Source organism: Pomacea canaliculata, linkage group LG13 (assembly GCF_003073045.1).
Source record: "Pomacea canaliculata isolate SZHN2017 linkage group LG13, ASM307304v1, whole genome shotgun sequence".
Lineage (NCBI taxonomy): Eukaryota > Metazoa > Mollusca > Gastropoda > Architaenioglossa > Ampullariidae > Pomacea > Pomacea canaliculata.
This window is the reverse complement of record NC_037602.1, coordinates 18,991,904-19,115,205: the sequence shown is the minus strand read 5'-3', so window position 1 is coordinate 19,115,205 and position 123,302 is coordinate 18,991,904. Positions and strand designations below refer to the sequence as shown.

General features: G+C 40.9%; 4 protein-coding genes and 1 non-coding gene across 16 annotated transcripts; 2 read left to right on the top strand and 3 right to left on the bottom strand.

Annotated features, from left to right (window-relative positions):
• Positions 1-2,263: 2,263 nt before the first annotated feature.
• On the bottom strand, positions 2,264-40,327 carry LOC112554679 (microtubule-associated protein futsch-like). 2 transcript variants are annotated; one of them, XM_025222620.1, is made up of 5 exons: positions 40,145-40,327; positions 14,736-14,834; positions 13,391-13,414; positions 10,768-10,973; positions 2,264-9,878 (listed from the first exon to the last, which is right to left on the bottom strand). In XM_025222620.1, exons 1-5 carry the CDS (start codon positions 40,275-40,277, stop codon positions 5,268-5,270), a joined length of 5,073 nt encoding a protein of 1,690 aa, XP_025078405.1. In that variant the 5' UTR covers positions 40,278-40,327; the 3' UTR covers positions 2,264-5,267. The 2 variants fall into 2 exon arrangements, with proteins under 2 accessions (XP_025078405.1, XP_025078406.1); XM_025222621.1 differs by lacking the exon at positions 13,391-13,414 and having other exon boundaries at positions 40,145-40,326.
• Positions 40,328-40,405: 78 nt separating this feature from the next.
• Positions 40,406-60,225, top strand: LOC112554680 (ubiquitin-like modifier-activating enzyme 6). 3 transcript variants are annotated; one of them, XM_025222622.1, is made up of 34 exons: positions 40,406-40,454; positions 41,154-41,231; positions 41,477-41,571; positions 41,822-41,850; positions 42,683-42,777; positions 43,183-43,294; positions 43,521-43,601; positions 44,064-44,186; positions 44,471-44,594; positions 45,021-45,130; positions 45,342-45,404; positions 45,640-45,716; positions 45,913-45,979; positions 47,108-47,245; positions 47,814-47,881; positions 48,172-48,250; positions 48,538-48,615; positions 49,271-49,348; positions 49,634-49,682; positions 50,683-50,712; positions 50,993-51,098; positions 51,788-51,893; positions 52,422-52,592; positions 52,974-53,102; positions 53,558-53,609; positions 54,543-54,606; positions 54,858-54,927; positions 55,167-55,238; positions 55,806-55,926; positions 56,115-56,194; positions 56,531-56,772; positions 57,311-57,398; positions 57,757-57,851; positions 57,977-60,225. In XM_025222622.1, exons 2-34 carry the CDS (start codon positions 41,194-41,196, stop codon positions 58,092-58,094), a joined length of 3,048 nt encoding a protein of 1,015 aa, XP_025078407.1. In that variant the 5' UTR covers positions 40,406-40,454; positions 41,154-41,193; the 3' UTR covers positions 58,095-60,225. The 3 variants fall into 3 exon arrangements, with proteins under 3 accessions (XP_025078407.1, XP_025078410.1, XP_025078408.1); XM_025222625.1 differs by having other exon boundaries at positions 40,450-40,584; XM_025222623.1 differs by lacking the exon at positions 40,406-40,454 and adding an exon at positions 40,461-40,623.
• Positions 60,226-63,100: 2,875 nt separating this feature from the next.
• On the bottom strand, positions 63,101-107,433 carry LOC112554564 (kinase suppressor of Ras 2-like). Of its 9 annotated transcripts, none has more exons than XM_025222384.1 (15): positions 107,066-107,433; positions 106,327-106,404; positions 105,914-106,148; positions 95,419-95,467; positions 92,008-93,183; positions 85,769-85,818; positions 76,129-77,160; positions 75,663-75,708; positions 73,346-73,450; positions 72,548-72,718; positions 71,278-71,499; positions 71,001-71,135; positions 68,032-68,161; positions 64,379-64,459; positions 63,101-63,597 (listed from the first exon to the last, which is right to left on the bottom strand). In XM_025222384.1, the coding sequence occupies exons 5-15, from the start codon at positions 92,091-92,093 to the stop codon at positions 63,526-63,528; spliced, it is 2,130 nt and encodes a 709-aa protein (XP_025078169.1). In that variant the 5' UTR covers positions 92,094-93,183; positions 95,419-95,467; positions 105,914-106,148; positions 106,327-106,404; positions 107,066-107,433; the 3' UTR covers positions 63,101-63,525. The 9 variants fall into 9 exon arrangements, with proteins under 9 accessions (XP_025078169.1, XP_025078170.1, XP_025078168.1 ...); XM_025222385.1 differs by having other exon boundaries at positions 92,008-93,173; XM_025222383.1 differs by lacking the exon at positions 95,419-95,467.
• LOC112554747 lies at positions 96,931-97,037 on the top strand. Its single transcript, XR_003097311.1, has one exon. It is a non-coding gene; the product is annotated as a U6 spliceosomal RNA (small nuclear RNA).
• A 6,214-nt stretch (positions 107,434-113,647) lies between the features above and the next one.
• On the bottom strand, positions 113,648-121,726 carry LOC112553561 (T-complex protein 1 subunit gamma-like). Its single transcript, XM_025220863.1, has 17 exons — positions 121,631-121,726; positions 121,488-121,549; positions 120,591-120,641; positions 120,031-120,093; positions 119,650-119,746; positions 119,401-119,521; positions 118,865-118,945; positions 118,370-118,475; positions 117,459-117,541; positions 117,153-117,219; positions 116,859-116,893; positions 116,370-116,549; positions 115,558-115,656; positions 115,235-115,421; positions 114,978-115,118; positions 114,550-114,681; positions 113,648-113,993 (listed from the first exon to the last, which is right to left on the bottom strand). Exons 1-17 carry the CDS (start codon positions 121,659-121,661, stop codon positions 113,871-113,873), a joined length of 1,659 nt encoding a protein of 552 aa, XP_025076648.1. The 5' UTR covers positions 121,662-121,726; the 3' UTR covers positions 113,648-113,870.
• Positions 121,727-123,302: the final 1,576 nt, after the last annotated feature.

Genomic DNA, 123,302 nt, shown 5'->3' with positions numbered 1-123,302 from the left:
AACTCATCTAGATTTCCGGTTTTCAGAAATGCTAAAAGTGATTCGTGATCTGTTTATAGTGTCAAATCTTTGAGTCCAGTGATGTAACTGGACAACCACTGATGAACAAAAACGAAATGAATGGTATAAACAAGAAATTTATTCGCACACAGAAAATAAAAGTTAAAAAACAAAACCGTGTATATACGCATACACATTCATAAACGCACAACCGTTAAACAACCGAAGATGGGGAAAGAAAAACGTCTACACTAACCCCACACGACGTGCATGCTAGGTCTGTGGGTCACTCACCTGTCAGACAGCATCACCGCCTCCCACCGTCCTGTGTGCACTACAGCACCGGCCCAACGGTTTCCCACATGGTTTCCTTACATGGTCACTACCGGCTGCTTGGTCAACTAACGGCACCGGTTCAAACGGTCTTTCACCGTCGTGGTGGCACGTCCTTCTGGCTTTGCTACAATGTCTCGTGGCGCCCACACCAACCCACGCCTATATAGGTCGTGAAGTTTTTCTTGCCTCCCTGAACTTGGAACGGACTCGAATCGAATCCCTTGAATGGATTCCGAAGAGAAATAGACACCGGTCTACCGTGTATTTAAACTTATGTTCCTGATATTAATAATACCAGATATAGAAAACTATGAAATTACTTTGATTCAAAATAACTCTCGATCTGGTGTCACAACAGTGTTGCTAGGATGTAATTTAAACTGTCGCCCCTGATGACCAGTATCGTTGGTCAACTGGTGCCTGTCGACAAATGGGTCTGAATGACCAGTCAACCTTCAGCTGGTGTCTAAGCCAGCCTCTGGCACAAATACTGTATACCTGATTGTTATAGTGTACCACCAGCTCGCACATTTTTGAAAGACATTACCATTTTGTTGTGGCATGCTTTGTTTTCTTGCATGGTTGTTGTTAAGTCTTGATCGGTGTGCTGCTGTTGATGAGCTTTAGTCTATGGATGCAGGCTGAGTCTGTATTCTTGCTTGAATGATAAGTTGCCGTGATCTGTTCAGGAAGTGTTTCATTACTGCTATTGTGTATTCTCTCCGAACTCTAGCTATAATGGTAATATTAGTATTTATAGCAATTATTTAATTTATAGCGATGATCCGCCCCTTTCACTATTAGGTTTAAAAACATCTTGTCACTCCGAAAAAGTTAGTGACTTCCGATGTTAAATTTCGAGTATTTAATTTTGGTTACCTAAAATTTTAAACAATGCTTTTATGTGCATGGATGCCTGTTGAGACAGGAGAAGAGAATGAGTTATCCAAATATGGCTCTCGGTACAAAACAGAATGTAATACTGTGGTTTGAAACCATTAGCTGAGCAAGAAGCATCAACGCAAGTCTTGCAACAGCAGTACTGCAACTCCCCTCTTCACCCCACACAGAAGGGAGAAAGTTCACACAGTCCCATAAGTACATACAATTTAGGTACAAAATCTAACTCAAACCCATTAATTACTTTTTCACAGCAATTTATTGGGCATGACTGACCACAACAATGCAAAAAAAAAAAAAAAAAAAAAAAACCAACAAAAAAACAACAACAAAACAAAAACAAATCCACTGAACATCAATGCAGGAGAAGCTGTACATCATCAGAACAACACAAGATTTAGAACACAAAATGTTTAAACCAAAAGAAAATTAACGTAACTGGCACACAAGTTTCAAATATTGGTGCAATGTCGGCGGAATCAAGGACAAAATCCTAATCCTTTCTATTGTTAGTCCTGTTACTGTTTTTAAAATGGAAATGACATTTGCAGCACTAGTATACACACACACCAACATGACTGTCACCATGAAAAACAAAAGGATGTATGGAAGCTCGTTATGACTGTTGAAAAGATGATTAATAGCTGAAAGCATTGAAAACAGGCAAACAACTGATAAAAGCCAATAAATGTTGGATGCCTCCAAGGTGGAATGAAAGGAAAGAGGCATGGGTCTAAACAAAATGATCATGATACATGCACTGTGTAAGGCTTGGTTGCAAGTTGGGTAAAAGAGAAAGATGAACCATAAGGATCTATGAAGAATATCACAAAAATTCAGAATTAAAAGCACATGGAAGGACATGATTTGTTAGTCTCTAAACCCTTGCTATGCACTCACATCATTTAAATCTCAGATACACATTTATGTTCAAGATCTCTCACACAATACATTGTCAAGCCCATCATCTGCATTCTTCGAATTCAAGCTCCATGGCTACCAGCAGAAACATTACGGAGAACCCACACAAGATCATCAAGTATAATCGTTCATGTTTTCTTGATTCTGCAGTAGCACAAAAATGTAAACAAGTGCGAAAATGGTTGTCGTATGAAAAATTAGCATCAAATGTAATACTTGATTGCCAAAAAATATAATTACAAACATATATTGATACCGAATGCATTTTTGATGAATTTCTTGCGTCCCTTCAGGTCAGCCTTTTAAATAAAGGCTCCATGATTCATAATTCTTGTGCTGAAGCATAAAACAAAGTCTGGACTGGTGAAAAATACATGCAGAAAAATCAGTGACATGCACGTACCAATGTACAGAGCTGCATGAATACAATGCAAATTCGAGATTAGCAAAGGCGAAAGTGCGAAAATGCAGTACATCATCATCTGAGATGCTTTTTATGACTGCTTATTTCCAACGATCACAGGCAAGCAGTATGAATGAAGGCATGATGCAGTTGTATTTCAACAGATAAATTACCAGTTAAGACAAAGCCTATGTTCTTACTTTTGTGCATCCGAAAAGAAAATCTTCGATCATTCAATGACCCCCGTATTTCTTATGTTTTGGTGAATATATACTCAGATCACAGGAAAAATGGCACACCTAACTGTGGCATACAAAAAGCAGTCACACGGCAGTTAGCTTACCCAAAGGACAACAACAGGATGAAACATATAAATAAAAACCCACCTAAAAACCACACCAAAATTGACAATAAGAATTAATCCTTTGCATTCTGTAATATTTTTGCTAATCACTTAACAAAAGATGAACAAAACAGTACTACGGCAACCTCTGATGAAAAACATCTTAAAAAAAACCCCATGAAATTCAAGCGAAAATACCTTCATATTTTGGAAAAAAAATCAGAGGTTTCATTAACATAAACCTACACACAATACTTAGCATTCAGTAAGTTTGCAATAAAAGTATTCACATAATTCCTGAAAAAATTGTTTTTCCTGACCTTGTTTTGTAATTTTCAGGATACTAAATGTCTATTACTGTCCAGGCAACACAAGTGGTCACTTGCCCCTTCAATAATAATTTAAAATATCAATAATTGACTATACTTTTCTTAAGTCCTTTGGGAGCATGAAAAATAAACCTTTCATCAGCTATCATCACAGTCACAAAATTTATAGAATGCTGTACATGAAAAGGTTCCCTTCAGTTTTTCATATCTTCTTCAAAAGCAAATGGATTCAGCATTCACAACTGTAGCAAAATATTCTTTCTCTGTATACATTATATATATAAAAAAAACAACATAAGGTTACCAGTCTGAAACTGGTGGTAGCTGGTCAATTAAAAGGCAAGACATGTCTGATAAATTTCTAGGCTCTTGTAGAACAAACAGTTCATGTACCATTGTATCAACAAAGCTGTGATTTAAAATTGTTGTAGACAGCTGCAACTTCCCATCATTTCAAATCAGGGTGTAGTGTTTCACAGAATTAATGGCTGACTGATCCCTGCATTTTCCACACCAAACTGACAAAATGTAACCATTACTTTTCTATAATGAAAGTGGTTCAGAATTGTCATAAAAAAGCACAAAACCAAGAGAAAGGATCCAAAAGAGCACAAGACATATATAATAAACATTCGTGTACTTGCTTCAGCATGATTTGATTTGCTTTCACAGCCTTAAACCCGCCCTTCCCCCACCTTAACCCCCAAGACTACTACTTCTCTAGTACTTGATAATGATTACACTGTCCAAAATATCAAGCGGTTGAAATGTGGAAAAAAAAAAAAAATTAAAAGCAGATAAGCTGCAAAATCATCAGCATGCCACACAAGCTTTTTCAATAAACATATACACAAAGCCAAAGATGAATCAGTAAAAAAACAAACACAAAAACAAAAAAAACCCCAATAAAAAGCAGCACATGGCTGCCTTGTAAAGGGTTACAGTTTATGACCAAAACCGTAAAACAACCATGGCATTTTTTGCATATGGAATTTTTGTAATTATGTTCTTTGGCTGTATATTGTCAGTAGCATTTCAACTGCACTGACAGGTCAACTTTGATGGCTTTTTTTTTTGTAAATTATTAAATTATTTAAGCAAAATGCATGTAAGAAAGCTATCCTGCATAATGCCCTACATTACTTGGGATATTGTCATGCATCTACATGTGTAATCTGGCCTAAACTTGCAACTAAATAACATCTAGATTATTTCAAAAGAAGTCTCATTTTAGATGCAAAAAATTTGTTCTTATATAAAATCAGTAGAAAATGATTTTTTTTCAATCACGTATAACTGCTTTTTAGTATACATGCAACCAAAAAAAAGTAGCAAGTACAGTACAACAAATTATGACTTACAAAAAAACAGTGCTGCTCTCAACGCAGTCTTTAATTCATCACAGATGTCTGTTATAATCATCAGCCCATGAATTGTTGTAGTGTAAGTATTGCAAAATACTTTCAAGAGAAAGATATGACCTTACATTCTAACACAAAAATCCTCAAAACTTTGTGACCAGCCAGTCATAATAAACACTTAAAAAAAATGAGTGGCAGGAAAAAAGCTGAAAAAAACTTCTGAAGATCTTTTGTAAATGCGTTATGTGAAATGAATCTTTTTCAGTTCTTCAGTACACATCCACCGAAATTGCCCATGAGATCTTTATTGCCCTCATTCAATCTAGGGTACATAAAGCAAAAAGCTAGTCAACGTGTGAAGATTCTCATGCAAAGCAGTTTCTGATGTTACAAAGCACCAGTGAAATATCTTCTAAATACTGAACAGTATTTAGGTTTTAATGAGATGCACTGAAAGCAGTTTAATTATAACTGCTAGGAGGCAGAAGCAAGAAAGCTTAACAAAACGTGTATGAACTGTTAATAAAGCAGTACTCTGCAAGACAGCAAAGCATATACACATTTTGTGGGTTTCCTAGACATACATGTGAATCTGTGCTAAGACATGGTAGGCTAAAGCCACAAATTGCAGATGACAATGGTTGGATTATTTTCTTTTCATTTAGTGATCCAACTTAAAATTCCAGTCTGTAAGTATAGCAGCTATCTTCATGATCCTGCAGCCGTACTGTGCATCGGCTGGCAGCTGGTGCAACATCAATTTTGAGCTGAGCAAGCTGTTCCTTGTGCAAAGCCATCCAGTGCCTCATGGCATCGGTCTCATATGTGGGAATGATGGTGACTTCCTGATCAGCGCCAGCGTCCCATGTAGCCTTGGCATCCATTAATGCCTGCAGCGTGACAGGACTTGGTGTCAGAGAACTCAAGACATAATAGCGGGCTCTAACTCTCTTGAAGAATTCGACATCGCTGTAGGCTGTGTCTCCATGGGCAGGAACGTATGTCAGATCCACATAAAATGGGGTCATGGGAGGCAGAGGAGGCATTTTGCTGACAGGAGAAGCTCGGTTGTTGGCAGTGGTTGTTGCAGGCCTGCGAGCAGGTGCAGCTGTAGTGCGAGGCTTCGATTCAACTTTTGATGTATCTAACCCACGAGCAGGAGCTGTTGATGGGCGGGCTGTGCGAGATGTGTCTAAGCTAGAAGGGGTTTTCTTAGGCTCTGCTTTTTTCTCTGTTGTTGTGCGGGCAGATTTTTGTGGCTCTGCAGAACCATTGGTAGATTTGGTGGGTGTTTTGGTTGCAGTTGCTGGTCGCTTGTCAGGTGATTTAGTGGTTTTTGTTGGAGGTGCTTTTTTGGTATCTGCTTTCTTTGTTGCATTGTTGGCTTTAGCTTCCGCTTCTGGCGGTGGTGATGGCAAGCCCATTGGCTGTCCCCACTCTACAATAGGGTCAAATTCTTTTAGGTCATTCTCATCTGTTGATGATGAAGCAAAAGCACCAACTTCCTCACTTTCTACCCTGTGTGCAGGTACCTCCTGAGGAAGTGTTGGTGACGGAAGGCCTGTGGGATGTCCCCATTGTGCCAAGGGGTCAAACTCTTCAGTATCTTGATTCTTTAAGTAAGCGGCTGGAAGATCATCTGTCTCAAATGGATTGGGCTGCTGTGTATCTTCCATGAAAGAACTGGTCATTGCATTGGATTCTTGCTGGTCAAGGCCAATGAATGGATTGAAACTCTGTCCTGCCCCAGGTGGCAAGTCATCTGCAATGTCCTCTTCCTCTTGCAAAGGTTCAGAATGTTGCTGCTGCTGGGCCAGGAATTCATCAATGTCTTTGTCATCATCAGGAGTCCCCCCATCAATAGAATCAGTATCTTCTCTCCCGCTATCAGCTTCCGCAGTGTCTGCCAGGCCACTTTCAGACTCCTCAGCTTGGTCTGCCTCCTGCTCTGGTTTCTCTGGTAACAACGCACTTTCTACTGGTGTTGGAGTCTCATCCTTTTCAAAAGCTTCAGGAACAGTAGAAGGTTCTTGTTCAACATCATGGGCAGCAGCCTCTGCAAAATAGTCTTGCTCTTCATCACCTTGTCCTGCATGTCGATCAAAAGCCTCTGTAGGTCCCCCTCTGCACACTTCCTCGTCCTCCAGATTTACATCTTTTTCATACACATAAGCATCTTTATCATTGTCAACACCTTCTTCAGCTGTAACTTCTTCGTCTTCCTCTTCATCATAGATGCCATGTTCCTCCATTGCAAACTTGTTTAGACCTTGTTTATCTTCTTGCTGCTGAACTTCTTCAAGGTCTTCTTCCTCCTCCTCCTCTTCCCGTTCAGCCTCCTCTTCCTCCTCTTCACGGATACCTCCCATCTGATACGCCCCTTCATTGGAGATTCCATACTGAATGCTTTGCTCCCTGCTCTCTTCATCTCTTGATAAATCTTGGTCATGTAGGAAACTGGGCTCCCCTTCAGGAATCTCTTCTTTCAGGTCATCGGGATAAACAAGATCTGTTTGTTCTTCTGGTTCTGGTGAAGAAGGTATGTCTTGAGCTAGATCCTCTGCAGAATCAGTAGGCAACATTTCTGTGCTGCATGCTGATTTCTGGGTATACAATTCTTCACGAAAGTAATCTGCCACATGTTCAGTCTGAGGTGCTGCTTGTTGAGCCAGCTCTACTTTTTCTTCCTCTTCTTGTTCCAACAGGCCAGGGTCACCCTCTGCTTCTTGCTCATCTTCTGAGATCTGTGGTGATTCATCTCGTGGGATCTGTGGTGATTCTTCCTCTGCAATTTCAGGTGATTGTTCTTCAGGTGTTTGTGGTGTCTCATCTTCCGTAACCTGAATTAACTCATCTTCAGGGATTTGTGCTGATGGTTCCACTGGGGCTTCTGTTGATGGCTCATATTCCTGAAGCTGAGGTGATGGTTCATCTTCAGCAAGCCGAATGGATGGTTCCTCTTCTAGAGGTTGTGTTGATAGTTCCTCTTCTGGAGCTTGTGTTGATAGTTCTTCTTCTGGAGGTTGAGTTGATAGTTCTTCTTCTCTCAGACTTGTTTCTGGTTCTTCATCTGGGAGTAGAGCTGATGGCTCATCTTGCTGAGTCTCAATTTCAGAGGATGTCTCGAGTTCTAATGCTGACTGTGGACAGACATCTGGCTCAGCAACACCGTTCTCTTGCTCGTCCTCCAGCATGGATGACTGGAAAGATGGTTCCAGATCAGCCACCAGCTTTTCATCTGTCACAGAAGGCTCTTGTTCTTCTTGTTCCTGGGTCTGACACATGAACTTTGTTTCTTCACTCTCCTCTTTTTCTAATTCAGGCTGGGGCTCCTCTGCAGATTCTTGAATCTCTTCAACCTTAGATTCAATTTCAGACTCTTGCACAAGCTTTTCCTCGTCCACACTTACTTCCAGCTGCTCACTTGATACTTCAGGAACTGTTTTGCTAAATGTATCTTGGATGAGATCAGGTTCAGCACAGGGTGACTGTGCCATTTCAACAGGTTCTGGCAGAGGCTGAGGCTGGATTTCTTCATCTTCAACATCAAAGCCCGATTCATGCTCATAGTCACCATTTTCTTTACCTTCATTCACATCTGCTTCCTCGTCTTCTTCCTCATCATCATAAATCCCTAGTTCTTGGAGTTTCTGTCTGTCTAAAGCAGCAGAACTGGCATCTGGACCAAAGCTCTTTAACTCCCTTCCTTCCAGCTGGACAGGTTGTGGAAGGGCTACTGGTGAGTCGGCCTGGCGATTATCATCTCCTGCACCTGATTCCTGTGGCACAGGGCTAGCCTTGTCAAATGGGAATGATTCCTCTTCAACATGATTGCTTTCAGAAACAATGGGCTCGGCAACCACAAGTGCCTCTGATGTGGGTTCTGAAGGGATTGTCTCATCAGGGGTAACCACTGCAGGAGTTTTTGCAGGAGACGATGGAGTTTTTATAGGAGAGGCTGTCTTGACAGATGCTTTGGAGGGGCTGGATGAAGCAGAAGATTTGGATTTGTCTTCCTTCTCCTTCTCATCTAGTTTGACCTTCTCCTTATCTTTGGCGCTAGATGCTCTCTTGTTGTTATCATCCTTCTTTGATTTAGGTGCTTTTGAGGCTGTGGCTGCAGCAGTCTTGGTTGGCGGGGCTTTGGTTTCCAGTCTTTTGGGTGGCTCAGCCTTGGTGGCAGCGACTGCTGTCTTAGTGATGGTGGCCGCAGCAGGTGGAGCTCTTCTAGTGGCAGATCCTGCTCTTCCATTACCCACAGGTTTCTTAGGCTTGAGAGTGTCACGATCACAGAATGAAGGATGCTTCAGAAACTCAAGATTTTTCACTCGCTCCAAGCCCTCTAATATCTTGTGCTGAGGAGCACTGCCAGGGAACAGCAGCCTGGTAACCTTTTCATTAGGTTTTGCAGGGCGCACAACAAGCAGAGCACAAATGGATGTTACATTGGGTATGGGGATCCCATTTACAGCACCCAGATTGGGTGCCTGCTTGCTCCACCCTTGGAGGAAGTCCTTCATCTCTTTAGAATCTGTCACAGGATTCAAGATGTACATATCAAGGGAGCCCATTCCCACCTTGTGGAAGAGATTTATGGGCTCCAGATTTCCAGACACTGAGCGAGAAAGAGGGTGAGGAATATGTCCCAGCTGCTTTCCGAGTTCCACTATCTTATTACCTTCCTCTGTCAAATTAATGAGAAGAGTAGGGTCTACCATTTTTTCTTCTTTGACGTCCTCATTGGCAAAGGAATGCTTGCCATGGTTCATGTACATGAATCCAATGTCAGGATGGATGGTTTCCACATTCTTTCTCTCCAATAGAGACTTGACTCCAAAGAGATTGTCAGGCCCTAGGTGTGTAAGTAGCAATGCATCAATACCATCAAGATGACGAGCAAAGTCCCAAAAGCAGGATCTACGACTATACCCCCCATTGACAAGCATGTTAAACCCTTTCATGCCAAACAAAGCAGCATCACCCTGAGAAGCTGGAAACACATAAAGCACAGGACGTGTAAAGGAAATGTTGCCAACAACATCAGAGGTCTGCAAAACGTTGGCAAGATTCAGAGGCTTGATGAAACTGCTTATGTACGCAGTAAACTGCAAAACACCATGAATGTGTTCAAGCTTGTCGGCAGGATTGACAGACACCTTCAGCAGTCGTGCAGCATCAGATCCCTTTAGGTTACTGCTCCAGTCACTAGAACCAACGGTGTGAAGTGTCAGGGAGGCATTCTCCAGCTGTTTTGCTGCATTTTCCACATCAGGATCTTTAAAAATCTGTACATAATAAATTGACAATATTAATAATATCTCAATGTCACACATCTCACAAACTTTTAACAAAACCAAAAGAGAGAGTGGTCAAAAGGACTGATAATCAACTTTGATAGTTGTATGACATGTCAAGTAGATCCAACATTACACAACTATTTTTTGAAACTATAAAGAAGAAAAGAAAGGAAAGAATGAATGTAACATCTAAACAAATGAAGAGCCAAAGATGTTGGCTGATATTCATGTAGAGTTCACACAATTTTTCCCAGGCCCTATGAATGTCAACCCTGATGCTTGCCTTTTTGCATGGTATTTGAAAATTTCTACACCTCTTCGAGGCAAATTAGATAAATCTGTCTAAAGTTCTGACCAAATAACCCCATATCCATTGCTTTCAGCTTGACCAGCCTTTGTCCGGCCTGATCAAAACTTTTTAGCAACTCAGACACAAAACTCCGACATTAAAATAAAAAACCCTAAAGCGATCCTAACACGGTAAACATCTTTGTTATAATGCACTTTTACGATGAGTGTAGTCTACAGATTTTACCAAAACTGGGATTTTGATCTCTGTAAGAAAAACATGTGATAATGTTAATTTTTCCAAAGGATTGCATTTTTTAAATGAAATGGAATAATTCAAATAAAGGGAAAATTAGTATAGTGTAACAATGTACTCCTGGTCATTTAAAAATAACTTAGCACTTATCTAGCCTTTAACACTTTATAATTCTGAGTTCTTTGTTCAATCACTAACTACACCTATTTGACTGCACTGTCAAGAGTTAACAGAACAGAGGCATTTCTAAAACCAGCCTTAGATTTGGCAAACAATATTGAAAATTGCATAACTATGACATGACAGGTGATTCATTTAATGACTGTTACAAACCTGCGCAAAGGTAGCAAAGGAGAATGTATCATCTTGCAGTACCCAAGCTCCTGTACCTTGGAACGCATAGCCAGCAAAGATGACTAGCTTGATGGGAGATAACTGTGTAAGAATGCCACGTATGGATTTCTTGACTGACTGAGCTTGTGGATTTATCAGCACTTCTACTGCAAGGCTGTCTGACCGATGTCGGATAAGTCGCTCACCTATCAGGAAAGTCAGATGCAATTACTAAGTGTTTAAACCAGACTATATTGCTAACAAACTATTCATTGTCAATAAGAAAGAAAGGTTCCGATTAATACTGTCATATTACACATTCGAACCAAATATTACAAATAGTTATAAGAAGGTGCGACTTTACAGGTCCAGAGAATGTGAACTTAGTGATGACCAAAGAAACAGCAATAATCCGTGACTTTAGGATCATGCTCATTCATCACAGCCTGTGATAACTTGTGCTTTTTAATGTGGATGCATGAGCATTTCATAAACATTTATAACATTTTAATTAACTCTTGCTCCTTCACTGACATAAAAGTCAATCTTGCACACTTCTCACATTAATGATGTCATACACACCATCTCTATCACGTTCATACTCATGGAAGCATGCATATTTAAGCATGCATTTGAACACACAAGTACCAAACACACAAATTTTCGAAAGCTACACTTTACAACCTGTTATCACAGTAAAGATAAAAAGCATTATGTGCAGCATGCACTGTTCACAGAAAAATGGAAAATTGCAACAAAAATATCCATCTCATTCAAAACATAATGAGCAATTGTAAAAAAATGCCATTGTACACAAACAGAAAATGACATTACAATGGCATTCACATTAATTAACTGAGCACTTTTAGTGCGCTATTCCTTCCAGACCTCAACACATGTAACGAGTCTGACTTTTTTAATGCCAAACCAGCAACTCAGGCATCACAGTGAGAGAAACACATTCTGAAATGTTAAAATACAAGACCTCCAGGTCAAATAATATAATAAACAATTAGAAAAACAAGAGGGAGAAAGGAACAGTTATTAAAACAAAGCGGTGAACTAAAGTAAAACCTTAAATCTGATGGCACAGTTCCCCCCTGTTTAAAAATTAAAAAATAGCTGTCAGTGAAGTGGATATAAAAGCAGGAACCCTAGTTTTAGGTGTGGAGTCACAATGACCTGCTTTATGTGATGAGGTGCTCTGCCAAGTGAATGATTCATAATTGTGGTATCATGGGCATGAGGTTCATCATACATTGTTTAGCTGGTAAGGTAGGAAAGGGGAAAAAAACAATACTACCATGGATTTCTTTTTCTGCCACAGTTAGAAACTAACATGGATTCGGACCATCACAACACAAAAAGAATGTTGGTAGACACAAGCGGAAATCAAAGAAGTGTTAGATATCATCTTGGAACTCAGATTTTGAGAGGAAGGGAAGTGGCACGACAGGGAAAAATTGTCTGGTTGAGGAAGAACTAGACAGCCTATCCTCAAAATGTTTTCTTGACCAAGCTAACAGAAGACCCTTCCACTACCTGCGAACAGCAAGTCAATGTGCTCTCCAGCATCACTCAGCCAAGAGAAGTTCATTAATATTGTTTGCCTTCTGATGACACAACTGAACATGGAAGTACTCGAATAAAATGAACGAAGGGTGATAACAATGATGTACAAAATTTGGTGCAGTGAGGAATAATGTGCACAAAGTTGACACTCAAAGCTGAAGACAGAGGCAGAACCTCCAAAGCCATGTGTTCCTTCCAACTGCCATGCATACACTTCCACAATGTAGTTGAAAGGTGACCAAAAGGATCATTAGGTTTCCTTTATCAGTAGTGACCACATCAGAATCATCATGGCCCCCTTAACAAGCTTTAATTGCTGCTGCATTGCCAATATGCTAAAGAGATTTCATCAGATCAGGCAAAGGAACACAGTCTGCCAGTGACACATAAAAATGCAAAGGAGGCATGTCTTATTAATAATGAGCACCTCAGTACTAAGCTTACAAGAAGACTTTACCATGGAAACAGAGGTGACAAGACGAATGTAAGATCACTTGGTCAACAAGAGCCAGCACTGTAATAATCACCTTAATCAAGTACTGTTGTAGCTGTGGAGTAACAATGTGATGAATCAGTAAATCTGGCCAACTGACGAAGACTAAAAGCTAACCTTGCCAGGTTAACAACTACATCAGCAAAGAGCAGGCACAGAGATACCAGAAAGTCAGGATCATTGCGCAACATACTGCAGAAACTGCAGTAAAGTACTGAGGATCTCATTTCATAGCAATGCAGTAGTCCAGAATGAGAAGAAAGTTTTTGCATAAAAGACAATTACTTGGACCACTACATTTTCTAAATTAAAAATACCCATGCTTAAAAAAAAAAAAACCAAAACAAAACATAAAACCTTCAAAACATCAACTGCATGCAATGTTGAAATAGGGTGGGTGTGAATGAGGCACACCCTCCATATGATGCTGGCTTTTTGTGCCTATTATATTTATGTCAGTTTACAACAACTAGTCACATTGCAACAGACACCTAATGTTGGAACTCAAATGCTGTTATCTTTGCAGCTGTTGAGTGATGACCAAAAAAGCTGACTTACCACCGTTCTTCCCACCTGATGTGTCTGTATCAGTGAGCAAAAAGAGGGAATCCTGCTTTGAACAGTTTTTTTACCATACCATAACAACTGCCTAATACTATAAACAGGAGATATTCTTTAAAACTACTACTAGATTTTGTAGCACTGACAGAAAACTTAAGGGCATGCTAATGATTTTCAATGTTGTCTAACTGGTAAATGTGTCAAAACATGCTATTAAAAATCGGCAGTTTAAACTTTTCAGGAAAGCAGGTGTTCAAATAATCAATATGTTAAAAGTAGATATTAAATGCTTAAGCAGATAAAACGTTTCAAATATGCTTTTCTACACAGGTTTTTCTAGAGCAATTAAACATTCAGACATTGGGAACTTGCAGAAAGGCAACATTCAGGTTTCATTCAGCATGCATAAACTGGCATCGCAACGTAAAGTTTGATCAGAGAATTTAGCAGTCATAATGGGCCATGTCTGAGCTTTCCTTAAATGATATTTATTGTTATGTCTGAAGGAATTTCATTTGTCCAGAAACAATTTACTTGCTTTATCTCTATGCCTTTCACTTACATGCTATTGTAATAGATTTTCTGTTTCAAGGTGATGGAGAAAGCCATTCTCTAAACTTTGTATATTCCCTCAACCCTCAATCTTTCTGCCGTCCCCTTTCCACCTTATGCTCATCTGCACTCTTGTGAAGAGCATGCACCATGCCTAATGCATATCAGCATTGTTTTATGCCCTACTGGATGAACAATTAACTAAAACAAAATAATTTTTGCTTTCCAATGATTTGTCTATGCATAAGCGAGCTGGACTAGAGCGACAACACAAGTACCATGAGTGTATGTTCCCATTTATAATTGTATTCTCCACTTTACTGTACAGTGAGGTGACCCAGGCTGTAATTGCTTTACTATCTTGTGACATGACAATGATGAGGGTGCTTAACCAATAAAATCTGAATAGTTGTCTGCAACACTGCTAAAATTATAAAATCAATGTTGTATTTGCAAATGAAAATACACATTTGCAGTTTAGCTGCATACACACATGCACTTGTGAAAAGAAAAAGATTCAGTCTCATCTTATTACTTCAGTATTTATTTGAACACATACTTGTGCACGCACAAATATACTTCTGCATGCACACACATATCACATACTGCCATGCTTTCAAAATAAAAGTGCACTTGAGAAAAGATGCTAGAATAAAGTATTCTTGTTTTCTATTAACCAAAGGGAAGGAATCTGCCAAAGTAACAAACAAAGAAATTAGATGCTAAATGTTTCCTTCGATGTATGTCTCTATGTGTGATCCATCTCCATAAGAAAAAAAAAAATACCCACCACCGGGTCCCTCCTCTCCTAGAGCTGCTTTGTTGGCAATTTGAGCCAATTCCTCATTTATGTCAATTCCTGTAGACTCATTGTCCCATCCTCGGAATCCTGTCACAGAAAAAAAGCTTGATTTGAAGCATACATTTAAAAGCATGAATATTAGCAATACTACATAAGTGGAAATAGGAAAGGAACAGTTTAGTTCACCTTCCCAACAGAACGAGATTGCTATATTTGACCCTTAGGTCTTCCGAGTCTGACCGCTTGACAATCCTTACTTTTTAATATCACAAGATAAGTAATACTTAAGGACAACTTAAATGTAGTGGACAACCTGGTCCAGGATGGTGGTGTATGATACAGTCAATCCACGAACTTGTATTACTGGACTGCTTGCAGATGATTTTTTCCAGTTAACTACTAGAATGAGGCAGGTGTATACAAAGCTTCTGGTTTAGTCACATTCATTGTTTAGGCTTGCCAAGACTAACAGCGGAGAACTTCATAAGATGCTAAATGTTGGTCTGGGCAGACAGACAGCAATCCACCTATATACACATGAGGTCAATCTGCTACACCATCAGGCAGCACTAGCATTTAAAAACCTTTGGTTTCTCCCATTCCACAAAATTACCATGTACCAAAAACAAAGTTTGCACCAAAACAATTCTGGTTAATCACTTCCTACTAAGTTACTATAGAAATTCATACACACAATGATCTTGATCATATAAAAGAAAATTTCTTAAAACCACAAAATTCATACACACGAAAACAAAGTTATCCACTACTGTGAAATTGCAAAGTTCTTTGGGATGAACTGTGAGAGAGGAGTGGCTAAAAGTAAGGCTGTTGTTGTATGCAATACAAAAATGAAGCCCATTCTAAGCTACAAGGTTGTCCATCTTTACTAGCTGCGAAAAAAGACAAGTCTGTGCTTAATATGCAGATATGCACGCGTGTCAAATTTCTCAAACAAGGGCAAAATGGCTACAGAAAAAAAAAAAAAATGCCTGTTTAGCCTCAATTATTCAATATTTAAATCTCATCATCTTATGCAAGCTGATCATCCTTACATTTCCCTGTTGGGATTTTTTGGCCAAGGCTTGTGACTGACCAGCATTAACACCCATCCCTTTTACTTATCATCCCACCATCAAAACCAAATCCTGGGACTCTTCCCAATTGCACCTTGTACTAAGAATTTCTCTATCTCGTAATCAAAGAAAATGCTATTATAATCATGCATATGAATGAACAATAATGTGGGAGCTTTTTTTATACAGCCAAAGTGTTTGCGAGGAAGCAAGTGTTTTATTTAAAATACTACTTAGCTTTTGAGATTTTAACTCAGGAAAACTGTGACACTAAAGTGGGGATTCTTCCTGTTAGTACATGTTCCTAAAAGGAACTTCATTATAGCTGTGATGGTATTTCCTCTTGATAGCCTGCCCTTTGGCCCTGTTTATATGCCAAAGTACTTCTGGCACAGCAAGCATCTCTAGCAGCAAAAGCGATCACTCTCTGCACTCCCCACAAATCACTCTACCTAAACAGCAGAAAGAATGCTAAACATCTGTCATCAGTAAGCCAACACAAAACAGACCACTCTCTTGACACCATCCCCTCTTCCCCACACACCCTTCACTACCAGTCAAGCACTGAACTACACAATGTTGCATAATTACAATCTACACTGCATGAGGGAATTTTCCAGGAGTTTTATGGCACCCACAGAACCAACTATGGTGGATTTAGCTTTAGGCAATACAAGAGCATGCAACTACAATGCCATTCAACCACCGCTGTCACCACCCGGCCTCTCCCCCACCCACCCACTGCAGCCGGTTGTGTGTCATTGTTGGGGAGAAACTGAATAGCACGTCAGTGATGCCGACCACCGGTGCTAGGGAGCCTGCCCATTGTTTCCACAGAATGACTCACACAAGGGGATGGTTAAGTCTGCAAGGAGTTGGCCCAGTCCACCACCCCTTCTTGTACCCAACACCACCATTCCTACCCTTCTGAAAGCCGAGACCATGACCATAGCCTTAGCGACCTGTCAGACCACAGATCTCAGCATCCGCCCGATGAGAAAAAACGAAAATGTGTTTAGAGCCGACACTAAATAATTAATAATTTTAAAAAAGCGCCAGCTCAGCTGGCTGGTGTCTGTCTGGGGGTCAGAAAGCCTCACACAAAGCTTGCATGCGCTGACAGTGAAACTTCTGTCCCCATGGACACCTCCCCGCACGCACATCGTTGATGGATCAGCTCTGTGCACGGCAGCCGACCGGAATGACACGTGGTGCCGAGCAGAGCTCATGACAAATCTTCATTTACGAGGCTAACAAAATATAAGCAAACTTATGCTTTTTTTCACACCTTAGCCTTCGATCTAAGGAAAGGAAACGGAAACACCACTTAACCATAAAGCAAAGGAGTGAAGTGGGAAAATTAGAATGTGTACGGAGATATGTTGTCTAAATTGGCAGGGTTTGTTTGACTAGTGAATAAGAAACATGTGGTTCGTGTACACGTTTTTCCTGCTATCAAACGGGGTTTATGATAGATGGAGAGTCTCTGCAAGACCGATCAAAGGTTTTGGTGTTTTAAAAGTCCTGCTTTGAAGTGGTATAAACTGTTTTCTGTTTGCTGGAGGTGTGAAGGAAGGCCGTTTCCATAAAACGCCACCTGAATATTTCAGACTCGTCTCGAACAAGTCCATTCTTGGTATGAAAGAATTCCGTTTTTTTTTTACCCTATTATTATTTTGGTAGATAATAGCGTAGAAAATCTAGGGAACAGTTCACCTCTTAGTGTCTTTATAGGTCGAAGGATCAAGCATCCACGAGGCTGCTAGTGTCTGTGACAAGTCCCCGGATTAAGCGGTAATGCGACTTCAGCCAAATAAGTTTGCTCCTGATCTTTGAGCCCAAGGCTCAGTTACACGAGCTTTTGTGCTGGCATGGTGTCTGCCCTCGTATACATAAATGAATGTCCGTAAGTCTCGGATTAGCCGTGCCTTAATGTACGCACACGGAGAGAACGTCAGCTCGTCTCGGACGTTATTCACAAGTCTGAGACCTTTGCCATGCATCGGGCCACAGAATATGGGCAGAAAGGCGGGTGGGAGGTGATGGTCCGCTTGGGCATCCTCAGTCGACTACATTTTCGGCGAATTTCGGCATTCTTCGCTCTGTCGGAGGCGCATATCCTGGGTACACTGATACCGCCTCCGCACCATCACCGCTGCGGCATGTCCCACTACTGACAGCCAAGGCTAGAACTCGGCGAGATGCCGCATTCCTTCAGGTCAAAGGTCAGCTTTGCAAGTCAATCCCCCGCAATACATCCGAACTGGAGGACAAACACAAGTTTGCAAGCAGCAAGCCGATCGCGTCACCTTAGCGGTAGGCAGAAACTCTGCAGTGAAGATGAATTTATTTCATACCCTTAAAAACAAAACCAACCAACCTCGGGATGTGAACGCTATTTTCGTGGACCCATTCATTCTAAAATAATCCACCTAAATGGACACGCATGTACTTTAAAAAGATCAAAATGTGAAAAGTTTAAGAATAGTAAGTATATGCAGCGTCTTCTCTTTGACAGTCTTTGCGGTACACCACGGTACGTTCGTCAACTTGTATTTAAAGATGTAGGTGGTGAGTTTCAAAACATTCTGGGTGGTAAAAAACACAAAATCAGCCATGCATGACATCAGCGTAAGAATAACTTGTGACAGCTCCGTGGCTCTTCAGATAAGATCTGACCAAAAACCGAGTCTGAGCTGTAGAAGCGTAGAGTCGAAAAGCGTGTCTCGGGTGCAGAGATGTCAACACAAACATTTGATGTGTAGAGACAATACACAAAACACGCGTGGTTGTAACGGCGTAGGGACATAAACGTGTCTCAGATGTAAAAATGTAGAAACATGTCTGAGGCGTAGATTGGTGTAGAGCAGGGGTCTCAAACTCAATTTACCCGGGGGGCACTGGAGGCAGTCTGGATGAGGCTGGGCCGCATCAGGTTTTCCAACAAGAAAAGCTCTTACAAAAACATTCCAATGTTATCAAATGTCTTATTTTTTCATCTTATTTTTGTGTTAAAAAATAAAAATAAATTAACAAATTCATAAGAAAAAATAAATCAATCAGTAATAAATAAATTGAAAATGAAAATATAATAATAATACAGCAGTGTCACTGGTCAAGATTTATGGCCACCCGCCCGGACCATCCAGAGGACAGTTGACAGAAACTGGAAGTTGCAGACTAAGGAGCGAGAGAGGAGAAGATATAACACTATCAAACTCGGGCCGCACTAACATGAAACTTTGATATTGAGGTGGGGGCCGCAAACTTTTGTCCCGCGGGCCGCGAGTTTGAGATGACCCTTTGAATGGAAAACATTTAAACGGTTCCTTTTCATATTTAGTTTTTTTCATACTTGGTTTTGTGGACACAATTCTGAACGGAAATAATTCATTTGAACAATTGACTGACTTTGGAGGTGACGCAGGGTTCTTTATTTTGCAAGTTCGCAAGTGCACGCAAAGGAAGAAGTGTATGTCTGGCGCTCTCTATCAGCTTGGGATTGTTAACCTCATAACCTTTATTATTTAATAACCTTTTAACATCACGAAATCAGCGTTCAGATTTTTAAACTCTGCACACTACCCACCTTGTCCTGCCTGTGAACTATTTACACAACATGTTACCTGATGCTACAAATCCTATATAATCAGACCTATAGAGCTAGCTCTATTATCTATCATTTAGCAGAAGCCTGTAAACTCGTCTGTGGGGAAACAAGCCTCCACACGAAGACACCGGTCTTCCATACATGTGATCGGTAAATCGATACCCCAGGAATGTGATCTGTCATGTCGCAGATATTCACAACTATTATCACCAGCTGCTGCACAGCCCAAGACTCCTTAACCAGGCTTACTGTCTTCCCTGTCAGATTGATTTTCCCCGATCAACAAGGCTTCAGAAGTCTTACTTTCCTTGTATCATCTTACGTGGAGAGTTGGTGACTACCAAATAATCTTAATTACCGAAGAAAATAAAAATTTAATTAACATCTCCTGATGACAATAATTTCTACAAAGTTCAAGAATGCACAGGGCTGCAGAGAGAAGATAACAGAATCCACACAAGTCATAATTTTATTATTGATTCTTTTTTTTTTGCACTTCCCTTCTTTCCCACCTTTTTTCCCGTACAGTCGGAAATGGGTCTCCCTTCCACCACTCCTCCCCTCCCACACACACGTTGTGTCCGCTGCGACCCGCTCGCATCATGATGACCAGACGGCGCGTGTTTAGCAGATATGGCTCCGCCTGCCCCAAGGTCGCCACGACAACACAGACTGGAAGATGGCGATGGCGTGAATCACCCGCCGTGCGCGGCGCTGGATCGAAGTCAAGAGTGAATTAGCGCTGTCAGCAGGTGGCTGTCACTGACAACGGCCAGTCTGCCTGCCATCCTCACATGTGGATGGGCTAACTGGATGGCGCCAGGACTGGCACGAGTAACAGATGGCTGAAGTCATGTCACCCTTTGTGACAGCCGTGCCCCAAGCTTCACCTTCCTTGGAACCCCAGTTCATATTTACAGGAGGTACACCAGAACACCATTTGTGTTTTAACACGATGTGAATTCTGGGAAGACGTCTGGGCAGGAGGGAAAAAACCCGGGACCCCTACAGACTTCCTGAGTTTAAATTTAAATCTGTTTGCCCTCAAACGGGATGTCTCTTGTTTCGCCACCTCTCTGTGGGCGCGCGCAGCCTGTGTGAGTGTGTGAGAGAGAGAGGAAAGAGATGCTGCCTTCCTCTGTAGTTCACATCATGCTAAGGGAAAAAAAGCACTGGCCTCAAGTGACTGCGCAATGTGTGCGTACGTGTTGCTGGGGGAGAGGGCGGGTGAGTTGGATGCTGTTCTCATAACTTGCTCAATCACGAGTCCACAATAAATTAACCACAAACATGCTGCAGACTAGCCCCGGGGCTGACCAGACAAGCCTCCAGAGAGAACCTTGTAGGTAACCTCATCCAGAACCATCGACGGGGACCGAAAATTTAAGTGGCAGGGGAAAGCAATTACTATGGCAAGACCTTCCAGCAAGGCTGGCTAATGCAGAAATAGATGACTACCATAACGTGGTCTGATCTCGAGGGAGCCTCGTCAATGAAAAATACCGGTGAACAGTACACAATTGTCCAAGAAACTGCATCAACTCTAATTACACTATCAGACGACGGGCAGTGGCTGCCACAGAGTCCAACACATTATCAGTCTCCGCCGCAGGAAACGACTTCTGCTGCAAGGCCCACGTGGGATGCACCAACCTCGACTGGCGCTTCGTGAAAGAAGATCGTTAAGCTTCAGTATAAGAGACTGCGTCTGCACACGGGAGAGCTTATACCCCTCACGAGAGCATACGATCAGAAACTAGATGAGAGAGGGAAGGGGTGTAGTGCGTGTTCACTTTTTTTTTCCTCTCTCTTTGGCGCAGTGTGATGCAGGGCGCAATTGCCGGCCCAGCTCGAGCCTGCAGCAAAAACTGTTTTGCGTGGCTGGGATAGAGAGAAGCTGGGAGTGAGGAGGAAACTTGCCCACAGCTCGTCACCGGAGCTGGCGATAACTCGACTTTAACGAGCGGTGAGTCAACGGGCGACGTGGACGGGTCGGGGTGTCCAAGCGGCGCTTACCTAGCAGCGGCTTAGTCACGAGGCGTTCTACGCATCGCCTGCGGTGCCAACAAAATGTCTGCGGACGATGGCAGCATGTCCCCCCAGACTCTTGCCAAAACACGCCGGGAATGACATTGAGCGGGGCTCGCTCACTGCTGGCGCCTCACTGCCAGGCCATGGGAACGTTTGGTAAACACTAAACTTATCTACTGTTATCTGCCAAGGTTGTCACAAACTCGCCGTTGTACTGAAGTCGAAGCGCGGCGAGCGTTGCCGTGTTCCTAACGTGAAAACGCGTACACAAAAGGCGAGGGTTTAATAGTCAGCGAAACAGTTCTCCTCGCGTACCACGCTGCTCGGGTGACTCTGGTTCCAACAAGAAAACATTTACACAAACAGCGGGTTCGACCAGTAAACATTTTATATGGCAGCCCAGGATTTCCAGTCCTCTCCTGTTCTGGCACGCAGGGACCACACTCTCTTGACACTATAAACATTTCCCCTGCCACCGACAAAACGACCACAGCACAAAAGCCACCACTTAGTCGCAACTGTAATAGTCTGCCTACTCCTTGTGACAGTCACATCATCTTTGATCGTATGGCGTGCCGTGTTGGGAACAAATGTTTTAGCTGAGAGCAACCGACAGGTCGCACAGGATCATAAGTGCTCGTACCTACAATACGAGCGTATCAGGAAATCAACTCATAAAAAAACCGCCGTCAGCGTCGACCATATTTAAAAAAAAAAATAATAAATAAAATAAAAAATACAACAGAACAGATTGTTTCTCAGCTTGGAGGGTTTGCATGTAAACTATGTAGTGTTTTGCAGATGATTCCAACCTCACCTTCCCGCCCTAACTTCCGCACCTGTTTGCTGGTGGAAGATGCTGCAGTCTGGGCTCAGGTTATGTTCTGCAAATAAATTGCACGCCGCCGCGTAGAATCCCTAGGAGAGATCCCCCTCCCAACCCTCCTGCTCTTCCATGTTTATTTGATAGCATCGCAATTTAAAGGTCGTATCAGTTCGTCCTAAAAAAAATAAAATAAAAAGGAATAATCGTCCACTTAATGGGTTACACGGTAAAAATGTTTATTTACCAGTACTTAATTACTGTGACGGGCCTTGCAAGTTAATGTCAGGCGTCCATAAACCTCATCATCCATTTGCCTGCCCACATACCCACCAATCCACAGAAAGCCAAATGTCAACACCCACAACTTGCACTGTCCTTTTAACAAATTAACGGCTGGGGCTATAAGCAAACCTCGACACCTAGGAAGGTCTGTAGTCTGTAGACACGGTTCCTAAAACTGTGGATGTGCAAGATGGGTGGGAGGAAACCCAATTCCACAGACTGTAATGCCGTACGCAAATGCAACAAAACTAATCCTGATTATTCTCATTACATCAAGGCCTTCTCAACCATTAGGTTAATAGTACGGTCTTTCAGTTCCATTATTTCTCTTAAATCCACGGTCACCGTTAACAATGCACGAGCAGCATCACTGATCCTGTTTAACCGCTCTAAGAGGAGCAGTATATCCTTTCTGTGGTCCCTGCAGCAGAGAGCAGGATAAGAAATTCGCACACCCGTGGTGATAACACGATTTTCCACTTACCTTTCAACAGATTTTGCCTACATGTGCTAAACAAGTCTACAGAACTGAGCTCCTGTACCAGACTACCTTAGATGTGCTATGCCGCCCCAAAGTGTAATTTACAACTACATTATTATAAGAAACACTCTCCAAAGCCAAAGGTGTGTGCTTTATCTAAAGTGCACCGGTGTCAAGGTCATCTGGTTTCATCACTATATAGTGTAACATTTATCATGTTATCAGAAGTGCAAATAAAAAAAGTAACCCAAATAGGTTCTAGGTGACCTCTATCTAGACTTTCTCCTAGCAATTAAAAAAATATAGGAAGCCTTTCATCAGCATTCAAAAAGAAACAGTAATAAACTTTATGCTGGCATGGCCATTCTCTTTCTGTTGATCGGCGGGCAAAGCACTGACATTAGAAACAAGTCGTAGAGGCAAGGCGTTTTTACGACATACATCAAGGACGACAAAAGCCGTGGAAACAGCTCTGTTCACTTCTGAAGATTAGCCGGAGACATGACCTTTTGGTATCGCGGTCCTTGGGGAATGTCAGGGTGGTCCTAACACAAAGCGGAAGTCAACAGTGGTTACACAGCAGCGAACTCCACACGACGCCACAGCGGAGCGACGAGGCTCCTCCTTCATCCCCCCCCCCTCTCCTCATGTAGTTTCTGAGGGTCACAACAAATGTTCGACCTTGTCATCATCCGTCTTGTTTGTGTGTAAACGGGAGATACGGCAACACAGGAATGGCTAAGCTCGACGGTAGGGGCTTGTTGTCCCGAGAGCTGTAAGAGGAAGGGGGTAGCGCCTCCCCGTGTAACGTGTGGTAGCACGGAAGTTGTAACTACACTGGCGCTAAAGACGAGTGTTGGAGGAAGTACTTGCACGTATGGGTCCCTCTTGCACGCCATTAAGACCTGCGTCCTACGAGCAGCCACTCTCCGCCAGCCCCGCCTGACCCCCCCCCCTCTCATTGTATAACAATGTCGGTCACCCAACACACACATTACTCATCTAGCCAGGACGTGCGACTTCAGATGTGGTTATCAGTCAGACGGCCAGCAGCGAGTCTTCATACGCTTGATGAATGAAAAGATCACGCACAGATCGTCAGAGCTGTACAATATGTAATATGTCTCGGGATGCCACAAAGAGAGCAATTAAACTTTAACTTTCACTCTCCAAACTCCTCTCGCGCTCATGTCATCTACCCAGGCGCACGCAAGTTACAGTCAGGGGATAAAAAGATTCAAATCACAGGATTGTGCCAAATACTTCTGTGCGTCATTGATGTTATTTATTACTGTATAGCAAATAAAAAGCTGCTAGCAGTGTGAAGCACTTGCCTATTCATATTACATTATGCCCAGCAACAGGAACAGAACGTTGAGTAATGTAACCTCAAAGGATCGCCTCTCCTTCAGACCCAACGTTTCAGGTCAAGGTCACCGATGCAGTAACTTAGAAGCTAGTCCCCTTGGTTTTATTATTCCTTTTCTTGTAACATAAATGTTAACAATATCTAATAATTAAATTCAGGGTCAGAGGGTCGAATATAAGGAGGGTCTGTTCCCTCCTGATAAGGGATGCAACCCTTTAAACGTACCCGTAAAGGAGGAGGAGGGGCTACATGATGGCAAAGGCCGCCAGCCCTGTATACAGGTGCCACATGCAGAGAAATAACAGCATGTCTGAACACAGGACAGCCAACCCTCCAGTGACAGGCGCTAACCGTTGCGTCACCGGACCGCACAGTAAAGAATGTGGCCTCAATGTTAGCTAGCGATGAAAGGGGCCAGAAGCATACGAAGGTCGGGGGAGCAGTGTACATCATGGACTACGGTACCCGTCGTCAAAAATTACATAAGTAAAACCAGCCGGACTACGTTTCACACCGAAATACACCTCGCACGTTATCATTATATACACATCGCCAACATCTACAGAAGCCGGCCCACCCGCTAATCTGTTTCCAAAATCGTTTCAGTTAAAAATAGCCGATACAGACTTTGACGTTACGCATACACACCTTGTACATCCTAAGATCGGGCCAAAAACATGAAACATCTATCATCAAGATGCATGGAACAGCACAGTGCACACATCGTAATACACGTGAAGGTTCCAGTAGAGTGCATGGAACAGCAGACTCGCTAATACGCACGAAAATGTAGATGCAGGTACGAGCAGGACAAGCACGCTGGGTTAGATACTCGAAAGTTCCGAGGGTATGCCACTCAAGTGTCTCTACATCAACATCCACGACAGAAGGGGTAGGCAAGGCACACAAATAGTGCATTTGCTACGGGTTAATCCATCACATCTCCTTGCAGGGGTCCGGGAAAGAACCTCGCTCAACATTTTTGCTGCATCATCCACCCCACCCCACTGGCCTGTTGTTATCAGCCCCTCGACTACACAGTAACATGTAACAAAGACTTCCACGGCTTCATTCAACCTGCATTGCTTGTCTTACTACCTAACCCTCCTCGCAGTAAGGAACCCCCGAAGCCCTTTTCTCTAAAAGAGTGAGTGGAGTGGAGGGAGGGAGAAAAAAAAAAGGGATTGAAACAATAGGATGTGACTGGGGGCAGGGAGGCAGGAGACACCTTTTGCTGCTGTCACTCCCTCCCAACTCCTTTTTTTATTATTAAAATTTACCTGGAAGAAAAGGGTTGCACCCAGGTGATCTCCAAACAATGGCCAGTTATAGACTGTCAACAGCCTGGCTGAGGCAAGTCAATCCAGAAGGACGAAAAAGCGTGTCTACTTGCTCAAACTTGCCAGGGCATCGCCGGCCTGAGTGCACACCAAACACTGTCCATGTTTATTTCCTCACGAACCGCCAGTCGCGGTTCTCACTCACCTTCCTCAAATGTACGGGACGTTTCCTGCTTGCTTGTTGTTTCTAGTGATAAGGCATTCTGTAAGTAAGGAGGTGGGAAGAGAAGAATATGCTAAAGAAAAAGCTCTGATTCCACAATTTGTACTGTTAAAGGCACGTGTTATACCCCACCCCCCAAAGAAAAAAAAAGAAGAAAAAAACAAAACAAACAACAAACAAAAACGGGCACTCGTTTGTTTGGAAAGGGTCCATAAATGGCATCCTGTCTCCCTGGGTAAGCAGCGTGTTGTTTCACGCTGCACAAACTCGTGGCTAGTACCAGCGTTTCGTCCTCAGTCACGCACGCACGCGCTTGGGCGACATGCCCGAAATACTTTCAGCTCCCATGGTCAGATAATACTGTACAGACGTCTTCACTCACTATCTACCTTGCCTCCCGGTCGGCCTTGCAAGACTGCGGCCAGTCGTGCCTGACGAGAACATGACAGCGAAATGAGCTTCCACAGCAACGTACAGTGCACGTCACGTGCGTATACCCAACCCCTTCACACACACACGAGCGCGTGCCTAAATTTATTTTCCCTGGAGCATGCTTATATCCACCGCTTGGTATATCAAACTGATCTCCGAAAGGTCCAGCCACGCAGCGTGGGGTAGAGGGCGGGGTGGGGTGGGGAGGGTGTTTGAGCTGTAAATGTTGTGGCCTGTATTTTACTGTCAGAAACGTCTCACAATATTCACTGTCACACTAACCCCAGGCAATAATAATACAAAATCCTTCCGATACTATGGACTACTTTCACATCGCCGTGCATTTATTAAGTCATTAGGCACAATGCCCGGCGCTGTATCTACTCTCATCATGTCCTTGGGAGGCGTTGCGCTTGCTTAACGTTCTTATCTAACTACTATAGGGCTGCAGGGAAGCGAGTTGGGACAGGAGCACACTGCAAAATATTAAAAAAGATGTTCTGCAGAAAAAGTACGCTGATCAGCACCAGCTGCTGCTGCACGAACTAAACGTAAAGCGTGGTAATGAAGGCTGCAAAATATTACATCCATTCATTCGCGTTTGCCCATTTACTCATGTTCTCTCTGGCACTCTTGAGTGTGTGTGGGGTGTGTGTCCGTTTTTGTAACTTTACTGCATGCGTGTTCGTGTACGGATATTCCAAACAAAGTAGGTGTTTGGATACATTACAGCAGCCCGTTTCTTCCAAAGTGAAAACGAACCCATCAACATGTAGTCTCAATAAAATCATTTATTACTCGCAGCCTGTGCTCTGCCCTTACGTATACTGCAAATGGAGAGAAGTCTGGCCTCACACACCAGGGAGGAAGCTCCCCCTCCACACACACACACAAGTACCCAGCTGGCTGATTCCTTTTCCCTCTTTACCTTCTTCTCCTATTTCTTTCACGCCTTGCTTTCGCCAAGTACTATATCTTTCCCCAGGTGCTTGCAGACCTCAAATCCCTCCCCACCCTCCACCTCCACCCATGTTTGGTCTGGGATACAGACATCTGCAAAGCTGTGTGCCGTCTGGCCCAGGTAGGAAAGCATTTTTTTAAACCTGCATTGTAGTTCCCTTTGCTGCCCACCTACCCACCCTCCATTTTTTAAGTGGGTCGAGCGAGTGGATGGGGAAAAGTTGGGAGGGTACAAGGGAGCGGAGATGAGAAGTTATCTGCTCTTACCCGCAGACCCGGTGACGTGAGAGATGGCAAAGACGGAAGGGCAATGGAAGAGAAGCAAAGACCCTCCAAAAACCTAGGCGAGCTGCACATCATCTCCCTTCGCTGGAAAGGGCGCACCGCGCAGAATTTTTGTTTTCTTTCTTTTTCTTTTTTTGCAAAAGGCTTAAAGGTTATAATTTAACTTCGAACTCGGGCCGCTACTACAGATAGCAAGGGCTGCTGAGCACGACGGTTGTATGGTTTTGATTAGAATTCTTCTGTTACCTTGACTGCTCTTTAGTTTGTGGGCGCAATGGAAATTCCTCCAAAGGACTGCGGATTAATGAAGGCACCCGAGTTGTGTGCTCTGGGGGCTGCAAATATCGAGGGACTTTCCCCAGAAGATGTGTAGCCAGACTTTTTGTAACGCCCAACACGCCGGCGAGCATTTCTCTCGCGCATCACCGAATATCGACAAACTGCACGCGAACCTCAAATTGTAGCTTTGTATCAGCAAGACACTAGTTATTAAAGAAAAGAAAGAAAAACGCGCCTGCGGCTGCCGGCCGTGCATTATTTTCTTTACACATCTGCCAGTGGGAAAACCCAATCTCCTTAGAAAAAAAAAAAACAAACCTGTCATGTATGGATGCGTTCAGGGAAAAGCTACTCAGCATTCCTGACGGATAATGCAGATTAAAAACTTCTAGCATGTTGGTTTGGCATCCGAAATATATTTATCTATGACTGGCAGCAGAAGGCTCTTTGGTATACAACAGACTGAGATATCTGGTCACTGCTAACTGTACTAGCACGCTTATTTTAGTTATGACTAAACTGAATTGGTAGAAAAGGTAAGCAGCTACATGATGTAGTTCACTACACCTAGAACTCGGCACGTGGTAAGTAAAGGTCAGCCCTCTCTCATTCCACCGAAGTTTAACTTCCATGATCATGGTGATGAAGAAGCTCCTTCAAAGACTGTCATTCCAGTCAAGGCTCAACACGCTTAACCATGATGTAGATAACCAGCAAACACAAGCAGCGCTTATACAGAAAATGACAAGGATGCATACAATCCTCCCTGCCACACACACAAACAGAACATGGAAAGCAAATACTGCACAACAAGCAACATAGATTGATGTTATCGACAAACTGCACGTGAACCTCAAAATTGTAGCTTCATTTCAGCAAGACAGTAATTATTAAATAAAATACAGAAAAATGCGTCTGCGGCTGCTTTGAATATCAGTCGCAGCAGTGGAAAATTACCCAGGATGAGAGCTTTTTAACAATAATGTGTCATTAACCAACTTATAAAGACATCTACCATTATTTCGGTAAGCACAATAGTTTTCAAGCCACAGGCCGGGCAAACCTCGAATGGACCACCTGGAGCGCACCTGGTTTTGGTGCACAAGTGCACTGAACACACAGACAGCGGAGATTTTATACGCCGCCTGTCCTCCCTCCAAACCGCTTGGTCCTGGCGGTCAGTGGCATCCATGTAGATAATAAACCCGCAGACAATATGCCACACAGACCAAAGATACTCTTCCATCTCCACCTTCCGATAAGTACACTCCAAGCATTACCATTCAATGGTGAACAAAAAGGACCCCCCAGCCAGCATCTCTTTAATTACTGTTGCCAAGTTCATCGACAGCCTCACAGTTCTTATATTATACGCAGCAACCAAAAAAAAAAAGCAAAATGGGATGATAAAAATGTAAGCCACAACACTAACTGCGATAGTCTGGCGTTTTAAACAATGTAGCCGGAAAAACATGGCTATTTGAATACCATCGGTAGTTAATGAGACCAGATAAGACGGAAGCCTGACTAAGCATACTGACAGAAATGCTACGCCATCACCTCTCTCCTGTTGTTCTTGCGTGAATAACAAGGAAAGGCAGGACAAGTGAGACAACTTCCTTATGGACTATTAATAATCAGCAGTTATTGCTGATAACAACTGAACTCAGATAAACATCGCTGACTGTAATGCACACGGCTGCCTCAAACTCTACTACTACTACGGCCACTACTGATCATTATAGACTACCCATGGCACGCATTGTCCGTTCCTCGGTGATCTGGCGAACAAAAGCAAAAGACCGAGGTAAGTGCAGGTGTTCTAATCACCATGGAAACCTTGTCCCGCGTCCATCCAAATTGTAAAATCGATGCCGTAACGAGACCCGCATCGTGGAGCGAGCCAAGATGAGGCCCGTAGGGACAAGATAAACTCTCTTCGCGTGCATGGACCTACGTGGTGATGAATGTTTCCTGGCGAGCTCAGTAGTTTCCAAGCTCCCTCCAAGCCCGCTCTGCAGTTCTCCAGCCCCACAACTCCCCCCCCCCCCACTACAACTCCTCCCCGGAACACGAAAACTCTCGAAACTGAATTAATTCACAACACGCTGCCCCGCTAACCTTGACCCCACCAGACCCCACGATGGAGACGCTGCGCGCAACTGTGACATCAAGTAGCACTCAGTGGAGATATACACTTGCGTTTGCACGTATGTGCAAACAGAAAGGACAGCTATGGACTCTCTTGTCTCCTCACTGTCTAGCCTCCGTTTGTGCGAATAAGGCATCTCTTCTCACAACAGAGGCATCCCAGGTGAAGTTGGCGGTGGGGTAATTTGCTTAGATGACTATGGATGGGGATGGAGGGAATGGGCGAGTAGAGGGTAAAGGAAATGTTTAAGTAACTAGCTTACAATCTACCAGTTCGGAGAATCACAGGACAAGTACGAACATCACGACCTCTACAAGTGGCCTGCTTTATGGGTGGTTGTTGTCATCACTTAACTCGTCTTTTGGACAGACGGACTTGCAAACGCGCCTGTTACCAAACAGGATTTAATCTGCGTTAGGGACGCTTGTATCTGACTGCACAATACCTGTTTACAAACATAGTGCATACCCGGCTTCCCATCCACAATAGAGTTCTGTTTGGGCATGTCAGCGAGCGTGTGTGCCTGCATAAAGAACGGAGATAGCTGCCAATTAGCAGTCAGTAAAAATTCTCGCCACCCATAGTTCAGCTGCTTTCCTCTCAACAACGTGGAACCCAAGCCTGGACATATATCATGGCGATTCTGTCACTCTGGATTTCATGTCTTTACATCTTAAAACACATAGTAAGATTTAAAAAAAAGCTCTTTTCCTGTAAAACAGGAATTTCCCACTCACTGGCCTTTTATCTTTTTCTTTCTCCTTTCCTAAAAAAATAAACCCCTCTCAAAGCTAAACATCACACGTCCTCTCCCTCCGCTCATTTGCTCACCACACCTCCCCCAAGAAAAAGTCCCCCCCCCCGCCACATGCAAGCCACCCATCCCCCTAAGTAAACGACAACAACAAACACGATCTCCTCATTCAGCCCCAGAGGCATACAAGAACCTGTTGATGGGACTAGGGCAGTGACACGCACGAGTCCAGTGTGAGGTCATACGGTGTCGAGTGACCAGGAAAGGAGCATCTTGCGCTGGGCACAGCTTCGCACGCATCTCACTCACCCTCCTCTCCCCGTGATGCAGTCCCCAGCACCCACATTTTTTTTTTGGTCGAAAACGAGGCGCTTTGTGCAAATGGAAGGAACTCTTAAAAAATCCTCGAAACTATTTTTATGCCAGGGACTGAAAGGATTTGACCCTGAGGACTGACTACGAACGTTGCAAAATCCGTCCAGCCTCAATCTGGCCATACTGATTCAACTGGTCTTTGAAATCAGTGGAATAGAAGACTAGCTTATGGATTGTGAAACAGCTGAATAATCGTCAAGCAGCTTCCTAGCTGGGCAGATCTACACGCGATGACCTGAAGAGTTGATGTTAAGGTCATGAAAAAGAAAATTAAAGGCAACTGCACCGTCTTCGGCAAGAAATGAACAAGTATCTATTTGACAAGGCAAGAGATACCTTGCTCTACCATGCTGCTGGTAGAGAAACAAAAATCAAAATAATATCGATTTATTCGAACAGTGTCAAGAAGATTAATCAGTTTCAGCCTGTTGGAGAATAGCTGCTGGGGGGAAAGATTCAAGGATGACTAGGGGTGGTGAGGGAAGGGTGCAAAAACGACTAATTTATCAACCAATCTCTTCCATTTACCCACAAAGAAGCTTATGAACGATCAGCACTTTCCTGATTATTTTTGCACGAAACACCTTCGCAATTTTTTTATTAGATAAGCGAGAACAGTTTATTTTTAATTACTTTATTTCTTGAAATTACAGTGATACCTTTCGAGATGTTTTAAAGTAACTTGAAAGTCACATTGACGTGGGAATCTTCCCTCTGAAAATCCGAGGCGGAGGAAATGGGAGTGTCGGCACCCTTATCAGTACCGTTCTGTCACACTGTTATGCAGCGAACGACAAAAATGTTCGCTTCTTTGAACGTGGTCGCACGTGCTAGCGTGATCACTGTCGAGGCTTGAGGTGAACAAACTAAAGTTACATGCAACTTGGCCTTCAACTGCATCGCCACGAGGGCACATTCCAGACAGACTTACGACAGTTGTTTTGCAGCAGACAGCCTTAACGATTTACTGACAGATGGCCGCCCGCAGGGACAGACGGATGACTAAGTGCTCACCCAGGTTAGTGGTGATCACCTCAACCTACTCTCACGTTATTGTCAAGCGACTTACACTGAGTCACCCACGGACATGACTCATCACCTAGTGTTCAAATCTCGCTATATGCTTTCATAGATTCGTTCACCTGAGAATTATCGCCAGTTTTAACGCACTTCACCTCTCAGGATTTACACGAATGTCCACGACGACCAAACTTTGGTAATTCCCTCTCTGGACATTTCTCCTGCCAGTGTTCTCTCACACACGATGGCCTACCAATGCCTCCCCCACCTCACACACACCAGCGTACAAGATACGACGCAAAAAGTGAGGAGCAAGCTCCCCTCGCCGGTCACGGCGCTACATATCGTTGTCTAAAAAAGCCCAAGGTGATGATTCACCAGTATCTCACCGTTATCTGCTATCGACCTGACCCGACCCTCCTGTAGAATCACCTTAACACCCGAAATGAGAAATGCTTTATTTTTACCTTTGTCTTCATTATGTGACTCACTGAAGACGGACGTACTGTCGTCCTTTACTTATTCATCACCTTCCTGCGTGCGCATGCACAGGTAAGCAAGCGCGGGCACACAGCAGTCAAAATGTTGAGCTGAATGCCCAGAAGGCATGCAAGTATGTGAATTTTCTAATTAGCAATTATTTTAGTGTCTGTGTGTGTGAGAGAGAGACGGCAAACTACATATTTAGAAGCAGCAACTAGACTAGAAATGCGCTTAACAGATGCACGGCGACGCAGTAAATTGTGTTGAGGACGGAGCCTGGGGAAAGACGGGGAAGGCTGGGGGCGAGGGGAACATAGAGGAAGTGGGACCAATCCTTTCAATTGGCCCAGTCAGGATCTATTGCATGGAATTACACTGCTTCTCGCTGAGCGATGGAATGTACCATTTGACTGCAACAAGGCGGCAATTATCGAGAGCTGGGGGTGTTGGTGGGGGAGCACATCACAAGTTCACCAGAAGCAGTGGCGATAACCGAGATGCAGTCCCCACGTTCGCGGCCACAGGCGCCCCATCTACACACTATGTTACAACAACCTCATTTCTGGTAAAATTCGTGGCGGGCGACTGACATTTGAACAGACGTTCCGAGACCGATATCAGCTAAGTGTTTATGGAGAGGAGTTTGGGGCTAGGATAATGACAACTGATTTAAACACTGGAAAACATTACTGACTCGAATATTTGCTGGTCATGTTGTCGATCATCTTTCTTAACACTGGACTCGATCTCCCCAACTTAAAATACAATATGACGAAGGCAACAAATATACAGTCTACTACATGGATCACATTGTGATAATGCGATATGATGAAAACCACTCAACGGACAAGGACTGGGCGAGAAGGCGGACGAATTTCAAGACTGATCTTTGTGTGTCTGCGCGCCCTCAGCTTACCCTTCTGTCGGTATATGCTTGGGCAGACGTGGCATTTAGTCTCAACCGAGGTTAAAAAAAAAAAAAATTGAAATCCGATTTATCTGATGAGTAAGCAGAAAGATCCCGGTTCGAAGGCATTAAGCATGACTGGCGGAACGACCCGAGAGCAGTAATGGTCTGCGTCATCAACAGCAACCTGCACGACACCCGAGAATGTCACCCCGATAAGAAATATTCTGAGAAATACTCGTCTGGCATTGACGTTGTGATTTTGTCTCTCTTGATGCAATGACATCTTGACTCGTGACTCAGTGTACATCGAACTTCAATGATGGAGGCTGGTGGGGAGGGGGAGGAGAATTCACAAGTGGGCGAAGGTGAAGATGACACATGCAGAAACAGACTGAATAAAAATCCACGTCAGAGCGACAAACAGTGAATTCAAATAATCCCCTCTGCTAACAGTCATACTGCCAGAGCACCATGTTCAAATGGTAGTGCCTGACTTGAGAAGGGAATAGTTAACGCGAAAATAGTTTTGTTAACTACTTCCAAACTCAAGTGTCACTAACAAGCCTTCCATCTGGTGGACCCACGTCTATTAAAAGATAAATAATCTACAACAGAGGTGGATTATGTGGTGGTCTATAATGGGTGGGTGCGCAGCGGTGTAGTACCAGCCACAAACGCGTTGTTTTTGACATCAGGGGTAAAGATTGTGGCAAGTAATGAAGGCAACCCATGACACAGTAAGTCGAAGTGTCATGGTAGTTTTTAATGACTTCAAAGCTTGACACCCTCTTAGAGCCCAGACATGGGCTAGGAGCAGCCATTGTATCCTTGCCTCGTTTGGTCGCGAATTTGATGGTAACCAACAGCGGAGCATCGGGCTAGATAGAGAACTATCACGCTTCTCCAAGTAGCACAAGATTACGAAAAGCCCGAGGGCTGCTTCCTTGGCACAAGATGACAAAATCTGCATCAGACAAAGGTGGCCGCCATGCTGTGTGTGGCAGCAGATGGAAAGAAATCGTGCAAGTCTCTAGGCGTCATTAAACATCCACAAGGAGATGCCCGCCATCCATCCAGATGTCGGCACTGCATTCAAACGGGCAAGGCTTCAAACAAAATCAATAGAAATATATTGTCACCGACGCTTACAATACTCTACAGCTAAACAATATCAAACTGAAGTATCTTTAGGTTTTTCATATGTATGTGTATAAAGATATTTACATTCACTATTCTGATTTCCCACAAAAATGTGGGGTTTAGAGAGAGCAGAGAAGCTATAGAAACATCGGTTCAAACTGGATTTTGTTATTTTGTACATAAAAAAATGTCTGAGATTCGAGTGCTGCATTCTACGTTGGACAGGATGATTAACCTGTTCTCGAGATACGGACCCAAGAAACTGGAAACAGCTGTCGGGCGTGCGCCTTTGTGTTTCTGCCATTTGCATATGATATGGACCGGCCTTCTGCCGATGAGCTTTGTGAAAATGGTAACGATGTGTGGGAGGTAGGAAGGGGTAAACTAAAAACGGCGCAAATGTTGGACAAGAATGGACAGTCCTTTTGCAATCTTCACCAACTTGTACCTACGTCGGCCAAACACCTTTGCTCCGTGTCCACGTCACGCCACTCGTAACATCAAGGAACGGCAGGGAGGGTGTGTGCTGGTACTTGTCCGTTGTACAGTCCCAACGGAGTATGCGCGTGACAATGGACGACAGACTTCATTTAGATGGCAAGCCACCTCTTTCTGATGTAATGGATTAAGCATCCATCTTGCATGGCAAGTCTACTACTGCAACCGAGATGATGCCGAGGAGGGCTGACACATGACTCCCTCCTGGAGGACACGAAGTTGGCGACCGGCCAGCCTTTGATAAAATACGCACAAAGCCTTTTTATCCCCCTGTTAATTACGCAAGTGAAATGAAATGCCTGAAACTGAAAGAGTATCCCTCCTCCCCCTCGATGCATGACCCTGCAGATCGACCCGCCTTATTTCCTGCTACTGAGCTTTCAACACCATGCCCACCGTCAACTTTGACCTATACACATGAAATCGCACCTTGTCTCGCCACTCCTTTCCATCAGCAGTTATCAACAACTGTCGTGCTGACACTTGTCCCCCATGCTAACAAGCTGTACAGATTGGCTTTGGCGGCAAGGGGAAACCCTGAAACCCTTATGAAACAGCTTACACTAAACACTTTTGTTTGGATGCACTGAAGTAGAGTTATCACTACCTTTTATTAAAGACCCATTTGTGTGCATTTTGTTTAAAATGACTGCCAGTCAGCATTAAGAATCCATCTTCCATTGGTGAGATACATGCCTTCCTTCATACCTGGCGTTCTCATTCATGTGCCAAAAATTGTCAAACAAGTATAAGGGGAATGTGGAATGTGGTTAGCTTACCAGCTGACTGTAGCTAGATATTGTAACACATTCATGATATACTTTTTCACCAATCTGACTCCTTCCTGCACATACGGGATGCTTGAAGACTTGTAATTCATCAACAAAGGAATGCTTATTTGCTCAGAAATGAGGAATTAGTATTTTGTAATAAACTAAACCCATACTCTAAAAAAAATTTTGTAACCAAATGTATCTGAAATAGTTATGGCTGTACCGAGTGGCACTGTCCTCACAGCCTTCAGTTGTGACTATCAAGGTATGTTGTCTGCCTCAAATAAGGGTACACTGCTCCTGACTGCACACACCTCTTTATGAATTATCTACTACAAATTTCTAACAATACCAACCTCATACCCTAGTGCATAAGTGCAACATGCAAAAATAAATCAGATATTCTGATTAACACCTCAGCTGAAAAACCCTACAGCTAGGTTTGACAATCATTCATACCTCTTTTTCATACAACGCCCATTATGCCCATTAACCTCACATTCTGTGCATTTGTTATTTGAATCTGGTTCCACAGTTTTAAATCACATCTTACACCTTACAAAAACACCGCTTTTACTCAAAGCAACATTTACTAGCAGACTGAATGCTGATTTAGAGAACACCTCAAGGCTAAAGTGCAATAATAACGGCAAAATTTATATGATGGCAGCGCAAACTTCCTGCTTCTCAGACTTCCATGAGTAGCAAGTAGAAAAGAAATCAAAGGATAGGTATAACACATAACATGACGTCAGAGCTACTCAAATGTGAGCCAATGAAAATGAAAAGAACAAAAGTACATCATATGACATGATAATGGTTTTCAAAGTATAAAACAAAATCAGCATGACATTCTAAGTAATCACTACACACCCACAGACAGCAACTGTAAGAGAAGAAAAAGGACCGAATCAATAGCTTCCAAGAGTTGAAAGGAATATGCCAATCCTGTCTGGCTGAGGTCTCTCTAACCTCAAGCACTGGGCCTGATGCCAAGTCTGGGTGGCACCAGATGTTTTCAACACTTCCAATCGAATCATTCTTGCCACCGATGGATATAGTCATGAAGCAAACATTTCCAATGAAAAAGCAGTGAGATTTGTTCATCCATTTAAAAATCCAACAAACTGTGAAATTCAAAGCGGTATGTGAAAAATCTTAGTCAATGTTATGTACTTCTTATACAAGCACAAATCACAACAGCTGTGTCTCAGGTACAATGGACAGGCTATTTATGCTTCCTAAAATATAAATATGCAGGCTATAGGAATGGTGCATTGGCTTGGTGGTAAACAAGCTTTGTGCACAGCTGTCTTATTCACATACACAAATGACTGCGTACAGTAAGATGTGGACGCTCATCTACTGCCACCATGAAAGTCATGACAGTAACAAATAAAATGCGACAGGTCATTGAGATAAATGAGTCAAACATTTCCAACCTTCACAGAATTTAGATTTTGGAAGTGATGACATGGGGTACTTAAAAGAGGACCATCAAGGTTTTGCAAGCGGTGGTGTGTGGGTTGGAGGGTTTAGTGGAGGGGCGCAAAGCGAGCAGACACATATTCCTATTAGAGTTCTATGGCTGCTGTGATCGATGGCGGCATCTTGTTCAAAGCACAGGGGGAAAAAAAAAATCAATGGCTTCTTTTCAGCGTCTAGTGTCCTTGCTAACCTTTTCAGACAGGCACAATTCTTCTACCTCAGTGGTGTGAGTCAACTTCCCCAACACACACATCCCACAGACACCAGGCTGCCCAGTTTTCACCTATGTAGAATGGTCTGTGTGTGTTGTCCCCTCCCTGATGCTACAGATGTAAGTCATTTGAAAATGATACCTAATGCACAGCGAAGCCCACTCTCGTCCTTCTTAATCGACTGCAGCGATATTTTGTCGTCTGTCTGCCTACCTTGCTCCTTTCCTCAGCCTCTGTGATCTTTGACATGTCTGGCACTTCCAAGATCAGTCAAGAATGATATATGCAGGCAGTGATGCTGTGCATTTAGGCCTGTAAGTTCCAAACTACGAAAACTATGCTGTGGGTTTTGCTCCAACAATGTAGAATTCCCCACATGTAGCGAATGACTCATCCCAAAAAGCAATTTTTTTTTCTTCATACTGCTATCCTGAGAAGGTTCTAAACTCTGCTGGACAAATGTTGCAAACAATAAAAATTCAATGAACTGACTGCAAAGCTGACAAGGCCGTTGCCATGTTCATGTTTCCTGGAATTCATAAAAACATTCTACTTATAACAATAACAATAGTTACCAAAAGAAAGTGTATTTAAAAAAAGTTTGTTGAGGCTGAAAAATAGTTCATCCTTTTCCTCCGTTCTTTTTCTTTCTTTGTTTTCTTAAACTGGTCAAGCACAATATTTCACATCAAAAATTTACTATGGTCTAGAAACAAAGCAGATTTCTCCTCAGCAGGATGGCTAGTGAGAAAAAAAATCTGCTCCAGTTGAAAGTCTCTAGCACCCGCTAGTTGCTGACCCAAATCTCAGGCTTTCTTTCTCTGCTTCTGCCAGAATGGCACCCTATGTAGGAGCACCCTGTAGGAAGGAGAAGGGGAGGCACATGGAGTTAATAACAGCATGAGGGTGCAAGCACTGTTGCAGATTCCAAACACCCTGGGCTTGTCTGCTGATGGTTGAGAGGAGTTTGTATGATTAAATAGTAAATGCAAGCTTTGAGCAATAAAATATGGCAGAAAGACATGGTATAGGCTTGTGTGGATACCCATTACCTGATTATAAAGTACATCACTGAGTTATGACAGGTTCTTTAGGCAACTGCAGATGGCCTTTAATACCTTAATCTATTAAAACAAGGTCAGGAGATGGGAGCACATCTTACTCTCTTAATTTAACCGATCTTGTCAAAACCATGCCTGAATGCAATACTGGTGTTTTATAAATTGCATATATTTCTCATATATATGACTGAGATGTGTTAAACAAAATCCAGACTTTCCATACTACAAATATTCAATGTTGTAATCTCGGGAATAAAGAAAAAAAACTGTTCCTCAATTAGGTCAATATCTGTTTTGATGCATCTTCCCCTGCAACTCATGCACCTTCCCCTGCAACTGATGCACCGGTCTTGAAGATGCACAATATGATGGCACAACCTTTTATCATTTCATTTAATATCATTCCAAAACAAAGATCTCTGTCCATTTGCATCATCATAAGCTGCATCTTTTCAATAGAATTCAGATGACACTCGCGCCTAATGGCCACAGTTCTGTACAAATCTCAACAACAATCTGGGATAACCCATATGGATTCCTATCTTCTGAATCATACACATCGGGATACTTTGAGGCTGAGGATTACACCCCTAAGTAGGCTTAACAGCAAATACGCATGTGAACATTTTTAACAGTTAATTATAAAAAACTTTCAGAAGGAAGATGCTTAATTAAATGCACAAGAAGGTACAACTGAAAGGTCGTTTTTGACTTTCGAGTTTGAGCTTGTCGGCTGCTACTTTTCCTTTCAACAAAGATGTTCTTTCTTACCCGTTGTGCGCAAAACGGCAGCCATAAAGAAGATCATAAATTCTATCTAACAAAGATATTATATCATCATGTCAAGGAGTCTAAAATACTCTTTAAAGCAAAATATTTATTAGAAACTCTGATCACTGTTCTCGAATTGACTGCTTACAAGTTTTAGCGCTGCCACATTATTTTTGCAGTCTGGAATAAATTATGCTAATCGCAGTCTGCACTTTCTCCTACGGCAGCTAAGTGTTAAAAAAAGTGCTAAAATTATGACGCAAAATCTCAAGATATTGTTCTTAAGCCCGATTTCGCTTTCTGATGAGAGCGGTGCGTAAGCAATCTGCGTCCAAAAAAGGTTTGCAAGGGGTGAACAAACTTGGCAAAGCACGATCTTGCAATCCCTGAACAGCAATTAGGGAAAAGATACCAAGAACTCGAAAACCAAATGGAAAGAATATATTCAGTAGTTTATAACTTTCTTGAATCCAGTGTTCTTAAAACTACATACTTAGGCTGTCAATGCTATTTCATTTCTGCAGACGGCGTTTGAATTAGTCACCCAGTTACACCCTCGCCGGTCCAAACCGCATTTAACAAACATCAATTAATCATTTTTAAACGGGAAAAAGTTTGATTCCTACCTTTGGTAACCTCTGCAAGGATCAAAGTCTTCTGTTCCTCTGAGAATGGTTCGCCAATAATTAGTAGTACTGCAGCCTTGGGCTGAACAGCACCGGCAACATCATCGAGAACGGTAGCTCCTTCGGACGCCATTCTCTCTCAATGTATGAGTTCTTGCCAGCGATGTCTTCTGCTCCAGTCAACCTCTCGCTCAACCATTCGTTACACCCGTTTTCATTGGATACATGCATCCGTATCCACCAACCAAAAGAGTTTAAACAACTCTGTCTCTACTTCCGCTAGTCACGCCGGGAAAATACGGAAGCAAGGGTAAACGCTCCTTTATTTTGCGCTCGTGATAAGGTCTTCTAGTGCTTATTAAAAAAAAGCATTGAGAAGTTGATGTTTACATCGTCGTAAATGTCAGAACACTGAACACACGTGAACACTGTCGATTGCTGTTAGTAAACATTATTGGTGAACGACATTTTTCTCCTAGGTACAAACGAAGTAAACAGTGTATGTGTTGTAACTAAGTTGGCAAAAGACATGAACATAGCGACAGAGAAATATTATTCTATATTTTGATAAATTATCCGTCAATGAATTTTTAAATTTCCTTCTTTCATGGAAAATGTTTACAACGAAATACATGCGTCAGATTGCACGGACCTTTGGTTCACCTACCCGTATTTGCATAGAAATAAATGTCTTTAGAGCCAAGTTGCTAAACTGCTGTAAAAATATATTTTCGCATTATACAAGATTTGCATTTAATTTTCTTTTAAAAAGTGGGTTTTGTATGTAGTTGGCTTTGCTAAATTTGGCTTTGGATGATGAAATTAGTTTGTCTAGTGTAAATAACTGACCTTGTAATTGCCATTAACTCTTGCAAAAGGCTGTTTATATATTTCTTCAAAGAGTTGAGCAATAATAGGAAACCAAGTTAATATATATGCACATCCTACAGTAATATTTAATTTATGGAAAACACATGAGTTTTAAGATAGATGCTGTTTTCTCTTTCAGGGAAGCATAACAGGCAGAGGAAAAGAAACCCAAAGAAATTATGGCTTCAGACATGGAGATAGATGATTCTTTATATAGGTATACTGCCTGTTTTTCTTGTCCTATGACATAAAAGGAAATATTTTCAAACTGGACAGCAGTGGTAAAATCTTTTCAAAGCAAATGATGAAAATGTGCATATAGAGCATGAGGTGCAATATTTTTATATTGTTGACATTACATTAAATGGGTGACTTTGCTTATAATAACATGCCACAAATAAATTGGTAAGATTGTTTTTGTTTTTAACAATTTCATTTCTCTTGGCATTAAAATCATTTCAGTCGACAACGGTATGTTTATGGGGACAATGCAATGAAACAAATAGCACAGTCATCAGTCTTGCTTTATGGTCTTGGAGGACTTGGAGTTGAAATAGGTAAGCTTGTAAGTAAGGATTTGATACACTAAAAGATATAGCACATATATATTTGCCACTGGCATATCTGATTACTAAGACAGTTAAGAGCAACAAAGGATTGTGGGACAGAATGAGTTTAGTTCAGCTCAGACTTTACCTTCTATTATTTGATTTTTGAAATGGATAGTATATATTGATTTGTGCTGAAATTGATGATACTGAGCAAATTTGAAATTTACTTAAAAAATGATCTTGTTTGCATTTTCAGCTAAAAATATTGTATTAGCAGGAATAAAGGTAAGTTGGTCCAAGTGCAGAGTCTTCACTTCTATTTGTCTCTCATTCTCCCCATATTAAACAGTAATATTCACTATATGCACATATATTGCACCAATACATGCACATCTGTGTGTATATAACTGCACATACAATAACTTACACATCCCCCAGCTACTGCCCTATATGCACATATTTTATACAATAAATTGTATTATTTTTGCTCGAAAAGATTAATAAAAGCAAATTCTTTTTACTGGCCCAGCATTTGGAATGCCCTTCCTCTGTCACTCTGTACAGTCAGGGTGCTAGAGGTTTCCAGTCTGAAAACCTATCACTTTCAGAAATACTGTATTTGTCGACCCTGACTGTTTATTTCTCCACCTTACTCCTCTCTCTTTGTTCCTTAATATTCCTGGCAATGTTCACTGTGTGTGTTAGCCTGATTGTGGTGTCTGTCCTTATCACTTGGCATCACTGCCTTCTGCCCCTTGTCTCTTGTCTCTTGTAAAGTGCATTGAGCTTAACTCCATACGGGGAAATGTGCTAAATAAATATTATTAGTAAAGGTACATTTAAATTGGAGACTGGCATATTTTAAAAAAGTCTCTTGTGATAACCATGTCATTAGTTACCAAATGCCTTAGTGATCTTTTACAATTAACCAAATGTTAAAATAATAGATGTGATATTTAATAATAGATAATTATTAAGAAAATAGATGTGAAGTCATAAATGCAATTCTCATAAGAAAAGTTTATCACTTTAAACTCATGTAGCATCAAGCTTCATAGGTGTTTGCAAACTTTTCTGTGAAAGTAATCTAAAATAAGTTCTACTCCCTTTTTTATAGCGTCTGACAATACAAGATGGAACAACATGTTGTGTGGCAGATTTGGGCACACAATTTTTTATTAATGAAGGTGATGTGCAAGCTAGGAAAAACAGGTAACTTAGAATTTAAGGTCTTTTTAGGTATGCTACTGCATCATACCACTTAGATATATGAGTAACCATAAATCGATTTTTGTTAGGAATTCGTTTTAAAAAAAATTTTCTTTAAGGTAATTCAGTTAATTAAAAAAAAAAAAGGACAGACATGGAGTATTGTTTAAATAATGTAATGAAAATTCTTTCATTGTTAATCTGACACCCCAGATCACCCATTCCATCTCCAGTAACAAAGAGAACAGTTTTTGAAGTTATCATCTTGTTTGTTCATTTTCATGTTACGATTCAACTCACACAGTCTGTAAATCACTTTTTCAAACAAATCTAAATCTGAAAAGCTCTGCATAAATCACGCATTAAAAATTTTTTTTTTAAGTGTATTTACTTGCTGGTGTATTTCAGGGCAGAGGCTTGTGCAGAAAGACTAGCGGAACTAAACCCTTATGTTGAAATTTCCACGCTAACAGAACCATTAACAATGGCATCAGACCTTGCTTATTTACAACATTTCCAGGTAATGATGCTCTTAATGTTTGACACTATGTTTGGATGTTTGTGTAACTATGCAGGTTTATGAAATTTTGTTGGACAAATATTATTGTTTACATTGTTAATGTTTGTGGATTTTGAAGGACAGAAGATAAATCTATAAGGGTTCTGTAGAAAAGTTCTTAAGCTGTTCTTGTGAAGAAATAAAACTGTTTTGTTGCATTGACTAGAAACTATTGTTAATTTTGCAGTGTGTCATCTTGACGGAATGCCCACAACAAATACAGCTGAAAATCAATCAGTTTTGTCGGTTATGCAATCCTCAAATCAAGGTGACTGCTTTGTCATCCTTGCATGTAAAACATTTGTTATTAATCTTTATTATGTGCCTTGTATTTTGTTTTTGATGGGGAAACTTTTAAAAAGATTTTTACCTGCACAAATCAGATTTTCACTAATATTTTTAAAAATATCTGTAAAATATTTTCCGAAAATGTTATAATTGTAGCATGTCATAATGCAAAAAAAAAAAAAAGAAGAAGAAGAAAATATATATAAGCACTGAAGGAGGTGCTTATAGGAATTTTGCAGTCATTTCTTTTATTTCCTCTAGCATATTAAAATTAATAATGATTGTTCTTTGTACTTCAACTAGTTTATGTCCTTTAGATTGAATAGAAGGGTAAAAATATAGGCATATTAATTAAATTCAGTTGTGAGAGAAAGACACCAAAACATCAATCCATTAATGAAATAGTCCATCCTCTATAGCTATATTGTCACTGTTTTTGCAGTTCATCAGTGCTGATGTTTATGGAGTATTTGGAAGCATTTTTTGTGATTTTGGGGATCATTTTGAGGTATGGGACACAAGCGGAGAGGAGCCACGTGAAACATTTATTGCCAGCATAACGAAAGTAAGTGTCTCATTGTACTGTTGAGAGAGAGCTCCGTGTTGTTTATATATTGAGTTCTTACATATTTTTATTGTATATCAATGTTATTGGAAGTCATTGTCAATTCAGTTAAAAAAAAAAACCTGTATAATTAAACTGTTTAATGGATCTTGTTTCCTTATAAATTTATGGATTTCTACAGTAATGTGGCACTTTTTTTTCCCCGCTTTTGCAGTCTCCCTTGTTAGGTTTATTGGTCTCTATGTTAAGTCTTTACTGAAGATGTTTTGCTGCAATCATGACAGGCCAATCCCGGTGTTGTGACATGTATAGAAAACCAGTTGCATGGCTTGGAAACTGGTGATGTAGTCTGCTTTAAGGAAATCAAGGGTATGACACCTCTCAACTCTCTACAGTGCCAAGTAAAAGGTAAGAGCACCTTGATTTTGCTTTTCATGAAAACCATAATTTTGTCCAGTGTGCAGCTTTGCTTCTAGAGGTATCAGCATTATGGAAAGATGATGATGGATAACTGTATAAAATCTACATGAGAGAAATAAAATAGAAGATTAACATCAATCAGGTATCAGAAGTGATAGTCTTTAATATTTACCATAAATGTTTTGATGGAATACTTTGATCTCAATCGTGTACAGATGACCTATTTAAATAAGGACTTTCTAAAGAATTTTAGTCTGTGCCAAGACTTTTCCCTCACTTACACAAGTTTTTCTGCCTCAGTTACTGCTGTGCCCTTTTTGCATGATTTTTTTTTTTAAAGTAACCAAAGATTAGAAATGCATATGTCCTTACATTTTCTGTTTTGATTGTATTTCATATGTTTTTGTGATGCAGTCTTATCACCTAGCAGTTTTTCTATCTGTGATACAAGCACCAGTGACTTTCCACCTTATGAAAGTGGTGGGATCATCAGACAAGTTAAAGTTCCAAAGACTGTATCTTTTGTAAGAAATTTGCCTTACTTCTGTACATTACTTATCATTTGAAAATGCGATTTTCAGACTTCAGTTATAATGAACATTTTTTTTTTTTTTTGCCTTTAAGATTTGTCTAATTTAATACATCTTGTGAAAAATAAGTAACAAGCAATCTGAAATATATGATAATTTGAACAATTGTTGACAATCTATGAACTAATATTCTGTGATGTTTCAGAAATCTCTTCAGGAGCAGTTGAGTTCACCCGATCTGATGGTGCCTGATCTCAACAAGTTTAGTGTATGTTCTAATATTTTAGATTGTTTTATTACTCCATTCTTCAAGGTTTCTTGTCCCTTCCTTAAATATGTTGATTGTGGGAAGTCTACAAATCAATCTGCGTTGGCAGAGCTGATAGATTTTATTTTAGTATTTTTGCAAGTGTAAGATATGTTAAGTGTGTGTGCAGGCCTCAGAATACATTTTGCAGCACATTCACATTTTAGGGTTGTTGATTACAATTTTTTTTTTGCAGGTTCCTATCAACATTCATCTAGCATTTCGAGCTCTTAATGCCTTCCTCTCAGAGACTGGCACATTGCCTGCACCTTGGTAGGTAGATCTGTTTCAAGCAGCTTTTAGTTCATGTTGTCAGCTGCCTGCATAGTTATTCTGTTTTTGAGAATACTTCTTGGGAAAATCTTGTACGTTTATGTGATAGGGCACATTCGAAGGTTTTATTTATTTATATGTTCTTTTTCAAACGTTGCTTTGAAAACCAATGCTGAGACCAGATGTTTTATGGCAGGTGCCAGAAAAGTGCAGATATGGTTATTGCACTTGCAGAAGCAATCCGCAATCCAATGGCTGAGAAAGTGAGTGATTCAACCTTCTGCTCTCTTTCCCCTTACATTGCAATAGGGGTTTTATTTTAAAACTTTTGAGGGTTTGAATTGTTGTTTTGATGCACACAGTAGGTCAATGCTGAAACCAGCAGTGATGAGTTAGAATGCCATTTATAATTGTGTATAGTACATTTGAAAATACATTTCCAATGATTTTGAGATTGTATTCAAAGAAAGATTGTTCAAGAAAAGAAACTACTGCACTCAATAGCAGAATCAGTATCTGGAGTTACAGAGCTTAAATCTATTTCCTGCTGAAGGAAAAGTGGCAAAAAAAGAACCAGTCAAGCATGATTGCCTGTTCTCAGTCAAAATGAAACTCAAATGTTTAACTAGGCTATAGCATCATGATGTACATGATGATGGAACATTATTTGAAAAGTATAATTGTGAGTATTTTTCATCTAATCCAGCTCAAAGCCAATGTTGCAAATGGTAATGCATTTACTTACAGTGACTTGTAATCTTAGATGTGAAGTACAGCGTGGTTAGATTTTTAAGGTATGTTCTGGGACATTGTTCTTCTGATGTTACAACACTGTTTGTATTGAATATAATTGAAAACTTAAACATCACTGGTTTAAGGTGAGAATAGCATTTTTTGCAGAGATTATTGTTTTAAAGTAAGTTTTCCATGAGGAATTTACAGTTATAGTGATCTTTTGATTTTAATTTCAAGTTGGTGCTACTCATGAACAGAAAACATCACTAGTGTACTGTCACGATGAGGTAGTTAAAGGAAGGCAGTTCATAGGAAAAGGATCCCTTCACAGACCAAGAGTTGACTTAAAAATAACCCACAGAAAAAAACAAAATGTTCACATGGTATGATGCTTTTTTGAACAAAACTATTCGTCATGAAAACATATTGACCAGTTACAAAATGGGGTTACAATTTTGTGCACATGTACTTGGAAGCTAACAAATTGGTAAATGTTTTTAAATCAAGCATGTTTGCTGCATGTCAATAAAGACTTGTAGCAGACAGGTCCAAAGACTTTCTGGCTGTTGAACAGAAACACCTGTTTCAGAAATGCACATTATTCACAGGGATTAATGGTACATGTATGCGCAATATAGCATTTCTGCTTTTGACAGGTGGACAGCATGGTTGTGCAGTGCCTGTCGTTCACAGCCCAAGGTAGGTTTGCTCCTATGTGCGCTGTCATTGGAGGATTTGTAGCACAAGAGGGTCTCAAGGCTGTCACTGGCAAATTTTTACCACTCAATCAGTGGGTAAGTGATGAATGTGTTTTGAGAATAAATTAGCATTTTGACTGCACATTAAGAGGCAGGATTTACTTGCAAGGGATTGCCTTCATCACAAGCACCAAAATACTCCATGATAGGTTTGACAGAAGGGTTAAGGGAAAAGATAATAGCTTTAAATGAACAATGGTGTTTAACTATAGCACTGCGGAGTACATTCATATTTTTCAAACAAAATATCCAGTAAGTTTTTTAAAATTTGTGTATGTATGTACTTTGCACATTAGATCATTGTCATTTTTATCCATCAATTTCAAGGAAATTCCTTAAAAGCTGTTTTTATACAGTCTTGGAGGACATCGTCAGACTTTGAATATTAGAAGAGGCTTGAAAAGACTGGCCTCAAGCAAGCCATCTGTTGTAAAATTAATAAGGAAATTCAGCATCTCAAAGATTTTGAGAAAATATAAAGTGGTTGAGAAACGCTCATATTTCTGTCATAAGTAGCACAAGTGTTCCACCTGTATCTTATCAGAAAAAAATACTACATTTTCTTGGAAAGACTGGCTTTAGAGATTTGTTTAATGTTATTTAGCTGTATCTGGATGCAATGGAAGTCATCCCTGACATGACAACTGCTTCACCTGATCATTTTATTCCAAGGTAAATTTTCTGGTGCCTTCTGATCAATGTCTAAGTTAGCTGAGGCTCAATCGTCTCCTAGAATTCCTACAAACTTTGGGCAAGTGCAAGATGTTGTATAAGCTGTGGAAAGCGTCAAAAGAACAACTGACAAATAGTGAAGTTTGAAGACCAAGGGTTTATAAAAAAAAAGTGTCATAGAATGTTAACAAATATTTCTTTTCTCAGTTTATAGGCAGAATATGTTAAAGAAATTGTAAGCTAGGAGAAAAAACATCATTTTCAAATATAAATGACTTCCTTTTACTCAGAGATGACAGACTGGATCATCTAAGAATCTGTGTGGGGGAGGAAATTTGTCAAAAACTAGCAGATACCCGATTGTTTATGGTAAGTCTGAATGTTGGACATGACCAAAATAAATAGTTAAGAAAATTCAGAGGAAAAAGTATCAAGCAAAAAAGATTTAACTTTTGGCTAAGAGTTATTGAGTAATCATCATGATAATGATAATTAAAGACCTGTCTGCATGACTGTAAAATGGATCAATGCAAACTAATAGATATTTTGTACAGTTTGAGATTTAGAAATGGTTTATAAATTCAAGTTATACACTTTCTAAACAAATTATCTTTTAACATCTGTGTGTGTTGTGTGCTTAATGTGTTTAATTTTAGGTTGGGTGTGGGGCAATAGGCTGTGAGATGTTAAAGAACTATGCTTTACTTGGCTTGGGCTCTGGACGATCAGGACAGGTAAATAGTTATATTTTGTCATCATACTATATCCTTAAAGCTTTTGACTACAAGATAGTATAGTTGTTCATTTTATTTCATATTTTAAAAAATTTATTATAACAATGTTGGATTTGTACAAAAGATGAACTTATGAGCTGATCAGAAATTGCAGTGAGTTTTCTTATTGCTAAAGAAAATGTCAATTACTTCATTAACTTTACAATATGACCTGACTATTAGGAGCTTAGGGGCTACAAATGGTCTTCAGCCAAACAAATCACTACTCTAGTCCGTGGTGTTAGCAATTCCACTGTTCCTACGTGCATCTGCCCTCAGCTATCATAAAGCTCAGTAAAAAGAACTCAGAAATCTTTTTATTTGCTTCAGTGGCTACCCTACAGGCACACTTTGCTGTCATCCATCTCTGTAGCCTGCCTGGCTTCTTGCTGCTGAAATGCCTGGCTTGTCAGCTGCTAACCCCATGAGTAGGGCAGTACTTGGTTAAAGAGCAGTTGTATCCCCATAGCTCCTAAATGTAAGGTTATTTGGTAAGCATTGAAGAAAGAATTTCTCTTTCACTCCTCCCCACCTCCCCCAGCCCTTTTATTTTTTTTTTTACTTTTGCAAGTTTAATGTACAGTTGCTGTTCAGACTCATGTCCTTATTGTTTCAGATTACCATTACAGACAATGATCTTATAGAAAAATCAAATCTTAATCGTCAGTTCCTTTTTAGGTCACACCATATCAGGGTAAGTGCTGTCATAGTTGCCATACTGAAAAAAATATAAAATGCAATAAATACAATATAAACACATGGATACTTGCAGCACACATAGCTACAGCAAGTTGCATGCTCACTTTCTCATGCACACATACATGCGTGCACATTTACACACAAAATAAGAATGCACATATGCAAAACAACTGTTTCTGTAAACCATGAAAAGACGTACACACCTAAGTCCATAGAACAATACAATCGCTGTCTGTCAACATTGCCAGCCTGGTTAATACATCATTGGTTGTTCTAACAGAAGCCAAAGTCAACTTGTGCTGCCCAAGCTGTACTGGAAATTAATCCATGTATGTATACTTGGTTATCAGAATCATTGCAGTCATAATCAAAGTATCTTTCTTTATATCTTTAAAAAAATGTTATGATTATTTACCTCATAGTGATCACATCCCTTTCAGGAAGAATATCTTTTTCAGTGAGATCTTATTTTGGCCTGTGAATAAAAGAATAGCAAAATAACCTTGTCTCAAAAAGATAATATTTGGCTTTTATCAAACATATTCCTGTGTGGTGAAAGGACAGAAGCATGTCCATGCAAGACTATGTTCCACGTGTTTTGCTAAAGGTTTAAGCAGCAAAGTCATCAGAATCACTATGTATCTCTTGATAACTGTCTTTCCTGATAATCTTCGTTGATGTCAGGATGATTTCAGCTAAGTCTAGTAAATTAATTAATGGACTTTTTAATGTGCTTACCAAGTTTCCACTGTGGCCCTACTTCAGAAATATATTTTTGGAAAGCAGTTTTGTCTAAAATGATGTGTGTAAATTTTCTAAGAAAACAAAACATGCTATTGCCTAAAGGTACCTGTCGCTAACTTTGATAATTAAAAAGGATTTGAAATTCTGTTGTTAAATTTATGCCAAGGGAAGTAACCAGTGAAAGAAATGATTAGCTTTTAAGTGCGCCATTGACTTACCTTGCAGCATTAACCTTTAGCATATGCACTTAAAAATAAAACATTTGCATCATCTGCGACATGCTTGTACGTCTTTGTCGTATCACGCATATGTGTACACCATGAATGATGTTCTAAATGACAAAGTCCAGAATAAATGACAACAGCAAAGCATGTATAAAATAAATGCGAATTAAGTTAATAAACAGTTGTAAAGGATGTTCATGGGAGAAGTGCACTTCAAAACAATTTAAACCATCTAGATGCATATTTTGTGTTAAGGAATCTAGATAACCAGATAGTCGTGGTGTTTACTCTGATGAATATTGTTGTTCTGTTTATATTGTAGTTTGTGTTATATATTATGTATCTTTTTTGGACCTTTCAGGTTTACATATTGAAGCCCATCAATACAAAGGTATATTGTACATTTACATTGCATTTTTCATTATTCAGTTTTTTTATTATTTCATTGTTTTTATCAGATTAGACATAATAGTGTATTGCGAATTATGTCTTACAGAAAACTAGTAACTCTACCAAGTAATTATAAGTTTACATTTACTGCAGAAACTTGTAGGTGTGGTGATTGGGTAGTAGAGAAAGCAGGTTCATCGTGCTATTTTGGTGTTAAATTACCTTTAATAAAAGATGTAAGGTGGGTTGCTGTGAGGTAAACATTTTGTTTCTTGAAACAGTGTGTCCACAGACAGAGTCTACCCTGTACACTGACTCCTTTTTTGAACGTCAAGACATTATGGTGAATGCTCTGGACAATGTAGAAGCTCGTCGCTACATGGATAGGTACGCAATGTTGTATAACATAACTGACTGCAATTTTTGTGTGTAATTTTGCTTTGTAACCAACCTTCAGTATTGATATGGTGAGGCTGTAGGTGTGGAACCAATCTTCACAACCACACACATGCATGTATGCATGCATACACACATGCGCGTGCATGCACATTTCAGATCAGTGAGGGTCAAAAAGAAGCCTGTGGATCTACATCAACACAGATTCTCCAGGTCAAAAGAAACTGAAGCCACTGAGACTGAAGGGGCATCAAATCCTGAAGTCCCCATGGCAGGCATGACCCAAAACAAACATCAAAATGAAGTCCAGTGACAGAACAACACATCAGGCAAGATGTAAAAGTAGAAAGTTAAGTCTTACTTGGATCAGTGGCTGAACAGTTCTGTCTGTCCTAGCAGTATTTATCAGGTGAAGCATGGTGAGGCTTCTACCTTCCACATGCCCTAACTTATACATGGTGAGCCACTGAACAGTTCACGGCCCCTACACCCATTAGGCTATGGGGCTTTCACCATAACCTTTTACCAGTATTTATTTTTTTTAAACTTAATTATATTTTCTTAGTTTAAAGGTACATGTAACTTTAACAGACATTTGACAATTTCGTACTCTTATTAGCTTGCTGGTATTTGTATGTAAGGTTGCTTCAATCTTGAAAAATGACATTGTGCATTGGCAGTCGCTGTGTGACAACTCAGAGACCTCTGCTGGAATCAGGCACCATGGGGACCAAAGGACATGTGCAAGTTATAGTTCCACATTTGACCGAGTCCTACACAAGTCAGGTGAGCAAATATAGTAGCTGATGTTTAAGTTTTTGCTAAAATTCACTTGAGATGATCAACATCATAGTTGACATAACACATGAAAGAGTTTCTTTTGTTACGACCATTGCATAAGATGCTTAGTTTTATGTCTTGTGTGCAGTATCTCCATTTTAATCAGGATCTTGAAATGTGGCTTATAGGGCTTAATTCAGTGTAATTCAGATGAGAGGAAAAGGATAGAAGAATAGACATTACTTGTACTCATGTGCATGTTATGTTTATTGTACATTATGAGAAACCAGTTTTTGCTTTTCTTTTTAAATAGTCTGATTCAGATTGGTGTCCACAAGATTAATAATCAATGACTATTTTGAATAGCATCTCGTGGTCACAAGTGGCTCTGATTTGTCATGCACTCGAGCATGAAACATTCTTTTTTTTTAGGAGTTATAGACTGTTTGAGCAAAGTGCTATCATCTGAAACTTGGTGCAGGGGGACAGTATGTGTTTTCAGGTTGCTTTTGGTGTTTATGTTTATGTTGTTAGCAAGACCCAGTTGATGAGGATTTCCCATATTGCACAATCAAGTCTTTCCCTGCGTCTATAGAGCATTGCATTCAGTGGGCACGAGACAAATTTGAGCAGCTCTTTGTGATACAGCCCAACCTCTTCAACAAGTTTTTCTCTTGTCATACAGATCTCACTTCAGTGGCAGAGGTAGATTGCCCTCATAGTTATTTAAATAGTGAAGGTCTTTGCTTACTTGATGTACTAGAAACATTGCAATTGAGACGTCTTGGTTCTATTGTTCGTATATCTGTTTTTTTTTTGTTTTTGTTTTTTTGCTTTGGGTTCAGATTTTGTTTTTACTACACATATCTGGATTTAGCATGTGACATATATGCCATGGAAATGCCTTAGTTGCAGTCCTATATTAAAATGCCAACAATTAAGTATACAGAAGTGTAGATGCAAAAAACTACTGCTTCCATCAACAAAATTTAAGTACTAAGTACTTTTGCAATGTAGCAAGATCATTAGTAAAATTGATAGTCAATAAATGTCCAAAATCTTTCACAAACTGTATTTTCCTCTTAGCGCTTAAGATCTGGTGAAATGGTTGAAGGCGCAATCCGTGTTAGCAAAATGGCAGCAACAAGGCCCAGAATCTGGGAAGACTGCGTCGTCTTAGCGCGTATCTGGTTTGAAAAGTATTTTAACTTAAAGGTATGTCCCATCTTTGTTTTTCAAACTTAATATTGTTACAGTTGTTCAAGTTCTAAAATTATTGGCAGCAGAAACAGACAGAAGAATCCTGCAGGCTTTATTTTAAGTATTGAAATGTCTGATTGTAAAAGTATGATCTTTATTTCATTTCACATTTCCACATCAGATGGAAGCCCTAACGGTAGTGGGAATATTGTTCTTAAACTCTGCCATTTCACTTAACAGAATCTTTGTAGTGGATAGTGTGAGTTGCTGGCAACAGTCTGGTGATCCACCTATAAAGCTTTCGTCATCAAGGCAATGAATATCATAGATCATGGGTTGGCTGTAATAATTGTATGGGTCATTGCAATCTCTCAAGATATGTCACCTGTTCACTGAGCTCGACTTACCCTTGACACAGCATAAACATGTTACTGGTTACGATATCAAAGTTGAGTTTTATTTTATTGTAGGCACACCAGCTGCTGCATGCCTTTCCTTTGGACACAAAGCTTCAAGATGGGAGTGAGCATTTTGTTTTATTGCCTATATGATCTTGACTTTCATTTTGATAGCCTGATACCAGTTTCAAGCATTTTCAAAAATCCTAAAAGTAAACTGTGAGCCAAAGTAGGTAGATAAAACATCACAGTACAAGCTACCTTTTGCACTACCTTTTGTTCCTGGTCCAGTACTTCTGTTGATAACCGAATGATGCAAGATGGGATCTTGACACAAAGATCTCCTAACATGTATAGGTTGGTTAAGTTCATAAATTATTTTATTTATTTTTTTTGGTTGAAACATGGCAATAAGTAGTGCTAACCAGCAATGCTAAGAAGAATGTCACTTAGTATTTGATAAATAATTGACCCTTAGCTTGATATTAGATGGGATCTTGACAAAATGAAGATTTCCTAATTACAGTTCGTTTGGTATAGTTTGGTTAGTTTCATGATTAGTTTATGTGGTAATAGATAGTGCTAGCCTTAGCAGTGCTAAGAAGAATGTCACAATTTGATAAATAATTCACATTAGTTGCTTGTCTCTCTGTATGTGGGATGTGACTGAATCCCTTGCTTGGTCTGTGAATGAATTGAAAATGATTGTGTAGAAAAGGGGGATGTTGCAAGTATTTATAATTTTAAATCAAATCAAATCAAAATCAAATCAAAACAGACTTTATTGTCTGTCCAGGAGACCCAGGACAGAAATTTGTCTTCGCTCACAAGGGCAGGCATACATATACAGACATTTAACACACAGGAGTAAAAGTTAGGAGTAAAAAAGTGTATACTGCACCGTTCCATCAAAGCAGTGCACACTGACACTATTGCTCTCTTCTGGTTGCTGTCATGTCTGCAGCATAATGAGAAGTGAATGTTTTAACGACATAATGATTAAGTGAATACTTTAATGGCATTAAAATGTGTTTGTGTTCTTATGTTTTTGCTGTAGCACCATTTTGGCAGTCTCCAAAGCGCCCTCCAGCACCTTTGGAGTTTGATGTAGGAGATCCATTGTGAGTTTAAAGGGTTTCTTCGTGCTTTTATTTGTACTCTTTCTAAATTTATCTATGTTTTCATTGTCTTTTTTTGCTGTTTTTATTGTGCTTTAGGAAATACTGTTTAGGACAGTCATGTAATTCTATTGTGTTAAGCAGACTATGAAGCAGTATATGGGAATAATGTTGTAGCATATGCAAGAAAACTGTATATTGGATAAATGGTGTATTATGTTTATGCTATAAAACACAGTTCATTTTCTTACCAGGCACATCAGCTTTATTACTAGTGCAGCCCGTTTGCTTTCTGATATCTACAACTTGCCACGATTACCTGAGGTATGGAGGTTATAATGCTTAACTCTCCCATCAGTCCAGTTAATGTGAACATGCATTTCGCTTTCTAGGCAAGAGTTTTTATATGACAATAGTACACAATAAATTGCACACATATCTGTAGGAAAATATGTTGAATTTAATTTCAGTAATGCTGTAAAATATCAAATATATAGCATATTCTTTCATATTTCTAATCAAGACAGAAATCAAGAGAGTGGTGGCCTTTTTTCTTTTTTCAGGACATGTTGCCAGAAACATATATAACAATTCTGCGAAGAGTCCAGGTTCCTAAGTTCCATCCTTCTAACAAGGTTAGTTTTTGTGTTAAAATGCTTGGCTTGCTGGAGCACAAGTGATTACAGCATACAATAATGGTTACTCAACATTTTGGCTAACTGGGGCACAGCATATGTTCAAAATTGTGCAGATAGTGTTTGTCAACCCATATGCCCTAGTTCATTTTGTTCATATCATGTTAGTCTCAGCTCTTGTTCTTGTTATTTGGTTCCTCTCTGTGTTTTCTGTATTTGATTTTATTCTTTGTTTAGTACGGTTGTTTATTCTTTTATAGCTCGTATGTTATTTGTTTTCATGTCCCTCGTATGCTGTCCATGTTTAGTTCTTGTTCTTAAGTGCTGAGAGCATGCTCCTTAGGAGTGTAAGTGTGCACTTTACAAATTTTGCATTTATTATTATTATTATTTTTAAAAAACCCCAGTAAATATGTGACCTATATGAATTTCTGGACAGTTGTGATCCTAGGTACTGTAGTATGTCAATTATACCTGTTGTGATCATACATATTGTAGTGTGGTAAATAATCGTACTTGTTGTTAATATGACTATTGTATTGTGTCAAGTAATCTTACCTATTGCAGAGAATTGAAACTGATGAGGGAAAAACGAAAGAAGATGAAGCGACGGATGTGTCAGAAGATGAAGTAGTAGAGGCAGGAAGACGGTTTACTTACCTGTGCAGTAAGGTGGATAAAGAGGCAGGTATGTAGCTAGCATTTTATTCTTTGATCTTTTTGTTTTGGTCTCAGAAGAACCAAAAGTGAGTGTGTTTTATTTGCTTCATTACTCATGTGGCTTTATAGATTACCTGCATGATGTGTTACTGGAAGCCTATTCAGCCTGCTTCACAATTAGAGTATTTTGGAGAAATGATATGTTGCATGTTGCAGTTTTGAAGCGGATGGTTCCCATGGAATTTGAAAAAGATGACGACTTGAATGACCACATCAATTTCATTGCTGCCTGCTCTGTAAGTTGGTCTCCTAATGTATGGATTGTGATGACATTTGTTTTATGGACATTCCTGTTTCTCACAGCATGAGCTTAGTAGCTTTTCTGAAGCACTGGTTATTGCATATTGCAAACATCAACATTTTCTTGTGGCCTTTTAATGTCTCACTAATGTATTGATTTGAATTTGAATCGAATTAGCAATAGCACATCGTGGATTGAGTCCATGGAGACAGTGGTGATAAAAAAGAATAAAGATGGTGACAGTTATTCTGAAAAAAAAGGACATTTTAATGTAAGCCCGAACTGAATAGTAATTCGGTATGTCACAATCACAATGAATCTCCTTTGACAGAATCTGCGAGCCCAGATGTACTCTATAGAACAAGTAGATCGACTCAAGATCAAACGTATTGCTGGACGCATAGTACCAGCCATTGCTACAACAACAGCTGCTGTTTCTGGGCTTGTTACCATAGAACTGCTTAAAGTCCTACAGAAGATGCCTCTTGAAGCATACAGGAATGCTTTTCTAAATCTTGCCTTACCCCTGCTTCTTCTATCAGAACCTGGCCCTTGTCACCGTGCTGTACTGAGGTGAGCGTTGCTTACTGCATGTGCACAGATTACAAAGGTGAGGTATAAGAATAAGGATAAAATGCATGTCTTCAGGGATGTGCAAAACTGGGCTAGCTGTAAACTGACATGCTGTAACTGTGAGCTGACATGTGACAGCGTTAGAATAAGAGGAATGTGTGTAGGTATGTTTATTAGATTGTGATACCTCTGTGACTATGCAGTGGGATGTTGACATTGAGGAACAGGCAAACTGAAGTGTGTAATATTTCTGTGACCATGAAGTTTTTCACAAAAGACATCTGTTTATCACATCCTAAGAGCTGGCAAAAACATATCCACTACCCCTCTCTCTCTAACACATGCACACAAAATAAAACAAAACCAAGGACAAAAATTCTCCTCTGGGAAGAAGAATTTGGGAAGAAAACTTGCAAGATCTGTATCAGCAGAGGAAGAGAAAAACTCTGAAGCGATTTAGTTGGACCGGATGGTCCTCTGCATCTAAGTGGTTAGTGAACTACATAACGTGGGTTTTTTGTTTTTTTTTTTTTGACAGGGAAGGTCTGACTGTAAGCATGTGGGACAAATGGGTTATTCATGGCAAGAAAGACACAACACTTCAGCAGTTCTTGGATTCTTGCAAGGTAATACATTTTTCTCATTGCACATAAGCATTTAACTCCAGCCTCTTCACTTTTGGAAATTGTATGGGTGTTTTGGAGAAAAGAAGTTATAGTGTGGCATGAATGCATTTTAAACTGAATTGCCCTCTAGGGATTAATAAAGTATTATCTTATCTTATCTTATCTTAAAGTGTGGATCAATCTCAGCAACTACTAAAATCATTTTAGTTACATTAAAATGTTTGCTAAAAGGGAAAGCATTACATGCCTTAAAGCTATTTTTAGCAAAGCACTAGTGATGGTATAGAAATGAGGAAAGCCAAACACTTGCAGCACTGAGTCAGTGATGGTTAGAGATATCTGGTTTACATTGTCACAGGAACAGTACGGCTTTAACACCTCGTCAGTTGTCCATGGAGTGAAGATAGTTTACTTGCCCATGATGCCTCTTCATAGAAAACGCCTGCCAATGACGTAAGTCTTATTTTTGTCGTGCTTCTCCCAGTGATGCGAGTATTTTAGCCATGCTCCTCTTTCAGTTTGGATTAGCAGCCATTTGCAATGTTGTAATGTCTGCTTTGCCGATCTTTTACTTTCAGCATGCTGAAGCTAGTCAAACCTGAGAGTGGGGTGCAGTATGTTGACCTCATCGTGGGCTTTGATGACCAGGGTAAAGTGGTGGAGGGACCTCCAGTCCGTTATTTCTTTGGTCACTAACACAATCATTTTTGTAATTAAAACGTTATTTTGGACATACATGTGATTGTAAAGTCCTACTATATTTATTGTGAAAGAAATGTAGTTGTAAGAAACTATTTACTAAAAGAAAAGGAACAAGAAAAGTATGTGAATAAAAACCTCAAGAGTTTGAAGACTGTGTGAAGTAATTTGTGTAAAGATCCTTACAAGTTTACCTTGTGAAATGTGAACTGTTCCTAGTTATGTAAGTCATGAAGCTGTGACGCTGTTTATTGCAGAACTCTGAACGAGCACAAGCAATAGATTTTATGCGCCTTTGATGTTAGGGACTACATTCATAATCACTTTTGTCCTCAGATTTGGAGAGGTGCTTTTCCTCTTGAAGATATATTGTCAGTGTCTTCACCTGTGTTCCTAATATTTTGGAAATTCATGCACTTCATTTTTGGCATTCACCTGCTAGCATTAACAGGTTTCATGTTTTTGTCTACTTTGTGCACAGGTTTTAAGAAAAATGTTGTGAAGATGTCACATCTGAAGAATGCGTGTAATGCTTCATTTGTGCTTTCTGTGCTTCATTATTCTGTTTCACAGATTCAGCACCATATCAAAAACAACACCCAAGTTTTTTTTTTAACCCATTTACAAGGAATCTGGTGTTGTTTTTGTGATGTGGAAATTTTTCTAATTTTGAAAACCATTAAAATTCTGTGAGGCTATTTTCAACTTGTTCTGCTTACGCTGAATGTCTTGTCATTTGGTCTGTGCCCATTTTATAAGACTCCTAGTAAGCTGCAGTATGTCACCCAAATAATAAACCCAGCTACAAGTGTAGAATTCAGAAAAAAATTTGTGTTATTTTGTGGAATACAAACAACATGCAGCTGATGGTAAGGAGGAAAATAGAGCTATCTCATCCAGGAATTGATAGAAAATAAAGATGGTTAAAGTAAAATCCCCCTTTCATAGATTTTCATCGAAAAACTGACATTTTCTAGCATTCTTGCAGCGAAGATAAGCTATATTTCTTAGGACTGAACTATGGCATTGATCATGTCGGCCTGGGCTGTAGATGATGTGCAGCTTGTATTTCTATGAGATTCTTAGATCCTGGTATTAAGTGGTCAGATTTGTGCTTTCTCTGATGAACTTTCTGCCTATTAATGACATCATAGACTATTGGAAACAATTCAGAAACAAGCTTTTTTGTGATGACCCTGAGACTTGGGGCGAACATGCATTTTAGTGATAGCATGTTCCACTGGATCGATTATTCAGGTTTTCAATTTGACAGCTAAATGAAAGTAAGAGACGTTTAAATGCATTCCCATCCAGTTAATAAGTTTTACTGTTATGGACCATTACTTTTATATATTGTTAGCATACCAGTTCACATACAAGCCACCTAGCTACATTGTATTTTCTGAAAGTAAATATGGGATAAATGTGCACTAAAAGGGCAAATGGCACAGCAGGAAACTTAGAGTTTAAGTGAATCGCATATTTATTTTACAGTGTCATGATTTTATAACAAATCAAGTCTTTTGTAAGATATGGCTCAGTCAGATGGTGGCTTTAGTCATGTAGGAATAAACATTGGTTGTTAATGAAAATAGCATTAAGAAGAAAAAAAGGAAAATGTTTTGTTGTGAATTAGCCAATACCCTGCGATCTGATAAGGGATGATGGAATCAGATCTGTGCAAGAAGCCAGGAGTCCTGGATGCACACAAGTTGAAAATTACATGTGATTTGTATCAGTGGTTTGATTCCATTACATAATCTGTTGTGAATTGCCTTAAAAATCTTGTGAGGGTGTGAATCGTGTTTTATGCAAGTGTTTAATAAAAACAGTTCCCGCAAGGAGCAAACTTGCTGTTTTAGTATGCTGAGGAATTTGAATGTCCCCCTTTATTCAAAATTTTTGTTGAATGTATTAATTGCTTTACACATACTTGCAGTTTAAATCCACTCAGGTGTCTGAGACAACTTCATGTGATAGAAACTTCTATGGTTATCCTATTCTTTTGAAAAATGTTTCAAAATTAAGATGTAATGAAAATTGAAGTGCTTTCTTGTATGCTTATACTTGCAGTTGCTTTGATTGTGAACACAATTACAATCTGGATATAAATACAAATGAAAAATTCTGCAGCTTTTATTTATGGGGAGGTTCATTCCATGTGTGTGGATGGAGTGTTGACAGTATTGTGATCTATGATTTCCCTTAGTATTTGGCTTTAAACTAAATTGGATCTCCCCTCCTCACCTGTTTTTAATCTGCGCAAATTGTCTTGTTGATACTTGATTACGTGTTAGCACATTTCTTTACTTTCATTAGGTAGCTGCAAAGAAACTAGATTCCTGCCCCATTCCTCACCTCTACACCCTTCCAGTCATCACTAAATCTGTCTGGCTCATGTCTGATTACTTTTTAGCACATTCCTTTCAAAATTGTTGTAAAAGAACTATGACACATCAATATCACATCCTTGTATTCCCTGGTGTGTGTGTGAAAAAGATGCAGATGTTTAGGCCCTCAGATGCGTGCAGCCACACGACCTCTAATCTGAAGCACTGTCGATGTCTCCTGAAGACACTTTAATTCACTGGCACAGTCGACTGTCTACTTGGATAACTTAATATTGTAGATGAAAACACAGGCTCTTCGTTGTACAAAACAAGACGGCTAGTTGATCCCTCCCATCCCGATCCACTTTAAAGTTGTCGCTGAGTGTGGCAGCATGATCTTTGATTCCTGCTGTCTAGAAACAAAAGTCTGGCCTACAAGGTACATTCACACAAGGTGCACTGGCATGGTGGAAACACTGATTTTTTTTTTTTTTAAGTGACAAGATAAACAAGTCCCAACCTCTGCACTGAAGTGTCGAAGGCATGCGTCACTATAAAATGGAAAGATACCTGTGTCGAAGGTGCAAGGATCAGAAGCCGTGAAGTCAACTTAATTTTTTTAAGTTTTCATTTTGTCAATTCTTGTCGGTAGAACTCATTTCTGCTATCGTAAAATCCATGCTATCAGGTACAAAAAACAAACAAACAAACAAAAATGTAACGGAATAGAGAGCATATGCTGCTGAAGCTGTGGTTGTTTTTAGTGGTAGTGTGAGTAGAGTAGTAAGGAGCAAACCCATGATGTGTTTTCCACAAACCCAACCCTCATTTTCGTTAATCTAGAAAAATCCTAAACGCTACGTTAGTCCTGCCGATAAATTATTGTTCTATTAATAATAAAGAAAAAAAAATGTTTCTTCTACTTTGTTTTCAAAAGTGACCGAGTGGAGAAGTAGATAAGGCTGACGATATGACGATCACCTGTAGCCGTCAAACGTTGCGCAGGTGAGGCCGAGTACAGCATCAACTTGGCGCCAAAGCCATGCTGCTGTTAGCAGAAGTGCTATTAAAAAAAAAAAAAAAAAAAAGCTGCAGCCAATCAAAGCAACTAGGAACACGAAGACGACGTTGTTTGCACTGGCATTTTGCAGCCTCGCTCATGGATGGCAAATATTTGACAAGAGTTACTCCTGTGTGAGTGCTCCCCCTCCACCACACACACCCCTATTGTCAGGGTGGGCTTACGTCAGCCAGAGCTGGCAGCACTCTTCTTTTGCTGACATTTGCTTCAACACAGAACTGATTGATTTCCGTTTTGTCTCGCAACCATGCTGTGATTATTGTATTGTGACGTTAGACGCACAAACGAAGTGCGGCCAGGCTACCCCACCGCCCCACCCAACTCTGCCACCCTGCCAAGCGTGACTAGCAAGCGTGGCTGCCTCTGCAAGTCTCATGGCAAGGACTTCCGAGAAGATACGTCAGACGACAAAATCGAAACATGTCAAGGAACCATGGATACCTAAGACGTGGAGTTTCCCTTCTTCAAAGCCACCTAGTGTACTCTCCAGAACATATACTTCTTGGGCATTTTATGTGTATTTATATACAACAAAAATTGCACACGCACATATCGGTCTACTGCGCTGGGGAATCAAATTCTTAACATACGTCAATAACAGTTGACAAGATATCAAAAGCAACCAAGTGCGTACATTCTTCTTCCTTTGATCGTCGTAAAGCAGAATCCATGACCGTGATGTGAGATTCATTATTGAGGGACTGCTTTGATGTTGTAGTCCATGGCATCTCCCGCCAGCACTCCTCACTGCCAGAAATGGTCACACTTCTGTAATCTTCGTATAACCGTCATGTACTTGCCACTGGCGCGAGATGACTGATTGCTGGGAACTGTACCAGTTCCAACAGTTCAACAAACGCCTTCCAGTCCAAAAAAGAAAGTGAACGCAATGCCTCATATTTTTGTTTTGGGTTTAGTTTATTGTCGCACCCAAAATGATTCGACAAGGTGGGGAAAGAGGGCATGCATCCGTCTCAAGCTAAATACTCGCAGTTACAATGCATAGGAAGTTTGCCAGGTAGGGGAGTGACCGTTCGTGGCTGTGCTCTACCTGACTGTGGGCTTGGTTCCGGGAGGGGTGATTGCGAGTCCGACTGGCGCGCCTGAAAACACGTCTTTCTCAAGTTTGCTGAGGCTCGGCCCAAGTGCACTGGCCTACACTTCCTGGTTTCGGACTTCATGAACCACTCGACTAATATATATATTGTAACACACAGTCCTGAATGTGTTCACTGATCTGAATACTGGTCTGTCTTTGAACAAATGTTGCTTATAATACCTGCGCTCGTTTAGTTAAGATATAAAGAAAACTACCCGATGTTTTAAAGTTCGATTTGACAGTTTTTAAAGAACTTGTTAATGCACACATTTTAAGCAGGGTATGTGAATGACTATTTGAATATCAAACTTTTGTCATGTTTTTGTTTATTATGCAGTTTCATCAAAAGTACTGACTGAATGGTACCATCTACAGAGGTGTTGAGCCTCTTCTAAACAAAGTTTCCAGATCAGGAACCACCCAGCACTTGACGTTAAGTTGGAGGACCAAAAAAAAAAAAAAAAAAAAAAAAAAAACACACACAAAAAAAAACCGAAAAGCTGATTTGGAGTCTCTCCAACTTTGTAAGGCCAGGCCGGGATTAGGGTAGTGGTGGGGAAGGGCAGAGGAGGCAAAAGGAAAACGATTAAAAACTGATAAAACAGGCTCACAGGCCAGTAGAGCAAGTAGTCTCTGCCACAATCACGAAGTGGGGTGTTTTTGTTTTTTTTTTCGCGGTAATACTGAGAACACCACCAGACTCTTGGAAGCTGAAATTTTCTTGGCTTGGCTTGGATGGCGCAGAATCAAAAGGACCCCACGAAATACCACCTTTCGTCGAGGCGGTCGGTGCACAATGTTCCGTGTCTCTCTCGCCGGGTGCGGTAGCACGGACAGCGCCAAGCTCCAGCACTAGACGCACTCAACAAACACTCGGGTGGTAGCTGCTCCAACTGATATGTGCATCCGCCGCCAAGATCATTCTAGAACGCCGGGGCTGCGGTTCAATCGCTCCGGTTCTGAAGAGCTGTGCCGCTTGTACTGGGGAGACTGCAAAGAAAGAGAGGTTGGGGGAGAAAAACAGAGCTGAACTATTTTGTAAAGAAGTGTGACTGCCCGGCCATGTCAAGGCCGAAGACTTAATCTTTCCCATTCCTTTCAACCCCTCTCCTCCATTCTTTTCTGCATGTGTAAATATTGCTTATGTATATGCGTGTAATATGTGTGCATTAGATATGCGCTGCGTGAGTGTAAATTAATGAAATGTTTTAAATGTACGTGGATACTACATATGCATATCTCTGAACGTTTCTAACAAGAAGTGATTTGTTTAGGTGAGTAGACACATCTGGAAAATAAAAAAGTTCTAGCAAGCAAGCATTCTGGTAAAGTTGTCATGGCCTAATACCATAGGAGCGGTGAACTGTGAGTGGTTCACTATGTCAAGAGTAGGATATGAGGAAGGCGGAGCTCAGGCTCCTTCTGTCAAGTTAATTTCGACAACCGATTCTCACTATCGTGCTGGTAGACACTTTAGCCTCTGCACCACCAGCAGCCTGATGAAGCAGGTACCCAGTCGCTTTTTACCTTCCCACGATATAGCAAGTAACCAGTTTAATTTACCTTACACAAGTACCCAGTTGTTACTAGGAGGAGGAGACCCGATCAAAGTTCAAACTGTAGAAGGCTTTGAGGTCAAGTGCATCCACCACCCAGACTGTTAGCCTTTATGTCACAACACTCGTAATATGGCGGACCCATATTGTATTAACCTGCTGTATCAAGACCTTCGAGTAGCGACGTTTGCCGAGTTGCCCTGACAACTACTCACGTTCTTGTGCAGCTCCTTGCTAAGCTCGGGGAAGTCCGGGCGGTACAGCGGCTCTTGTGACCAGCACTCTTCTATCAGCGTCTGTGGACCAAGACCGGCACACATGATACAAATAAAGTAGAGAGAGAGAGTGTGTGTGTGATTCTCTCGTAAACCTCTGCAAATCTACACCGTTTGTCTGATCCTCAGCAATCTGTTAAATTAAACCCGATTACATTCAGGAAGGTCATAAAGTATAATGTATATGTTACACATGATAATTGTTTACCTCCCTTCTCTCAGTTTTGTGTTGATACCCAAAGGCTGTGAGGTTTTCTCCTTTATGATGTAATGATTCTCCATGTTTAGTGTTGATATTTAGGATAATGGTATATGAGCAGTGTCTGTGTGTGCGAGAGGGTAGTTGTATTCACAGATGCTGCTTTTTGAAGTGCATGTATATATGTGTATAGAGAATAACTGGTTTCCACATTACTTATTACTGGATTGTATGTACAGTAGTTTTAAAATGTGTAGTTATTTTCTTAAATACACTCTTGTTGAAGCTATGCCCTTAAAGTATTAAAGAATCAATCAATCTGATACATACGGAAATGTCTACTTTCTGAATCTGAAACGTGCATTGTAGATTTTCATTTGCCCTAACTGAATTCTGCATTTTGTTCATTCAGTTTATGTAGTTATGTGAACAGAATCAATCTCAATTACTGTCAATGTTGAGATGTAAAATAATAATGTTGCTGTACACTTTACATATTTGTACTATTGAAAGTTAATTTTATTTTTCCCACACTACAGTTTATGAAAATGTTAATCATGATGGCTGCTGTTGTTCCCCTTGAAATGGGCTCAGGCCTACTCTATAAAAAACTGGAATCTTGAAATCTTCTGCATGGTAAAGTCGCCATTTCTTCTGTACATTTGGAGCACCGGAAGGGCCTAAAAATCAAATTATGGAAAATGAACAAGATCCGGAGCAATTTACGAGCCAAACTTAGTCCATCATATTCTGCTTCATTTATACAACAGCCATGGAGTCGTAGGATCAAAAAGCAGCATTTTAACTGTTTAGCTGCTGAAACCATTACCGTAAAAACTGGGCCAAAATGTGCAAAGGACGCCATGGTGCTCATTATTGACAATATTCTATTCGAAGTCCATGTTTTATGCATCAAAATGATCATTAACGTGTTATTCCTGGTTGCCTTGGAAACCAAAGACCATATACTCTAATAGCCTGCCAGCTACACATTATCGAGAGCTGGACAACAGGCAAAGACAGTGGGGAATCCTGTTTTTGTAGGCAGAGCAGAGGGTGTTGAGCACAGGAGCATAATGATGGTTGGGCAAAACAAGTTCTACTCTGTTTAACGGGAAATCAACCAAACATACTAAATATAAACCAACGTTTATTTGTGGTGGAGTGAAGTGGCTGACAATACTTGCTACTTCCTCATAATAATTACTCCTAGCGCTTTGATTGGGGTAAACTCGCACACTTTTTGAAATTTTAAGTAAGTTTTTTTTTTTTACTGGAGTCTGCTTTTAGCACGAGGCAGTCTGTGTGACAATCTTGTAATGCGCTGCCGGGAAATGCCTGACTGTCCCTGTTGCGAAATTTGAGCTCCATAAATTGTGACAAGCTTTCGTCTGCCTCTCTACGCCAGTGATGTAACACCATCTCAAAATAAACTACTGAGTAAACACGTGCAGAAGGACGAAAAACCTCTCTAGTCTGCAGTTTAGAGAGGACACATCCATCATGGAAGCGCCTTAAGGCACTTTTAATACAGTGGCATAAATCAAGCCACCAATATTTTTTTTAAAGGGAAGGCGAGAATTCTCATTGATCGTTAGATCCACCTGAACGCGAGTGTCTGTCACTCGTCATTAACTGATTTTTCCACCCCAAGCGGCCATGTTTCGCTAGACTTTCTCTCAAACCAACACATCCTCCCAATCTTGCCAGGGTCAGAGGGCGGAAGAGAAAGCAGTCAGTCAGAATTAACTGCTGAAACATCCTGAAGATATCAATACGAATGTTTACAGTGACCTTTAACCTCCTGCTCGTTGGGATTTTCCGTTATTCATAGTGTGGCGTCTAGTCCGTTCTTTACATCCTCCCTCGAGACTCTCGTCTGTCCCCCCCCCCCCTTTATCTGTTTCTTTCTTCCTCTTTTTTTCTCCCTATAGTGTCTCCCCCGCGTGCGCTTGTATGTTTCGAAAGAGATGGAATGCAATTATATTCCTCTGATAAATATTTTTACTCCACAAATGTATGTGTCATGTGTGAGAAAAAAAATTTTTTTTACTCGCATCCCTCAAGCGTTTTCACCATTCTTGTCCACCACAAACAGTCATTCCTAGCAAACATTCTAGGGTAGAGGTAACAGCGAGTCTGACACTGGTAATAGTGAGGCGTACAATGGTGTGCTAATAATGTTGATGCTTGTAATGGTATACTGATAATAAATATTGAGGCTTGATGTGGTACACTGGTAACAGCGATTTTCCCAATGAAATACGGATGTAATTATCTCTTTCAGCTGAAAAAATTGTCTTTTTCCTAATGCAATTAACTGCCTGTAAAATAGAACTCTAGCACTTTTTTATGTTTGAATTAATAGCATTGCTTTTTTTTTTTATCTTATCCAGATTAGGAGAAATAACAACCTGTCACTATTTTTCTTCTTCGTATTCAAATTTTTTTCTACTGTAACATTGAAAATTTGTGTTTGGCAAGTCCCTCCGGAGAAAAACTCACAAATCACGCACTGATTGGTCCTGAGCTGCGTGTGAGCTCCATCACGCCCACATGAGGTGGGCAGGTGGACAGGTATGTTGTTGTGGCAAGGCCTGTCAAGACTGGAGGACTAAAGGTGTGCAGCAAAGTTTGATGAGAACCGCGAGCTACACTCGCTACAAGACGGCGCCAGCAATCAATGGCGCACAGCGTCGATTGCAGAACTGTTTGCTGAGAGCAGCGCCGCTGTTTGCTGACGGAAGGCAATCCGTACGGGGCGTGTCAGCATGTGTGCCGGGTGTAGTAGGCTAGCTTTCTAACTTGCCTTTCTCTCAGTTCCCTTCACCCTGCACCTTTTACTCCTCAACCGACGAAAGGGTGGGTGCGTAGGATGGTATGCATGTCGACAAGATGGGCTACCCCGAAGCTGAAGAGGTAGCAGGGTAGCAAGAGACGGGTGGGTGCTGTGTAGCGTCCTAGGCTGACTGGATGTTAAAGGAACGGGTGGCTGAGTGTTGAAAGATGAAGCAGTAGGAAGAATGTTAAACGAGGAGTTTGGAGAAGAGGATGTTGAATGAGGTTTTCGAAGGCCCACAATACATTTTTGTGTAATGAAAGACATAACACTGCAATAATTAAACAATTGATCATGAGGGAGGACAACTGACATGCAGACGCGCGTACTGACGGAATGAACGAATGCAAACAGAATACAGTAAGCAGTGTGTGTGTGTGTGCTTTGATTGATCGAAGGTAGGAAAGAAAGAATTATTCAGAGTATGACTTACAGTTTTGACATCAATAATCAGTTATTAATCAGACGTACTAAGTGTGAAGTGAAGTTTCTCACTCACTCTCTCTGTCTTTGACACTCACACACGCACACGCAGCACAGGGGCTCCCGTCTCACCTTGAGCGGCAGGGTACAGTTGACGTGGCTCAGGTTCTGTCGGTGACCACTACACACGCTCCAGATAATGGACTCTGGAGGGAACCCCGGGTACGGGTAGGATCCTCCCAGCACCTCGTACATGATGGTTCTGTTGGAGTTTTTGGAAGAAGCTTCATCAGCAAATTGTAACTAGCTTATTTTTCCACAAAGACACGTACTACTTGGACACGTGACTCTACGGATCTAATCACTCGGAAAATATAGCTAAACAAACAGTTCTATAACATCACAGGTTTATTTCACCTGCACTATCTTAAAACGGTCAGATAAACAGGGAAACAAATGTGCTGCAAGAGAAAACAGTAGCGAAACAACAAGAACGAAAATTCGAGCAAAATTAATGTTGAATTTGAGAGTTTTTCCGTCGAACAGCTGGAGAAACACACCTTCAATGTTTCAATGGTAATTAAGGCCCACTCCTAACAGACCGGCAGAAAAGATCTCTCGCTGACTTCCCTGTTTATTCGGTCAATTGCTAGAACTTAGACATTTATGTAAACAAAGAAATAATTGTACTTATAAAAGAGAGAGAGAAAAAAAGAATTTGAAAATGAAGAAGCAGAGCATCATTTGCGCCAGATGATCACTTCAACCGAACACCGGAAGTTGTGTTGTAAACAGCCGACTTTTATCAACAAAGGTCTGCTGGTTTGTACGCTAATCGATTACGGACTTGGTCCTCGTCGAGGAAGCCTTTCATTCAGACCTGTCCTTTCGTCGCCGCCCTTCACAGAGACGGCAGCAGTTTTCACGACAGACGAAAGGCCACCTCGTAAATAACCACGGTATTCACATCGCTGTGTTTGCAAACTCGTGTGGCATTCCACTGAATACTTCCCCGCTCTCGTCCCCTACATCCCCTTCTGGCAGCGAACACGATCCGACACCCACACACGCTGCAGCCACAATATGGACGTTGCTGAAGGATTTTCGAGCAAAAATAGCAACAGCAAACGAAACAACGGAAACACTCGTAAGGATTAATTTATCGTTGGTGAATAAACAACAAAGAAGAAACCTATCACATAATGTTTTTTTCAATATCAGATTTCTCGATCAAAAGGCAAAAGTCAGGTGTTCCCTCTCGTTCCCCCAATGTTCCGTCTAGAATTTTCTCTTTTTCCCTTCCTTTCTCAAAAATCTGTTCTCCATTTTCTTTTTTATCACGCTGACAAGACGAGACAGGAAAATGTCAGTAGTGGGCGAGGCTGTAGGTGGTAAAATGTGAAATAACATATTGTCTGCGAGCACGCCGAGAACCAGCACTTTACTAAATGTCCACATCACTTCCGCCGCTGTGGATGCCTCCCCCTCCTGCCCCTTCTGTTAGCCCCCCCTCCCCCAGATCAGCGCAAAGCAGCGACAGACGGGGGTCTGGCATGGCGGCCCTAAACAGGTAAAGCTTAGACCCGACCCCTGGCATTTCCCGCCCTCTCCCTGACCATTTGCCATGTCAATTTGCTCGTGTTTAAAGCAACGCTCGCCGATGGGGGTGGCAATGAATGACAGCGAACACTGCTGTGGCTACACTCCGTGCATTAAGATCTGCGTTCAAGCGCATTTATCCAACCTTCGTCAGGGAGTTTTTTAAAAGTTGTTTTTTTGTCAGGTTGCCAGGTGTTGGAGGTTGGGAGGGAGGGAAGAGAAGCTCGCACATTCCTACACCTGATGTTAACGGGTGAGATGCATGCTGGGACATCGGAAAAAAAAGTGAAAGCCAGAAAGAAAAACAGGCTGTTGCTGATGGTGGTGTATTATGTATCGTAAGATTAGCTACTCGCTTGAGAAGCTGAAAATCGGAAGCAGTATTGCATGTGTGTTTGTGTGAAAGAGAAAGTTGTTAGTGTAGGGACGGGCAAGAGAGGTCGTGGTCAAGTCGTTACCAATCACTGCACGTGATATCTGCTTGTATTCAGCTCTATTGCAGTGGAAGAGAGAGAGAGCAAGATCAAGTATATTCGAATCATTTTCTGTAATATCGAGCTTTACACCTCTTCATGAGACAGGCACATGCTCATTAAAAAAAAAAACAAAAAACTTTGTGCTACACCACGGTGGCTCGAAAAATATTTAACAAGCAATTATTGAGACTGCATTTTTTTTTATTTTTTCGACATTTGTGAATCAGCAGAGAACTAGCCTGATGGTCTGACAAATCAGCATGGCTGTAAGTCAACGATTGCTTGTAGTGCACTACTTGACTGCAAGATAATATGAGAAAGGGTGGAACAAAAACACCACGGGCGTTGGCCCCGTTCACATATTTTTCACCAAACGAAGCTAACTATTGACATGTTTTCTTTCCGAGTGGACAGTGTTTATGGTTTCTTCCATGAGATTGCACCTGTGTAAAATGTCGCCATTTTTGTCTGAACCAATAAGCCGGAAGCAGAACAATCCTGTGCTTCCACCTTCTCGGAAATTCTCTCTCCCGCCAGAAAAGAAACCACATCTGACTAAAGATTCAACGGCTGACAAAATGCAGAAGAAAAGCGGACTCCTTTCTCAAAGTGACAGTTGCAGAGCTGCTGCCAAAGAGTTTCTCAAAACCAGTAAAATCTCAAACTCTCAATCTCTTCCACGTTCAGTCTGGTATATAATTTCTCCTCTAATACTTTTTGTGTCAAAGCAGATAATTAAAAAATTGAAATTAAGTAGAAGTAATGGCTGTGTAGCAAAGAATTCCAGTATTGATGAAAGAAGTTTCTTTTTATTCCTCATCCACGTTTTAGCATTGCCAACACCAATATTTTCCTTTCTCTCTTCCTTATTTTTGTTGTTATGTCTGGCATGTAACAGATATTATCTTTTTTGTATATGTATAGGCGCAGTTTTGTTTACTTGTTAAGCCCTTTGTAACTGGATGTTGGTCAAACCAATACCTTCTGATCAGTTGCTTTCTCTCTCACTAACACTTCTACACTCACCCGAAAGCGAAGACATCTGATTCGGGGGAAGGCGCTGACTTTGGCACGAGTCTAGGAGGAACAATTCTCAGCGTCTTCAGTAGTTCAGGGGCCACGTAGGTCAGGTGACCGCGAGGAATGGTGGCGTAATCTTTCCTGCACAGTACACAAACACAACCTTGTTATCATGGTGATGACGACGATGGTGCGTGAGTGTGTATGAGTTGATCAGCAACATAGGTGAAACAATATTCAAAGCGTTTGTGCAGACTGCCTCCTCCTCCTCCTTTGGCCTTACCTGTTGTGTCTGGCTTCTGACAGGCTGAAATCGATGGCGCTGACCTTGACCCGGGGGGTCAGGAAGATGTTGGAGGTGTTGAGCTTGCGCAGCACGATGCCTTTGGCGTGCAGGTAGCCCATACCTTGCGCAACACCTTGCAGCACCTGTACGCGCGTGTGCAGCGTCATCTTCTCCTTCTGCACGTGAATGTGCTCGAACAGCGACTTGCCGGCGATGAAGCTGCGAAAGAAAACAAGTATATTGCGCCACCTGTCGGCAGTTGACTGGATTGGAAAGTGCTTCCAGCTGAGCGGGTCATACTTATGAACAGTGCTTTAAGTCATCAGCAAGCAAAGTCAAAGGCAGCCTGCATGTTGCAAGATCGTGCAGACCACGTCTGTTTAGCTCACATGCAGTTCTGTCCGGTTTACAGGATCAAGCAGCTACGGGCCCAAGTTTAGTGTGAGCTCTTTAGTCAGCAAGTTTTCGATTAAACTTTCAACAATCTCCGTCGACTTGCATTTAGACCTGATGTAAAACCAACCGCCGGTGTTTTATTTTTGGAGAAGGCATGCTGGAGGAAAAAACTGAAGTTCCCAAAGACCCCTCCCCACCCAACAACAGCCAAAAGTGTGTCCAGAGATGAGATATGAACCCTAGACCACAGATCTTCACTGCTCTCGTGACATATGTGAACGTTTAACCGCTGCGCTACCGCGTTCTACTTTTTCGGTCGAGTGAGAATGAGAACAACTCTACGTAGCTGTGCCGCTCCATGGAAGGCCATGAAAAAAGTCTGTACCCTCAAAGATCAAACTGAATAAATTGAACTCCATGCCCCACTCCTACCCCAGCCCCCATATCTCTTAATTTTGGTTCAGCTCGGATATCAATAGTTCAGGTAGGAAAAGAAAACGTGTCAAGAAACGCGAGAACGTTGCAGACGAAGACGAACAAGCCGTTTACAGCAAAGCATTGATAGACTGTTAACCAAGTCCTTTAAAATCGTGTGTTGCGTAACAATCGAGGAGGCAAAAAGCAGCAGGGGAAGGGAGAATGAAATCTCAGGGAGTGACGACCCTTGAGAGTGGTGCCACTATAAGTATCCCTTGTTGCAGGCAGAGATTTAACTGACCTTCACCGATCAGACGGGGTCCACGCTAACTCCGACTGCACTCATCGACTCAGCATACATTCATCATGCAGACAGGGCCCACATCAAATCGGACGGCATTCATCAAACAATCACACGTTCATCACACAAGGCGGGCATCACGGTCGGCAGTACCTGGTGATGACGGCGAGGTTGGGCGCCATAGTGCAGGCTCCCATGAACAGATTGATGTTCTCGTGACGTATACGACACAGTTTGGCTACGTCACGCCAGAAACCCTCTCGGTCCGGCCGCTTGACCAACTCGCCGAACAGGTGGACGTAGACGTCACCATGCCAGCGGGCTCTGAAGTCAGATACAACAAGCACTCACATCAAAACCCTGGATAATAGGCTGCCTTAACTGTAATATTCGACTTCCGCTGAAAAAGCTGATGTATGTAAGTGGGAATTGTGTAAGTAAGCCATGACAGTGTGTGACAAATATTGGACAAACCTTTGACCAAGTTTTTTTCTATCACCTCTTGTAAAAACTTGCCAAAATTTGTTAAACATCTGTCTATACTTGTCCGATGCAGAGTGAGATTTAGATGACCCTGAACACTACCGAAAATACTTAATTCAAAACTTTGACATTGACCATGCTTCTTTTATGTGGGCTAAAGTAACCGCTAGTCTAACTGGCGTAGTATCATTTGAATAGCGAAGCTAACTTAGTGAAGGAATTTTATTTTTTGTAAAATACAAACAAGTGCATGTCAACCATAAGTACGAACGGACTTTTTGTCTAACTAGAATTTGTAACACTGCAAAGGGGAAGTCATGGCGAATGACACACACACACTGTCATAGATACATATTCTAATACAGAAGCATGCAGTAAATGTGTGTGAGACTAATGATAACAAATATAGATACCATAAATATATGCATACATATAGACACCTATATAATTACTCACAAACATACTCACTTATAAATCTTGCACCTTCGACCAGTTTTGATACACTCGCCGATTTCTAGGTCATCAAACCGAATGGAACAGTCTTCCAGTGATTCCTGTCCATTTAGCCCAGCACTGAAAAAAAAAATCCCGGAAATATTGAAAGGTTAATTACACTCATTTCAGCACAGTTCATGTTGGACCAAACCTAACCGCATACTAATATTTTGAGACAACTCACGAAACCTCGTTAGTTCTGGGGATGCATATCTAGATAAGAATAATATGTATTGAATGTAAAAACTACTGCCTCCCCATTATTCAGAGAATCGAGAAGTGAGGCTTTTGATGAGAGCTGAACAAAAATGTAAACAGTCACACCTCTGCATGCGCATGTGTACGCGCTTCTGTTTCTCGCTGCACGTTTCACAAGAGGAACATGTCCAGCACATGTCGAGGCAGCAAAGGTGACAGGCAGGTGACGCTTGTTTTCAGGATTCTGACTATGCGATGAGCCGTCAGGAAACTTTCCTTGTAGTCAAGTGACAGCAAGCATCTTCCTGACATCGTACGGCACGGACTATGATTTCGGCAATATCCGATGCCATGAGCTACATTGAAGAAAAATATCTTTTCCCTCTACTCCCATCCCACTCCAAGCCTGCATAATGCAAGATAGAGATGGATGAGAGCGAATAATTACAACAACCACGGTCTAGACAACCTCACAAAGGTTGCTGTACGAGTAAAGTGATGCTGGGTCCATGCAGCAATAAACCAGACCATCCATTAGACCCTCGCTATAAACTCGCCATAAGAAAAGTTGTTCAAGCTGCTTTCCGATCGCCATCGGCACATACAACCTACTTGCTAGACAAGATTTATGTTGAGGTCAGCGAGTTCGGCTACAATAATAAGTATTGCTTCGGAAAATGAAAACTCTTTTTTGTGACAGAACAATACAGAAAATAAGAGGTTTGTTGCGAGAAAAAAATTGCAGACAACTGAACCTTTGCATTTGTAAGTTTGACAGAAATCTCTCAATATCAATATTCCGAGGCAAGAGGCAGACGATGCGATTTTTACTTAATCAAATACACTAAATAATGTTTCATCTGCAAGGCCAAAGAATTTCGGCAGGAAAACGCGGACGAATGCTTTCAAAGCAGTGGAGAAGTAGCTATATACAAATATGGACGATGTCCAGACACTAGGACGACACCTGCACAGTCGATTCTTTGTCAGTGAAAGATGTAGCAGGAAAACCATTGGGAGAACTTCCGACAAAGAGGCTTTGCCTGAAGATCCAGTTTCGCCACTCGAATAATAATGAGCAGATAGCAAAACCAGGTGGTGAAGTTATTAAGTAGCAGTCCTTTTCTCACCCGATCTTATCTAATAAACATCGCCCCCATTGCCATCAAGGAATATCAGGTTTCTAAACTTTAGAAATAAACTGATCGTGAGATGCACATTTTTCTAACACATATCTGGACGATATCATTAATGTGATTAACGATATGAGTCAAGCTGTTTAAAAAAAAATCAAGTTGATCGGGCTACTACGCAAAAAAGAGAGACAACTCTCACTTTTAATGACAAACATTAAAGCCGAGAAGCAAAGCAGCCGACGAAGAGAGTGATCGATCGACAAGACTTGATGGTCGGAAAAAAGCAGACGACAATCACGACCATCCATAAAGTGTAAAGTTTGTACAAGTCACTTGGGCAATTTTACTCGTGGTCGGCGGGAGCCGAGCAAACAAAGAATGAAAGACAACCAATTAACCCGCGCTTGCTTGTTTATTTTTTAACGGCAGCTGCAAGAAAACTTGAAAGATGTCAAGAACTTAGGAAAATCGTTTCAAGGAAATTATCTGAACACTGATGCCTGTCAATGTCGACAAAAGGCCCACTGAGAACAGAAAAAGAAGAAGAAAAAAAAACAAACAAAAAAACAACCCAAGACTGATGGAGTGGGGTAAGATGGAGGGTGGAGAAATGTCCAGACGCACCGCGGACAATTTTGACTAGCCTCCTGTAACATATTCAACATACGCTCCCAGCATTCCCACTGGCTGTAACTTGTACGACCTCTGTGCAGCCATGCCCTTTCGTGGTCATGATTCTGACCTCTTGATGTTGATGGTAAAGTTCATAAGCTTTGTTTGTCGAGAATGGAGATAGATTTTCTGGAAATAAGATCTTTCGTGAGCTCAGCGGTCTGTTGAAAAAAAAAAAAAAGCAGTCTGGTAACTTTTTCTGTTTACACAGGGGCACTTGATGCAAGTACAACTTGATGGGTCATACATTCGTCACACGGGGACCCATCCCAAGGAAAACCTACCTCTGAAGGGCTTCTTCTTTTGCACTGTCTGGACACTCGTCGTCGTCTGAAAATGAAAGAATTACACAATGACAAAGGATAAAAAAAATATCATTTAGTGGTAAAATCTGTCAACAACCAAACAAAAAACCCACAACAGATAGTACTAGGATCAGCCGTCTTTCAGCCGAAGGCCACTTACATTACAGACATTTTAGGGCGAAACATCCTTTCCTTTGTCTGAGAATGTCAGGCTCCTCCTGCTTGTAGTTATTGTGGCTTATTTATAAATGGCACAAAATGTTTCTAAAGTATAATCAACATAGTCACATATACTATTTCATACATAAAAATGATATAAAAGATAATCATTTTTAACCATTAGATTTGAGCTAGGGCGGTCTCCTTGGCTACGTAGGCGCAAGACCGCGACTGAATGAAGGCCAGATAAAATGTCAGATAAAATGGGGACGGGCCAGTCTCTCACCCGGGATAGCCTTCCTTCTGGGCAGCGGCCAGGAGTGGCAGCGCCGAAGGGCTGACTGAAGAAGCGGGTCGCCGAAGCCAGCAGCTCCCGCCACGACTTCGGCCTGTGGAGGGCAGCTGATGGTGGTGGTGAGGGGCTGGTGACACAAGGCTGAGGCATCCGGCATGAGGGAGGTGATGAGCACTGCACGATCTTTCAGCTTGCTGCGCGACTGCCGCAAAAGGTGACGCCGCGAGCTGGCCAGCAAGCGGTGGGCGGAGGGGCTGAGGGCGGAAGGCGAGTGACCAGAGACGTCCACCACCTCTATCTTGATGTCCACGACTGGGCTTTTCGACTTTGCCTTGAGTGGCGCCACTGGCGAGGGTTTAGAGGAGGTGAATGTGATGGCTGCGGCCGCTGCTACTGCCGAGACCATTTTGGAAGGAGTGGAGGGGGATTTCTGTTTCTTTGAGTGCCTCGGGGCTACAGGGGACCGCTGCAGTGGGATCTTTCCCGTTTCGGCCGCAGTAGCGGCGGCGAAACCGTTGGGCAGGCGCTGCGGCAAACGAGGACTGAGGCGTCCAGCGCCGCAACGGTTGAGCACGGCGTCACAGTCCGGCATCACAGTGTCCTTGATGACCGCGTCCTTGACACCTTTCTGCTCTTTGCTCGGCGTCGAGACGGCAGAGGAAGACGAGGTGTTGAGGAAGGGATCTCGGGGAGAGATCTCGTACTTCCGCCGCGACTGAAGCCAGTGGCGGATCCGAGACGCGATGGTGGCCAGCAGACCGTCGCGAGGCCGAGGGGCGACCACTCGCACGCTACACATCGCTTCATCGCCTAGTCCTACTCTACCTCCACCTCCTCCGCTACTCACACCACCATCGCCACCAGGGTGGAAGGCTGTACGCTCGCTCGAGGGCTCGCGAGAACGCTTGCGTCCATGGGAAACACCTGTGGGCGACTTGGCGCGTTTGCTGGACAGGCGGCGGACGAGGGCGGCGTCAGCATCGGACCCGTTGACCTGCAGGAGCTTGCTCCAGTGCGCGTCGCCTGCACAGACAGGAAATCACCATTATAGATCATGCACCTGTATCGAACAGCCTTTCCTCTCTTTTTTACACTCCTATGGATGGTTCATCTTGATATCCCCGTTCTTCCCCCAAACTTTATATGGCGATAAAATATTATGTCAGTCAGAAGACTAGGAAAAAAAATGAATTATATAATTATAAATGAATTTTTGACTATAAAATAAATTATTAAACTAACATAAATGTATAAAGATAGCATCAATACATTTAAAAAAAAAGAAAACAATCGTCTTCTATAAACAGTTACCACATATCAATCCGAAACGGATTTCACATATAAAACAAGTTTTCAGTTATGTAAATGACAAATTGTAGATAATAATACGTGCACATCGTATATTTTAGGTATGTGAAGTCAGCATTGTCAACCCCCATACACACGACCTTTTATATACTATTGAGCAGCTGAAATGTTGAAGGTAACAACGATTTCACATATCATGAGTGAAGACTACAGCTAGCAAGAATGACATGAGCAGTTAACAGCTGCCTCACTGCCCCCTCATTGACCCATCCCACAGCTATTATTCCCATTGCTCTTGGAGGAAGCACTCTCCCCGCAAAACCAGCGAAAACCTGTCCATCCATACTTGACAAGGCAACGGTGTGCACGACTGAATGTCGATACGATTATGAATGCATACAACAAATACGAAAACGTAAGCATTGTAAAAAAATCGCACGAAAAGTTAACTTCTCTCAGAACATTTCATCGGCTATTCTGAGTACCCACTCAAACCAAAGCAAACAGCACCGGCGTCCGCAACTACAGGCGCATTTGGCGTAGAGAGGATCACCTGTTTGAAACGGGTGCAGGGAGAAGGATAGGGGTTGGGTGCGACCGCACAAAAAAGTTGGCCCCGAGAAAGGTGTGATCTTTAACTCTTCGCCACGATCCTTCGACCTAAAAAAACGTTAGTGTACGACCTTTACCTTTTATTGTGAGCAAACTTTCTGTGACCCTGAGCGCTGCAGACTAATGGGATGTCTGACGTTACACGACCTTAGGCACGTGCATGCAGTAACACTATCACAACCGGCTGCTAATGTGATTATTGGAAAGGGGCTTGTGCAGTGGAAATCATGGGAGGAAAACGTGTTTTCTCTTGCGCTCAAGAGATGAAAGTGGTCCTCAAGTTGCACCCTGCTTGACACAGGGCTCAGTTTGTGGTTAATGCTTGCCAAAGGCATCCGGATCTTTCTGTACCAGCATACATTTCCAAAACAGCGCAGTAGTCACTAGCAACCAGTAGCAAACTCCAGGAAAGAGAACAGTGACAAAGAATCATCATCATCTCAGCAGCAATCCAAAGCTAACGAGAGTACAAGAATACATAAAAATAACGTGGATATGAAATCAACAGACAGTAATTTCCGTTCTATTGCCGAGCTCATGGACTACCGGTCATGCGGAGGACATTTTAAAACAGTAAATTATTTCCTGATCTAGCGTGATGAAATGCCTTGACATGTTGATTAAGGCACGATCGTATTCCACTATACACGTTTAAACCGTCACCGCCTGTACATTTACATGCTAAACAATAATAAACACCCTAAACACTTACCATGTGCACATTTACCCGCTAAAGAATATTGTGTGTGATTACACGCCAAATAATGACGTGTGCAAAATACGCTAATTAGCAACGGCCAGACGTATAGGTCTTTATTTTAAAGCGAGGCTTCTAAATGCCACCAGCTTGCTTTTAAGAAGTAAAACATTATATTTATCAAGATTATATCTTAAAAATAATTAAAGACTTTCCAACAAAAGTGCCGCTCGCCCATCAACACCGTTGGTTCACTCAGAATGCCAGTCTCTCGTCTCTTTCCACTCCTTTCGCCACAGGCCAAGATTTTCACGTGAATATTTCATGAGAAATTCTCTTCGATTTTACAACTGGTAAAACGACATATTTTAAATAAAAATAAAGACAAATAAATTTCATAAACAGTCCATTCATTTATTCAGCGTTTAAAAATAACAGATATAAATAGAGCATCCACCACCGGAGTAAAGTGCATATTTATCGTAAGTGTAAAAATAAAATATCATAAATTTGAAAAGCAATTGCATGCTAATCCCTTCTCACACACCATCTAGTGCAGCAAACTTCCCCAGTCGAAGCAGCTGGCGGGAATGGGTATCTGACTCCATGGAGGGTTGGGGATAGTAAGGCAACGAGGAGATGGACACCCTCCTCAAGTAAAGCTGGTCCCGAGAACAGTGAAGTCTCTAATACCTCACTACCCAAGAACTTGATAAGGTTAGGGGATAAATGTTATCTTTATATTACTGTAATCCCTGAATGCTTATATTCTAACTAGAAATAATTATGTAAATAATACGAACAACATCAAAAAGAACAAAAAAAAAAAAAAACCCAAAAAGAAAACAAGAAAAAGAACAAGAAGAAGACCACCAAAAGAAGGGTAAAGGGCAACAATAAGAAGCGGATTGAAAAAGGAGTCTGTCTCTTTTTTTCGAGTAAACTGCACAAAATGTTGTAAGCTCGTGGTGTCTATACGATGCCCCGTAAAGAGAAATGATTTCAATTTCTGGATAGCGTGCGACTGAAATATCTTCTGCCATCTTCCTATTGGTGATACAAATAAACCAACATGGGTTCCAATATTGCGTCCAGTGGACTTCAGCCAGGACCTGTCAGTTAGTCACAGATCGGTGATAAGTAGCCAAGCAAGTATGCATCTGCAGGGTTGATAAGGGCAGTCTGCTGTGTCACCTTCTCTAACTCCGCTTACAGAAGCCATGATATTCCGCCATCTTTAATCTATTCCAACCGTCAGTGGAGTTCTTTTCGCGCGCGTGTGCGAGTATGTTTGCATGAACATACAAGCGTAAGTGGATTGAGAGTGTATAAGGTGAGGAATTAAGGAAACGCTCCCTTTTTTCAGACGCATCAATTTGTCTTTTTTGTGTTTGTAGGGTATGGGTGGGGTGGTGGCTACTTTGCGTTCATCAGGATTCTGGGTTACTGTCCTTAAAGGCCTACAAAAGAGCAACATCGGATTTCATACCACGTGGGTGTGTTCAGTACAAGATCTACTTTTTCTGTATGTGTAAATGACACTTCTTTCCAACATTCCCAATCTGTGCCTCCGTCCTTGGTCTCAAAGATCAAAGCCTTCAAAGATCATGCGAAATGAAAGTCATGTCAACAAGAAGTTCAACTGTCATGTCAAACATCCAAAGATACGCCAAATGTCCCATCTCCCCGTTGGCTGCAGTTTTGAGTTTCTCTTTTGAGTTTCTTTTTAGTTTTGACAACATACATTCAGTGTAACCTGTTGTTGAATAAGCACAGAGAATGGTAACTACTAATTTCAGTATTCCGACTGGCAGCAAGACCGAGATTGGTATAACCCAAATACTCAGGAATGTTGTTCTTCCGGCGATTTTGTGTTGGCGGGAGACTAAAAGCCCTACTAATGGGCTGTCGCCTGCTAGATGGATATCTCTGGATTCGATTATTTAAGCAAACATTTCCCTTGAAAGGGCCAACAGTAAGGGTTACAGAGGCAAGCAAATATCCATGTGTGCGTGTTTGAAATATTTCTTTTCCCAGCATGCTTCTTCACCTTTGGATTGCTTGCTCACGAGCAAGTTAAAAGCCCAGTAGGGTTATTGTTCCTAATGACTGGATACAGCTTTAGTACAAAATATTATTTCCCACAATCTGGGCACACATATGCACCTTTAGTGCAAGGAAGATCACATCACTTCATCACTTACACATCAACTTACCATCAACACAAGAGAGGTGGATGTAGATCGTATTTTTTAAACAACATACCATATTTTTTTTTATAAAAGTTGTGCCGACTACAGCCTGAATTCACGACTTAACGTGACTGAATCTGAAATGCTTATGGAAACAAAGTCTCGCACTGTATTCACACATAAAAGTATTTGGTAGAATTTAAAGTATGGCATGGTGCATTTTTTTTTCTAGCGACTAGGCTGAATTCACAGCAAGAAATCGTCCCTGAAAACCTTGACTGTACCAATCACAAAAAGAAAGGACGCCTACTTCACCTTACCGATTGGGTGTAGTGCCTAATTAGCATAAGGAACAGCTCTCCTATTGGCTGCAACCTTGACCCAGTGGCTTGGGGTTTTAGGGGAAAACAATTTTGCATCTTACCTTGAAGACATGTCCTTGACGGAACCTCGCGTCTGTTCTATCGACCATCAGCCATGTCTGACTTCGCCGACAGCGCCACCAGTCCCCACTTCTTCCCCAAGTAGCAATGCAGCTTATAGAACGTTAAAATATTGTTTTCTCGACACGGTGTGCCACCGATCGATGCCGAGTTTTGATGTGTGTTATCCACGAGCACAAAGTGTCAATAATTCAATAATTTCCTCGTTTAAATCAACACGGAAGAACGAGTTGAGCGCCAGGGTCACTGGCTGTCCGTGCCCCCGCGCCTCTGATCAAAAGCACTGCGAAGCTCTTCTGGCTAGCGAGTGTTTCAAGGATGACTAGCCATGCGATTCGTCTCGAGCCAGAGTCGGATAAAAATGAAATTTGAGTTAAATGGGACGTGAGGAAATGCTCGGTGCACAGCGCCACTCACTGAAGTGAGGTCAAGGTGAAGTATATCAGGGCTGTGGAGACTTGGCAATCTCAGTCCAATGATGCAGCCATTAAACACTGGCGGAAAAAATTAGCGGAATGGTTACATGTACTATCGGAAACGTTGATTATGCATTGGTTAGAAAAACTAAACACGAAGAATGAGGCACTACTATGATAAGCCCTTTTGGTCTGTCAAATTTTGATGTCTGTTTTTCCACAAGGCAGAGTGTGCCAAATCCTTTTACCCAATAAATCCAACCAGTTGGTCTCATTTATTTAAAATTGTGTTCTTCTCCTAAGACCTCATACTGAGAACTGTAGCATTTAAAGTTCCAGTTACAAGTAAATGGGATTTTTATGTAAATGGGTCATTGCACGATGAGGGCCTTTATGACATGACACTTTGTCATGACATTGTGACGACCAAATACACAAAGCATACTGTTGTTGATGATGGTGAGTTCTTGTAAAGCACTGCATATCGACAGCAAATGATTCGCTGCGCTGTTGAGGGTCTTTATGATAAACACATTTCCATTGACAAATCGGAGATCTTCCGACAAATAAACAATCAAAACAAGAAATATTGAAGTAGAAAAGAAACTAAAGCCCTCTGCCCACGGATCTTCAGCTAATATGTTGATTGATAGCTACTGTGACGATGGTGCTGGTGATGGTAGGATTTGTAGTTGTCTGTGCGTTTGGGCGTGCTAAAACATTGGCCACAGCCTTCATTGAATTCAGAAGTTAAAATGTATGTCGGTCTTTTCTAAAGAAAATACAGTAATGCATAAAAAAAAAGTTCAGAGGACCTTTTTTCTGACAAATCAACGAGAGCTTTATGTTGACTCACACGCACGCACACACGACAAGCATTCACCATCCGAGGAAACTGTTAAACGAGGTATTTATTAGAGTCATTAGCAGGCAGGCCCTATAAAACACTGACGTGATGCTGTACATTTATGTTTGCATGGCGCCACCAGTGATTGTGACTGGTGTAAACAAGCAGCACATTATCGGCGTTCATCCCCAGCACCTCGCGCTGCTGACGTCACAGGCACATTGTCTACCCGCTGACGAACGTCACAGACCAACCTTTGGGATGGATGCGCGACAAACGAAAACTAACCTGGATATTGCAGAGGAGCACAGGCTGATATGACAAACTGTAACTAGCGCAACAGTCACACACAGCTCCGCGCAGTTTTTTCAGTTTCTGTCTGCATTATCGACTGCACGCGGAAACATACTTTCCTCTTACTCTACAGACGCTGGGGTACATGCCTAATGTTCATGGCATCGCCAATAAAAGAGGAGAGACTGCACGCGAAGGGAGCTTGAGGACAATATGCCATGAAACAGCTAATTGGCTTGCTTTAAGGCCGGAGTTTGGAATCAACGAAAATAAATGTTCAGCGTTAAGGGAAAAAGGCCATTTTATAGGGATGGAATAAGTGGAAGTAGAAGAGCGACTGTAAAGACACGAATGACGCACGCACAGACACACACACATGCACGAATATTCAGGCTTGAGTCACTGCTCGTAAAGACCCCCGCCCCACGCCCTCTGGTGGCAGGTTTACGACACACGTGGAAGCTGAGAGTTCCCGACACTTTACACAACGAAAGGAAGAGGATATAATGAGTCCATGGCGTTGTATTACTATGGTGCAGAAACTAGGAGCAATTCACTTTCGCACGTTATCACCGTTATTGCATTCGCCCATTGCCCCACTCAACCCATCGTCAGGTTGGTGCCAAGTGTCCCAGAGGCACCGTGAAGGCTATCGAGGACAGACGACTGTAATGTGCCCGGCAGTGACTGTTTTATTTGTTTGTTTTTTTATGTACGTAGTGAAATAGGTTTAAAACGATTTTTATGATGTTATCTTCGTCACCCCTAATGTCGTTAAGTTTGTTTTTCTTCCAAAGTGATGTTGCTTTGAGTAATGTTATTCGCTCGTCACTAGAACAGCCTGTTTGTCGTTTTTTTTAGGAAGGTTTCAAACAATACCTGAATAATAATGACACAGATATATCGCCTCCGGGATGTAATCATGACTGAAGCTAATCATTCATATGATTGGTTTACCCTGTCCTCACCCTAAAAAGAGCCTGTGTCCTAACTAGTTTGCCGCCCTGAGGCCATCTGCTCTAAGATGTGACGTACCCGGTGTCACAAAATGTGCCCACACATGTGGTGTCCGCGTGAGCTCAAACGAATATACATAGGCTGTCCATTAATTTTTTCCTTCTTTTTCGATCACTCTGGTCGGTGGATACCGAGAGGGACAGCTTTGTCGAAAATGTCAATGCCAGCGGTGTCTTTCTGCCAGTGTTTTGTTGCGTTGTTTCCTAACCTGTAGAGTGCACACAATGCCTCAGTGCAGACATAAACATATAGGAGGCAGGGCCATAAGCGAGTATCCTGTTGTTTTGGCCACAGACGAGTGGTCTGCTATTATTTTCGCCATAGAAAAGTGCTCTGCTATTGTTTGTGCCACAGACGAGTGGTCTTCTCAGAGACGCTGGTATGTTGTTTCAAGTGTATGCTGTTGTTTTCATTGCTTTTGCCATAAGCAATAGAACTGTTATCGTTTCTGCCACCAGCAAGTGGTCTGCTACTATTTTCGCCTCAGGTCTGTGGTTCGTTATTGTTTCGTTTGAGTATAGTGTGCAAATAAAAAATGGAGCAGACAATACAATTAAAAAAAATATAATGAGCTTCTTTGACCCAAACTTTCTGCATTTTATTACTAACTCACACAGAAAAAACAAGATGAGTTGCCGGCTTGAAATCGATCTCCACTAAGACTGTCAGATAATTGTTCCACTGACCTACAAAATTGCCACGGTTTATTTTTAATTCTTCATTGATTTTTTTCTTTCACTTTAGCTCTCTTATCTCTTTCTCTTGACATCCTATCAGCAGCATCTCTCTTGTTCTTAGCAGACACTCTCACTTGCGAGTATAAATGACATTACTCGTAAAATTTAAGTAAGCAAGACAATAAAGAATAGTGACCTCTTTCGCTCATTCTCCCATATGCCTATATATAAATACCAGCAAACATACGACTTCGCACCCCTCCACTATCATGCACAAATACACCTCTACCCCACCCCTATCCACCCCTATCCACCCCTACATACCCACAGAAAGCTCTCAAATCGAGTACCTTTCAAACGGCGAAAGAATGTATCTAACTTCTAACCATCTTCACTGATAGTCATCTTTCAGTTGAAAGTAAGCAAGAGGATTCTGTCTCAAGTCAGATGCACGTGTAACAACCAGTAGTTTCTGTGGTTGTTCTACCAAATCAGAAAGTCGGAGCCGGTTTGACCTATCCAAAGGCAAGACGTCGTCTACAGAACTAAGAAATATGCTATTCTTTACGACTGTGTAATGTTTTGTTGAGGATATATAAATACGACTCTGCTCATTGTGTTCAGATTTTGTACATATAATTAAGCAAACATATTCTATACTTATAGAATTGAATTGTATAAATATAGAATACATTATGTAGGTAACCAATGAACTCTATAAGTATGAAATGTACTTCTTAGCTAGAGAAACTCCCCCCCCCCAACCTTTACCCGACTTTTCCCTGATCCGCGGCAGTGTCCCTCCTGGCCTTGCTAGGTGTGCGCCCACGTGTGATGACAAAGCGGTCTCGTACCCACAGCAGATCCGTCATCTGCCAGACGGTCTCTGTTGAACGATGTATGACGCGTCCCAAACCATAGGTCCAGCGGACAGTGGTGATGACAGTTCGGGAAATAGCCCCAGCAACTGGACCAGCACGCCTACCGGCCGCCCCTCTACACCAACGACAAACGTGTTTGACCATCTACAGGCTGCTGCCAGCAAATACTCCTAGCAGAAACGGTATTTTGAAAGGGAGGGGGCGGGAGACGATGGCATGTGAAAACAACAAAAGTACAGATACTTACCGGTTAGCCGTTGCTGTGCGTCCTCCTCTGCTTTGCGAGTTCTGGACCGTCTGCACAAGCAGGAAACGCGTACAGTTGACAGAACATGGGTCACATGACCTGCACTTGTAAACGGGTTAAGATCAAAGTCTCGAGTATTCATCTTTCGCTATGCAATGGTGTTGCCACGATCAGCTTGTAACCTATGGTACTTAAAACACCTTGCTGTGTGCAGATTTATAGACGTACAAACATATAAGACAGTTAAAACACACTTTAGCGTGAAAACAATTATTCGATTATCCACAAGTGTATTTTTTTAAAACCTCGTTTATATTATTGAACGACCCAGACTTTGGTATGATAAAGTAACGATTCAGACCTTAAGTTCATTACGTAAAGGTCTATTCTCACACTGAATTGTTTTCAAGGTTTGAGCGTGCAAGATTTCGCTTGCAATATAGCTTTGCACCAACCCTCCACTTACACGTGGCAAGGCCACTTGCACAATGACGAGGAGCGTGGGTACAAAGCAACATGGCAGACAACATTGAAAAAGAGATACTTTCAGAAAGATCTATATCAGAGCGCAGGTGAATGGCGCAATGTTTACTAACGATTTAGAATTTTACTTGTGATGTAACAACTTACAGCTTTACTTTCGTGACGTAATGATTCAGGTACTTTTAGCCAGGAACACTGGGGACTTGTTGTCATGTTACGGAACGAAATATAAATTTACAGCTAGAAAAAGCTAAAAGAAACGACAAGACATGAGATTTGAGATGGAGGCATTCTTCTCATGCTAAAGTGTTGCTCGCTGTGTGTGTGCGCGGGAGTCGAGGGGACAGTGGAGGGTGCTGCGTGTGTACGCAAGAGTCGAGGGTCAGGAGGTGAAGTTGGGGTGGGGACAGCTCGTTGCTGGCGTCACTGGCTGCTCGATATGCAGAACAGGGACCAGTATGCAGAGCAGGGACCTGATGTGAATCAGACCGGTTTAGGTTGGCTCGCCAACGACTGTGGACAGATTCCTAGTTGTCCATGGTCCTCTCATAGCACAATTCCTATGTGAACCTTAATCGTTATTCCGTTTTGAAGGTGGAGGATTCCTAACATATTGTGTCGACTTTTTTTTACATGTCTTCTGTCTGTTAAAAATATCTTACGGGAGAAGGCGGGAGATGCGTGACTCTCACCTGAATCTTCAGTCCAAATGATGAAACTGTGTCTACGTCGGATGCCTTCGAAATCGGCCTTAGAATCTACCTCTTTAAGAAATATTTTGCAAAATCAAGAGTACTGCTCAGTTCATTCTTCAGGTCTTCCTCCATGCAATTCATATTTCTGTCCCTATCTACCTCCATTTGCAGCTGCTGCACCAGTCGTCTTAGATAAAAAAATCTGTGTTGAGAAGGTGTTGCTGCTGCTGAACCAACCAATCAGACTACAGAATGGCAAAGGTCACTCTAAACGCAGCCAGATAAATAATATACAAGCTGTGTGCGACCAAAGCCCCTGTAGACTCAGCACCTTAAGGTATGTCGAATAGTTTCGTATTATTTTTATATGCAAAACTTATTTCAAACAGTACCTAAGGTGTTTTATACCGAGAATAATATATCTGAAATCTGACTTTTAGCTTTTGCTTATTTGGACGTGTATTTTTCTTATGTTATGAGTATATGTATTCCAAATTCATGCATGTTTGGTTGGCAAAATGAATTGATGAGCTATTTCTCCTAAATAACTCTGCTTATCTTATAGTGACTTGCACGTGATTTTATCTGACGCATTCAAATCCAGAGTGACTCACGGGGCGTCAGTTCAAGAGGCGGTTAATTCCAGAAACAGAAAAAACTCCGAGTGCTGGGAGAAACGCAGACTGGTTGTTTGTCGATGTTGCTTGACATTTCTTCGTTATTCAGCAAATCCACTTCTTAACAAAACTACATTCAAGGTTTAGTTTAGTCAACCTTGCAGAGATGAGTCAGATGACCACCGACACTTGGCACGTTGGAGCGTAAAGCTGTTTGACCCCACAAGCACAAGCTTAGAGCTGTTTGACCCCACAAGCACAAGCTGTAAGGAGAGTGCGGAGAAGGAACACAAGCTCAGCCGACGTTTTAGTTAAACACCTTTTGGTCGATAACCTGAGAGCAGGCTCACCTGAAGAACGACAGTGGCACCAGCTTGCACTATTCGAGGTCTGCTCGACAAGACATTGGCAGTCCAAGACAGAAAAATCTATCGTCGTCAGGAGATGCGACCTTGCCTGAACTTTCCTCTGGCACGACTGTGACGTAACATCGGTTACGAAGGGAGACAATTAACGCCTTATCAATTAGTTACGTCATGCTGTTTTTTCGCCAGTAGAAGTCAAGGACACAGAAAGCGACTGACAGCTTTTTTTGTTGTTGAGACTAGATGAACTCTTCATCAAAATCTGTGAAGTCATCTCTGCTTCTCTCTTCCCCCCAGCAAAACTCTCTCTCCCTCTGTCACGTGTTCAGTGATAGTGTTTGTGAGTCTTCCTTCTTTTGTCTTGATGGAATTGACTTACCGAAGATGACATGGCGAGATTTTCTTCCATCCTCTCACCCGTGAGTTAATATCCACAATAGGTGCTTAGCCACCAACATAAAGGCAAGGTCTCTCATTTAAACCTTGAAGTGAGCATTTCGTTTCGAGCCACTGGTGTATATTCCTTGGGCTTTTCTTCTACTCTCTGCATAAGGTCAAAATCTTAAAAATATACTCTCCACCAAGTTATTAAAATGTCTATCTAATTTACTCGTTGTATCTTGAGACGAACTGTGCAAATGGCACTCCACGAAACATTTTCGATCCCCTTGTTTTTATTTGTTGGGTTTTCCTTTTACTCTTTCCGGAAGGTTTCCTTTTACTCTTTTCATAAGGTTCAAGCAGGAAAGCTAGAGATAAAAGCTGTTACCAACATTTTTTGTGCAGAGAGATAAAAGCTGTTACCAACAGATTTGTGCAGAGAGAGAAATGCTACTCTCCAGCTGTTGTCTATCTAGTTCTTTCATTGTATCATACTTGCATTTCTATTGTCTTGCTATTAGGACAAAATGAACGAATGGCACTCCACGAAAACATTTTTCTTCAACACAGTTTGCAGAAAAGATTGCACTTAGATCGAAAGCTCATTTTCAAGATGTCACATTGTCACCAGCCTAGAAGATAATGATCTCCGGATGGCAGACACATTAGTCGGGATTTCATATTATATGAGCAGCAAAGAGTTGCCTGAGCTTATTGAAAGCGTAATCAAATCGGCTTATATATTACTAGATGTTTTATTTGAAGTTCCCTGAGGGCAGGAAAGAAGGAGAGGTTACATTCAAGGACGAGGATCAGAGAGGGCATTCCGTCGACAGATGTCACTCACGCAGGAAGAAAGTCGAAAACCGCATTTATAAAAAGTCAGTTATCGCTGTTTGTTCAAATGACTTTGAACTGTCTATCACCGTAGTCGTCATCTAAGCAAGTACCTTGTATGAGCGTGTATGTATTTTTGTGTCTGTGGCATTAGTTTATGGTGTTCGAAACAATACCATTTTAAAGAGTGGGGCTTCATAACATGGTTTAGAAGTCAAAAATCGCCGATCTGAATTGTGCCCTACTAGCAAACTTTTAGCGCGCGCACACACACACCAGTGATGGAGATATCAGAGAAGGTGAAAGGATGCAGAAAGGCTGGGTTGGATCCGTCACCCACATACCTTCTCTCGTGCCCGAGCCATCTCACTGCGCCTAGACTTAGGCTCTTTACCTTGAAATTACCTACACTACAATCCGGTTGGCAGAATATGTGTCTATAATTTTGGATGTAATGCTAATCGTATCAATTAATATTAGACGACGTCTAAGTAAATCGCTCTCATAGACACCTCATGGCATGAGTGCCTGACAGAATTGTGTTGTTTGGTAAGAATTCTTCCACCTGCATATCTACCTTGTGACGTATGCAATGTTCGGCACTGTCTAATCAAAAGGTTCCACATCTATTTTTATTTCTCCCACCAGCAAGCCTGGCGCTTATCTGTAGCTCTTAACGGAATCTGCCAGAAAGGCAGCGCGTGGAGCGACCTAAGAACCGTGTAAAACGTCCAGAAAGTGGACTTGTAAAGCTGGCTGGCGAGAGTGAGGGTCCTGTAAGTACTTGTCTTCAACGCTCTTATCGTGCATTCCACTACATTCCACAACAAGGAGGGGGTTAGAGGGCAGGGGCGTGACATCTGCGTGCACCCCTCACATTCTTACATGTGTCTCAGCTTTGGTTTTAATGAGATGGGGTTAAACAAGAGCTGTCTCAGTGGGCAACATCTGCCCTTTTGAAGGCTTCTTTTTCTTTCGAAGACTGACTGGCGGGCATGCGATAAAAGCAAGAAAACAAAACAAATAAATACAAACAAACGTGGGAATAACAAAATTAAAATGCATGCATTTTTTAAACTATCTGTTGCCATCCGCCTGTTGGGCGATGACCTGTCCTTTTCTTCTCAGTCCTGTCGACTATGGGGGTGGACTAGCATTAATGTGATTTAATTATCAGGAGGCATCAGTCGCTACAAAATTAATTTCGGTGTCTTAAGTATAAAGCAGTAGCCATGAGATATTAACGCCCTTTCTTGAAACTTCTAATGGCATATTGCATTACTTTTTTACTTCTTTGTTGAGAAATTCTATAAATTCGTTCTGATTTGTATGGGTAATATGAATATATTGTATAGATAAATATGGAATTATTATCTTTAATAAACTAGAGTCACTCATTTGATAAAAAATATTATTTCAATGAGTCTTTGAATTAAATATTTCTAGATATCTTATATCTAATTATATAACAATAATAGATACAAAATTTGTAAAGAGCACACACACTCCTAAAGAGTATGCTCTTAGCGCTTAAGAACAAGAACGAAACATGGACAGCGTACGAGAGACAGGAAAACAAACAAATAACATAATTATGAACTGTTAAAGAATAAGCAAACGTACTAAACGAAAAATAAAATCAAATTCAGGAAGCAAAAAGAGGAACCAAATAACAAGAACAAGAGCTGAGAGTAATATCTTCCTGGAAATATTTAATTCAATAATCCATTGAAAGGATCAAATAATTGAGTCCAATTATCATTCTTGAACAAAGAAATTCTTTTTGTTTACGAGATGCAGGCCTTGAAAGATACAGAAACCTGAAATTCCCGTTTGGACTTTGTCCCTAAAGTTAAAGCCATTAAGAGCTTGTGTTCACAAAACGTACATGTATTCTGTTCTATCAAAATATCAAAGAGGTGATCAAGTCGAAGAGAAGTTAATTGGGGTAATTTGTTCAGCTTTTGGAAATGACGATCTTGAGACGAACTAATCCACAAGTTTACGTGCAGGTTAAAAGGTTACACACTACACCTAGCACCGAGAGGGTTAAATGCACGGTTGCAAGGCCAGTCTTGGCACGTCAGTGGTGGTTGGTGGGTGGGTAGGTGGGTGGCCACTCGAGAACACATCGATTTTCAAATGTGTGCGTACGCACAAGCTTTTGTGCAGAACAAGTGGTGGAGCAGAATTTCTCAACAGCGTTCATCTCTCTTTTAATATTTCCTGTTTCACGATTGACATTTTTCTCGTCACTTTGGGGTTGGGGTGGGAGTGAAGAAAGGCTGAGTGGTGGTGGTGGAGGTGGTAGTGGTGGTAGTGGTGGTGGGAGATATTGAACACAACAGCGTTGAGTTTAAAGACTTAGGGAGCAGTGTTGTCTAGATGCTTCTGCAGCAAGACTGCTTCATAATTTAGTCAAATCTAGTTCAAAGCAATTTAGAAGTCGATGATAGCAGGAAAGTAAGAGACGCAGTCGACGAGGTTGACGTTGGAGAATGGAACCGCTAGGGAAAAAATCTTAACAAGAGGATGCATACAAATTGACACAAAAAAAGTGCATCTCTAGCCAAATAACGCAGTTTCTCAGTTCTGTTAGAATACAATGAGTGGGGATATCTCTACAGATTATAAAAATTATATTAGAGATAGAGCACAATTATAAATTCTCGCAGTAATAATAATATCTATATATATATCTGAAAGGTACAGATAGCTAGATTGACTGACTGGGTAGATGAGAGGCAAGAAGAGTTAGGAAGGAAAAAGAATTTTTTCGGTAGGTGATGCGCTCTTTGAAGGGTTGTACACAAAGTAACAACATGCAGAGAAAGTGAGAGAGAGAGAAAGAAAAGAATCACCTGCTGCTTCTGATCTTTGAGCTGCGAAAGGGCAGCGCCATACTGATCGACTCTTCTGACCAATCACAGCTCTCCATATATCCCATGCGAATTAGGCTGAGTCATGAGCAGTCATCCTCGCAAGCAACCTTTTTCTGAGAAGAAACCGCCGCCCCATCTCCCTCAGACAGCTTACAAGTGAGTCGCAGTTCGTCAGATGGCAGCTTGTATCAATGTCATGTTGGTAAGGAGGAATACTTGCTGGGTGTTGCGCAACAGGTGTAAGCCGACAAAGGTAATCGTGCTGGTCACATGGCACAGGTGTTCCTATCACGCGTGACTCTTAGCCAGTAGCTAAGCGCACTTATTCCTCTCCATTGGCGCAGTGATGACGTAGCTATGCTTATTATTCTTTCTTGGTCTTGGTCACTGTGACAAACTTGCACCCGTCCTGTTCACCTGTATCCTGCAAGACCTGACATATATACAGCTATCCTGCAACATCTCTCCTAGTCACCCCAACACCTGTTTACATGTTCTACAATACAGATTCTTTTTCATGGTGTCCTAAAAACCTTTTCCTCTCCACCTGTATCCTGCAACACCTGCAAACACTGTTGCTCTACAACACTTGTCCTATCGACAGATATCCATCCTATTCGTCCTGAAAACAATAGTACCTATCCTGTTCACCTGTGTCCTGTGCCCTAATTACCGCTGTCCTGCGAATGGAAATAAGTCCAAACAAAGACCATCAAAACCACTTGTACCTGTTGTGGCCTGGCTGCATTCACCGTTCGTTAGACAACACGACCGACAGAGAAAGCTGTGGGAACCACGCTCACTGAAGTTGAGATTCACGGCGCAGAAACTCCAATCAATTGTTCAAACGACGCAGGAATCACAATAGCTTCAATCCCTGGAGAATGTAATTTGCCTGTAAAATGAACACCATCAGCAATGCCTCTCTCTGGAGATTCCGCCACCACAAGGTGGGTGGTCCGCACTTTCCACGCGACTCTTTTTTTAATTTTTCATTTGGACGGTCACACAGACTAAATGGCCGCATGTCACAGTGCGTGGAAATCCCAAAGTTAATCCCATGCCGGGGCGTAATCCAGAGCTACTGGGTCTTCTCGTCGCAGGCCGGGTACAGACTCCCTCCAACTTCAGTATCCGGGTACAGCCTGCCACAAACTGCAATATTCAAAGCAAGCCAATGACGCTATCAAATAGCACTATCAAATGTTTACGTTGTCAATAAATAAATAATAACATTTAGCTTTACTCTGACAATAGAAACTGTCTTTGACGTACCGAATCATTGTTGTAAACTATAAAATATTCAAGGTATTTGGGGGATACTTTTGATGTATTGAGCCCGGCTGTAATACTATAATTGATGTATGAAGACTACTTCCACTAGATGGGCCAAATCTTTCTGCAAAATTGCAAGAGAATCAATGTATGTATGGTGTTATTTACTGGAGGGATTCGGAGCAAGAGAAGGATGTAAACACGATTTGTTCAGTCGCTTGTGGAAGACAGGGCATCCTGGCTCCACCCAGTCTCGTACAGACTCCCTCGGTGCCCATTTGCGTGTTTACGTGGACATCGGCGTGAACAGAATATTTCTCTCAAAATCATGCGCCCAAGGCCTGAACAAGCTATGCTAAGGTGGCTCTATATCCCAAAGCAAATAACTTTTGTATAGCGTAGGTGCCCACATTTGGAAATAGATTGTTAACCACAATCAGATAGACAGAAGGTCACTGTTAACCCCAATGAAATATCCACAATCAGATTGAAACATTTAGGCCACTGTTAACAACATTAAAATAACCACTATCAGATAAACATTTTTAGAAGGTGACTGTTAGCCACATTTATGAAGCCACACAGATTGGGATAGCCACGGATAGGCACATTGTCATAGCTACAACCTTATTTCGATAGCAGCATGACGTAACAGAAGAGAGATGGTCACGATGCCACCTCAGTATAATAATGATAAAGTTAACTTGCATAGTGACATATCTAACATTATGTGCAAGCCCCTAGATTTTTATAAAGATGCTAAATACGTTCATGGACTGCCAGAGTTGTTGTTCAAAGATAACATTCTGTTCCTAGACCAAGATGATTGTTTACAGATCGATAGATCGAATAGTCATTTGTCAAAAGCTGAACAGATTACTCAATTATCAAGATCAAAAATAAAGTCAGGAGATTACTGGTATCTACAGGATCGCCAAGCAAAGAGAAATGCATTAAGAATGTTGAACGATAGAACTGTTTGTCGATGATGAAAGGTCAATCACACTGAGAACTTGTAAAGACGAAGAAGCTGTCATGTCGTTAAAGATGATTGACCGAAGAAAGTTGAAATCATTAGAAAAAATTTATAAGAAATAAATAGTCCAGCCAACGCAATGCCGACTGCCCATTCAAAAGGTGTAGGTCAATACAATGACACTAAAATCACAATATATCAAAGCAGAACGACAAAACTAAGAAGACCTGGTCCTCTCAAGCATGAAAGTATGAAAATGTACGATAAAGAATGTACGAATATCACAATAACAACAGTCCCAACACATAGAACGTGAGGCCGATACACAAGTTAGGGTGGGACTGTTAAGAACATTCGACAATAGCTAACCTGACTGTTCAAGTATATGTCGTAACAAAATGAAAGTAATATGCTAATAAGTCTATATAACCAAGCAATCCTCCATCACAGCGTGACACGTTCCCATGGCCATAAAACAGTCGTTTAAAAATGTGAGCCCTTGCAGACGACAGAATACGACCGACGCAAAACAAACAAGGGCCGACCCGACCGAATGCAAGGTCATCGTCAGTCTGGGGCGAAGAGGTCATCAATTAATGCATCTGGAAGTCTCGACGAAGAGATTCCACGAGGAGTTCACTCCAATGAAGTCTTCCCCGTGGAAGTAAAAACCTCTAGTGACTAGAGTCTAGTCAGACATGTGGCAGTCATCACACAGAAACGTGAAGGAACGGTCGGCCTTGATGATCAATGACAATCAATACAGAGACAGCGATTATATCACGATTCCTCATTGTCACTTCCAGAGGGAGAGGAGTTGTAATTTAGCTGTGAGTACTTTCGGCTTAGGAACGGTGTCAGGTTCGACGCTCACCCGGGCCTGTGGCTAGAAAACTCACCCCTGCCCCACATCCCAGTTGGGTTCATACTTTCGCAGGGGAGGTAGAGGGCAGAGGAAGAAGGGTTAGTTCCACTTATTTCTCCCTAGACACAGTGAGTTCTTACAACAAATGTACAGGGTCATTTACTGTTTACTTCTAGTCCAGAAAAGGTGAGAAAGACACCAAACTTTGTGATTATCGGAAGAGCACGAGGAAACAGACGATGATGATGATGACGGCGATGAGAATGATACTGACCGAGCGACTGTTATTACTTTTCCAGTATCCTTACAGCAAACTGAATGTCCTGTAGATAGAGAACATGTTGCTAAGGCTTAAAACTGTTTTTAGAAGCAAATTTAAAAGCGTTTTTAAAAAATCTGGATACTGCATTTGGATACGTTGCAAACACGTATATGAAAAATGTCAGACTAATAAATTTCTGGCTTAAGCACTTTTATCTTGTTTAAAACAGTTGTAGCTTATAAAAATATTTTAAAACTGTGTTGAGTACTTCTATAAAAAACTAATAATCTAAATATATTTAAGGCCTAAAGTATCTAGAATTAGAAATGTGTTGTACAACTGGGCCTTGTGGCCAGAAATATCGTTCTGTTATATGGACGGATAGAATGCCACAAAGTTTACCGAGTCTTCATTAGTTAGTCACAAGGTCTGAGCACAGAACAAAAAGCTACGACAATACAGCTTTCAGTTGTATCCTTAATTAGCTACATTCTCAGCCAGGTCACGTAGGTCGACAAGCTTTATGCTCAACCAGCTGTTTGTTCTACCAGCTGTTTGTTCTACCAGCTGTTTGTAAAAATCTTCAATACGCTCAGCCGTACATACAATCTGTTGAGTATATTATCTACCTGATGTCTATTTCGGTATCTCTATGCTGGTGTTTTCTCCAAATCATTAAGGAAATCATTAAAAGCATTTTCAAGCAAGTGCAAGCGCTTTCTGCAGCACGTTAATCCCCACTACACTCCAGACCAAAGAGCATAAAGCCCGTTTCGTGAAGGGCGCAATGCAGGCTCAGGTAGAGGGTGCTGGTTCTACTACAAGTACATCACGATTTGATTCCATTTCTTTCCTCCCAGAAGAACAACTTCTATCCTCCACGCCTCGCCGTGCAGCACGTACAGACTTCATAAACAGCAGAGAGACAGCCGCTGCATGACTTCAACTCACAGTGCGTGTGGTGTACGGCATGTATTGACATCACGTGCACAAGACCTGAGATGATGTCTCCATTGCGATAGTCATCAGAACGGCGCGCCGCATACAATATATTGATGTTTGACTTCCTCTCAAACAGACAAGAACTATCATTGGAATCTCACGAGGACAGAACTATACACAATGCTAAACATTGGAAAGATAAGAACAGGCGGGGAATTAGAGAGAGTGCTCCACTTATTTGTATTAGTCCCATGCGTATATAGCTACAAAACAACAACAATACACACACAAGGCAGACAGATCCCCTCTCTCCTCTACAGACACGTGTCTACTGTCTAAAGGGGAAAATCCCTCCATTCAAGCCCTACATAGTAATAATAAGTATAAAGGGCAAATGAATTATCGTTTTCGTTGTCTGACAAGGGGAATGGAGGAAGGGGGCAGGGGCAGGAGAGAAATAAAAGAAAAAAACCATAAACTGTTCAAGTGAGACAGAGAATCAAATGCAACCTGATGCGTCGATGACAGTTTCCGCGACTTTCACCGATGCGCCCTGCATCCCATCGGCTGAAGCCGTTGTTGGTATTACTTGTGTAGCACATACGCTAACATTGGAACGATACCAAGAACATTAGTATGGTCCCTGACGCAAGCATGACACACACAATCGTTAAGTGATCCAAATTTTTTGAGTGAACGACAAGAAAAAGAAACAATTATTGTAGAATATAGAGACACAGTGATAGCGGGAACAGGGTGTCGATAGTCTCATTTCAAGTTATTACAATGAACAGATGGCAAAAAAAGGTATTTTAAAAGAAGCTGACACCAAAATCTGTAAATCATGACTGTTAAGCGCATAGATTCAAATAAATAAACACAATAATGTAGAAAGGAGTCAAACCTCACGCGCTTAGGCTCTAGTACACCACTATCATCATTCTTTACCCTTCCAAAGTCTCTCTCTCACACACACAACCACACAGGTCACGTGACATGGATTTTCTGATGAGGCTGCCTGTCTGGAGCTGTCTGGAATGACAACAAGAATTGTGAAGTGCTTCAAACAGTTCGAAATGACAAAAAGTATAGTATAATTCCTTCATCCAAAAATGTTCTTCCAAATGTTGTCAAAGTGTATTCATGGATTCTAGATCGCTGACGTTTTTTAACAACCATTTTTTGAAAATCGACCAATCAAAGTTCTGAATTAATGACATCAAGTCTGGCTATGACATCATCTTGGCTACTTACAGTGCACATAAGCGCAATGATGATGTAACCCACCTACCCCCCCCCCCACACACACACACCATCTCTATCCCCCACCACATATTCAACGCCAGCCTTCATTTTGTCACAGCAGAGTACAGTATATTCTTCCTCTACACAAAAGGACATTTTCGGACATTTTAAGTGATTTAGTCGACGATAGCCTTAGTGCTACCGTACATCACGTTCGCAAAAGGCTGTCCCTTCAGCTTTATATCATTCCAGTTGCCACACCTATTAATAGTGTTTGATCAGTATCATCTCAACATTTTATCTCTGTACCTTCCGCTACAAAAAATAAACTCGGTGTCGCACTTTTCCTCGAGATTGCTTGTTTTTGTTTTTGAGTATGTCAACAATCTGAGAAGATCACGACGACTAGTGCACAACTTTAACCTTAATTGCGACACACCCACACAGCATTTCTACGTGTGGAAAGTGATTGACATTTTTAGAAATTCCATCTCTCTCTGTCTGACTCTGAGCTCGCCCACACTTGTGGACGGAGGGATCTATAGACAGGGCGATTACCGACGGCTGTTGACTACGTATCGTGTGTCGTACTCACTCAGACTTACCAAACCCATCACTCCATGCGCTTATCGGGTAAGCTGGCTTCACTGAACATGGAGGATTTTAAGGCTGACATACGTGTTGACATGCCGTCTGAACTCAGCGGGTAGAAGATGTTTCCTACCCTCTGTACCATGCTGGGTGTGCAGGCTCCGCTGGGTTGCTGAATTTGTTCCAATCATCCTTCATCTTCTGGAGGCCAAACATGAGTGGAAAAAAGAGAAGTAGTGGCGCATCCCTGGACTTACCGTACACTTCAAGATCTTTCAGGTAGCCAGGAATCGTGTTAAGGACATTGTTCTCGTCGTGCAAGGTCTATATTGTATCTGATTAAAATTCTCGCCTTCACACCTACTAAGCAGTTTTTTTACTGCTAGTCACAGTCTGCTTAGCAAACTCATAGGTATTTCACTATCAAAAATGTTTTCTGAACAAGAACGTCCACAGAAGGTTGTTGATTTATTCACAAAGTTTGACTCTGCTATTGTTTTATCTTTCGTTTGTGTCAGGCACAGTTTACAGAGGTCTTAATTTTTTAAAAGAAGAGTATAAAGTAGACATAGATCATATGAACTTGATCACATTCTCTGCTTGATGTCTTGCTGACGCATATAGTTCGTATCATAAATTCTTCTCTTTCAGTTGGTTACTTTTCATTTGCGTTCGTCTGCTATTTTTATGAAGAAACCGTCTCTGGATCATTCTGTGTGAGCAATTACAGATCAGTATCAAGCATATTTTCTGCCCAAGATTCTGGAAAACATTGTTTTTGCCTAGCTTCTTGTACACGTGGAACAAAATCATAGTACTGAATCTGTACTTCGTACAATTATTAATGATCTGCTCCTTGGTTTAGATGATGGTGAAGTGTCCTATCTTGCGGTATTAGTTTTGTCAGCTGCATTTGATACTGTTGATCATTTTATACTTTAAAACAAGCTTTAACACTGTCGATCCTATTTAATGGACGGAACTTAGATGGCGAGTGTAAACTGTGTACTCAGATACCTCTGCCCTGATGTGTGGGGTCATGCAGGGACCAATTCGTTTTGTGTTGTATACGTATTTTTTGTAAAGGGCTTTGGGCCTGTCTCTGATGGTGGGGTAAAAGCGCTATATAAATCAAATTTATTACAGTCGGACCTCGATAAGTCGAACTCAAAGGGACCCGAAAAAGAAACAACCTTACGGATTATACGCGTAATAGGCGCAGATATTTGGCCTGCAACTAACAATAAATTCGAAATAGGGAGGTTTTCGACTTAGGGAAGGGTCGACTTATCGAGGTCCGTCTGTATTATTGCTATATGATCATCGTTATTATTGTTAGCATCATCATTGATCAAAGTTTGAGTTTTAAGCATCATTTTTCTCCTGTCTACAGAGTTCCATACCTTGGACTTCGAAGAATTATTTCCTTTCGGCGTCATCTTACCACCGATGCAACAAAAATACTAGTCTGTGCTTTTGTTACTCTCGGAATTGGCTATTGTCATTATAGTTTTGCTAGCATTCAAGTATCTTCTTCATAGAGTTCAACAAATTCAAAACAGTGCTACTCATTTGTAGATCGTCTAATTCTGAACGTATGACATCCATCATTCTCTCTCTGGCTGTTACCGTTATTGAATGAATGATCACTTATCTATACGGCTTACTCCGCTTTCTGGCACTGGCCTTCGGTACCTGTCTGAAATCATTAACCTAGACTCCCTCATGACTGCTCCATTCTTCTCTGTTCTGACGCCAGGCTTCTTTGAGTCCCATTGACCAAGACAAAGATGTATGGACAGAGGTCTTTTTCCTACAAAGCCCCATTAACTCGCAACAAATTACCTAGCAGCCTACGTCGCCCAGACTCACTGACCTCGTTTACTCATTTAATCCAAACTTAAGACAATCAAAATCAATTATTTCATCCATGTCCAGACCGTGTGCTTGTGTAATGAGAGATTGTATTTCTCTGTGTGCGTGTCTGGGAGAGAGAGAGAGAGAGAGTTTAAAAGAGTAGGTCTGTTTATCCTATATGTAAAACACTTCAAGCATATCCTTTGAAACTATGATATATACATTTTATCATTATTATTACATGAAAATCTCAAGAATGATATGTTTAAAATATAAGAAAATGTAACTCTATACTGAAAATGTCTGTAACTTTACAAAAAGAGAACAAAACAGCAACAACGCAAAGTGTCTTTTCACATAACATTGTGCGATGACGATTTACAGCTAGCATGCTACTGATATTAATGACCAAAAAAAGTGTAGAAAAACCTTTCGAAACTAATTATCAAATACTTCCTGGAGTTTCCTCTTTTAAAAATAAATGCATTTTACAAAAATCTACTGGCATTAGAAATTTTAACTCTACAAGGGTGGATGACATAATAAGGAAGTGCTCTAGGCCGACAGAGAATATGATTTTGTCTTTATGTTATTTGTGTCAGTGTGACGTTTGCCAGTTTGGCAGGGGGACAGGCATGCTGCTCCTACTCTATTCACGTACATGTTCGCCGACGAACTTGCCACTACCAGAAGGTCTCTACGTCGAAGTAAAATCGGTCACATGAACGATACGAAACCAGATGCCAGCACAATGGAATGCGAGAAAGAGGGAGGGAGGAAGTATTTTCAACGCCTTATCCACGACAAGCAAGTCGCGCAGGAAGCAGACTCTGGCTAAAGTGATTGAAGGAGAGAACTGGGCCCCGGTGGTCCTTCTGCTGGCGAGAAAGATCAATGCAGCAGTGGCGCGGATAAAATCTTAAAAGAAATGAGACACTTCAGTAGAAGTTTGCCAGCAGCAGCGACATATAATCTTTGCCGGGTTTTCCTGCTTTGTTCTTCAACTGCTGGCAGAATCGTGCCCAAGAAATATGATTTAAAAAAATGTTTAAATGGAAACCTGCCCACACTTTAGAGGTATCACTCCATTCTCAATAGCAAGCCGTGTGTTCCATTTCAGATTGAACGCTAGCCACAAAGATTGGGCGAACGAAACGCGAGATTAAATTTGCATCTGTTGCTATAATCAAAGCAGCTGAGGGTCTAAGTAACAAAAATCGCATGCAGATATCTTGGCTCCGTAGTCCCGTCCCCCTAACCTTTTTCTTCTTTCGCTTCCGTGGGCTTTGTCATGGGTATGACCATAGTCCCGTCCCCCTAACCTCTTTCTCCTTTCGCTTCCGTGGTCTTTGTCATGGGTATGACCATAGTCCCGTCCCCCTAACCTCTTTCTCCTTTCGCTTCCGTGGTCTTTGTCATGGGTATGACCATAGTCTCGTCCCCCTAACCTCTTTCTTCTTTCGCTTCCGTGGTCTTTGTCATGGGTATGACCAAACTGCGCTCCTGGAACTTTCTCCGTTTGAGAATACGTGGAATCAGTTCTTCACACAGCTGTCATGGAACCTGCACTCTTCTTCAATGTTATTCTTAACTGGACAAATGTACGAATCTTTGACTACACTGGGCAAAGTTTTTATATGAAGAATATATATATAAAACCTTCGCTATACATTTCTCTATATTTGTGTGAGCTTTTAAAGGTGAGAACTAGGTCAAGTCATAGGACGAGGAACTTCGATTTGTAGTATACGCATGCTTTATAGTTATTCTGCCAAATATACATCGAAGTTCATTGCAAACTTTGGACTCGATAGAAATGTATAGAAAACCTTTTGCATTGAAAGAAAACTGGAATTGCAGCTGGAATTCGATCAACGCTGTGTAAATCAGATCGCATGTCCTAACGAAAACGGACGTTGGGTCTCTCGTGTCAACGCTGGCACTTGCTGGAGTCCAGTGGAAATGTTACTGGACTATATTCTACAGGACCCGAGGCAGACCTGACGAAAGCACCGAAATCGACTTCCGTACAAGTGGAAGCTTAGAAGGAATCCTATGTAAAACATGTACTTCTCGAGAACTATACGTCACTTCCTGATTGAGAAGCTGTCAACAAGAACCGCGCAAAGTATCACAGACAACTTTCAAAACGTTTATCACTTCTCACCCTAGCCTCCGCCTTTTGCATTTGTTAATTAGCTTAATCGATAATCAACACCTTCTCCATTCCCCCTACACAACTTTTTTTATGACGAACATAGCCGTGATATAAGAGAAGCAGACAGGTGCATATAGTATCTATATTGATCCAAGGTAGATGGAAGTACGAAGGGCATGTGCTCTAGTAACCCAGATCAAGGCATCTCCAAACCAGTGCACCAGTCGAAACGCCTGCTGCTAAAACACAAGCCAACTTCTGGATTTCATGCTTCTCCGTGTTTGTTGTGTGTAATAGGAAAACACTCGTCAGTGACCTCTCAAAGTAGTATAATACTTGTCTGTGCTCTACAAATAGCAAAGTATTCCTTCTTATAAATAAAACATTGCACACAAAATTCACATTCAATATGCATATCCTTCGAGGACACTGACACACATTTACGCAGACATAGGCGGGTACGTATAGACTAAGCACTAACATTCACATGCTTGTTAATCATACGCTTGATAAAGCCAGACATAAAGAGAAGGGAAACGGGAAGGCGGGAAGGATGAAATGAAAATAAAAAGAAAGAACCAAAGAAAGGAAGAAAAAGAATACTATAGAAGATAACTGATAATATCATGTTAAAAGACACTCAGGTCCGCGTGTCCTATCAATTTAGGAATAGCAGGCTTTCTTCGGTCTTCATTTGCTCTGGAAGCTAAAGGTCGATAGAGGTAATCTCTCAAAGCTTACATGAAGCTTACGTGCTAAAAGTTTGTGAAGCATTTGTAAGTGTTCTTTCCATTACTCTAGTTCACTATTGCTGGACACTCTACTCTAGAACCTTTGATAGCTAGTGTAAAACGTCAACAGTCTTTCGGTATGTTCAAAGAATAAACTTGTGACGACTTTCCACAGACATGTAGGTTTCTTTTTTCTGATTATCTTACTTTCCATCCCGGTAATTCTCTCCTCTAGCCTGCGACTCCGTAACCTTATTATCAGATTATATTCTCACATAACATTATTTCCCAACTCCACTGCTTCGGCAGAAGCCTCCAAAATGCTTATGACACCAGTCTGACTACCTTTTTGCATTAGTTTCACATTTCGACGACCAGCATGTGTACCTAATGACGCTGCATCAAACAATTGGGCCTTAGACAAGGGCGACACACCAAGCTACTTCCAGTCATTAAGGTTTCGAGACACCTGTAGCAGACCACTATAGGTTGCTCTTGCCCATGCACTGCCGGAGTCTATGACTACCGAAGGTCTCCGTTCCAAGAAAAGAGTTCGATACAGCTCCCGGCTTGAATATCTATTGCAGCCACCATTCTTTATTCCAAAGGATTCAGGAAATAAATATTGACAGGCAGCAAGCGTGGTGCTAGAATGTTCCTCAGCGTGAATAGCAAGAAGGTTAGTTTCCAGAACACCATGATATACCCCTATCGGGAAAGCTCGAAGAAAGATGTCTGTAGTTAGTAAAACATCCACTTGGAAGGTAATGATGACGCCATTTGGGTACTTGTTTGTCATAAAGTGTAGTTCTCAAGAATGTCTTCTTGGACAATGGTAACTTTCCATTACCTTCTTCACAAGTAGGAAAAAGATCAGTAAGAACATAACCAGGATCAGAAGCAGGATTTCTCATTTAGTGGCCTAGTTTCAATGCTTGTGGGCAAGCCAAAAATAACGGGCCAGAAATATGTATGATTTGTATGAGCTTACCAGTGTTTCCTGTGTACAGATACAGTACTATATGACACCACTACCGCTCGATCGGTTTCCCAGACGGATCTTCAATTGTCAGTCCTCAGACTCTATGAAAGATGATCTCCTCGCGGGGTTAAAAAAAATGCTCTTCCGATTGAGGTTAGCCAATAAAAGCCACGCGCCAAACTTATTCTCTTTATTGCTCATTTCCCGTGATCCTTTTACTGCCTCTAGAGACCTCTGCCAGTGGTCACTGGAGGCAATAAACACTGACCCAGGTCACCGCCTAATATTGTGATGAGATCCCTCGCCCCCCCCCTTCCCCGCCATCCGCTGCCTTCCCCTCTGCACTCTGCTCTCTATGTTGAAGGATTTTATGGATCAATGACTACACCCAAGCACACATCGCTGAAGGAGTACACGCCAATACGCCTCGGACGCGTGACACGCACAGAAACTACACATTCTGTCAGTACATGTCCAGATCATTACTATAAGTATTGGTGCAGTTCCAGTAATACGGAGCTCATACCAATCTATTACATGAAATAGATGCGACTCGTCATCACATCACAGCAGTGGATATTATTATCTCACAATATTCCACTGGTACATTTCTAGATTATTGCTATACGGCATCATAATATTCTGTCTATCAACTTCTAGATTATTCCTACTAACCACTGCATTTCACATAATGTGGAACTCACATAAACTTATTAACTGAAAAGACGTTACAAAGTCATTACATCTCTACGGTAAATATGATTTCAAACTCATTCTGATCATTCTGATAGAACATTTCTAGATTATTCTATGACCATGACTGCATTTCACGTAATGTGCAACTCAGACAAACCTGTAACTGAAAAGACATTACACCGTCACAAAAGCTGTGAGCATTAATATATCTGAATCTATCCTTCAGCAACAAATAGTGTAACAGAGTTCGTTTTATATATGGTAAGAAGACGGGATCATTATCATCAATATTTAATTAGATACAGAAAATGCCAATTAGATACTCATCTTTCTTTTCTTGACTGCTTTTCCTATTCTCTATTACACCATTCCATTTTCAATAAATCACTAAAAGAAAAACCACGAAGTTCTTGCTTTAAAGCTCGTTGTATTTTTTTATTGAGACTTTATATCTATTCGGTATCATACGTCAAAATATACGTTCAGTTGACAGCTAATTCGCTCTCATGTATTTTGACTTCCTGGTTGAAACCTGGGTGACTATAGGTAACGGGGCAAAAGATGCTACTGCATGATTTTACCCATCCGTGACGAAGACGCTGTCTCCACCAACAATAAACACTTCAATTTTTTTGTAGGGCGCCATCATAGGAAAGCATCCCATACCGGGCTCCGCAACTGAATAATACTTTCCACGCAGCACAGCACTAAAATATTCATTGGTCGTATGAAGATGACTGATTTACACGTAACTTTGCTGTTTATATTTTGCAACAGAGGTTTTAACAAAGTTTAACTTGACACCTAATCCAGCGCTTGAGTAAATTGTGTTATCAATTGTCTTTTTTTTTTTTTGAGACTTTTGGCTGGCTTTGTGCACAAACGGGCTCTATATAGACTCTCCCTTCTTTATTCACCATAAACTACTTTGGCAACTTTCTGGGTACAACTGAAAAATGCGGTTAGCATATGAAGTGAACTTTTATCAAAGTCACCCTTAATTCCCGTCCTCTTAAGATAAAGACAGTAGAAAAACACTATTAATCCGTGAAAGCTCTGCTTCTGGTTGCGCACTTAGAGCTGTAGAGAAAGAGAAGAAGAAAAGGAGCAGAGATACATTATCAAAGACTGAATTCAAACCGTGGCTTAAGTTGGTAGAGCAAAGGTGACCTTAATCTCCACATCTACAAATCGTTAGTTCAAACAGATGAAACGAGATTACTTTTAAAATAAGTAGAAAAATTGTTTTAAAAATGAGGCCTTAATCTTTCTGTCGTTGGGAAGTGCGGCGTTAAAAGACCTCACCTGTCTCGAGGCCAGCCTTTTTTTTGTGCGGGCGGTGCCCATATTTCCCTCGCTGTCTTATCTTCCCCAACCCTTTGAGGAGTCATGCATCCACTCAATAAGTGGTCGACTTGGGGAAAGGTCGCTGCTCCACAAGGATATCGAACCAACTACTCTGCGTTCGCCTCCAGATTCGGACTCTGTAACCATCTGGTTATCGGTTTCCCCAGAAATACGAAAATTCGTCGGTGAGACCCTTAAGACAATAACAACAATGATAGTAGAAGTAATGCAGTTTTATACAGCCTTGTTGCTGCTAAGGTTCAATGCGCTGAACAAACATGACGCACAGCCCCCTCCCAACAAAACGCTGAGACAACCACACAACCACACACACAATTACGTGCATATATAAGTATTATGTAATCTCTCACATGATTTTGACGACAAGGATGTTCCAGCCGAGACTTTCTTAAATCCTTCGTCTCTCTCGAAGTCTCGTCAGAAGGAAACTGAGACAGAGGCAAGCAAGAGCATCAGCTTCCAGTGACCTTTAGCTGTTTACACAAACAACGCCTATCCATCCCTGAATGCTATATTCCCCAAGACAAATCCGATTCCCCTTCGGTTGTATATAGACTTGCAGAAGCAACCGCTGTTTACCAACGCATCAAATAGTCAACACCACTGGAAGACCCGACTTACAAGGAGTTAACTCATAGCTAGGTAAGGCGAAGATGAGCCCACGCAATTCATTCTAGCCCTGCTATCATCGAGATTTCAATTCGTTCCCAACATTCCGCCTCAAATGCCTTGAGACCATAACGCTCTACTTCATCATATGGACAAACCATCAATAATCATCCGAGAGCTGACTGCAAATGTTCTTCAAGCTTAAAGACCAGAAACATCTCAGATCTTGAAGCTTGCCTGTGTTATCAATCACCACGGAGCATTTAATGAACTTGTGACTCAATTTGTCTAATGCACCACGTAAACACAAAAAAGCATAAAGTGAGAAAGCGAGCTAACAAAAGCGACAAAACAATGGTTACTTCCCCTGCCACAAAAAATGTCCTGATTAATTTGTACTTGAAATGATGGATAACCACAGCCACAAAAATGCTCTGATTAATTTGTACTTTAAATAATGGAATAACAGTTTCCACTCACGTTATCTGGCCGAATACTTATCAGTTGTTGCTGACACAACTCACTGTCAGAAGTAATCCACTGGAAGTTAAGCCACCATTTCGAAGTAGATCTATTTATCGTCTGCTACTCCCAAGATTTGTTGTTATATCTCACTAAACAAACTAGATAATAAATTGCTGTTGACAGTAACTTGTAGTTTACTACCGCATACACCCTTTCCTTCCAAATGCACTGTCGTTTCTACACTGCTTCGTGCAGGAAAAATCATCATTCACCGCGAGAAAAGCACTGGAAGGCACGCGCGCGCTTAACTATCGTCTGCTCCCACAATGCTGTTACCTTAGTGACGCACGTGGTCGGCGGCCTGCCGCGCGTCGGAAACGACACTAGCGCTCTGCACATGCGCCGGCTTTTTATTCTCCCCTTACGTGCTGGTGCTCCAAGGGGCAACTCATAACCAATAACATTAGACTTAGTAGTATTTCTCGTCACGTTCGTCCAATCAAATGTGCCGTCTTTTTTGTTCATCTGCCGGTATGGTAGACAACGTATTGATTTAGATGGCGAGTAGAGGAATGCAAAGGTCGCAATCGTTTCTGTTCTTTAGCACGTCACGGAACTGAAATAATGCAGGGTGTTCAGGGTATAGTCTACTGTTGTGTACTCAGTTTTATTAGACATTCCTCTTTTCTCTCAATGGAGAAAAAAAAAGGGAAATGAACAAAAGGGAACAAACTAAACTACGCGAAGTATGCTGTTTTCCGTATTGAGCAAAAAGTAATCTTTTTTAAAAAATTTGGTGTTTATGATTTTACACATTTTCGTATAACTAGGGTATCGTCCTGAGCACGAATATTTAGAATGTTGCATATAGAGTAATAGCAAAGTTGCACTTTGTTAGAACGTTCCTACACAATCAAAAGATAAATAACCATTCGCTTTCTCTATATTTTCTCGCAATCAAAATAATAATAAATTAAATTAATTTTTCTTTTATTGAATTAAATTAATTCAATGTAATTGAATCAAATTATCAAGGTTAATTCTATCTTAACATTTGAGTTTTTCATTTCTAATTTTCAAGCCTACTTATAAATTGGGAATCATAATAAAGTTGATTTGTATAGCACCTTTCCCCACCATTAAAAGGCGTACCCATAGCGCTTTACTAAAGAGACAAACACACAAACATAACAATAATGGATGTTGGTCTCAAAATCAATAAGTTTCAGAGTTCTTATTATTTACTCTCAATCCCTTTTCGCCAGCACCGGACATTGAAGTTGATATTTGCAAAGCAAGTATCGGTATAATCAATATCTTGAATGTCAAGTGTATGCCCCCCCCCCCCAAAAAAAAAAAATAAATAAATGGAATCAGTGGCTTGCCTATGTATAATTAGATGCAGCTGTACATACCATTTATTAAAAGCAGTTCTTGGTCAAAGTTACAAGAAAATCGAGGAAATAATGTTACTATCATCTCAACATTTAATAATAACATCAATTAAAACTGCTTTCCTTCTCTCGCGCGCGCATGTCCGTTCACCTGACGGTCCATCAGCTGTTTGCCGGGGAAAAAAAACAGCAGCTACTTTTTTTTAAATAGAGAAAAGGTTTGTAAACTGCTGGTGGAAACTATCTGGAACAAAGACAAGCGACGTTGACTTTTTTGTGTGTCGAGTGAATTAATCAGGCACGCGTAAAATGAACCCCTGGCTTACTCATCGTCGCATCGGTCACGCTTTTGTGTGGCGAGAGCGAGAGAGACGCTCCGTCTGCAGACAGAGAGAAACGGGTGCGAGAACAGAATAAATTAAAACGGACGTGGACGAGGTGGCAGGAGACACATGACAATCGATTCCATTTTACTCAAAAGAAGTAGCTGTCTGCAAAGCTTTTTTTTAAACATATTAGTTCGTGTTACACCGTTATTTTAAAGCGTGGCTTAGTTGTTTCAAATGTAACCTGTGTTACACCACAACGTACTTTACACACTGGTTTGTTTCTTGACGTAATTTACTTTAAAATGTATACTGTTTGACACAACACTTTATTTTATACAATTTAGGTTTCTCTTGGTCACCATTGGATTTTGGGAAAAGGGAATTTTTTCGTTGATCCATATAATAAATCAATATTTATAATAAGTTTTCTTGCAAATGAAATAAAGATTGAAGCATAAACTTTTCATCGATTCATATTTGATTAATGATAAGGTAAACGCCGTCTCTTACTGATACTTTTAAGCATCTGATAAAACTCATTATCTTACTGTCTACAAACAACAATTGATCTCTAAAGGGTGAGTAATTTTAATCTTGTCTTAAATTATATGTGATGTTGCCAGATGTCCGTTGTTAGGAAATAAGAACAGAATAAGCTTTTTTTCCACGAATGTAGTCTTGTTTAAAGGAGTACTGGAGTACAAATTTTTATGATTAAACACTCGAGTTCAAACTCCTATTTTAACAAATCTTGATGAATACACCATCCCCTCTCGAAATACACGCCTACAGACATAAAAACATCGTGACGTCATGTTTGTACACATATATACATTGTTAACATGGTCTCGGGTGTCCTATTGGCTGAACCCTTCACATTGTAATCATATCTACATAAAATCCTGACGACTGTGTTGTTGATCTTGACCTGCGCATGTAGATGTTTGCAGGCATATCTCGAGAACGGATGGAAATTGTGGGTGAGTGGTATTCCTCAAGATCTAGGAAAATATTTTAGTAGTATCTTGCACTGAGCTTTACCTAATCATTAGAAAAAGATTTGAAAGCCACTTCGCCTTTAACCTCGTGCTTTGTCTTAGGTAACAGCTGTGCTTGAGTGGCGACGGTCTGCTGGACTTAAGATGTAAGTTTTTTTCTAGAACTCTCACACAACCTCCTAAATTCAATCTGTTCAATCTGGGCAAATACTATTCCTGTGTTTAGCGAGATAACAGCTGCTAACTTGAATCAGCTGCAGAAGGAACAGGCAGAAAAATTCAGCCGACTACCCCTGTACTGCTACACCACGTGATACAGCCAAAAATTTCTAACAGGCATCTTCAAACACCACGTATAATAGGTTCTTAGAAGATCAGAGATGATGATGATAGAGAAATTAGTTCGACGAGGGTAAGATCTATCAGGAAAGATACATGTCCCCTAACCGAGTCGATTTCAGGGGAGCCGACGTGGGAAGCTCGTAAACACAATCAATAAATGAAGGAAGAAGGAATAGGTCCAGGTGTCCCAGCGAGCCAGCTATTTTTGGAATCAGCTCATTTGATTTGCGAAGTATAATGATTACCGCAGGTGCAGAATAAAACCCTAAAGAGGGGGAGAGGGGGTATGAAACAAAACTCTCAGAGAAAAAAAAAGTCCCCCCAATTTTGTTTGTTTGTTTGTTTTGCGCCCGACCATCACCTCTTCCAAAGATTCGTGTGTCGAGACTGCTTTCTTTGTGATTCCCTCTGTAGGACAGGGTGACCCCTGGGTTAACAAAGAAACTGTTACAAATAAGGACACGGCTGGGCGCCAAACTTTTGGCGCTTCGCGGTTTTCGAGACAAAGATCGACTTTGCCATTAAATGGCCAAGTGAGGTGACAGACACCGAGGCATGCATGTCACATTGTCCCCATGCAAGCTGCTGAGCCTTTTGTACCAGAACCTTATACTTACGTGTCGTAACATTATGATAACGTGTAAAAATATGTAAAAACCTAATGACAATGTTAAATTGTGAAATAACCTTACAGCTACGTGTTAAAATATGTAACAACAACCACAGTTTCGCTGAAAGGATAGAAGAATAAATTGGGATGCCATGTTAATTTATGAACTTAAAACTGTTGACACAATGACAAATGACGAAAGAAGCAATGTGCAACTGTTTTACTTAACCCAAAGTTTGCTGTGAATCGCACAGTTTCAGCTCAAATAACACAATTTTGGCACAAACACCAGAATAACGACGACTCGGATCTGCACAATGCTGGTTCAGATGAGCACACTTGACAGTTATATATAAGATCTGCTGAACAGAACACTAATTTCTTGTAACTGATAAAGATGCGACTGATCTTGCCCAGCGCACCACTCTAAAGCGCGTAGTAGTGCTTTGTTCTCATGTTCTGCTTGGGACATTTATAAAGTAGTCCAAATTAAAGTTTGCAACTATAAAGTAACATTTTTATGACATACAATCAACATCTCAACACTGCATGACCTACTGGAAGAGAGGTCATCAACTGTGCCGTGCAAGCCAGGTCAGTCGCAAACACAAGTGATCGTTGTCACAGCACGTTCACAAGGACATGTGAACAAACAGCTCAGATAGACCGATCGAAACAATCATCTGGCTGTTGAGGGTGGAGGCTGGGAGCCCGACGACTGTCTACAGTAAATGTTTAGAAGCAATGCCTTCAGAAAAAACTATTTAAAAAAATAAACGGCGCTATATTATTAGCGATCTCTGTATTTAAAGGACGAGTGAGGTGCAACTTTACTTGATGACTGGGTAAGGGAGGGGGATTGTTGTTTTAGGCCAAGCTAGCAATTAATGTTACTATGTCACGGCAAAGGCACTGTAAACAGATGCTACATGCAGAAAAAGAACAGCGTGCCCGAGACGAGAGCTGAACCCAGGACAGCCAACCCTCAATGTATTGGTGCAATGACTAGGTAGAGCTCTGGGGAAGAGACCATTTACTGGGACTGGGTGAACATCCTCCTTCTGTTTCTCGAGATAAAGGTTACAAACATTACCCCGCACAGAAAGAGGTCAAAATTGTGACGTCACGATGTTACTAATTAACATATATTCACGATATATCTAATTAACATATATTCGGAGCTCTCTCTCACTGGCGAGGATCTTCACAATGTAAAGTTACGCAAGCACTACTGTGCTGCCGACCCTTTCTGTGCATGGTAATGTTTTTGTAAGTGTTTACATCGACAACGGTATTTACCCAGATTTAGAGAATTCTTTCACTAAGTCTAAACTTAACTTAATCATTAAGTTAAAAAATAATTCTAACTAGTCCTTTAATGTCTTTTCTGGACACTGCGCTCCAAAGGTCACTTTCACGTAGAATTTTCAAATTTTCATGATAAATACGAGACGTGAAAATTGCATAACCCATACCGGTTACAAGGTGCGGTGCTCTAGCATCCACTTGTAAGGTGTTGAACGGTCATACGTGTGAGCAGTTGAGGAATGTCTTGAGCTGAGAGACACTAAACTGCACGTGCTTTAAAAGCTGGCAACCACTTGGAGAGTCTGGGTCTGCGGACTGCCAAGTGTAACAAATCTCGGTGAGCGTGTTTCGCAGTTTCCGCCCACCGGGCACTTCGAAGTTCAAAGCACCAGTTTGTTAGCCACTTCGTGCCCCCAGAACGATTAAAGGTCCCGCTACTCTTGAAATATTAAGTAGAATGGTGTAGATTATGAACCTCGACCGACCCGGTTTGCAGATTTTCGGGAATGCGAGGTTAAGATAAAACCAGGTATTTGTAGACCGAGCCAGCAACTAAGGCTACATCATGGGAAGGCAGCGAGCCCTGTAAACAGATGCCACATGCAAAGAAAGAACAGTATGCCTGAGACGAGAGCTGAACCCAGGACAGTCAACCATCACTGTACGTATCAGTGACAGGCGATAACCGTTGCGACACCGGACCGCCCCAACCGGGCAAGGACTAGTTTCCGTCGAGTGGACGGGTATCAGCTGTAGTATGGCTTGGGAAGGAGATGGGCGCCGCCAAATTCATATGCCCGAAGACAGGATCATGATGGGACAACGTGCCCCGGATAACCAACGACCCCAAACCCTCCTGGCACGCTCCAGGGAGGGAAGAGTGATAGATGTGCTTTGGTACAGTGGATAAGAAATCAAACAAGTGATCAAAGCAGTAATCAGTTATTATAATAAATTTATTTTATTTTATAAAATTTATTTTTAGCCATGAAAAATGTTTACACGACCAAAGGCCGTGATTATCAACCGGCGACATAAACATCTCTGGACTTCTAACCTGTAACTACATACACATAAGGGAGACAACTGTAGTTAATTTGACTACAAGAATTATCTCTCTTGCCTAGGACAACAACAAAAAAAAAAAAAAAAAGAGAAAAAAGTAAAGCATGCCAACAATTTCATCACCACTATTAATCATCTTTGATGGAAAGATATAGCAGAAGCATTGGTTCCCAGTTTCCATGCTTGCTGTCCCGCATGACATTTCACAACCAGCTTTGAAGTATTATTCCAACACCAAGCACAAAACATTTAAAACAAGATGCACATGTAAAGGAACACAAAGCAAAGTAAATAACAGTTACTATTTAACACAGCGAATCAACCTCTCTCCAACACTCAAAATCCAGTGGATACAAAAACACCAAGTTAGAAACAGTTTATTTGGCTTAAAAAAAAAAAATGAAAAAACACACATTAAAGGGTTGATGAAGAGAACTGAGTCTAGAGTTAACTAAAAACAGTTTCTGAATGAGGTAATTCATTCTTGAATAGGATGTTTTTATTAACATACTGTTCTTTGTTCTTTAAATGAATAATTTTGGATGTGCTAAATTTTACTGTCAATAAACTAATACTTCATGATTAACAAACAACAGATGCTAGACTCAAATAATAACAGACAAATCAAATCTTGAAAATCCAGCTTTGTCACAAAAACATGTCAGCACAAAGCTATGTTCAAGGATGGGCCGACTGTTGTGTAGTCCAAATCACTTAGTGTTAATAGAATTGTGAACAGCCAAGAGACATGATGGTATTTGAAGAATAGTCAACCTAGTCATGGTCACCACCTGCAGGATGAGCTTGCTCTTCTGTAGCAGCTTTAGGCTTATCAGCATCAGATTGCTTTTTAGTACCAGAAACAATGTCGTCAATCCGAAGAAGCAGTATAGCAGTCTGGAAAGTCAAAGAGGAGAAATGCAGAGTTAAATAAGCAAATCCTATGATCTATGAATTTATGCATACCCTGCACAACTTAGAGCAGATCATGATTAAAACTATGTGACCGATATCACTGTTAAAAATAAAAAAAATTACATACCAAAAGTTATATCAAAATCGTCATTTAAAGCTAGAAATATCCTTAGTCTATACAATAAACTTTTTCAAATATACTATACTAAATATATATACTATACTATTATACTAAGAAAATAATAATACAATGAATTTATAATAGTGCCATATCTTGGTCCTATGGGCCGGCTCATGGTGCTCTATAGTATTAAAAAAGACAGACACGAATGCATGCAACTTAACATAGTGCCATGCGAGATGAAAGATATGTAGCCAGAAATTGCAAAAATACTATCCCTAAGATGACACAACTGACTGGTACCTGCTTCCTTAGAGGATGGGGAGGAAAGGCAGTAAGGGAGCGATAGTGACTACCTAATGCTGGCTTGCAGAGGCAATTAGTCCTGTAGAAAATACATTTTATCTAAAGCCCTACCTCAATAGCTGTTTTGTAGACTTGCACTTTGACAGACATGGGTTCCCAGACACCAAATTCTGCCTGGTCTACAATATTTCCTGTGTTGCCATCAATGCCCCATGTTACCTTGTCTCCCTGAGCATGTTTTGCCTGTAAGAGGGATAAAGATTTACATTTCCTGAAATATCCTTTAGACTTATTGCCAAGAGACACAAGACTTTTGCACACAAAAAAAAAAAAATAAAAATAAAAAAAACCAAAAAAAAAAAAAACAAAAACAATATAAACAAATACAAGGTTATAAAGATTTTAAAAATGTCTAAGTCATCACAAAGTTTTATTGAGATGCAAACATTTTATCCTTCAAAGAAGAAAAACCAACACACATCTAACATCTTTAAGTTCAAAACTGATCAGATAACAGAACGCAAGAAATAAATCCTCACTCGCAGAGCAGTAAGAGTACGTATGGTGTTGGCACCACAGTTCTGGATAAGTGTGCGAGGTATTACTTCCAGGGCACGAGAGATGGCCCGATATGGCCACTGGTGAATACTTGTGATGGATTTGGCCTTCTCATTCAGTGCCTGTTGACATAAATCCTCAAAATAAGATCAACAGACATGCTTCTCCAAACTACTATTTTGCATCTACACACTTGTAGCATAAAAAAGCATAAATTTAAAACATGCAGATAACATACATGTGCAAGAGCCATCTCCGCAGCACCACCGCCTGGCAGCAGAAAAGGATCAACCATGACATTGCGTGCCACATTCATAGCATCTTGAAGGTTGCGTTCTACTTCATTCAGGACATCTTTGCTAGCACCACGTAGAAGAATGGTGCAAGCTTTTGGATTCTGACACTCAATGAGAAATGTGAAGTAGCTGCAAAAAGAAAATAAAGACATGTTAAATCAGTTTGCCAGGATTGTTCAAGATATACCAAAATTAAAATTTTTATGAAAGTACTTTCAAAACCAAACAAGATTAAATACTATTATAAACTATGCTCTGCACTTACTCATCACCAATCTTCCGCACTTCGAATAGCCCACAGCCAGTTCCAATGTCCTCCTCTTTCAATTCATCTGTCCTGTTTGCAATTGTTGCCCCAACAGCCCTTCAAAGCATAAGAATAACTTTTGTAAATGTGCACACACAGAAGAAAAATGCTTAAATGAGAATTCAAAATATTAATGCAGAATCAGTACAGCATAAATTTAAATTTGAACTTGGCAGAGCAGTCCAAGTCATAGGGTTTGTCTTGTACAGCTGAAAGGAGAGCTAGTTACATTCCAAAATTTGCTGTACATTACATTTAAACGCTCCTGCTTTTTGAAAACAGCAGTTTGCCAAAACAGCTTATTAACTGTTATACAAAGAAATTTGTGTGACTATAGCTACATCAATTTTTAAGGAGGATTTAAGCACCCTTTGTTTTAATGTCACACAGTATTTAAAGACAAGTCTCCCCAGATTTATTTACTTCACAAATGATAAAGAACTGGTCAGGATGTTTGTCAACCAATAATTTTCAGAGGAAAGCAAAAGTATGTAATGCTCCAACTCCAAAACTATTTTCTGCAAATATATTAATATATTATTTTGATTGCTACTAAAAGATCTATTAATAAGAGAAAAGAAGCATTTGATTCTTGTGTACCAAGACACTTTGGGGTGAAGGGACCCATCTCCTTCAAAAAAGAAAAAAGCTGGTAAAACAGCACCCAAATGATGTATTAGTGGTTGTCAAACTCCAATCTTCATTTACCTGAATGTTATGGTTGCTATCCTCATTACTAAAAATCAGTAATATAAGATTTGCAATTTTACCTTGCAATGCGATTGTTGTCTGTTTTCCTGACACGGCGTAGGACAGAAATGCCAGCTTTGACAAGAAAGTGTTGAGCAAGATCAGAAACACCCTTTTCTGTGATGACGAGATCTGGCTTCAATGCAATGATGTCATCACACATTTTCTGGACAAACTCTTCCTCCATTTTGAGAATACGTCTGTCATCAGAAAGGTTTACAATTTAAGACAAAAGAGGTGGGTTTTTTTTTTTTTTTGTTGTGTGAATTTTATTTTTAAGAGGGTGAGGGTGGAAAAAAGAATTTTTGATAACTCTTTATATCGACGGTGAAAGCTTGACAATAAAAGGAACATATTTTCTTTAAAAAAAAAAAAATGTTGGTTTAAACAGGTGTACTTTTATTATTTTTTCTAGTACACAAGCATGCCTGCAGACTTGTAAATATCCACACCCTCTTCTGTATGATGTAAAAAACATTTAGAAGTATACAAGACTAAAGAAGACTTACACAAAATCTTCTTCTTTGGTTATCTCAATATTAGTCTGGAAAAAAAAAAAAGAAATAAACAATTTTTTTGAACAACTCAAAAGCATGTCTCAATCCCACCCCATAAACATGATAACTGTATCTGAAAAAATGATTTAGATACACAGTAGAGAATTTCAAATATTCAATAGACAATTTATTCATTATTTATCAATATAATCAAATACATTCTGATTATAGTGTAAAAAGTTACAGCAATTTTACAATTCTGTTGCATTTAGCAGTTTAAGCTCTTTATTCTCCAAGCCTACTCACCACACTCTCTCCCTTTTTGTATTCCAAGTTACAATCCAGAAGCAGAATGCGAGGGTTTTCTATACGTCTGCAATCCAAAAATTCCAGCAGTTTTGTTATTACATTCTGTTTATTATGTTCATGCTTAACTATTTAATGCCAGGAATGTCTAATACCATGCAAAAATTAACTCTGGTCATTTGCCTCGGGTAAAGATTTCTGCGAAGGAATTGAAATATATACTAAACAGTGCAAAACCATGCCAATGAATTAACAGCTGAAGATGCAGCATGCAAAGAAAGTGTTTCCTTTTAATTTTAAGCTTACCTGCGCATTTTTGGATGGGTAACATCTTTGTTAATCATAATACCTCTAAGAACCTCTGACTCATCAATGGTACCTCCAGGTATCTGAAAACGTTAATCCCAAAATGTAACTTAAAATCTGTAGATATAAACAAAGGAATTTTGACTAAGAAAATTAAAGATGCAATTTGTGGAAACTGGTCAAAGAAATAAATTGTTTAAAGGCAAACCAGTATATGTAATAAATTAAACATAAGCATTTTAAGCTACGCTAAAGCGGCGGGCACACGAGAAGCCAAAAGCACGAAACGTTTCCGAAGCAACCCTGCTTTTCCTGCTTGCCGTGTGACCAACACTGCAAGCTATCCCCAAAGCGGCTTCGTAAGCCTGCTTGGCTTTAGCTTGCGGCCTGCTTCGCGCTTTAGAACCTGTTCTACTTTTCCACGCGTTTCCACATGGCTGTGAAAGCAACAGGGCCTCTGGCGAACCTCAGCGAGGACCAGACCGTTCATTTGATCGAATTAATTAACTTCTTTGTCTCTCCTTTCTTTTCTTTTCCTTTATTTTAATAGCCAGCCATAGCACAATAACATCCAGTGTGTCCGACATTGTAGTGAACAAGGGACGCTACCGAACATTGTAGTGAACAAGGGACGCGACTCTCGCAGTGCTTCATTCGTGCTTTGAAACAGCGTTCGTGTGTGTGAGACCAGCGGCCCCCCACAAGCCAGCTTATCAAGCAGCCCGCAAACGGGCTCGGAAAAGCGCTGCTTCGAAAGCCAAGCTTGCGAAGCCGCTTTTGGCTTCTCGTGTGTCCGCACCTTAAGGTAGGTAATCCTAGGAATCAAATTTTCCTTGTCAATAGAAAGAATACTTTTTCTTCGTGAAGTTTCACAGAAATACTTACAAAATAAAATCAACAAGATAACTTGCCTTTTCGACTTTGGCATATCGCTTGATGTCAATCTCCCTTCGTCCATTTTCTTCAATTGCAACAGTCGATGTGGCATCCAAGGCAATCTGGCATCCCAAGTCCATCCTATCAAATGATGATCTGACATTAGAACACGGTTAGAAATTACACTACAATGCCATTCCCCCTTCTTCATAGCTTTATCAGTGTTCTGGTGGTGTGGCTGATTTCCTCACCAAGATGTCCTGCTCTATCCATTGAAATACCATTGTCATACACTACCCAATACCTCTAAAATCCAATAAAAAGACATTGAATTTTGCCATTTTGAAAATTAAACAACTCTTGAAATAGTATACCATTAAAAACAGTGCCAACAGAACAGACTTCTGCAAGGTTAAAGGATCAAATTAGGACCATAAAACATAAAACAGACTTGGCTTAACTTGCTTTCTGCTATTTCCTTCACAATTTTACTCTTCAGTCTTTCCACTAAATTCACAGCCATGACTCACCATTTGCTTAAGAACTTGGTGCCTAAACAGCTCTTTACGATCTTTAGCATCTGAGACCTATCAGATGTATCTACAGGAAAGCTGCAATCAGAACAATGTTCACTTAAGCTCTCTGCACATTAAAATCAAACAAAAATTCACTTTATGAAGCATGCTTATAAATATGAAAACAGGAACCCGTTAGCATTCTCCAATTATTTTAGCCACTACCTTTTGCTGTTAATATTTATGCAGGCTCTGTGTGGCTAATAGGCAATCTAGGTAGATTGGTTAGCCACAGTTAGCGCTCAAACTCTCTACTTATAAACTTGGATTAGCCCTACCTAAATCATTATATGGCACAGTATAGGTACCCCTCTGTTTTAATAACTTTTTCTCATCCTGGGTAAACATGGTGTGGACCGTGATTGATTTAGCTCAACTAAAATGAATACTGACTTTCTAGACCTTACAGACAACAGTCAAATAAAAGCATTCATATCTTTGACAATACACTGTAACTAACCACATGTTACAATTTTAAACTATGTGCTTACCAGATCTTGGACCGAAGGACTTCAAGGCTGTCTTCCAGAGCTTGTCTGTATGCAGCAATGATAACAGTAGGGTGCATCTGCTGCTCCAAGAATAATTCTGCCACAGACAGCACCTCGCCAGCTGCAGACAGCAAAAAGTCTTTACATATAATCCTGCAGCTTAATTTTTGATATACACCAATTTCAGTAGGGCCTGAATTATCTGAATGAAAGGGATGAGGGGGTAAAAAAGAATATAAGGCTGCCTACCTAGAATAATAACAGACTTTGTGCCATCGCCAGTCTCTTCATCTTGTGTGCGAGCCACCTCAATCATAGATTTGGCCGCAGGATGTTGTACATTGATCTAATGAAAAAAAATCAGACAGAACCAAAACTCTGTTATGGAAGTTTACTGATAATAAAGTTTCAATCAAAAGAAAAATTATCTAGATAATATGAAATCTTGGAAGTAAATTACACCTAAAGCAAATGCAAAAGGTCTTTTTTTTAAAATGAGTATGGCATGTTCTTATTTCACTATTTAAAAAAAGTATGGTGATGACAAAGACACCCTTATTTCTAACACTTGACATAACAAAGGAAAGGTAATGAAAAAATAAAATTTAGAAGTATCTTTCTGCAACTCACCTCCCTTAAAATGGCATTACCATCGTTAGTCATAACAATGCCACCCATAGGGTCCATCAACATCTGCAATGATGCCCAAGTTTACATGACAACATCAAATCAGAATACTAATTAGAATATAAAGCATGTTTAGAGACCCACTACTGTCAGCATTACGTGCTGTTGGGCAACAAAATAAATTTTTTTTTCATCAAGTAGTAATAGGTTATTTATGAATAACATACTTTCATTTCAGTCCAAACAACCTAAGTCACACACATATGTTTTACCTTCACAATACTGGAAGAAGAAAAAGGAAAGTGAAACAATATTATCTATATTCTAGAGCAACAAGAACCTGTAATGACAGATCCACAAACACATTCTTTTTTCTGACATCATCAAATATGCCAACTAGACTTTCATCTATGATGATGGACTAGTTAGTATAAATGGTTCAGGAAATGTACCCTAACCTGCTTTGAATCTGCATTTTCTTGCCAATATTGTACGGTAATAAGCAGAAGGATGGTGTCGGGTAAAAGATATGATATAAAAACCACCTAACTCTAATTACTAACCTTCAGCATAGACTTTGGTCCCAAACATGTTCGAATAACATCTGCAATAGTCTGTGAGAAAATACAATTTATGCATAAAAATATAACAACAACATTGCTTCTCTATCCGTATATGTAAATATACACACACATACAAATACATGTGTACAAATGTGTAGAAATATTGTCTGGCAAGTGTTACTACTAACTTATTTTCAGAAAAGAAGCCAAAACATTTTAAACTGTGTTTATGTATGTGGTGTATGCAAAAGAATTACATTGAAAATTCAAAGGCCAAGGCCACTTTGCTGTTGTGAAAAAATGTTCTGCTCTCCACTACAAATTTTTCTTCTCGCAATGTAGATGGTAAGAAACTATAAATTACATTGCTGTAAACAGTCAATACTGGTAACTGAACCTGGAACATATAATGCTCTACAATTTTTTCCATTCTGAAAGTGAGTCATCACTTTAAAATAAAAAGCTATCACTTGTTTGTGACTAAAAGATTACTGGGCCTGGCATATTTTGTTTGAAAGCTCTAAAAATCTTAAATTTATCATAATTATTATTACTGTGCACCACTATTTCAACCAACTGTTAATAAGGTGCCACTGAAATGCATGGCAATGAGAATAAATGAATCCTTCTAAAGTCTTTCATAGGCAAGTAACCAAGGGAACGATTTTTGGCAGCACATTAAGCATATACTACATTATTAGCGTTTAACTTTTGAGTTATAATATAATGCTTTTCATTAAGAAATGTATCCATCAAACAAAAAAACAAAAAATTCCAGTTGGTCGCTCAAAAAATGCATGCCGTCTTAATCTGCGTAGATATATGGCATCGGTTCTGAAAGTGGATGTTCTAGAACATGCGTCAAACATCGCCATCGCCATTGGCCATGCGACTTACCTTTCCAGCGGCTATATTACCAAGCTGAACTTTCCGACCGGACTCCCGTCGGGTATTTTGATCTGAAAGGACGGCGAATAATTATCAATTTTTTAAAAACACTCTTCGAATTGGAATATCAGGTTAAAAAGACATTTACTTACTCAAAACGATGATCGCCGGTCCCGCTGTCATGCTTGCTGGTATGAGTTACGTGCCGTGTGATCGCCCTCTACCGGCGCAGGAACGGTCATTCTCGCAACATACAAAAGTTGGTTCCCTTGGATGTATTTCGGTGTTTCCCCGCCTCCATGTCGTCTGCAAAGCTTTCTATCGTCTGCTCGAACTGTCAAGATGTTGTACGTGTGTAAGCAGGCATGATTGAGACTGAAAATGCAGAAGGGCACTTGCAGACTGGACAGGGTCGAGCTAACATCTCGCATTTCTTGTAATATATAGCTATGCAAGGAAATATTTCATCAAATGTTGTCATTGATTTTGAATAGGGACGTCAATCGAGCCAGACGTACTACTCTAGCAGTGTCACGTTAGCCACATCCGCAGAATTTCGAGTTGATATCTAATTCCCAACAGATGAAACATTCAGAAGAATAAGGGTGAGAACCCTATAGCTCACCTGTAGTCTTGAACCGTAAAAGCGACACACGGTGCTGGCCTCCTTGATCTGGACGTTCATTAATTGCTATGTTCCTAGTGTAAATCTCAATCAGGTTAATAATGATAATTTTCTCATTTAGGTCTTTTTATATTGTTATCATGCATGATTTGTTTGTAAATTTATTGTGTTGTCTTGTACTTCCTATATTGTGTGTGTGTGTGTGCATAGCGCCTCCCAGAGAGAAGAGATGTGATGATGATGATTATTATTATTGCAGTTATATAATTATATTTATATATTGTTTACTCAAGGAATATTTCAGTAACATTTAGATCAGGAAAACATTTTCTGCTCCCTGTGCCACCACTTATAGCTGAACGTGCCGAAAAATACAGCCTACAGCCGAATAAACCACGAATTAATATCCATGTATACGTCCATGGCGAGGACCGTTACAAGGTCTGTGAACAGACGTACTCGTGGGTGGAGAAGGGAGACTGATTATGAATTGTTGGAGGGAATGGTAATCCTGTCAGTCCTTTTCCGTTAAGAATTTCTTCAACAAGCCTTATAGAAATCCTGCATTAAGAAACAGAAACTAAATGAAACTTCACCACAAAGACTAGAAAACATGTTGGCAACGACAGAAATAAGTGGAGAGCGAATGACTCGATACCGATGCGTAAAAATGAAACTACTGAAAGTCCTGATGCTGAACGAACTTCATCTCGTCTACGTAACAACAAGTAAATATGAGTACAGAGATAATAAAATGCTACTGACAAATGTAATGAAGTAGTGTCAGGAGACAACAGACAGCAAATAGATTGTACAGAGTTCGAGCGGAGCAATTGGGGCTTCGTCCCCTGACGACAGTGGATCATCAACTTGCCCACCCTCTAATTCTGTAACATGTTGGCTTCATTTTGTCGGTGTCAGTGTACTGCTAATCGATTCAATAGAGGAAGGGTAATATGTGTATTACCAAGTTTACTCCTGAACTGTTAGAAAGAGAGATAAACTCATACATTGATTAATTTTTAATCACAATGTTGCCGTTGTGGAATACCACGTCTGTCTTTTGATCATAGTAACCGTTGTGTTTTCAGAGGAAATTTTCAGCCAAAGAATAGCAACATTTCACTTGATATCGTAAATCTAATCTTATTAAATTCTTCATCTTCGTAAACGAGCAGCAGCACTGCTTCATTTTTCAG

Bases quoted from the DNA above. Each gene is read 5' to 3' on its own strand.
- LOC112554679 (XM_025222620.1), bottom strand. From the start codon at position 40,277: ATGGCGTCCGAAGGAGCTACCGTTCTCGATGATGTTGCCGGTGCTGTT. The intron at 14,835-40,144 runs GTAGGAATCAAA...TTTCTGTGACAG, and splicing joins CCTTGCAGAGGTTACCAAAG to GATTCCGAGGATGGGACAAT. The intron at 9,879-10,767 runs GTTTGTAACAGT...TATTATGTACAG, and splicing joins CCTTTGCTACCTTTGCGCAG to ATTTTTAAAGATCCTGATGT.
- LOC112554680 (XM_025222622.1), top strand. From the start codon at position 41,194: ATGGCTTCAGACATGGAGATAGATGATTCTTTATATAG. The intron at 51,894-52,421 runs GTGAGCAAATAT...TTATGTTGTTAG, and splicing joins CCGAGTCCTACACAAGTCAG to CAAGACCCAGTTGATGAGGA. The intron at 54,928-55,166 runs GTATGGAGGTTA...TTCTTTTTTCAG, and splicing joins ACTTGCCACGATTACCTGAG to GACATGTTGCCAGAAACATA.
- LOC112554564 (XM_025222384.1), bottom strand. From the start codon at position 92,093: ATGGGATATATGGAGAGCTGTGATTGGTCAGAAGAGTCGATCAGTATG. The intron at 73,451-75,662 runs GTAGGTTTTCCT...TTTTTTTTTCAG, and splicing joins AAAGAAGAAGCCCTTCAGAG to TGCTGGGCTAAATGGACAGG. The intron at 71,500-72,547 runs GTACTGCCGACC...TTTCTTTCGCAG, and splicing joins AACCTCGCCGTCATCACCAG to CTTCATCGCCGGCAAGTCGC.
- LOC112553561 (XM_025220863.1), bottom strand. From the start codon at position 121,661: ATGACAGCGGGACCGGCGATCATCGTTTTGA. The intron at 117,542-118,369 runs GCAAGTTATCTT...TAACGTTTTCAG, and splicing joins GATATGCCAAAGTCGAAAAG to ATACCTGGAGGTACCATTGA. The intron at 116,550-116,858 runs GTAAGTCTTCTT...TTCTGATGACAG, and splicing joins ACCAAAGAAGAAGATTTTGT to ACGTATTCTCAAAATGGAGG.